At 38.8% G+C, this 124659-nt stretch overlaps 1 protein-coding gene and 3 long non-coding RNA genes across 8 annotated transcripts; 3 read left to right on the top strand and 1 right to left on the bottom strand.

Annotated features, from left to right (window-relative positions):
- Positions 1–39219: 39219 nt before the first annotated feature.
- LOC122522065 lies at positions 39220–39684 on the bottom strand. The gene is made up of 2 exons (XR_006304985.1): positions 39337–39684; positions 39220–39276 (listed from the first exon to the last, which is right to left on the bottom strand). It is a non-coding gene; the product is annotated as an uncharacterized LOC122522065 (long non-coding RNA).
- A 4200-nt stretch (positions 39685–43884) lies between these two features.
- On the top strand, positions 43885–89387 carry LOC122522049. Of its 5 annotated transcripts, XR_006304981.1 has the most exons (4): positions 43885–44000; positions 44221–44289; positions 45743–45863; positions 89312–89387. It is a non-coding gene; the product is annotated as an uncharacterized LOC122522049 (long non-coding RNA). The 5 variants fall into 5 exon arrangements; XR_006304982.1 differs by lacking the exon at positions 44221–44289 and having other exon boundaries at positions 43887–44000; XR_006304980.1 differs by lacking the exon at positions 44221–44289 and having other exon boundaries at positions 43888–43993.
- A 920-nt stretch (positions 89388–90307) lies between these two features.
- LOC122520990 (mushroom body large-type Kenyon cell-specific protein 1) lies at positions 90308–118244 on the top strand. Its single transcript, XM_043641359.1, is given in 10 exon segments — positions 90308–90558; positions 107532–108771; positions 108874–109254; positions 109680–109919; positions 110165–110195; positions 110198–110243; positions 111820–112222; positions 114410–114650; positions 114720–115671; positions 115771–118244. Coding segments are annotated over 10 exon segments (5001 nt in total). The 5' UTR covers positions 90308–90529; the 3' UTR covers positions 117209–118244.
- LOC122520996 lies at positions 91096–98499 on the top strand. Its single transcript, XR_006304635.1, has 2 exons — positions 91096–92262; positions 98226–98499. It is a non-coding gene; the product is annotated as an uncharacterized LOC122520996 (long non-coding RNA).
- Positions 118245–124659: the final 6415 nt, after the last annotated feature.

The raw sequence follows: 124659 nt of genomic DNA on the forward strand, positions 1-124659 counted from the left end.
GATATGTATTATATATTATATATTATGTACAAGCTCTGTCTGAGGTTTTTCTTAGCCAAATGTTGTTAACGTGTATCTTAGACACCCTATATATATATGCATTACAATTAAACTAGATTCGAAGACAAGTAATTATTTGAACGATGAAAATGTCATCAAAGACGGCTACATTTCGTTTGTTGTTTTTCTTCGAAAAGAAAGGAATGAATGCGTCATCGGCCGAAGTCGAATAAACAGTCGGTCATTGAACCGTCGGTGACTCTTGCCAATAAAGCAGACCCGAGAAGTGTGCTCGCTCTAATTTCGATCAATTAATACGAGGCCGAGGCCACTCGACGAAACTCTTTCACTTCTGTGTATCATTCTAAAAATTGCGTATGTAAACGAAAGAAAAAACGTTTTTTTTTCCTTAACAAATTCAATCTAATATATTTTAACTAAATTTTTCTTTAAACGCAATAATCAGAGAGAATATTATCACGATTTGATTTATTAATAACATTTCGGTTATTCATTCGATTAAAAATTTGTTTAACAATTTTTCAGAAAGAGAAATAAATAATTCGTTGAATTTGTTCTCTTCTTTTAAAACATTGTGTTCGGTATAAAAATAAGAAAAAAAAAAGAAAAAAAAAAGAGAGAGAGAAAGAAAAAGGTGCAGAGATTTGTAAGAATCGTCGATAATTCTTCTTATCGATCATTCCACACCGGATGCAGATTTATAAGCCTTTCAGATTACGCGAACCCCTCGTCGTCGGTGCATCGATGCAACCAACACAATCCTTCCTTCTCTCCTCTCTCTCTCTCTCTTTCTATGACGGTTTATCAATCTGTCGTTGCCCTTTTCCCCGATCTCCTCCTCGTCATAATCTTTGTACTCGTGGCTCGTACAGTTTTGTAATTTCAACCTCATTTTTGCGCATCGCTATCGCACCGTGCAAACACGATAAAGTGACTTTATCAGACGCAAACCGCGAGAGAGAGAGAGAGAGAGAGAGAGAGTGCTTATCGGCGTGCTTTATTTTTTCAGGCCACTCATGTCAGGCATTTTCGCAAGAGTCTGTTGCACCTCTGCGTACCGTCTGAGTTGGCGGGACTCGCGGAAAGACAAGAAAGAAAGAAAGAAAGAAAGAAAAAAAAAATGAAGAGAATGAAACTAAAAGAAGTGTCGCAATGGCCTCCTCGTCACGGCCCACGAGTCGTTTATTTTCCACGCCTTTTCGCGTTTGCTCTTTTCCGCTTACTCCAATATTATAATGATAATAATAATCTTTCGCTTTTATATACGCATTAGGATTAGATTAATCATTCGATTTTGGATTATAATAATATTTGTTAAGTAAGCTAGTTCAATTGCATTATTTTAAAAGACATAATAACAAAATATCTAAAATTTAAGCGAGCATTAATCACGAGCTCGAAGGTGTATCGTTGGAAACGAGCAAATTCGGTGCAATAAATTGTATGTATCGAGTGAACAAAAATTAAGATTATTCGTTTGAAACAAGTATGTCAAATTTCAGGTTTTAGTTAGACAGTAGCAGCCAGTAGTAGTAGTAGTAGTCGTTGAATTCAAAGGCAAGAGATTCGTAATTAGCTTTCACTCGTAAATAATTCCCCTTTTCTTCGTTTCTTCTTTCGGCTGATTTACGTATGTATATGTATGTATTAATACAAACAAAAAACATACTGTAAATAGTGTTAGTGGCGCGATACGTAAGAACGTAGGATAATATGTGGTCAGGTCGAAGCAGACTTTCTGAGAAAGCTCGCTTCGTTGATTCTTATAATCGGCGTTGAAGAGGAAAACGAAACGCATTCGTAATTACACCTGATAGCTCGCGATCCTCTTGTATAAACGTGTCTTTGCACCTGGCTATGAGTTTCTCGACTTCTTCTCTTACGATACAAATCAAAATATAATAGAAACTTCGACTTGTGTACTCGCAGCTAACATATGTGCAACCATAATTCAATGTTTTCATCATTGAAAGAAAAAGGGTAAAGAAAAGAAAAAGAAAAAAATAGAGGAACAGAAAAAAATATATAAGAAATTTCGTGGAAGAGGAGAATAATTTTTTATTGCGTAATTTTTGTTATCGCGTCAACGATATCAATACGTCAATACGATCAATTTTATTGATATTAATTTGTATTCAATGATTTTCGAATGGAAAAATAATAAGACGTAAAGCATCATCATCTCTCTCGTTTCTTCATCTCGAGAGGAAATGCAGTCTTTCCATAAATCTAAACGAGACATTGTCGATCTCATGAAAAGTCGGGTTTTACGTAACAAGATGGACGCGACGGTTTCCGTATGCCTTTCACGCGGCAAGGCCGCAGAAATATTCCGTGGGATCGTAAGGGGTGCGTTTACGAGCTTGCCCGATTCCGCGTTTCTTTTTTAAAACGAGAACAAAATGCATTTTTATTTCCGTTAACATTGTATCCAACCTATCCAAATGATTTAAAACTTTCATTGGCTTTTATCTTGTTCAGAAAATAAAATTATTAAAATTGTTGTTTTGATCAAACAAGATCGAAATAACGTTCAATAAGATTTTTTAACTCGTCCAATCTTCCTACGACACCCATTTTCATTATTTCAAACTATTCGTGTTTTTTTTTTTTTTCGTATTTTAATAAATAAATCGATGTCCTGGCTATTGTAAATGATCTCGTTAAAAAAATTCATAAGTGACAGAAGAATCAAATCGTTCGACAATTGTTTTATTCTAAAACTTTAGGAAAATATCGAATTTATCCAAAATTCGTATCTCGTATTTGATGGAAGATAATGCATGTCCCAGTTCCATGAGTCAGCCAGTATAGATAGCAAGCAATGGTACAGACATTAGTATGCGGCCGATGCAAAGTATGTCTGGCGTATGTGGGTAGATAGCCCGGCCTAAGCCGATCTCCGTTTCTTCCAAGACCATGAACCGATCGTGGGAGCCTGTGTGTTGTTGAAAGAACGTTGCTCGAACAACCAATCTAAGAAATACCTAACGACTATTTCTCTTCACCGACGATCCCCACCACTAACCTCTATTATTTTTTTTTCATTCTCTTTTCTCCCACCTTAGTGTTTTCCTCTCTCGTTAAGTACCGGTCACATTTTCAATTCGAGACGAGCGAGCGAGCGAACGAATGAACAAACGAACGAACGAGAGAGGCCTCTTACTTTCATACCGATCTACCTAACCTTCGAGAAAAATGGCAATATCCTTTTGCAAGAAAAAACAATTACAATTTAGCCAGCTTGAATATTTGTTAATAAAAACGAGGCCTCTTCTATAACATCGATTAGATTTTTTTAAAAGAAAGTACCCATTAAAAGTTGGGAACAAGGAAAAGGAAAAAATGTATAAAAATGGGTGACGAGTCTTAGTCTTTTGTGGGGGAAGTGGGAAGTCCTTCCTTTGTGGGAAGTGGCGGAGGAGGAGGGGGGGCGTTGGGGTGGGTAAATAAAGGACAATTCGTAGATTATCGAGGAAAACAATCGGTCGTAAATCGTATCGGTTAGTAGCGCATGCGGCTTGGTTGTTTGTTGGTGCAGTTGCCGTAGCCGTAGCCCGTAGCCGTTGCAGTTGCCGCCGTCACCGTCCTTGGACGATATATTCGATTGCAAAAGTTACGACGAAACTGCCAGGGAAAAAGAAAAGGAGCGCGTTAATAATAAAAGGCTTGGAGTATAGCGCTCGCGAGCGCACTGTTGTGCGGTTGCTGGCCGCGTAACCGTGTAAATAACGAGCACCCGCCAGGAACACCGCGGCCGCTTTTGAATGTCAATAACGTAATCAGCACTGAAAGAGTTAACGTCGTAACGTTCTGACAGGCGGTGAATGGAAACGTGAATGGGCGCCGCGTTGTGTGCATCATGCGCTAAGAAACTTACTTACTTACTGGCATTCATTTTTTTTCTTTACTAACCTAAAGTCAAACGATCCTAGAAGAATAATTGAACAAAATTTATATAGATATTATTTATAATTTAAATAAAATACTTATGTACTTATGTACGCACGTAAGAAGTTATACTTCTTTGCCGTACCAAAACTAATATAACCTCAATAACCTCAAAAATAACTTCAAAAAAAAACTTCAAAGAAAAAAAATAACCTAAAAAAAAAGTAATTATTATTATATATATATAAGAAAGAATGAAAAAAAAGAAAATATCAAAATATAGATATCAGTCCAAACTAAATATAAGAGAGATATATCGAATTACTTCACGCGTCAACAGCCATGGCCGCGGTTACAGCATTAGTTCTCGCTTCGATCATTTAAGTAAAGCAGCGCTGAGTACGATTAGTATTTGGATGGGTGACCCGCTTAAGAAAAAAGGGGGGAAGAAGAAGAGAAGACAACTTCATGCCGTATACTTGAAATCGCTTTGCCGCGCGTCGTAAATACCGACAAACTTCATGGTGTCGTTTTTCCAGACGCTCGGAACAAAATCACTCCCCATTACATTTTCCTCAACGCGCCAAAAGAAGTATAACTTCAAAAAAATATATCCGAAATACATAAAGAGAAAATAAAACATTTGAAATATCCAACACGTTTCTCGTCATTATTTTGATCAATTAATTAAATAAGGAAAAAATAAGAAAAACAAATAAAATCGAATTGCAAAAGAAGTAAAAGTCCCTCTGTCTGTATGTCTCTCTCGGTGAATTTAAAATAAGGAACAGAAAATGACGGGCGTAGAAAATGGTCGGTAGAATTGTATATAGTTGGTCGCGTGGGCCAAGCTCTCGAGGTTAAATCGATTCCTAAGACTCGATCCGCACCAACATTCCTCTCTCGATCGATCGTAAAAATTAACGCCGAAGGCTGGAGCTCGCGCGCGCTTTCCAAGCTTCGACGAGAGAGAGAGAGAGAGGGAGAGAGAGGGAGAGAGAGAGAAAGGTCTCTGTCGGCGGGATAATCCGAAACGAGCGCGGGTTGCCAACGAAGTCGTTACAACTTTTCCTCGATCCTCCTCTTCTACCTTGCGACGAGTTACTTGCGATGATAATCGTTTCGTTTGACAAGTTAGACCCCCGAACGAGGAGAACATCTAAACGTCGCCATTTTATATTCCTAGTTTTTTTTTTTTTCATTTTATTATCATCGATCGATCGACGGACGAAGATTAACGTCACCGTTGGCTAATGCAATCTATGTATACGTAATACCAGGATTATTATTTATTAGCGATGCACGAATATTACAAAGGCTATTAACCAATCCTGAACTCTGAATAATCGTACAACGAACGTCAACTAAAACAGATAATCTAAGGGGGAGACACGTAACAATCAAGGAAAAGTCTAATTCGTAATATGGTAATAATATCATCCTAACAAAGTTTTCCATTCGCAGTTACAAATTGTGTCGAGTTGCTTTAATTTAAATATACCTACGTATGTCTGTTAAAAAGACATTATTGCTATGGGCCGTCTCATTCGTTAATATCAAGACTAACGAAGTTTTCCTTTTCGCCAGAGAGCGGATGCGTTTTGGCTATATACTCTTTTCCTCTGGACTCTCTTCTAAAATACTCGTGTCGCGTCCGTCCGACAGGCCATGGCCAGAGAAACGAGAATGAGAGAGAGAGAGAGAGGGGAAGAGAAAGAGTGAGAAGGGGCGGAGGAGGGAGGGAGGGAGGAAAAGGGAAATACGTTATTACGTCGAGTGGCTTTAAACGTTTACACGAAATTCACGTAAGCCAATTTCGCTGTGAATTCTTTCATCTCTCTCTCTCTAACCCCACCCCTCCCTCCCTCCACCTCTCTCTCTCTCTCTCTCTCTTTTGCGAATTGGACTTTAGCGAGCTTTATTTAAAATTCGAATGCGAATTCTAGGATGAAATTCCTTCTCTCTTTGCAAAGCACGTTCGTAGAATTTATATAGAAAAGTCACAGCTGCGTGTTACGCATGAATCTATTTTTTTCTTTTATTTTTTCTATTTTCTTTTTTTTTTGTTTGTTTGTATTTTCTCTCCTCGTCCATTTTCGTTTTGTTTTTGATTATTTGTCGCGACTGTTTTTTAACTAACGTTTGTCGCTTTCACTTTTTTCTCTTTCTTTATTTTTTTTTTTTTTAATAAAGTAACGATAAGTAGGTATGGGTGTATAATTCTGTGGCAAGAGAGAAAATTTCAAAACTAATAGCTTCTATATATAATGATAGGATGCTTAAGTGTAACGAGCAACAGCAATAGCAACGGCAACAGCAACAGCAACATCAGGTATAGAGAAGAGAGTTACATCCGCTTAAAGAATGTTGCTTGTCGCTAAAGACAAAGCTAAACGCGCGTAGAGCACAAAGAATCCCTATCCTTACAAAATTAACAAATTCAAACGGCGTTAAACGTGCATCGACAATCGATACTTGTAGCCTCTGGCTAGGAACACTTCATTGGTTGACGAAGGCGTCAACCACCACCACGACCACCACTGGTGCTGCTGCTGCTGTTGCTGCTGCTGCTGCTGCTGCTGCTGCTATTGCCATCGGCTACTGCATCGGCATCACCATCGACACCAACAACACCTACACTTTATGTTTACGTAGGAATGCAGAGTAATTTTCCTTCTATCTTTCCTTTTTTTTTCGTTTTTTTCATTTTAATTAAAACAATGTTTTTTTCTTTTTCTTTTTTTTTATCTTACGCGCATTACACGAGAATACGAATGTGTGTGTGCGTGTGCGTTTTATATTTTTAAATGATTCAATTATATTCTCATTTTAAGGATAAGAAAAATTGCGTACATGGGAAAATTGCGATGGGAAGAAGAAGACGAAGAAATTTCGATGTTGTCATCTCTTTCTCTATCATCGTCGTATATCCTTTCTTTTTATTCGAAAATAATAAAGATACGTGGACACTTTCGTTTCCCACACGGAAGGCATACCTTCTGTCAGGTGCTGTTGAACTACACAGAAATTAGCACACGTCAGTGTTCGTGAATCGTAAGAAGAATGGCCAAATAGATGGATGGCTAGATGGATGGATGGATGGATGGATGGATGGATGGTTGGTTGGACCATACGGCCCATCATAAGTTGCCTTGCGTCGGTCCGCGAAACGCGGATTAAACTGAGAAGCACATGGTGGAGCGCCAGATGGCACGCATGCCTTCTCTTCCTATCTTCTTTTCTATACGTGTGTGTATGTGTATGTATGCATGAGTGTCAGTGCCCTTACAAAAGTATGCCTTACAGATAAATATTCGTATACGAGAACGTACTACAGTCGTTTGGATTTATCGTTCAGTATATTTTCCTTCTCGTCTCTTTTTCTCTCCTTCTAAAATCATCTTTAAATAAAAAAAAACATCGTTCGACCGTTCCCCATAGTTTTTACATATTTCATCTCTTCGGTATTTATTCTTCGTAAAGGTTACAGTAAAAACTTTGATTCATTGGGACGTTAAGAAAGTAATTTCGTTTTTCGCTCAGACATTTCGAAAACAATTTTCGTACTTCGTTCGTTCGTTCGTAAAATGACTAGCAAAGAGAGAGAGAGAGAGTTTCAGTATGAAAATAAGGAAAGAAAAGAAGAGATGAGAAAAGGAGAAAGGGGAATAGAAGAGATTCTCTATCTTAAGGCACCCTGAGGTCGAGAAAAACTCGATTCGCTCGCACCCAAAACACGATAGCGCGTTCGTACACTAATTAACAGACGAGATAAGAGAAAAGTTGCTAGAAACCGCTTTAACCATTCGACGTGTTTTTCTTCTTATCGGATATTTTTCATTGTTAATGAAATACTCGTTTGATTACTACGCAAAAAGAAACGTAATTTACTCTTTTCTCTTTCACACTTTGTTTAATAATAATTAAATCATTTAATCGTTTTCATTTAAACTCAAAATAACGAAGAAGAAGAAGAAGAAGAAGAAGAATGAAAAATATGAAAAAGGGAGAGAAAAAAGAAAGCAAATTTCTTTGTCATTGGCGATGGAAAATTTCGAATTTTAGTTGGTCTTTTTAATATATTTTTGTTTCTTCGTTTTATTCCGTCAAATCGATTGCTCGAACGATCCTAAAAGAGCGTAGTATAGACCATTTTCTCCTTCTTGTTCTTCATAATTTTTCATTAACGAACTGTCGTAGGACGTGTAGACTATTTATTTTCCGTACGATAATAGGAACGAACGAACGAACGAACGAACGAACGAACGCGAGTAATTTCGCGACTTTAATCAGGTACATCGTACGACGGCCGTCGTCGTCGTCGTCGTCGTCGTCGCCGTTGCCCACAGAAATTCTCCGTCTCGTGATCGAAAGAGGTGAACGAACCAACCATCCAACCAACCAACCAACCAACCAACCAACCAACCAACTAACGAAGGAACGAATGAACGAGAACGACGACGACGACGACGACGTCGTCAGAAGAAGAGAAACGTGTAAAAGCGGGATCCCGGACTTTTTCGACACGAGTTATGAATTTTATCAAAATGAATTTCGTCTTTATGAGAAAATACTTCGAATATTTTCTATCTCACGTCAGTTTTCCATTCCAACTACTTAATTTCACGATTTTACAATCATTCTTATAATTGGAATTTCATTTATTTTTTGTTTTATTTTATTTTACACGTGGATTGTTAAAAACTTAAAAAAAAGGAAAAAACATTTTTAAATATTTATTAAAAATAAAACAATTTACGAATATATCACGAATGCGTACAATGTGGATACGAACGAACACATATACATGGTCTTTTGCCTAAAATTGTCAAAGGAACACAATATTCTATTCAAAGACGCAAATGGGAAACTTCCAACTTGAGATATTTCAGTCACCGACTGATTTTTCTTACAATTAGTTTTATCTCCACTTTTTCTATTTTTAAATCGTTCACGTTGTCATTTTTTGAGATAATATAAGTGTCCGGCGTTAGGGGACTTCCCCTTAAACCTATGGTACACCGTAGTATATCTCAGTGTACACCACATAGAACTTTCTTCCAACATATAACGAGTTTCGAGAAAATTCAATTCAAAAATTCAAAATAAAAAAAAAATTCGATTCAAAAATTGAATATAGGCCTTTCTTTCAGAGACTCATTCGATTATCCTTTAAATCATTTTACTGTACTAATTTTTTTGAAGCTTCCGCCTTTACGCTACAGGCTTGTTTTCCGCGGTGGTATTCCTACTAAATAGGTCCCTGCAACGCAGTGCAGTTTTGTTGCTGCACGATACAGTTGCCAATTTAGTAGGAGTACCACCACGAAAAACAAGCCCATAGCGAAAGGGCAGAAGCTTCAAAAAAATTAGTACAGTAAAATAGTTTAAAGAATAATCGAATGAGTCTTTTAAAGAAAGGCCAATATTCAATTTTTATCGAAATTCGTTTTATGTTGGAAAAAAGTCCTATGTGGTGTACACTAAAGTATACTACGGTGTACCATGGGTATACATGGTTTTAAATTTCGGTATAATGGAAAATACCTGCTAAATAATTAACAATTAATGTGTTATTAATAAAGATTGTCTCTTGTATATGAAAAGATTTTTTGCTAGTATAAGTGTCTTCACGTTGATTTGCATTTGTTCCTTCATTTACCATCCTCCGAGCGCGTACTGAAGTTATTGACGAACATTTCTCAATTTTCTCGATAAAGGTTGCTTAAAGGTAAACATATTGTACATCGTTAGATTCGTTTTTTTATAAGTTATAAGAATATTGTAGTAAGAATATGCAGTCCCGTTTAAAAAAAAAACTGGTGTGTGTACTTATGTACGCACGTAAGAAGTTATACTTCTTTGCCGTACCAAAACGAACATAACCTCAATAACCTCAAAAATAACTTCAAAAAAAAACTTCAAAGAAAAAAAATAACCTAAAAAAAAACTAGTGTGTGTACTTATGTACGCACGTAAGAAGTTATACTTCTTTGTCGTACCAAAACGAACATAACCTCAATAACCTCAAAAATAACTTCAAAAAAAAACTTCAAAGAAAAAAAATAACCTAAAAAAAAAATAATTATTATTATATATATATAAGAAAGAATAAGAAAAAGAAAATATCAAAATATAGATGTCAGTCCACACTAAATATAAGAGAGATATATCGAATAATTTCACGCGTCAACAACCATGGCGCGGTTACAGCATTAGTTCTCGCTTCGATCATTTAAGTAAAGCAGCACTGTGTACGATTAGTATTTGGATGGGTGACCCGCTTGAGAAAAGAAGGGGAAGAAGAAGAGAAGACAACTTCACGCCGTATACTTGAAATCGCTTTGCCGCGCGTCGTAAATACCGACAAACTTCATGGTGTCGTTTTTCCAGTCGCTCGGAACAAAATCACTCCCCATTACATTTTCCCCAACGCGCCAAAAGAAGTATAACTTCAAAAAAATTCGGCCCATCACTATATCAGCGTCTTCGACAGAATATTTTGTTCCTTTGACAATAGTTTCTATCGTACGAAATAAAGGAGATATTTTTGATGGTATCGAGTTAAGTGAAAGACCCTGTACATATACGCATATAAGTAGTTCAATACATACATAAACGTGTTGCAGCAACGTTCTTTTCGGTATCTAATCGGCGTCGATGTCTCTTATCAGGGATATTCTGGACTTTCGTTTGATCATTTTTCTGAAAAAAAAAAAAGAAAACAACACAGAGTGAAGTAAATTGGAGAGAGTAAACTCGATCGATTCAAACAAAACAACGACGATTGCAACGGGAAACGATCGTTTCCGAAGTAGTAACGAGATCGAGACGATCCAATCGCCGAACGACGAAGGACGTTGTGAAAGCAATGCACATACACACACGAGAAAGAGAGAGAGAGAGAGAGAGTGTGTACGTGTAAAAGAAAAAGAAAGAAAGAAAGAGAGAAAAGTGTGTGTTTGCACCGTGCGACGTGTCGGCTTCGAAGATAAGAAGGCCCTCGCAAACAAACTCGTTCAAGGCCAGGGTTCGTCGAAGAGACAAGAAGACATGAGCTTCATTTAAATTCACTTTTACATTCATCTTCCAAGCATAAAAATTATTTTTATTTCTTTTTTTTTTGTTTCTTTAATTTCTCAATAATACGTATATATTCGATGAAATTAAAGATACATTTATGCCGGAAATGTGTGTTCGTTATCAATCGTTGTCTAGACGAACTTTATTCTGACCTCGTTTAATTTAGATTGAATTTAATTATACTAATTGAGATTAATTTCGTTGAAAAATATACACTCGCGAGGCAAGGTTTCATCGATTTTTCATTGAAAAATCGTTAAGTGTTAAACAAAGAAAAAGAAAATAAGAAAAAAAGAACAACAAACAATATTTCATATCGCGATAAAACTTTTATTGTTATCTTAGATCGCAATCAATTATTTGCACCAATTTGAAGATAATAATTCACATATAGATACATAGATTTTCTCATAGCACATATTTTCAGATATCGTAATTATTTCGATAAAGTCTTATCGCGAAAAGAAACGAACTAACCAACGAACGTCTTTTTCCTCTTTCTTTTCTTTTTTTTTATTTCTCCCTCTCTCTTTTTTGTCCCTGCCTGATAAAGCTTGTTTTCAACAAATTAATCTTTTTCTTTCAGCAACGAGAAGAAAAGTTTCCTATCTAGTCATTCAACAAGGCACTTTACTTATTTCCATCGTTTCAAACTTATATTTCGATCACATTTAAACACATTTTCAATATACACGTGAAATTTATCGAATCGTAACATACATTTCCCAATAACATTTCTTAACACGTTCCTATTGCAAGGAACGTGTTTCCCAAAAATCCGGATTAGTCGAATGCAATTTGGCACGAAAGCATGCCGATCATGTGTATATCATTTGTTTAAATTTCGTTGAAAAAATAAAGAAAAAAACTTTCGACCAAATCGACGTTTAGTTTTCCTATTCGTAGAATCGAGAATCGTCGTATAGTTTTTATTGTCGCAATGCTTATCTTACAAAGAAAAAGTATAATCGCATTGGTAATACAAGAATAATAATAATAATAATAATAATAATAATAATAATAAACATCGAGGAGGATATTTTTTTTTATTTATAAAACCCGTAACACATCCCATGTCCAAAAGAAAGGATAAGAAGAGTTAGAAACGCAGAAGGAAAATAAGAAAGAAATAAAGAAAGTTTTCTATCTCATTCTATTATCCTCTCTCTCTCTCTCTCTCTTCTTCTAGATCTCGTTTTCTCGCTCGTATATTCTCGGTACGTCGCTCTCCGTGGATTTTATTGTTATCGTGTAAAGTTAAAGCATAAGAATACGTTTGAATTTATCACGGTCGTTCATTAAAATCGCGAAGGAAAAAGGCTTTTCTCGTTTAAATAAGATTCGCTCGCTCGCGGTGAACCGCGACGTGGACGACAATATTCTTCTTCTTCTTCTTCTTCTTCTTCTTCTTTTTTTATTTTATTTTTCAAGAATATATATTTCGTTTTGTCCTCGGTTAAAGTCGGAAGACGTTTATAAGATACGTTTGGGAAAAAAAGCAATACTAAAATATCTCTATCTCTCTCTCTCTCTCTCTATCTCTATCTCTCATTCTCGGGGTTTTATATCGCAAGAAAAATGATATTGTGTTAAGTATTAAGTGTCCTTTCCAACCATCCCTTCTATTTCGAATTTACCATTCTTTTAATAGTATAAATAAATGAAAGAGAAAGAGAGAGAGAGAGAGAGAAGGAAAGATACTCTCGGTAGATAATAAAAATACAAAAAAAAATACTGAAGAAGAAGAACGAACGAACGAACGAACGAACGCGCGAGATAGGTCGAAAGAAGATTGCGAAGGGATATGATAGATAAAAGGGGTGGGAATGAGGAAGGGTAGAGGAATAAGAAAAGGTAGGAAGTGGGCAAGATAAGAATGATTATCCCAAAGAAAACGGTTTTTCTGATCTAACGATTCAAATGAAAGATAAAGTCCTGTTCCTCTATCTGGGAAAAGCAAAGTGGAGGGTAGGAGGGAGGGAGGGAGGGGGTGAGAAGACATCGAATAATCAAGAGAGCAATTGTGATACGTGATAATAAGGGACAAGCTATGTTCGAATCTAGGGAAAGGAGAGGAGATCAGGAGGGGGGAAAAAAAAGCAGGGAGAAAGAAGTTTTATGTTCGTTGCGTGTACCTCTCTTCTAATTCCCCCGGTGTGGATAGAAGAACGATTCTTCTTTACTCGCCCTAAGAATTTCTCACTTCTATCGGTGTAACTTGATTCAAGAGAAAATATTACGTTGTAATTGGTTTTAACGTGCGAATGTTTGCAGGGAAAAAAAGGAAGGTGGAGGGGGAACACTCCTCGTGTGGGAGGAATTAGAAAAGCTATTTCTCGTTCTATGAATATAATATGGAATATAATATTGTGCGTGTATCACAAACAATCGTGTACGAGTCGAATAATCGCTTTTAAAACATAAAGGGTATATATCACGTTTAGAATTGATAATTGATGTTTAATTGGGGATAAGGAGCGCTGGGGGATTTTCCACGTGAACAAAAATCATTTTATTTGCAAGAAAATTAGCTTATTAACGCGTTACTTTCCGGCAGCCGATTAACAGGTTCTATACTGGCAACCAGTTTATTAACCGATAGTTTTAAAATCAGTTTTATCTAATATGCCGTGTTATTCATACAACGTGTTATTTGCCTAACGAATGATTGCAAGATCATTTGTTTTTTTTTTTTTTTATTAGAGTATCGTTTATCAATGACCATCACAACGATCTGCATTTTATTTCATTATTCCGAGGAATACGAGTTAGAGTTGAGAAGAAGTTTTTCCTTTCATTTTGGATGAATTTGTTTTCTTGTCGTTAATACGACAGTGATTATATTCGTTAGATTAATAGAACACGTAGATATGTACATATAAAGAGATATTATTATAGACTAACACGCATCGTTTGAGATTCGAAGGATGAATGGGAAAACGTTTACCGCGTAGGTGTGTTATACCGCGAACAGAACATTGTTTCGATATCGATAGTGACAGGGAGTTACCACAGATCCGGTCAACGGGTACGACAACGTTATTTAATCGGACCAATAACATTTTCCACTATCGTTCCATCGTCCATCGTCCATCGTCCTATGGCCCGAGGGTGGCCCATAATAACTAAACAATATAACGTTTTAATAATAATATCTGTATATGCGTATATGTACTTCCGTAACATACTCTGCAGATCATTATCGTCCAAATTTGTGGTACTTTATCGAGTCTAGTTTCGGATAAACGAATTGCTAGAAAATTTCATCTTTCAATATATTTCGAATAAACTCTTTGATTAACTTTCCACCAACTTTTAATCATTCACGAGTCCACCCAAATGTATATTTGCCAACACTCGACCAACATTCTCCGGCGAATACGTTAGAGATTCTATTAGAAAAAAAAAGAAAAAAAAAGAACAACAACTACTACTACTCGCAAAATATCGTATCGGTTAATCTGGTAAGTTCGTCGACGAATCATCGTCTCTCTCCTATGTGATTTCGTTCGTTTCCATCACCACCCCCTCTCTCTCTCCTTTTATGACAGAAACTCTTTCGAGAGATGATCGCTGCGAAGGAAGATTAAGAGAGGGATTCAATGTGGTACTAAAAAGAGGAGGAAGAGTAGAAGAAGAGCGAGAGAGAGAGAGAGAGAGAGAGAGAGAGTGAGTATAGGGGAGGGAAGTTTGCGCCGTTATTAAATCGTCGAAGATCGTGGACCGAAACAAAGGCTTCTTCTTGACTACAGGGATAGACCAAATTAAAAGAGAGAAAAAGAGATGGAAGTGGAGAGAAGGAAGGTAGGTAGGAAGGAAGGAAGGAAGGAAGGAAAAGGCCGAGGCTGTCACGAGGACGAAAGCATGCCCAGAGCAGAATGTCTTCAGCGGCTAGTTCAATTTACCATCATCTCCTCTCTCGTATCTTCTCCTTCTCTCTCTCTCTCTCTTTCTCGAACGTGTGAAAACACGAACGGAGCACCCTCTAACCGTCTCTATCTATCTCACATAAGCACATATACGCATCCCATAGTCCCGTCTTCGTTTCTCGGATGGTTCCCGGAGTCCTCCTCCTGATGGGGAAGCTCGCCCGGGGCTGTTCTGTCCATCCTTTGTATCGTCGAGCAATCACGACCTACCCCACGCAACTAAGAGAGACGGGGATAAAGAGACAGACGGAGAAATAGAAAGAGAAAGAGAACAAGAGGGAAAGAGAGAGAGAAAGCTAGTCATATGCGAGCACGGCCCTTTTCCCCCATTCCTCCCGATCCTCCTCCTCCTCCCATTTCTCTCCTTCCTCTCGCTTTCTTCGATCCTTTTCCATATTCCTCCCCCGCGCGTTACCCACCCCCTTTCAGCCCTCCAACAACTTGTTCCACCGTACGGACGTCATTTCGCGCTCTGTGGGGTTGCAAATGCATCCACGATGACTGCTGCTGCATATACCCCTGGAATGACTGATGAACTACAACGCGTGGTCTTCCTCTTTCTGCCTTATAGGCGTGTACAGGACGTTTCAATTATGCTTGGATCCAACAACCCCCTGCCCTTTTTCACTCTCTCTCTCTCTCTTTCCTTCTTCTTCTTCCTTTTCTCGTTCCAGTTGTCGTCGTCGTCGTCGTCGTCGTCGTCGTCGTCGTCGTCGTAGTCGTAGTCGTAGTCGTCGTCTCCAAGAACGACGAAGGCAGAAGAGACTGGCCGATGACTCGTGTCTACAGGGAGCGAAGAGAGAAATTTATTATGTCCTGCGGCATGCTATCTTCTATCTCTTTCTCTCTTTCTTTCTCGTTCGTTCGTTCGTTCGTTCGTTCGTTTTCTCTCATTCTCGCTCTATTTCAACCCCCCACCTTAGCCAGCAGCGACGCGAGCTTACCCCCATCCCCCTCGAACTCATCCAACGCATGTAGTCTCTCTGAGTATGGGAAATGAAAAAGGAAACTCGAGCGAGCATACGAGTAATTAGGTATAAGTAACGATGGTCGTTGCAATTTATGCAACGAGTTATTAAACGCACGGAAGAGCACGTGGAAATTAAACATTGGTATTCTTTGTTTTTCTTTACCTTTTTTCTTTTTATTTTTTTTTTTTATTAGACCCCCTCCCGCCCCCCCTCCCTCCTCCTCCTTCTATCTGTTTTTTCTTTCTTCTCTTTCCTTTATTTCTTTTTAACCCTTACATCGAACTTAGACACCGTCGATTATGTAAGACGTAGGAGAGTTATTAAAAAGCAAGCAGCGAGATTATCAGCGTTGACGGAATCGTAACCAGTCGATATCCGTACGTATCGTTAGGTTTTCTCGTCAGGTTTTTCCTGTTTTCTTAGCCATTACGTGGGTGTACTTGAGGATACTGGGATCGTATGGTCACGGTAGGAATTAACGTGTAAAAACGTGCGAGTTGTAAATCCGAATTTCGAACGTTTCGAAGAAGAAGAAGAAGATAGTTCTTCTTGCGAGTAAAAGGATAAACGCAACTTACACACGGCACCTGCAGTAGTCCTCCCCTCTAATTTGCTTGCTTGCTAGCTTACTAGCTTGCTTGCTTGCTTGCTTGCTTGCTTGCTTGCTTGCTTGCTTGCTTGCTCTTCATCGTGGTAAGCTGCAGAACGACGAGGGGGAGAAAAGAATTGCATCGGACCGACGACTATGCACCGGCATTAATTTGCACGAATGCGAGGGACCAAGAGAGGTGTGTGCCGCTCGTGGTATGCGCGATGCGTTTCAGCCTCGAGTGCACCACCACCACCACCACCACCACCACCACCACCGTCGCTCAAGCTTAACCGTCCTGAATTTCCTGCCGTCGCGCGCGTTTCTCTCTACAGCAGAACCATGAACAGATAAAAAGAGGGAAAAAGTGGGAGGAAGGGAGGAAGAGGGAGAGAGGGAGAGGGAATCAGTCGGATCTTTGCCTTCGGAGAACGCGGCTATTTACTGAATCCTCCTCGACGATGACTACTCTAGTTTTTCTTTTTTTTTTTTTTTCTTCCTTTTTATTTCCACTCAGGTTCATACTAATCGTCCACTTTTTATCCAATCCTCTTATACACGGGAAAGGGGAGTAACCGAATTTAGTGATTAAACAAAAAAAACTGGTGTGTGTACTTATGTACGCACGTAAGAAGTTATACTTCTTTGCCGTACCAAAACGAACATAACCTCAATAACCTCAAAAATAACTTCAAAAAAATAACTTAATAAAAAAATAATTATTATTATATATATACATATAAGAAAGAATAAAAAAAAGAAAAAGAAAATATCAAAATATAGATATCAGTCCACACTAAATAGAAGAGAGATATATCGAATTACTTGACGCGTCAACAGCCATGGCGCGGTTACAGCATTAGTTCTCGCTTCGATCATTTAAGTAAAGCAGCGCTGAGTTCGATTAGTATTTGGATGGGTGACCCGCTTAAGAAAAAAGGGGGGAAGAAGAAGAGAAGACAACTTCATGCCGTATACTTGAAATCGCTTTGTCGCGCATCGTAAATACTGACAAACTTCATGGTGTCGTTTTTTCCAGACGCTCGGAACAAAATCACTCCCCATTACATTTTCCCAAAGGCGCCAAAAGAAGTATAACTTCAAAAAGAGAGAAATAAAAGAAGGAATACGCGCGAGATATCGATAGAGAAATCGGTTTTAAGTTTAGAATATTTGGAGTATGAGATAGTAGACGTCTCTAAGTAAACGAGATTATAAAAGATCAATGAAAGAAATCGGGAGAGATACGGGGGGATAAATCAGAGGAGGCGACAACCGGTATATAAAACGAGTCATAAGAAAAAAGTAGAGTACACGAGTAGGACGTTTTGTCGAGAGGCCAGAGTGGAAGGGGGCAGGGGGGCCGTTGGAGGGGCGTTCGGGGGGAAGTATACAGAGAGTACGACAAGGAGTTCTTGAAAACGAACTAGTCTCTCTCGCATACCTACTTGACGATCGGCGGTCGAGTCTACCTTCGCCGTTGTACCTTGAGAGATTGCCGGAGATCGGGATAAGGTAGAAATCTATCAAATTCTCAGCGTGCACGAATGCACGCATGCACGAATGCACGAATGCACGCACTCATGCACTCACGCACGCACGCACTTATGTACGAAGCGCGCGAAAACCAGTTTGGTCGGTTCGAATGACCGGGTTGGTCCGGACACCGACACACGATCGGTAAGAGGAATCGGCTGGAGGGACGGAGGGAGGGAGGGAGGAGAAAATGAGGGTTACAAACGAGTTGCACTGACCTACCGTAAGCTCGATTCGAGTGGCTCTTCTATGCGCTGCGACCTTCCACGTTAAAATCCAACGCTCAAATAATATATTATCTTACTTGCTTTGTTTAATCTACTTTTAATTGGTTTTTCCTTTCTTTTCTTCCTCACATCCATCGGGTTTGATTTTGAAATTTTTCTTTAAAAAGAACGAGAAAAAGAAGGAAGAACGTTTAGACGAAAGATTACCTTTTTTTACTTCGATCGAATCGAAACCGATCTATAATGAGGCAAACGAACAAAAAATTATTGCTCTCTCATTTTGCGTCGTTGATTATTATTCATTAAAATGTTTTTCTTTTTTTTTTTTATTTTCAGAGAATAGTAGAAAAAGATAAAATATAAATTGTACGCGGTTTCATTATTTATTCAAATATATTCATTCCAGTTATATATATATTAATAGGCGATTAAAAAGTATCATATTATTTTCCAATGAAATATGCGCGTTAGTTGATCTCGAGGACAACATGAAAATCGTTTTATTCGATAGATGGAATGTTAGTTGGCAACTTAAATCGAGGATGGAAAACGATCGATGTTTCTATCCGAAACTATTCCCCCTAACAGGTATAACGCTATTGTTACACCGGTATTAAGTAGTAGCAAAGTACTCGGATACACCTGCGAAAAGACGCGAAGCTAGGATAGAAGTAAACGGGGGCTTACACGGAATGGCCGACCTCTTTGAAAGTTTCCACGATAGAGAAGCAGAGGAGGCAAGCAAGTCTTTCTCGAACGAACGAACGAACGAACGAACGAACGAACGAACGAACGTGCGTGAGCTCTCCTACTTTTTGTCGGTCGCCATGCGCCAAGCCGACCGTCCCTCCGTCCCTCCGTCCGTCCCTCCGTACGTTCTCAATGATCTGAAACTAGTTTCAACTTAGCCTTTTAGTCCCAACAACAAATTCCGTCAATTCTCTTTAACGGAATTACCTTCCTCTTTTTTATATTTTTTTCTTTTTTTTCTTTGCAATCTCAAAAATTCTTCCGCGTATCGTAAATCGATGATGCATCCTCGTTTGAAAAAAAAAAAAAAAGAAACATATTATCCACGTAATAAATGAAACGGAAAAAGCAGATTAAAAAAAAAGAGATGCAAAAGGGAATCAATCAATCCCGTTGTGATTGCGGAGCACAGATGTTGTCGGTTAATCCGTTAATTATTTCTTACGATTTCTTTTCCTTTTTTTTTTCCTTTTTTTTATACACGTATATAGGTACATCTCGTTTTCGTTGGATATATTTGAGTATACGAGAGATCCGATTTTTGTCCGTGAGAGATAAATTGCGGGCCGCCGAGTGTGCACCGAGTGAAGAAGACACTCTTTTAAGACATAAATCAAGGTAGACTTTTTTTTTCTTATTATTCCTTCAAAAAGGCCATTATATAGAATCGTAAAGGCCATTAAAAGGAAAGCAGACGTAAAGTTAGGGGAGTACGAAAGTAATTAGCCGTGCCCGTCAGTGCGTTCGCGAAGAAAGACACGTTAGTCCTCTCGATGTTTCATCCTTTTCTATATCTCTCTCTCTCTCTCTCTCTCTCTCTCTCTCTTTCTCTTTTTTATTCACTCTTAGAACGTGTCCACGTTCATCGACGTGCATTATGGGCTCCTTCTCCGGCAAACATAGTGCAACTCGTCGCGTGCATATCGGGGGAGGAGTGCCACACGACGAGGAAGGACGAAGGGGAATAGTATGAGAGAGTTAGAAAAAGAAAGAAGGATATTGAATGAGAGAGAGAGGGAGAACGTTTAAGGAGAGAGAGAGGTGGTAGGGGAAACGATCGACGGAGATGCATGTGAAAAAAGGCGAAATTACGTAAACATCCTGCAAACGGCGATTACCACACACTGGGACTTGGCGTTCACCTCTCCTCTATTTTCAAAGAGACCCCCTCCCCCCTCCCACCCCTCTATCTCTCTGTAACGTAGAATCTTACGTTTTACCTTAGACGTAATTAAACGTTTGTTAAGCGAATGTTATAAAAAGAACGTAATCGCGTTGTAACAATTTATTTCGATTTTTATTTGCGACCACTTATGATTCCCTCTTACGTTGGATCGAACGATGATTCGTTTCTTTTTTCTTTTCCTTTTTTTTTTTCTCTGTGTCTTTTTGGGAAGGAAAAATATTTGTTACTCGAGTTAAAATAATATTTGGATTTACGAGATCATTTCTAATGGTACCGAGTGTTAGGAGAGTAGGAAAATTGGACGGATCGGTAAACGCCGTAAGCGAAAAAGCCGAGGTCGTTCCGTAACGTTTTGCATGTAATAAATATTAATGGCGTTCCACACTCGGCGAAGCCGTCGTGAGTATTTGCGATCGGTGAACGCGTCCTGACGCGAGGATAATTGGTATAATGGATGCACCGATCAATTAGGAAGCTTCGCTTTCGTCGATAAAAGACGCGTCTTCTCGGTTTGCTAAAAGAATAAAAGAAATAGATTGACAAATCGTTCTTTCTTTTTTTCTTTCCTTGCTTTCTTTCTTTTTTCTATTTCCTCGTTATCTAATTAAATTTTATTTATTTATTTCATATCTCTTTCGTTGATTACCCCAAATGGTAAATTTGGTTATACACCATCGGTCATTCAAAATATTTATAGCAGATAATTCTCTGTAATCCGTTGTTTTATTTAACGAAAGAAAAATATTGTTCAACTTTAAATTAGTACTATAAATCATAATAATAATAATAATAATTATTATTATTATTATTATTATTACTGTTATTATTGGCAAACATCATAATGAGCTGGCAATTAATTTTATTGCGTAACAATTAAACGCAGAGACGGGCGTCTATGATATTATAAATAAGATCGTTTAATGTCAAATGGCAATTAATTATTTCGTCAAATTTATAAATAATCGATCTACTCCCATTGCGATTTCTTTAATTTACAATGGTAATCGGTATAACGTGGGAAATACGTTGCTTTAATAACGATTAAATACTTTTGCAAATGTTACGCGAATAGTCGGAGGTATCGTAATGAAAATCCGACGATAAATAACGTTAAGCTTATTTTCTATAAAAAAAAAAAAAAAGAAAAAAAAGGAAAAGGATATAAAGAATGAGAAATGTTTAATCGAAAATGTAAAGAAATAAGTCACGCCATCGGAGCGAGTGGCCATTTTTTACCGGCCATAGCGACGAAATATTCTAATCCCAGCATTTCGAACGGTTAGAAAGGGGGATCCTCGTTGGCGCTCGCCTATTGGCCGCCTAAATCCATGGCCATGTTTAGTCGGCCGGGCCCCTCCTGTTTAGAAGGGCCTGACGTCACGACGAGCGACGGCGGCTTTCCGAAGGCCATGCGTCACGAAGCACCACTATTACCAATGACAAACAACACTTTTCAAATCATTCTTTTCTATTCTATACCTACGCCGCTTCTCTATTCTACCTTTCCTTTTTTCTTTTTTCATTTTCATTTTCATTTGTTAATCTCGCAATTATTGTTACAACAATTATTATACAAGCCGAAAATTAATTTTTAACATTTCATTAAAAAATTTAATTAAAAAAAATTTTAATTAAAAAAAATTAAATAATAATAATAATAATAATAATAATATTTAATAATAATATTTTAATTTTTTCTTTATTTTTTTTTTTATTAAATTATTTTTTAATATTTTGAAATGAATTGTGAATGTGTTTCATAGTTTTTTCACAACGATAGAATTGAAAAGAATTATGCGAGATGCGATTGATATAAAAAAAAAAAAAAGAGAGAGAGAAAGAAAAGGGAGAAAAATAAAAAAAAAAAGAATTAAAATTGAACATCAAAGCGTAAAATTACGAACGAACGTCCATGATAATATTAAAGTACTATAAAAGAGAACGTTAAGAGATGTGATCTTACATATGTACGCGTCGATCATACACACTAATGTAAGATCGAAGAAACATGAATAGTTAGGCGTCCTATCGCGTAATTAAAGTCGAGTCGTGGTCGAGTGGTAGTTTCTGACATCGTTTCGGCCAAGGATTTATTCGTAAATAGGACTTTCTAATTAGAAATACGGCGTGAAAGATCGTGGAATATAACGTTTCCCCCCACTCTTTCTATCTTCTTTTTTTTTTTATACGTTTTTTTTCTTTTTATTATAATCTCCCTCCCCCTGTTTTTTTTCTCCACTCTTTTTTCCTTTTCCATCATCTCTCGCGACGAGCCCTGAAGAACTAGTCTTCTCGTTTTCTATCTTATGTTAGTTATTTAATGAAACGTCATTAGTCGAGCGAATGGTTGGATGGGTTTATTCGTGAGCGTGTATACGCGTACGAGACGTAAGCATTCGTAAGCTCGACGATGGATTCGAGTAAGTAATTAATTTCCTCCTTTTCCGTGTCCTTTGTCTCATTCTACATTTTACCTATAAACTCCCTTTACCCTTTACCCTTTCCCTTTACCTTTTACCTTTCCCTTTTTTCCCTAACTATCCGTACATTTATATTGCTATTACTTTAATTTCCTGAAAATGCGAGGATATATATCGTCGTACGAAATTATTGGCTCGTTCGGAAAAGTAATAACGTTTTTCGCGCATGACTTAGTATCGGACGTCTCATACGTGGTATCTCGTTCGTTACTTTTCGATCCGTCAAGTATTTTCATTTTTCATGTTGTCGTTGATCATCGCATCGAAAATGTTTAATAATCGAAACGAACGTGTTTATTCGCGAGAAAACAAAATGATATGTCTCGTTTGCGAATGAAGGTGCGCGAAATTTCATCAAATTTCGATTCGAAGGATGCACGATACGATGTTTGTAAGATAATTAAAAAGAAAAAAAAAACAAATAAGAAATTAATTTCGGAAAAGAAACGCGATTATTATTACTCGCGTATTTAATTCGTTGAATTTCGTTGTTGGTTTGTTACAAATCGTTACAGGAGTTGTCGCAGTGCCTTTAAGGTCGTGGTTCTCGGTTAGGCTAGTTTCTTAGTTCGTTCATTCGTTCGTTCGTAGCCATTGAATTCCGATCTCACGTGTATATAAGCTAAGTCTCTCTAACTCGGTTCTAATCCGCGCCACGTACAACATACTCCGTGCCTTCTCTTCTTCCTCCCCCTCCCCTCTTCTCCTCCTCCTCCTCCTCCACCACCTCCTCCGTGAGAATTCTCTCCTAACGCGTTATACTTACAAGTACGATGTTATAACGGTCGAAGGAATAATTTTCTTTACGCTCGTTCGTACGGTGCTTTGGCGAATTACGATAGTTATAATACTATTACTACTACTACTACTACTACTACTACTACTACTATTACTAGCTTGCATCTTGGCCTGAGAGAAACAGATAGATAGATATATATATATAGATAGATAGATAGATAGTTGGATAGATAAGTGAATAATAGATAAAGAGAGAAAAAGAGAGAGAAAGAAACATTATTTATTTCCTTCGGATTTTTTTAACGAGGTAAAAAGACAGATAGAAATTATATACCGGTGTGTGAGAATATTATCAGGGTAATAGCGTTAAAAATAGCATATTAGAATCTCATTTGAAGTAGATCGAGATAATGTGAGCATAAAAGAGAGAGAGAGAAGGTGGATATTATATGACGGTATAAAAACAAAATGAGAATGTGTATAATAATGCTTGTCAAATAAATTAAAGAATAGTAAACGTTATAGGAATAAACGAGACGATATATTAGTTCAATTCTTGTCAAATATCAAATATATATATATATATATATGTGTACATATAGGAGAGATAGAAGATAGGAAAAATATAAAAAGAAAATAAATATGATCTCGCGATAGATGAAATTCCTACGAAATAGAATAATTTTTGAATTACGTACTCGGCTAATAACCGGTCCCTCGTTGAATAAATTTAATCGGCTCGCAACGTTACGTAAAATGTTTTTCATGTAACACGGAATACACAAGTTTTTTAGAAAACTTGATCCCAACGCGCCCATTCGTGGATCTATTTCAGACGGTGATCTCTCTGCGCGTACATAGACGACGAGCGATTCGTTTATATATTGGTAGTGGAAAATTTCGCGAACACACACGAACGAACGAACGAACGAACGATATCGATCAGATCAGAGCGTACAACCAACGTTCGGCTCGTTTCGTGCCGATACAATTCTTTTTTTTTCCTTTTCTTTTTTTTTCTTTTTCCTTTTTTTCCTTCCTTTTTTTCCCCCCTTTTTTTTTTTTTTTCTTTATTAAAACCGTAATCGCGTATCTAATCGCATACTACCGATATCTCCCGATTATAGATTATTTTCGTTTTGTCTTTCGCGATATACAGGAGAGAAGAACCATCGTCGTCCATCGACTCACCGGAACGGAAAAAGTAAAAAAGAAAACACAAGAGGAAGGGGAAAACGTAAACGATGGTCAGATCCATCGTGATTCGACGATGATTACTTTGATAACTCGTACGTATATAGATAAGGATTTTTTTCAATAGGCCAAATATTCTCGAAAAATGTGAAAACGCAGTGATTAGGGTTAAAAGAAATCGTACAAGAGTAAGATAATTGATTACTTCGAAATAGAAAAAAGAGTGAGAGAGAGAGAGAGAGAGAGAGAATGATATCGTCTTGAGCTCGTCGTTATCGAGATTTTTTTTTAAATTGATAATAGAAAAAATAAGGAACAATAGATCGATCGAAACTCCGAGGAAAACATTGCAAATACGGTACAAAAATCTAATTGATCTTTTTTTCTAATTTTTTAAATTACCAACGCGAGATTTTGAAAATCTAATATATTTCTAATTTTTTTTTTATTTTTTTATAGCTATGAAAATAAAAAACTAATGGAAAATAAAAAATCAAACTAAACCAAGTCTCGATAGAATTAAAATATCTAAATTACGCGTTAAAAGAGAATACTGTATATCAAATAATAGCTGATTGAATGCGTTGGACAACGAATATATAAAAGATATATATATATATATATATACACACACGTAAGGATACGTAAGAATAATCATTCGAATGCAATTATCCTAACCGGGCGATCGTTGTTGCTGCACGACGGCGACTTGCCGGCGAGTAGGAAATTGTTCGCAGCTTACTTTCAAACGTGGTCGATGCCTTCAAGGTTCTTAAAACCCATTGCTAATACATTCCAATCGTTTGCTCGAAACGCGATAGAGAGAGGTTCGGAGAGACGGATTTAGCATTAGAATTTACAAGGACAACGTTGACTAGAGTCTATCTTTCTTTCTTTCTCTCTCTCTCTCTCTCTCTCTCTCTCTCTCTCTCTATCTTTCTCTCTTTCACTCTCCGTGTGTGCTCGAACGGATACTCGATCTTAGAATCTCTTTCACTGTGTGTATCGTTGTTGTTGGATCCGTTTCATCGAGTCTTTAGATTTTTCCTTGAAATTCTTTTAAAACAACTAATACTAAAAAAAAAAAAACATTTCATGATAATATTCCCTTATCGATCAAAATTATCATCGATATTTTTAAAACTCATATCGTATTTTTATACGCAACCTATTGCAAAAGTTATTTCTTCCTTATTTTTATTTTATTCTCTTCTTTTTTTTTCTTCTATCTAATGAAAAAGATAAATAAAAAAACTTCAAACTTGCGAGATTTTTTAATTGCGATGATTTAAACGGGTAATGGTGGTGGTAGTGGTGGTGGTAAGGTGAGGGGGGCTGGAGTAAATAAGAAGATTCATAATTCATAAGAAAAAATGCAATGCAACAATTTGTCATTCATTTCTTCTACATATTTGTCCAATGAGTTATAATTATTCGTAAGAATTATTTCACATCGGAGACTTATATTTTTTTTTTCTCGAATCGATATTTTTAATGGTATTAATTTTCCATCGTTGTCTCATCTTACATTCAATATCGATTCATCGTCGAGACAATAGAGTCGTGCAAACGATTGTATTCTAAACACCGACGATTGCTTAACTAACTCACCTAATTCGTTTCGCTGTTTAAAAGAATCGATTATAATTATTATGATTCGTGATCTTTTAAAAACGAAAACCCTTTTATTACCATTGACGACACGGACATTTTTCTTTCACATTTATCTTTGTTTATTACAATATTGTTTAACGACAATTATTAGTAGCCGAACGTAAGAATGAACTGATTTTATTTCTATTTTTTTTTTAATTTTTTTTTTCTACAAACGCGTATCAGCGCCTTCCTTATCGGTTTACTTTTGCTCACGAGTATTCGTCCGATAAGACGAATCCGAGAAAAAGAAAAAACAAGAGGATAGAGAAAGAGAGAGAGAATAAAAGATGTAAAGATTCCTTCTGTAATTGATTAATGTTACTACACACGAGGAAAATCTGACAAGTATAATATAAAAGAAAGAGAAAAATTAAACAAACACGCGTATGAAAAATCACTTACCGTCGTTTAACCGACTGGTGAGAATTAATAAACTGTTTATAATGTCAACCGTATTGTTAGAATATTTAATATACCTCTTTTGAAGATCGTAAAGACGTGTATTACGCATATAAAAAATGTGTTTCGTTAATTGCTAACAAATAATGTCAATATTATAAACCGTAAAGAAACAAAAACAAAAATAAAAAAAAACAAGCGCGGAGGATAAAAAATATCTTTTCAACGCGTTACCAAATATTATCATCAATGAAATTTGACAACGACGAAAAAGAAGTAAATTGGGGGAGCGGGGTGAGGTGGGGTGAGGTGGCGCGGGGGGGGGGAGTAAAAAAACTCAATTTATTGTTCATTCGTAACGTTATTACGAACGATCCGACAATATTTTTAATAACCAACCATCTCTCTCTCTCTCTCTCTCTCTCTCTTCCGGTATTGGGGAAGGTGAAAATATTAAAAAAAAAAAAAAAAAAAACAACATACGAGCGCATGCATGCAACAGAGCGGGGAGGGTAGGGGGAGGGGAGGCGGGGAGAAAAAAAGAGAAGAATCGAACGCGGCGTTATTAAAATTACCTTCATTTTTGTATCGAAACGACAAAGTGCGGATAATAAATAGAGGCGGTAGCGTAATAAACGCGAAAAATCCATCGATAAAACTGGTTATTGAAGCGGCATGCGCTCGCCAAATCATCGAATCGGTTATACCGTATATTTTTCGATTAATTTGATAGCACTTGGCCAACGTCTAGCGTTGATTCGAGCGTTTATTTCGCATGACGACCATATATAATAATAATAATGATAATAATAATAATAATAATAATAATAATAATGATAATAATAATAATAATAGTAATGCAACAGTAACAATAGGCGGCCCGAATGTTTGTATTACTAAACCAAATGCTACTTTTTTTTTCTTTTCCTCTTTTTTTGTTGTTGTTTTGTGTATCGCGATGAATAAAAGAAAGAAAGAAAGGAAAAAAATAAATAATAAAATTTAAAAAATAATGACGGAGATGATTTAATAATTAAAGGGTTGGGAGGTGGGGTAGGCGGGGTGGGTTAGGTAAAGGTTCGTCGAAATTTTTCCCAATGATGCCACGAGAGAAAAGAATTTTTTCCGAATCGAACGTAACGAAATTATGTTGTACGTAATTTTTTGGTCGGTAAAAAAAAAAAAGAGAAAAAAAAAGGAAGAAAGAAAAAAAATGTATATAAAAGTAACAGTAATTCTATACAATGTTTGATATCATCGTTAGGCGTATCATATTTCATTATTAAGCGCGCAAGATCCTAGAATAAATCTACGTATATCGAAACGTATTCGATTTCGCCTTCGTATCGACTTCGATCGCGCACTCGACGCGTTAGGCGAGTTAACTGCGAATATACCAAACCTCTACACTACTTTGATCGTGGATTAGAAAATGTCACGAATCCGGTTGCGACGGTGTTCTTCTTCTTCTTCTTCTTCGTAGAAAGAAGAAGAAGAAAAAGAAGAAGAAGAGGATAGAATAATAAGAAGAAGAAGGAAAAGAGATCCGTTCATCGTCGAGTAGCTTTGCGGTTTTTCGGTCCTTTTCGAGAATTCCACTCCGACAGGGTTTTCGATTCACCATTTTTACCTAAAGGAATTTGATTTAGTATAAAAATAGAGAGAGAGAGAGAGAGAGAGAGGAGGAACAATTTTCCAATTAAATCCTACGTCGCGTAAATATTTTCAAATTATTCCCAGCCCCCCACCCCTCTTCCCTAAAAAAAAGAGGTATTAAATAATTTATCACGATGAGATTTTTTTTGTCAAAGAAAAAAAGCTATCAACATTTTGATTAGAATAAAACCATATACCCATTCTATGATGAAATTAACGAATATATATATATATATGTTACGTATATTAATTTATGATTTAAAACAATGATAAACAATAATCCGACATAATCGTTTGGGATAGATCGATAAAATAAATCTATCGTAGGTTTGTTGTTTTTTTCTTTTTTATTATTGTATAGGATCGATCGATCGAACGATCGATCTCTCATCGAAGATTCTCATCACGGATTAGAAAATGCGTCTCGATCGAGTTCGCGGAAGAGAGAAGGAGAAAATAGTAGTCGATGTTGTTGATTCGATGAAAAAGAGGAAGACGGGATGAGGAAAGAGAGGCGGGAAAGCAAGCAACAGAAAGAGAGAGAGAGAGAGAGAGTCTCTCGTGTTCACGGATTTCGGTCGCTTCGATTGGTCGACCGGTTTGGATAGTCTCCGATCGTGATTGGGTCCTCACGAAGAAGACACCGACGACACCAACGACGACAACGACGACGACGACGACGACGACGACAACGACGAAGACAACACGGACGTCTTCCTCGAGCAGAGAAGGCGAACGCAATTGCGGTCTCTGGTCTGTTCTAAACCGGTCGTTGTAAAAACATGGCCTGGCCTTGGTGAGACCGCCATTTTAGAACGTTCTAACATTTGACGGTCGACAGAAGACTTGGACGGGGCCGCCTAATAAGCTAACTCTCTTAATCTATTATTCATAGCTAACGAAAGAAAATGGAGTAGTGTCGTTGTTGGATGGGGAGACGTAGGAGGAGGATTATCTTTTTTTAGAGAAACCATGCAAATTATTATTATTATTCTCTCTCTCTCTCTCTCTCTGTCTGTATTCTCTTTGTAATTTTTTCCTATTCTCTTTCCCTACCCCTTTTGATTTTTTTTCTCCCTCTATTTCTTTCTGCTTTTTATCACTCTTTAATCAAGTACTTTGGACGCGCAAAACAAGTCATTGTTTTTGTTGATTTATTTAAAAATAGAAACATTGGAGAGATATTATTCTCTCGACCATTCATTTAATGTAAAATTAATCGATCAAAAAGTCGAAACGACTAACAACCTGTTTTTAATGCAAAGCTTTATTGTTTTCATACTAATGAATTCAACGAACGAACCAACGCTCACTATCAGACCTTAACTCGATAACAAAGCGAACGAAAAAGAGTGGGAGAGAGAGAGAGGGAGAGAGAGAGAGAGAAGACAGCTTGGATTGGTAGATATGATTTTTCAATCGTTGTTGTTGTAACGCGGATTTCATTTTGTCCCAAGCCATGAGGGTTTGCTGTTGCTTTAAAAGACATAGCAAAACCTTTTGTTTTTTTCCCATTCGTCAACATATATTTATTCGTACATAATGGGTTGTGTATGTGTCTGTGTGTGTGTGTGCGTGTGTGCGCGTAAAAATCTAATTGCGAGAATCGATCATCGATCTCTTTTTCTATCGTATAACTATAGGAAGACCAATAGGAGAGAAAGAAAGAGAGAGAGAGAGAGAGAGAGAGAGAATGAGAGAGGTAAGAGTAAATCGTGGATCGAGAATCTTGAAAAGAAAAACGATCGGGTAAATCGAAGGGCTAGGAATAGTCAGAGGGGGGAGGGCAGCAGAAGGGAAGGGGGTACACCATAGGGCCCGGTTTTTATCGTACACGACCGGTCGCGCCGATGTGCAGTTTTCGTGGAATCGCGATAAACGGCGCCGCCTGAAATATCTGATTTAATTGCGTCGAGATTGTAAAGGAGACAAAGATCGGCGGCACCGGTCTCGCTTAATTGCCCGATCCGCACCGTCTTTTCTACGATTCCCTCTTCGACTACTTCCAAGTCCAACAAGACAAGATCGCTACGCGATACCCGCGATGCGATATTTGTGCTTAAAAGAAAAGAAAAAAGAAAAAAAAAGGAAAATAAAGACAGAAACTCGATTGAAACTCGACGATTTTTCTATGCCATTTTCGATGTTAACGATTACGAACAAAAAAGTCATCTTTTCCCCCCCCCCGTTCCTCCTCTCGTAACGTTTTACACACAACACGTTCGTGAATATTAATTTAATTTATTTTTCTGTTTTGTTTTGTTTTGTTTGGTTTTGTTTTATTCGTCGTTAACATCACACTGGTGTCGAAAATTGTAGTTCGGTGAGTTGCAAAATTTTCCTATCGTCTTTTTTTTTTTTTTTTTTGAAAAAAAGACCTCGCAGTCAAACGCAGTAAAAATCGGATACGAGAAGAAAGTATAGAAATAAAAGTATCGCTGTGCGAGCATCCTTATGCCATAAGTACGAACGGTATACATATACGTCACCGTTGACTAGAGAGAGAGAGAGAGAGAGAGAGACAGAGAGAGAGAGAGAGAAGAGAGGATCTTATAATAAACGGGGCGAGATCTCTCTCGACGCTTACAATCCTTCAGGGAGGAATCCGAGAAGGACGTCGTTCGAAGGGAGGGAAGGAAAGAAGGAAGGGAAGAAAGCCCGTTAAAATTTCACGACCCACCTTTCGCGCCAGAGAGTCGTAAAAAAATTGAATCCATCGATCCTTCCTTCTTTACTTTACTTCCTTCGTCGTCCTCCTCGTCGTCTTCGTTCATCGTTCTTTTTCGTCCTCCCCCTCCTCCTCCTCCCCCCTCCCCCTCTCCCCCACTTCTCTTAACCATCTTTTTTACTGTCCGCGTTGCGACACTTGCCGGAAGCTGCATTGCTTTTGCCATTTTGCGTCCTGAATTGCTTCTCGGCTATGTACGAACCTTTTCTTCTTCGGCAAAATAATAATACGTTTAGGTACTTTTTATTATTTTTCTTCGATATTAGAAAGACGAGAGCTGCTTTCGCGGAGAACAAAGGTAAAAGTAAAACAAAAAAAGATAATATAATATACGAATTATCGCATGCATTTTTGCATTCGATCGTACATTAGGGTGAATACGAAAGTTCACTTGCAATTATTGGCGTTGAAACTGCACGTAATGAATTGTTTTTTTTCTTATTTTTTTGTAAAATTTACTTTGGAAATATTAATACAAAAACGCGCGAACTTTTGATTAACCCGAAAATACGCTTAGGTACTTTTTATTATTTTTCTTCGATATTAGAAAGACGAGAGCTGCTTTCGCGGAGAACAAAGGTAAAAGTAAAACAAAAAAAGATAATATAATATACGAATTATCGCATGCATTTTTGCATTCGATTGTACATTAGGGTGAATACGAAAGTTCACTTGCAATTATTGGCGTTGAAACTGCGCGTAATGAATTGTTTTTTTTTTTGTAAAATTTACTTTGTAAATATTAATATAAAAACGCGCGAACTTTTGATTAACCCGAAAAAATACTTACCTATATCGTTGAGATATTCATAATTTATGACAATAGACAAAATTGTATATTGGCCCGTTAGATAATGAGAAAATATAATTAATTTGAGAAAACGTTCACAGGCTGCATAAAAGTAGAGGAGGACGAACGCCCTGGCATCATCGACGATACCGGTCCAGGTGCGAGCTCGCCAGTCAGTCGCAGTATTTAGGACAAGGTCATAAGGTTCCGCGCTAACCAACGCCGAAGCAAGCTCGGTGTTCGCGTCCGCTGCACTTTCACTTTGACTTTACGGTGCCAGCGTGCATTCGCAAATTCTAACTCGGTTGAACTCCTTCTTTACTTTTGTCCTCTCTCTCTCTCTTTCTCTTTCTCCCTCTCCTCGATTTTCGAAAGATTCATATCTTTTTCTCATTCGATGATCCGTCCTTCGTTTTTTTTTTTTTATTTTTTACAATTATAAATAACGTTTCAAATAGTTGAGAATAATTTATGGGGTCGTTGTGCATAGAAAATATTTATGCAACATCAATTTCTTCTGTTTTTCTTGTTATTTTTTTTTTTTTGTAAACTTAACGTAACGTGTCTGATATTTGCCAATACGAAAAAGAAGATAACTGAAGGATATATCAGGAAAAAGGAAGAGAGAGTGGGGGGGAAGGGAAAAAGGAAGGAACGGTGACAGGTCGGCAACGTTAATGCTTGACTACCACGCAACTAAGACATAAACTCGCCGTTTAAAACACCTCGACAGAGATTGATTCGCATTCATTCGTCGATGTATTATAGTAAAACCATATCGACGTAGATAAATCTAGTAATAATTAAGAAAAACATTGAAAAGAAAAAAAACCTTACGCTAGAATAAAATCCTTCTCTAGGGTATTCATCGAATCGATTGGAAAAATAAAAGCCAATGTATCAAAATTCGTATGATAATAATTCTCCATACGCGTTTAACTCTCTTATTGATTTGTTCAAAGTATTTATTACGTGATATAATATGATAGAAAAAGAAGGTTATTAATAATGTTAAAAGTAAACGGAAGGAGCAAAGTGCAAATTTGAATGACAGGTTCTCTCTCGGATCTGTAAAACTCGATTGATTCTCAACAACATTTAACGATAGCCATTAAGATCGTGGAGAGAATTGCCAATGAGAAATGCAGTCTTGAAAATAAGGAGCGAACGTTAGATATACTACGATCTCTACGATCCCGGTGACGCGAGTTGGCAATTGTCAAAGGTCAAAGATGTCGAAGAGATCGAGCGAAGTTACTCTACCCGGTTTTAACGACTGACAAAGAAGAGAATCTCACCACCGTTCCACAAAACAAGTTACTCTTTCGATCGATTTTTTTTCATATACTACTCTTAGTATATCGATTAGAACTCGATTTATTTTATATACTATTCCTATATTTTATTTTATTCAAGTTATACTTCTTTTGGCGCATTGGGGAAAATGTAATGGGAAGTGATTTTGTTCCGAGCGTCTGGAAAAACGACACCATGAAGTTTGTCGGTATTTACGACGCGCGGCAAAGCGATTTCAGGTATACGGCATGAAGTTGTCTTCTCTTCTTCTTCCCCCCTTTTTTCTCAAGCGGGTCACCCATCCAAATACTAATCGAACTCAGCGCTGCTTTACTCAAATGATCGAAGCGAGAACTAATGCTGTAACCGCGCCATGGCAGTTGATGCGTGAAGTAATTCGATATATCTCTCTTATATTTAGTGTGGACTGATATTTATATTTTGATATTTTCTTTTTCTTTTTTTATTCTTTCTTATATATATATATGATAATAATTATTTTTTTTAAGTTATTTTTTTCTTTGAAGTTTTTTTTTAAAGTTATTTTTGAGGTTATTGAGGTTATGTTCGTTTTGGTACGGCAAAGAAGTATAACTTCTTACGTGCGTACATAAGTACACACACCAGTTTTTTTTATTCTTTCTTATATATATATAATTATTTTTTTTTTTTAAGTTATTTCTTTTCTTTGAAGTTTCTTTTAAGTTATTTTTGAGGTTATTGAGGTTATATTCGTTCTGGTACGGCAAAGAAGTATAACTTCTTACGTGCGTACATAATTACACACGCCAGTTTTTTTTTTATTTTACGATATGTATATATATATAGAAACCTATTAATAGAAAATTTACAAAAAGAGGGCAAGTAAAAAATATGTAGATAGAATACTTGACAGATGTAGCAAATCATGATTCAGAAGATATATTGATATTATCATTGTATATATACGAAATACATACAGATGATTTTTTTACGGAGTTAACTTGATGGTGTATACTCCAAAGAAAAAGAAAAAAAACATTTATTATATCGCATTTTGAATCTATCCCATTGCAAATATCTACTTCACTTAATATAATATTAAGATTTTTGTAGAAAAAAGTTGATTCTTTTTCTTTCATTCAGCGCAACATTGTGAAGTGAAAATATGTTGAGATAAACGTGTTATTTGATTTAATAGATAAAATGAATTAATCGAATAAATAAGAAGAATTATCCTCAATTATCTGTGGGGTAACTCAAATGGGAAGATCGACGAAAAAAATGTTAGCCGATGAGAAGAAGAAGAAAAAAGAAAATAATCGGAGAATAATGATTCGTGTTTATCATCGGGACAACACTTTCCCTCCCCCGTCCGTTCCTCCCTTGATTATACTTGATAGGAAGGAGGTGGAGAATGCATAGCGATTCGGATCGATGATTCGAAGAGGTCCCTCAAGGCGACGTACAAATTCCGTAGGACATTCGATCGAGGACAAGAGGAGGGTAGAAAGGGGGGGGAATGAACGAGCGAAGGGTGAAGAGGAGAAAAAAGAGGTGGAGGTGTAGGTGGAGGTGGGGATGGAAGTATACTCGCTCTGTTGGCCAGTCGCGGCCAACACAATGGGCATTGAAAACAGAAAATAAGCGCCATTGTTTGGCGCTTTTCAGAATCGATATTTGCGAATAACACGAACGTCGGACGCGTGTCGCGAGTGCGCGGCTCCGTGATTTAAAGCGTAGATTAAAAATAAAAAGGGGACACGCGTCGGTCGGCCCTATCTTCCACCTCCTCCTCCTCCTCCTACTCCTCCTCTTACCTTCCTTCGTCTCTTCCTTCGGAGTTAGTACCGTGTCCCATCTTCCCATTGTTTATATCACTCGCTCATGCGCTTCGAAAAAAGAAAGAAAGCAAAGTGAGCGAGTGCCAGGACCCCGTTTCCCGCGTGATCTCTCGTCGGAACAATTAAATCATTCTTTTTTAAATAATTATTGCAAAAAAAAAGAAAATGGAAAACAAATAACATGCCCACCTACTACTATTCTCAATGAACGCATCAAAATCCTGATCTTATGCGCCGAGTAAACAAGCAAAGTACCGTTACGTTCTACGAAAGTCAACTACAACCTAATCGATTTAGATAAACGACAACGAAAAAACAAAAAAAGAAAAGAAAAAGAAAGAAAAGTAAATGGGAAAATGAAATTTCTACCCCGGCATATAGAATCCAATCAAAGAATTTTTTTTTCAACGAACGAACGAACGATCGAACGAACGAACGAACGAACGATCCTCCTTCCGTCTTAAAATCGATTACAGATTAATTTCCGTAACGGGACGATCTAAGCAAGTAAACGTAAAGTGTGGAATTCGATTCCATGGACGTGGCCTGAGGCTTAAAAAGAGATAGAGATAAAGACGGAGAAAGAAAGAGGGTGCTACTCGCGACGACGACGTATTAGAAATCGTCCCGCAAACGGATTTATTACGCGGATGCCCGTAGAATCACGCGGCTTATGCGAGTAATAATGTTGGATCGTCGTTCTCTAATGCGAGTTGGAACCGGGCGGCCTCCAAGTGCCTTCAAATCGTTCTCTCTCTCTCTCTCTCTCTCTCTATCTCTCTCTCTCTCGCTCCCTCACTTATGGTCGTTTAGACGATCTAACCAAAGAGCGCCATCTTGCTTAGACATATATCGTCGTCAGCCGAATGCCAGAACCGCCATCGCGATATCCGAAGCGACAAAGGAGCCTTCTAACTCTCGCTCTCGTACCTCCTCTTCCTCCTTCCTTCCCCTCGTCAGTTAGAGAGAGAGAGAGATGGAAAAGGAGGAGAGGGAGAGACGACGACGACCACTTCAAGGACGACGATCGTGCCGATCGATCAAGCTCGCGAGGTCACCTCGATCCTTCGAGTGTAAGTAAGATCGTAGCAAAGAATTTCAGGAACAGATCCTTATTCTTCCCTTTTTTGTTTTTTTTTTTATTTTGTAATTTTCTTTTTTCACCTTCTCGTCTATCGAAATTCAAAATCTTCTCGCGCGTTTTATCTACTTTTTTATTATTTTTCTTCTTCTTCTTATTCTTCTTCTTCTCTTTGGATATCGTTTGTAGTCGATCGGTTAGAAAAGATCTTTGTATTTGAAGTATTTAAAGTAGGTATATATGTATGTCTATAGAAATGTTTCGCGATCGAATGAATATAATCGATTCATTCCATTGAACGCAAGAATTCGATTCGGCGGTCGTCCCTTTAGCGGTCGTACGTTTAACACACGAGCCATAGAAAGAAACTATAAGAATAATAATTAATTAAGAAAACTCGTCACTTCGCGATGTATGCGTTTACCTGTAAGGTACGATGAGAGTTTGAGTAAAGTGATATACGTGTTTTATCGATGATGCTATTAAAGTATGTCGTACTCAAATTAACGAAAACAAAAAAAAAAGAAAATATTTGTATTACCGATTCGATTGATATTGTTTTGTCTCGTATCGAATGATTAGACGTTAATTAGATTTTTCTTTGTTCGTTCATAATTATTCGTTGACCAACAATTAATATTGAACTTGAACGGTAGAAAATATGACGGGGCTGATTTGCAATATGTTGCAAATGCGTTTAGCAATTTTTTCCGATTCTTCCAAAGTGTTGGATGCATTATTTGTCGTCGCGTTACAGTAATGACGTTTTTCTTTTCTTTTCCTCTTTTTTATAAATCGAATCATAGAAATTTTGATCTCGGTAAAGATTCGTTCGTAATTTCGTCCAAGATTGTAACTATTATTATGATTCGATATATCTTTGACTAGTTTCTCTCAAGAATAATCTATGAAAGTACAAAGATGATATGATCTCGTTCGATCATGAACAATATCTGATCGAAGAAAATGCAATTTTCTGCTAGAAGAACGTAGTTTATACTCGGTTACGTTCCTTCTTCTATATCTCCATCTATTTCATAAATCCTGTTCCTCCAGTTTTTTTTCCACTATTTCTTTTTTACAATTTTTCCTTTCTTTTTTTCCTAACCAGTCTAATGGTCAAGACGATATTGACAAAAAAAAAAAAAAATACGCGTCATAAACAGTAATTGCTTTCGTGTTACGATTTTGTCCTCGTATTTCGATCCTACCAAACGATTAGGCTATATTTTCTATCCTCTATCAAAAATACATTTAACAAAATTTCAATCGAGAAGATAAAATAACGATAACAAGATCGATTACATTTTTTTGGGTCGACAAAAAGTAATTTAACAATAACGATTTAACGTGATTTGTTCGTAACGTCCAATCGATAAAATAAAAACCAAATGCTCCGTTAAAAATGATTTGAAATAAAATAAAATAAAAAGGAAAAAGAAATATTTTCATATAAGACACGATCGATGAGAGAAATCCTTAGAATTCCATGATTTAGGAGAGATCGCAAGATGGCTATAACATTAAACCATGCATGTGAGTAAGTGTACGTGTACATCAAGAACGGTTCGTGCCACTGACTGGTCGGTCCGTTTCTAGGACAGCCAGTTTTTCAAACGATTTTCGCGCGACACTCGGCACTCCACTAGCCTAAGCAATAATACCGTGGACCTATCTATAACCTTCTTTAGTATACTATCTTATATATTAGATGAAATAACGTTCTATCTTACATATCTATCGATAACTTACCAACAACAACAACCAATTGAAAGATCAGACGGAATAAGCATAGCCATCGTAATAGTAGTTACATAGGTGTGGAAAACTATCTATCCTATCTTACTGGTTCCCCTTCAAAAAGCTCGCCAAGATTATGCCAACGACGCAAACGTTGAGTGTCTCGATCGTTGAGCGTTTACGTAAGTCAAGGCTTTTCGCGTTCGAAGAATGACGAACCGCGAAAAAATCTTTGCTACTATCCCCCGATCTATACTTTAGAGGGAACGGATAAACCTAATAGAAAACAACATTGATGATTTTATAATCGGCTATTATTATTCATTTCTTAACGATCCAACCGCCTCCGTCATTCTATTTCTATTCGCTTTTAAATGATCTCTTCTAATTTTTCTAATCGAATAAGCGTTGCACTTTTTCCTTCCTTCCTTCCTTTTTTTTTCTCTTCAAATCTCCGAAAGGAAACTTTGAGACTTTGGCACGTTACGTAACGGAGAATGGCGCGTAACAAAAATATTCGTTTGCGCAAGAAAAATGTAGTAGTAGTAGCAACAGCAGCAGCAGCCAGCTTATGTTAACGATTCATGGTCTCGATCACCTTGCGTAAGATCGAGCACGATCGAGCTCTCGAGCGCGTGCAATACCATCGAGCCGATGTATAATTAATGCAAACGGAGCGAGTAGGGTGGGGGGCAGGGGACAGGGGGAGGGGGAGGGGGAGGGGGGAACCTTTATTGCTAGGACCAGGGACGTTGGGAGGAAGAGATCACTTTGACGGATGTTGGAGAGAGAAAATGAGCAAAAAAAAGGGTAGATATGACTTGCGAAACGGTTAACATTAGTCTATGATTGAAACTATATGAAAACTATCTTTGTTTAATAAATGTTCGATCTAGCGATATTAGATAGATCCACAATTTTTCTAACGAATATTCGAATTGTTATATATGACAATAATATATATCGATTAAATGGGAAAAAAAATCAATCTGAACTAAAATGGTTTTGATTTTTTGATGATGGACGTTTGCGTGGAACGGAAAGAGAAAACGCGAGTTAATGCTAGGATGAATGCATTTGGGTGCGTGTAACGCGTTTTGCGCGAATGCATCTCTCTCTCTCTCTCTGTTTTTCTCTCTATCTATCTCTTTTTCTTCCTACTTGCACAGATGCACGCGAGAACGTCGGTGTACGAGCACGAGTATGTGGCACAAGGCCGACATTAGCATCTCTACCGGTACAGCTCCTACCGTTTTACCTTTTCGTCGTTGTCGTCGTCATCGTCATCGTCATCGTCGTCATCGTCGTCACGACTTTATCTACTCCAGAACCTGTATTCCTCGGGTCATCTTTATTTTCAATTAAAACGTACGAAAGAATCGTCTTTTGTACGCTATTTTTATTTTTGTATTTTCGCATGTTTCAATCCTTCCGTCTTTTTTTTTCTTTTTTTTCTTATTTTTTTCTTCAACAACAAATCTTTTTCATTATCGAGAATTCATTCAGCGATATCTGAAAATGGGAAAGTTTATTATTTGAGGTTGTTACCAAGACCGGAATCCGTATACTTACGACATATTCCATAGTAATGGGGCATCCGAGTGACACGTTAACCTGCGTAACCGGTATATGTATGTATGTGTGTATGTATGTATGTATGTATGTATTTTCATGAGTGCGTGCGTGCGTGCGTGTACATAACTAAAGCAAAATCTCCGAGTAACTTAGATTAGTCGGTACATGCGAATTGGTGAGATTCTAGCACACGTTTCACCCTCGGTAAAAGAAAGAGGATAACAACACGAGAGAAAATTCATTCGATAGATTCGAATAGTTGGAAAAACGATATCGGAATATTTCATACTTTCCTCATTATAAAACTAATCAATTACGCGCACTCGTCCTCGATACCGTTAGGACTCTTTCTCTTCGAAATTTAAAATCAAAGAAGAAGAAGAAAAAGAAAAAGAAGTAAGAAAAATAATGTTCATTATTCTTACATATCTACACACATATATATATATATATATATCTGTAATTGTAATGGGTTTAAAAACCTATTGGAACATTTATTTCTTATCTAAAAAGAAGTATAAGGAAGAAAAAGACAGAAAACGTCGATTAGCCTGACACGACACCGATTCGTTCGACGGTTACCGCATTGAGAGTGTCAGCGAACGATAACCGCGTTTATCTTGAACGACGCCGAAATTAAGTTATTCCATGAGTTATCTACGTTGCACTTGACGGTTTTGTGTTTCAGTCAACGGCACCTGTTGCCGATGACTACAATATTATTTAACGTGGCGTGTTTCGCTTTGCAAACGACTATGCTATCAATCGACTTCACCTTAGAATATACGCGAATACGTATTTATACGTTAAACCATGGGATAATATCAATTCGCGCAGCATCTTTCCCATCTCGCGTTATAAAATAAAATTATTAAAAATAATAAAACGTAATCTCTCTCTCTCTCTCTCTCTCTCTCGAGTAACACGAAAGAGAATAGAAAAAAGAAAAGAAATAGAAATAACAAAGATAGTAAAAAAACCATTGACGAATATTATATGAGTACGTCGAATTTAAAGTAAACGAATATAAATATGAATTGTTTGGGTAAATAAGAAGATAAAAATAAAAGAAAAGGGGGGAAAGACGCGCAGCTTTATTACGTGCCAAAAAGAGATTAACTTTTAACGTGGGACACTGATAATGAGGAAGAAAGAGAGAGACGGAAAGCAGATGAATTAGGTGGGGTGGGTTGGGGGGGGAGGGCGGGTCGTGTAATGAAATTTCAAGAGAAAATAAATAATAAAAAGAAAAGAAAAATATGGTAGATTATTTGACGGGTTTAGTAGCAAGTCGCCAAAACGTCGAGAACGTTATCGACGAAATAGTTCTCGGAAGGCGAACTGCGAAACGAGACTGCGTTCGTGGAAAAGGAGCTCGATATCGTGCATCGTTATCGTCGGATGCACTTGGGTACTCGCAATTCGGTTGCTCCCCGCTCGAGCGAACAAAGAGTTCGTTTACCCCGACGTCGCGACTCTGTCGCGTACGCTTACGTGCAACACTCATGCTCGTCTATCGCGCGATTCACCTTTGATAAGGTTTTCAATATTTGGAAATTCCATAGAGAAAGAGAAAGATGTATGGAATAACAAAGAGAACAAGAGAGAGAGAGAGAGAGAGAGAGAGAGTTCAATGGACCAATCAATAAACTTACGCAACTTCGTTTTAGAATCCTCTGAAATTTGGTTAGAATTTTCGGTTGTTCGTTTTGGAAAAAATTCACGCGAAAGTGTTTTCCTATATTTTGGAATATATTTAACGTACAAACAAAATTCTATATTTATCATTGGATAAACTCTCGTGCAACTGGTTGTACAGAGAGAAAGAGAAAGAGAGAGAGAGATGTGGTGGAAAGAGAATAGGAAAGTGCATTTCGCTGGTATTATACTTGTATGTATGTATGTATGTATGTATGTATGTATAAGTGCGTATGGTTTATCGCGACGGAACGACGAAATTCACAAGCTGCACCTGGCAGCCGTCGTCGGACGATCGACGGACGCTTCGGGTAGCCTCGAGTGACGTTATCGGCCGCCAAAATAGCACGCTGATAAGGTCGTCTCTCGGACGGCCGGCCAATGACGCTCGCCTCACTCTCAATAGAATTCCATTAATCGGCCTTACGTCAAGAATACGATCGACGTTCGCGAGGACCCAGCTACTACTACTACTACTACTACTAACAACGACAACGACTACTGGGATACCACGGTAAAATTCACTCATTTTCTAAATTATATTCGACGCGCCGAAATCTTATCGCCGAAAAATACTCCAAGTAACGACAGCCGTTTTGTTTTTTTATTGTTTTCTTTTTTTTATTTTTTTTCGATAATCCACGACTCGAACGCACGCAAATATAAATTTTTTATTGACTCTTTCATCCTAACGAAAAAAAATATATTATTCTTCGTACCGTTTGTTAAAACGCAGGAATTATTTTGCGTATATTTAACAAAAAAGAAAAAGGTATGTTTATTTGGTTCGAGTTAAAAATGAATAAATCATTTTTTCTTTCTTTCCTTCTTCTCCTCCTCTCCTCGCCACAACGCGTCTAATAAAAACATAAAGAAATGACATTGTTCGTATTTTCGTCTCACGAGTATTATCGATGAATGTTCGTTCGTTCGATCGATCGATCGGTAAGAAATTTTAATCGATTTTTAAGTAAACCCGAATTGAGAGAGAAGATAAGACAAGTCTACCATCGTACACGCATTTTCGAAAGTATCGAAATAACTTATTGTTAGATAAGATCGATAAAGATCTATTGATCGATTAATCGATGAAGAATCAATACGAATAGTGAGTTTCGATCTTATCTTTTTTTATACTTTATTTGTTCATTTATTTTTTGTTCTAATTACATATCGAAAAAGTGGTAAGGGTAATTTGTGTGTCCCAATGAATTAACGATATCGAATTACAAAATCGAGGAAAATTATCTTACTAGACGAGACGAGTCGAAAAGAGAGAAAAAGAGGGGGAATGGAAGAGGGGAGGGAGAAGATTAATCATCGTTTCTGTCATCTTTTGACGAGAGTGGAATCGATCGGATCTATTAATAATTGGTAGAAAAATCCTAAAACTGTTCGTTGGACTCGTTGCAAAACTTTGACTACGAGAAAACCGAGATGATTAAAACGATCGTAAATTTCTATCTCGACGAGATGGATTCGGAAGAAAAAAGGAAAAAAGAAACTAAAGTTACTCTTATTGCTTAGAAGATAGTCGCGTTGAGACGATCCCGATGAAACTCGTAGATAAGAGAGAGTACTCGTTTCGCATTTAACGCAAGATAGTTCCGAGAATGATTTTTCTCGTATTCGTTTCGATGGATTCCTCGTAATAATAATAAATTTAAATTCTTCGAATTCGTACGACTAGTCAGTTAGTTATCTGCTGTTAAAAAAGAAAAAAAAAATGATTATTTTTTCCAAAATTAAAGATCTATCTACAATCTATGATCATATATAAATTTCTCTATGCACAAAAAATCCATTGGAATGAACGAGATAATGACGAAGACGATTACAAAGTTCACTTAAAACGATATACAAAAGAAAAAACAATCTCGATACATAATTCATTCGAACCATCGTGTTTTATTATTATCATTACGTTAAATATCTCTCTTCCGTACCTGTAAAAACAATAAAAAAAAAAGAAGGAAAAGAAAATTCAAAGTTTCAATTTGACGTAGCCCATTCGTTTCGACGAATAGGAATTACGATATATAGTCTCCTCAATAATCCTGCTATTAAATTTCCTAAACGATTATTATTTAACACGTTGTCGAACACGTGCATTTATAGTTGCATTAATGATTAATAGGAAATTTTCAAAGGTTTTGGTTGTAACGTTTGTAAGATAATCCCTGATTTTAAAAAAAAAATTTAAAAAAAAAATTTAGATCAACAGAGAGAGAGAGAGAGAGAGAGAGAGAGAGAGAATATCGCGTGTCGATAGGTAAATTTGAATCGTCCTGTAGTCGAGAACGAGGTGAGCTGGTAGTGAATCGGCGCGTTGTGTTATCTGGATGCACGATACGTGCAGACGGGCAGTACGAAACAACATGTTGTCCGAGTCACCGAAACGGAGACACTTTAAGCAAAGCTGCCGGATCGGCTTTGCGAACACCACTTAAACTGCACTTTCAACGTGGCTCTCTTTCTCTCTCTCTCTCTCTCTCTCTATCTCTCTTTCATTCTATCTTTCTCTATCTCTCTCTTACACTTGGCTGGCGAGAGCCTTAACGCGTCCATTTTCATAGAGACTAAATATCGTCGTAGCTTCGACGACGACGACGACGACGTCGTTCGAACGGCTACGAAGAAGAGGAAGGGGAGGAGGAAGAAGGAGGAAGAAGAGGGCAGAAGAGAGGAGGAAGAGGTAGTGTTGAAGGAGGAGGAGGAGGAGGAGGAGGAGGGGTAGGTAGGGATATTGTGCAGCAGTGGTGGTGGAGGTAGTGACGACGTTGTTCGAACAGGAGGAAGGGGTTAAGGTGGAGGTGGAGAAGGAGGAAGAGGTGGTGGAGGAGGAGGAGGAGGTGCCGCTGCATCGTGCGACGAGTGCTCGCGCGTGCGACATCGTTCCTCGCGAGATCGTGCGACGAGTGAAAAGAACCTCGCGATCCGAGAAACATTTATTTTAGTATATCGTATTTTTCGACAGATCTCGAACGATCTTTTTTATTATTATTATTACTACTACTACTACTACTTTCTTCTTCTTCTTATTCTTCTTCTTATTCTTCCTACGATTTGTCTTCATTTTATTTCTTTGCTTTTTCCCTCTATCCTTTTAATTATTATTTATCTATATTATTATTCGATTATTCTCTTTTTATTCGTCTCTACTCGTGTTGTTTTTGATAAAAGTCCCAATCTTTGTGATTATATTGTGAAACATTGGAACTATATATATACATATATATATATATATAAAAGGTGATATATAATTGCTACGAGTTTTTTCTTTTTTTTTTTAAGAGTGCGAGAACAAGGGACGAGGATCTACATAGATCGCTACATAGAGAGAGAGAGAGAGAGAGAGACAGTGAAAGACAAATATTTTCTCCAAAATTCCCGCTCGTAAAATGCGGCTGCGCCTGCGCGTAATCGTGTTATCGTACGAAAAAGAATAATAACGAGAACAAGTGTTTCCCGATTGTTACAGCTTGTGACATTTTTCATCATCATCTTCCTCTTCTTCTTCTTATTCTTATTCTTCTTGTCACGAAGCGAATTATAAACGATTCGATTTTCCAAAAATGTTTTTCACGTGAATCAGAGAGAAGAAGTGTGAGAGAGATCGAGGGTGGTGGGGGGAGAAGTGGGAGAGGGAGAAGGACGATTACCGTGCTCTCTCTCTCTCCTCTTTTTCCGTTTCATTTTCGTCGTATTAAAATTTACAAAAAAAAAGATTATTTTAATCGGTTTTTTTTGTACTCTTCTCTCTCTTTTTTTTTTTTTTTTTAATAAGATACGCGGCTCACTCTCTCTCTCTCTCTCTCTCTCTCTCTTCGCGCATCAGAATTTCAAAAGAACAATGCGATTTTCTTTTTTTTTTTTTGCCGTTTTCTATTTCTCTCCTTCTACCCTTTTGTTTTGTTGTTAGAACTTTTTTTGTTTTTTATTTCTCTGTTTTGTTTGTATTATAAACGCGAAACACACACACACACACATTAGTAATAATAGTAGTAGTAGTCTGCTGCTGCTGCTCCGAACGAGAAGAGAGATTTGGTTTGCGTCATTGAAGCGAACTCGCGGCCTATCTGCATCTCTCTCCCTCCCTTCCACCCTCCTTCTCTCCCTATCTCTCTCTCTCTCTCTCTCTCTCTCTCTCTTCTCGTCCGAATGCAACGACGCAAGCACGTCGCATCGATAAAAAGCATTGAAAAATAGCGCGTAAATCCGAGGCCTCCTTCCTCCTCCTCCTCCTCCTCCTCATCCTTCTCGCGACCTATCGCAAAAGGATTTCTCGTAAAAATCGGTGGTGAATCGAAGAAAACGCGTGCGAACGAAGAGAATTTGTCTATAAAGATCACCTTGATCTCGGACTCGTTTAAAACGATCCCAAGCCTAACCGCGTTACCCTGATCGTTGTTAGACCTCCTTTCGTATCTTTTTCAGTGCTGCATTTCTTATTCTCTCTTTGCATCGTTAATTGTAAAACAACTTCTTTGTTTGTCAAACAACGACAAAGAGAAAATCTTATTAAGTTAGATCTTTTTCTTTCCCCCACGTTGTTTTTTTCTTTTTTTTTGTCTCAATTTGAACAACAATTTATCTCCATTCGTTGTAAATTAAGTGAAATTTTTTTTGTTTAATTATTTTTCTAACGTCGCAACGATGTGGTGCGTGTACTGAATTCGAAATTTTGTGAATTCTTTTTTTTTAGAACATTTAGACAAGATTAAGAGTGATTTATTTCTACCTAATTAAGACTGGATAACCAACAGCTATTGGATAAACTCTGGTGATAATCTCTATTGTTTTTGGAAGATCTCTTTACGATTGGGGTGAGTTTTACTGGAATACTCATTTATTATTATAATAGAAAATATTTATGAGGGAACAAAATTCGTGACATTTTGTTTTTTTAATGATATTATATATATATAAGGTAACACATTTTAAGTTTTGGATAAAACAATGATCTATGGGATATAATATCTTAAAGATGTTCTTTATAGTTTGTAAAGATATTTTTTAACTCTGATAGATGAAAACAATATGACGACTAGAAAACATTTTCTTCTATAATAAAATTGTGCGAATTCTAAAAAAAGATAGGATTACTATTAAATCATTGTTTTTGTTATCTACAAACCGATTGACGTTTAAATTCTTATAAACAAAACAAAAAATAGATTAATTTCAAAGGAATATGCAGCAAAAACTCACACGCGTTCGCGCTTGCGTGTGCGCGCGCGCGTGTGCTTGCGTGTGTGCGTGTGTTTGCGCGCATTCGAAACCTGTCGTATAAAATATTTCAAATGCGCGTAACGTATAAACGAGATCTGTGAAAATTACCTCGATGTAATTACGTTTTAAACGTCGATTGACTTTGTAATTTAAATTCTATCCTAATCAAAATATAATAATTATTATCGTTCTCGTATACGTGTGAAAGCACGTGATATCGAACGTTATTTATTAAATTGATTGAAAATAATTATTTAACGGAATACCCCGCGAGATAATTTTGTCACAAAAGTGAATCGTGGGGACGAACGGGCGGGGCAGGGGGAGGGGGTAAGGGGGGTAGGGGTTAACGTCGAGGATAATAATTATCATCGATGATTAATGATAAATATGTTAATCGTGAAATATAATTGATGATAGTCGAATGAAAAATGAAAGAAGGAAGGAAGTAAGGAAAGGAAAGGAAAGGAAAGGAAAGGAAAAGAATGGAAGAAAGAAAGATGAAACTATTTCCGATTAATCCTCGATTTTATTGGATCTCCAAGCAGCGAAATTCATATCTCGCGCTTTTCAATATCGACGGTTTTTCAGTTATTAAGGATTCAGGAGGTTTTTTTCTCGAGGAAATGCGACGATATTAATCTCCAGAACGTTTTTCGCGTTATCGTCGTTCACGAAATCGTTTTTCCGATCCACCCTCCACACCTCCCCTCCCTCCCCCGCCACACGCCCATCCACCCCATGATATCATCCTCCTACTCGGATAAGATAGATTTCATAAAGGTGCGCCCGTGTGTGCGTTCGCGAAAAAGTAAGGGAAAAATTCTTTTAACAGGGATTCTCCTACGTGGCGTGGCTTTCGAGAGTGCGTTCGAGTTCGCGTATCGCGATATGAAACAGAGAGAGAGAGAGAGAGAGTGAGAGAGAGAGAGAGAGAGAGACGCCATTCTGTCGATTGTTATCGAAGAAGAGCCGTACATCGGATTCGCTTGTGCTTTGTGGATGAGTCAGTCAGTTTTACCCATCGATTTCGAAACCGTTTATATTGTTTTTCTTTTTTTATCCTTCTTATGAAAATTTTCATATTTCTAGTTCACTCATTTTTAATCCCCCCCTCCTTTATCTCTCTCTCTCTCTCTGATGATTCTCGTCAACAGACTTTTTTATAATCTACGACAGAGAAAAAAGAAAAAAACTACTTGAATATTTTTTTATCATCGCCAATTATTACATCTGACAAACAATAATGATTTCTAATCGACGAATCTCATTTAGATCGTCGATAAACAATAATTTGCTGCATTATAATTTATAGTATAGCAAATGAAATAAAAATATTTCAAGAAAGAAGAATAATAAACAAGATAGAAAGAGAAAGAGAGAAAGAGAGAGAGAGAGAGAGAGAGAGAGAGAGAAAGACCGTAAAACCTAATGCATAGATAGACATATCTAAAAAAATCCTTTTTTTCTCCATCTTTTTTTCCCCTCTCTCTCTCTCTCTCTCACTCTCTACACGAATCGGCTTTCGTCAAATAAAACTCAACGTACCGCCTACGCTCGTATTCATTATCTCGGCCGAATATTCAGCTTCTCCCATATCCGTAGCGCGTGAATCAGCCTGTAGCTTCATATAGAACTCTGGAGCCATTGAAACTCAATGAGCCGAGCGAGCAAGCGAACGAACGAACGAACGAACACACACACACACACACACACACATATACAGATACACACAGAAGAACGAACGAGGGAGGGAACGAGTAAACGAAAATGAGAGCGAGAGAGAGAAAACAAGTAAATAGAAGAGCCCAGGGTAATACGAAGAAAAAGAGGAAAGAGAAAGAGAGAGTGAACGACGGGGCGCGGCCCTATTTTCGGCTGACCGTGGCCCTGCCCTCGGTTCCTCGATCGTTTGTGTGCCACTCGGTGCATTTTACTTACACAAGCTTATAAACAAATATATGTATATGCATATATATACTTGAACGGCTTATATATCTACTGGTGCTGCTGCTGCTGATGCTTGTGCTTGTGCGAGCGATGCACGTAGGGAGAGAGAGAGAGAGAGAAACAGAGAATGAAGGAAGGAAGGACAAGGACAGAAGACGAGTTTATATTTGGCTGGAGGGCGGACCGAGTTCCTTCGTGCATGAACGCCACACTCTCTTTCCTCTTTCTCTTTCTCTCTTTTTCCTCACATATACCAATATACTCTGTAAACATATATATATTTATATATACGTATATATATGCATAATATATGTGTGTGGGTAGCGAAGAAGAAGGAAAGAGAAAAAGGGGAATCAGTGGTTCCGGAGGTTTTATTATTCGGCACTGTACTCCAAGTTAACCCAGGTCAGTGTGGCAAAAAAGCTACACGTTCGGCCGGTTTCGCAGCACACACCGACCGACCAACACTATCAAACGATGCAGCGACGTCCACCTTCTCTCTCTCTCTCTCTCTTTCACTCGTTCCATGTGCATACGAGAATGTGAAGGAAGAAAACGATGCGCACGCATACATGCATGCATGCATCTCGCGCTCGCAATGCGCTCGAACTCAACTTGCTGAGTTTCTGTGGTATGTATGGCGGCATGCGTGCGTCCGTGCTTGCTTGCATGCATGTGTATGGATGGATGGATGGATGGATGGATGCATGTGTGTGTACCACATCCGCCGGCGATGCAACGTGCGTGCAAACGCGTGCAAAACTTTTCGTCGCTCGTAACTCGCCGCTGTCGGCGGTTTTTCGACGATAACCAACCAACGTTCTTTCTTTCTTTCTTTCTTTTTTTCTTTTTTTCTTGTTCTTTTTCTCTTTCCTTCTCTCTTTCAAATTTTATTTCAACATATATGTATTCATATATATTCAATTTATTATTTTGTTCGATCGAGGTCGTTAAATGTTTGAGTTTGAAAGATCTAATCAAATTTCTTTTTAATAATAATTTAATCATTTTTTCATTGAATTTTCAATCTTAACGAAAGCCTTACGACGTTTTTTTTTTTTTAGAATGAAACAATGCGTCATTCGTGCATTCGAAAGTAGTTTGAACTTTAGTTCATACTTTTAAATTCACGCGTTTACTAAATAATACATCAAAAAAAAAAAAAAGAAAATGGTGACTAACGATAACTATTATGTGTAAAATAGTATTACATCGTTGTTTTCTTAATAAAAAAAATTAAAAAGAAACATACAGGAAAAACGCACGCGTAAACGCGTTTATTAATAAATTTACAAACAAGTCAGTCATTTCCTTTCGTTATGCCAAAATTAAATAAAATAATCAAATTCGTTGCTCAAAGAAAGTACAACAAGAGAAATATCGTTATTGTACCAGAAAAAAAAAAAGAAAAAAAAAAAAGAAAAGAAAAAAAGCTATAAAAATGTCGTAAACGAAAATCCCTGTTTTTTTTATTTTTTTTTTTTCTATTTTTTTTAGTTTAAGCGCACGTGCAACGAAGTTTGAAACTTATCCATCGGAACGTACGTATGTCCATTTTGTGATTTGTACGAGTTATAAGCCAGTACGACGATCTTTTACAAAAGCGACGTTGAGAGAGAGAGAGAGAGAGAGTACGCCGTTGGCGATCGAAAACGATCGGTCGACCAGAAAACAATCGAGTACCGTCGAAAGAGAGAAACCAAATCGGTGGAGCGAAAATGAAGCCGAACTTCCGAAAGCTCGTGTGTGTTGTATAAAAAAAAATAAAAGAAAAGAAAAAAAAAAACAAAAAGGAAAAAGGAGAAAAGGGGGAGGGAAAAAAATAAAAGGAAAATAAAAAGGAAAAGGAAGGGTGATATATATATATAAAGAGAGAGAGAGAGAGAAGAAAAAGAGGAGAAAACGGGTGGTGGAAGGAGAGAGAATGGTAGAAAGAGAAGAGTACGGTAGCGTGTTAACCCAGTACATGGAATAAAAAGAGACGAAGAATTGTGGAAGGGGTCGTTCGTACGGTAGTTTCGCCAGTTAGCCGGCTTTAAAACAGCTGCCAAATTTCCCTCTCACCCGAGAGAGTGAGAGTGACCCATCGAGAGTGAGTGTGTTCCACATACCATTTCTCTCTCTCTCTCTCTCTCTCTTTCTCACCGATAGGACGCCGACATAGAACTGCAGCAAAGTACAGCGTCGACGCAGCGTTTCGCGTCTCTCATGCATCCCTCTCTTTCTCTCTCTCACTCTCTCTCTCTCTCTCACTCTCTCTCTACCAAAGTACGTGTGTGTGTGTAACTATCGAGGTTCGGTGTACGTGGCTGGGCCATTTGCGAGCATTCATATTCGCCCTCCTACGTTTGTATGCACGTTGTATATTCGTCGTCCATGCATTGTCGAGTTATCCTACCAAAACGCTCGACAAATTTTCGTGCTTCGTGATTTTTGTAGAATTATCGTGAATCGTTCCGATGATACTACTATCCTCCAACACTTTCTCTCTCCTAAATCCTCCCGTTGTATAAAAGTTGGATTTTTATTTTTTTTTGTTTTATTTATTTTATCGTCCGTTCAAATTGAAATGACGAAAAGTGATAATTGTTTTCAATTGTTTTCGTCGGAGGATCAGAATCGTATCGGTAGTTTTAATTTTTTTTAATGAGAATCAAAATCGTAATTCGTTTTCATGTAATTTAACATTAACTTTATTGTTGTTGTTTACCAAAACTAACCGCAGTTAAATGCGCGGTGCTAGTACAAATTTATTGAAATAAATATAACAATTTATAGTGCACATCTACCGTTAAACGTTTATCCCAGAATTAGCGGGTTAAAATTGCTGGGGGTTATAAAAATAATCGTAAAAAATGAGAGATAAATCTTGTCAAACATATATATTTTTCATAATAATACTAACTTATCTTATAGACTTTTGTTATTATTGAATAACAGCTTGAGTATGAAAAAAATAAAAAATAGAGAGAAAACGATGATATCATCTAGATTTCGCGTCATAGAGAAAGAGAGAAAGAGAAAAGCATTTGTAAAAGGACAACGGTTGAAAGGACACGGTAGAAACACGTAGGGATTTTCCATTGAAACGTTTGGTGCCTCGAAATCCGTGGTTCCTCGTATTTTCCGGGAACGGAGCAACAAGTAGTAACGGCGTTTATATCGCGTAGCCCGTTGGAATACCGTCGTTGAATGCTGCAAACGTATTGGTACACGCACACACATATACACACATCTACACGTTTCTATTCCGAGCGTATGTAAACTTTATCCGTACGATATAGTACGTAGATATAGTACGTGTCTATATATACACATATATAGATATATATATATTTTTATATATATTTTTCTATATGTATGTGTAGTATGTATAAGAGAATTGTAAGTATATAGGTCGGCTGCAGCAGCCGGCGACAGCTGATGTGGTAACAACCAAGCAGCACTTTGGATTGTTAGCATGGATATGGTTATCCCCGAAAATTTTCAAAGTCATTTCGAATGTGCCTAATACTCGTTCAATACTACGAAACTATACCTTGTCCATTCATTCGCAATTCATTCGAGTTTCATAGACCTGAATGAGAACACACTTTTCATCGAGCACGTGGGTGAAATCGTGCAATTAAAATATTCGATCTGTTTATAAATGTCGCTGATTTATTTTCTTCTCCTTTTTTTTTTTTCTTTTTTACTCGGGCTATTCGTAGTAGTAGCTGTATTTAAAACGGCGTGTATATTTTTTGTCAAAGAAAAAAAATGACGTTCAAATCAGCCGTAATAATATCGAAGACTTAACGCGATGGAGAAAAGAGGTAAACGATATTGAGAGAAGGATGGCAGAATGGAATTCGGTTTGTTTTGAAAGAGTAAAATGGAATTTATTTCGGCTCGTTGTCGGTCGTTGCACTTATTTGTGGCTGTGCCAAGCGAGCTATGTCGATGCTGACTGTACCCAGCTCGTCGTTATATACGTACCACTGAACATATACACGTATATATATATATATATATACACCTATGTGCATTGTGCACATAACTAGTTTCCTGTGCAACAAGTAGGTATACCCGAAATATGGCCAAACGAGAGAAAGAGAGTGAGAATAACAGTGAAACCGTGAACTCTCTGCATCCACTAGAAAATCCACATCCGTGTGAATCCTTTTTTTCTTGTTTTTTTTTTTTTTTTTTTTTTTTATATCAACTATTCCACGATATAATTAAAATTTGTCAAAGAATTCGACGAATTTTTCTTTTTATCATTTCTTTTTTTTTGTTCTTCCGTTCTTTTTCGCATATCATCTAATAAATTCAATATTATTCCGCCAATTATTATTAATTTTATTATAAACGAGTTCTAAGTAAAATGGTAAGAAATGAAACCGAGGAAATGACGGGAGAAAAATGAGAAAGAGTGAAAGAGAGAATTCGAGGAAAGGCATCGAAAGGAGAAGCAACGAGGATCCTGACTTTGCGCATTCCAGGCAAATCACTGGTAGAACTCGGTTTAGGCGTTTTCCAACCGTTTGCCTCGAGTCTCACGATTCTAGTTAAAACGATTCGAATGCAACGAACGATTGTCTTAGCTCGGTCGATACTTTGATTGTTACAGTACTTTTTATTTGACCGTTTCTAAACCCCAACGATACTATACCACGTAATAATAGAAATTTATTTGTTAAGAAAAAACTTTGAGATCCGGAAAATCGTAAACAATAATTCATAATAATTTCTTTTTTTTTTTAAAACAATCGATTCAAAGAAGAATAATAAGAAGAAAAAGGTATGGAAACTAAACGATAATCCGATCATAGATCGTTAGTAAAAGATCGTTAGATCAAGGGCTTCTTCTAATTCTTCTTATTCTTCTTCGTCGTCGTCGTCGTCGTTGGAGAAAGGCGACGATTTACTTAGAGTTTATCAAGCTCAGCGCGAGTAGTACTTGCGTAATACCAATTACGGTGCATACAATATACTTGGGAGTAAACATCGACTCGTTAGTAACGTTCATGCAATGCATTTATTGCTCGCACGAGGAAGACCACACATTCGGAGATCTAGAGATCTATCGTCGATGATAATAGTCGGGAATGACGTCACGTGTCGAAGTTTAAGTCACTCAACGAGCCCAAACGTTCTTCGACATTTCTCAGTTGCCTAAAGCCGACAAATTCCAATTCCTATTATTCTTACTATTTTAGAACGTTCATCTTTGCATTGGCATTGAAAGAACGAAAAAAGGTAGCCAAGCCTCGGTTACCTGTTGCAAGAATATATACGCGTCGATTTCGAAAAAATAAATCGTATTGTCATCGTGAAAAAATGAAGACGAATAAGAGAGGACCAAATGAGTCGTTCTCGTCCTCGTCGTCGTCGTTGTCACTGGTCGCATAACTTTAGCAACGTGACGTCGGACTCGGTGCAACTCGGCCGATACGATAAGCAGAGATACGGTCAAGGCCTAGCTCATGGTACGGCGGCCTATCCGTTCCCTTTCCAACATACCGCATGAATAGCGGAACAAGCGGAACGTCCAAGCATCATCTCATCTTTTCTCTTTTCCTCCATGCTAGTTTGAATCCTTTCTATCTTATCGCAGCATCCACCACCGTTAGCCGCAAATTTTGAAATAAACTGATCGACATTTTTTTATTCGCCGAGAATACTTTAGGCGTTGGTGGACGTTCCAAAAGAGTGGGAAAAGGAACAAACGATCTTCTATCGTTGGTTGGCTAGTAGTTATAGTAGTAAGAAATTCGGTTGGTGGAACCGGCGTCGGCTAAAGCGCGATTGGCCCGACTGACCCACTGGCAATGACCTTGTGACCAACGTCAAGACCCGATTCGTGCTCGTAGGGGCAGCCTCGGTCAGACTCGTCTCGAATAAATTCGACGATGTTCGGCCTCCAGCCGAACCTGGCCGACGTGCACGCGAGAGAGAGAGAGAGAGAGAGAAGGAGAAAAAGTGAAGTAAAGAAAAGAAGTCCAAAAGAACAAAGAAAAAGAGGGGAAGGAGGATCTCTACTGCCGACGCAGCTGCCTCCTCCTTCTCCCCCTCTCCCTCGCCATCTCCCCCTTTCCCCCTTTCCTCTTGGAACTCGTCTCATGGCCGAATTTCGCTTCGTCTCTCGTTTCTTCTATCGTGCGATCTTCTTTCTCTCTTTCGCGTTCACTGTGCGTCGAATGCCATTGAAATCTTTCGAGAAAGAATTTCTTATATCTTTATTTCTCCTTCTTCTACTTCTACTTCTTCTTCTTCTTCTTCTTCTTCTTCTTCTTCGTTTCTTTTTTCTTTTTCTATTATTCTCTTATTCAAACTTCATTATTCGTCGCGTGAATATATTTTTGTCGTCGGCCATCGTAATGTAATAATAAAAATAGGTTTCGTTCTCTCTCCTATTCGAGGAAGGAAACGCCAAAAGAAAAATGGCGGACGACGAGGAGGCTTCTTCTCCAAACGTAATTCGACGACGACGAAGACGACGACGACGACGAGAAGAAGACGAGAGTAGTGAAGATATCGTCTTCGACTCAGCGCGGACTTTTTTTCTTTCACACTCTCTCTCTCTCTTTCTTTCTTTCTTTCTTTCTTTCTTTCTTTTATTCGCGGTCGATAAATAATTCATGGCTCTTTTCGACGGAGAGAATAACATTTGCCTCGCGTAGCCTTGTCACGCTCCTTGATCCCCGGGAAGCGAGACGTTAACTCGCCCGTAGCCACACGATCGTTCGTTCGTTCGTTCGTTCGAGGGCGCGAATTTCTTTTAAGAAAAAAGAGAAGAGAAGAGAAGAAAAGGAAGGAAATTTTTAGTCGAACAAAGGATGAAGGAAAGAGAGAGAGAGAGAGAGACGACGACGACTGGTTTCTCTTTTAAAATTCGGTTACTATTGGCTAAAAGTCCTTGCATGGTGCTTTCTCTTCTTCTTCTTCTTCTTCTTCTTCTTCTCTCGTTATCCTTCGTTTCGAAGGAAGGAAAGAGTAATTTCGTGAATACGGGAACGTGAGACGAACGTTTACATGAATGAAAGAATAAAAAAGAAATATATATATATATATTTAAAAGCAACGAAACGAAAGTTCTGTTTTATTCTATTTTCTTTCTTTTTTATCTTTTTATTTCCTTCGTGAGTTACTATTAGCAGCGGCGGCGGTGGCGGTGGTTGGTGGTGGTGGTGGTGGTGGTGGCGGTGGTACGTCACGCGTTATTGCGTGTTTTCGCGTCGTAGGGACATCGAAATTTTTTTTTTTTTAATGGCAGACTTCGTGGCCAGTTCCTTTCTTTTTTTTTTTTCTTTACGACACGAGCCCAAAAAAACAAATATCCCCGAATCCTTTGTTCGAACGAACAAACTTTCGGATGAAAATGGGATGATCGATCTATGCTAACGATTAGTTGATGAATCGAAATCGATATCTAAGATGGTGGAGGAAAAAAAAAGATGGCGGGAGGAGAGATACGAGAGAACTCGGTGAAGAAATGTGATACTTCTCAACAGGGTCGCGCAAAAGTTAGTTTAGTCAGTCAGTTTCTCTCTTAAGTGGCGATCGGTGTGAATCTAAAACGCGCACTAGCGAGGATTTCGTGCGAGTATATAGCTCCGCCTCTCACTCTCCTATCCGGGCTGCTCTAAACAAATGAATCATGCTCCAAAATGGCCGACAGAATTTAGACGTCACGTGGCATCGGGGTGCGTGCGCGCGCTCGCTCGCACGCTCGCATCCCGTGGTGCACGCTCACACACACATACACACATGCACACACTACTCACGCATTAAATCGTTCCCTTCTATATTTCGTTTTTTCCTTATTTTATATTTTTCATTTTTAATATATCAACAATGACAAATACTTCGAGATTAGTTTTATCGTGAGAAGAAAAGAAATAAAAATCGAATCTATTTTTGGCGAAGAAAAAGAAAGATTTTCTTTTTGAAAAAAACGACACGTTTAATATCACATTTTTCTAACGTCTCTTTTGCGACAAAAAATGAAAAGAAGAAATGTGAAAGAAAATGGATTGTTCGCACCACTCGCTTTAGTTTAACGACGAGACAACAACAATTTAGAACAGAAATTGTCCGAACGGTCGTTAAAAGAAATAATCTAAACGAGATAGTAAAAGAAGAAGAAGAAGAGAAGACAAATTTATTTTTGTCTAACGTTCGTATTTCGTCGAATATTAATAATCTCAAATTGGCATTGCGAAAAAGATGGACATGTTTTTTTTTTTTCTTCTTTTTAGGATCGTCCATTACACATCGCCGTTTCTAAGTTCTCCTCTATAACATGAGCGCTTTGGTAGGCGTAGATTTTTCGGTAGGTGGCGCAATCATTGGTTCACCAAAGAGAAAGGCTTTGGAGCGAACTGACGACTGCCTACACACGCGTGCGTGTGTCGTGTTCGTGTTCGTTTGTCGCACAGTTTAGAAGGCCGACGGTTAAAACTTAATGTCAAGTATAAACTCGCTAAATTGAAAATCGGATTTTGCGACAAATAATCGTCAATGATGTCATCGTTGTAATATTCGACGATTATATTATACGAATATACTAATCTTCGTTTAGAAAAATTATTGAATTTTTAATTTATTTTAATTGTATATCATACCAAAGTTTATTATATTTATTTATTTGATAAGATTACGCTCTCTCGAGTTTTATAGTTTGACTTTTAAGTAAACGGTTATCGCGTCAAAATTAATTAGAATGAAACAGCGTTTTTCCATGACGCATAAACCAAATGTTATTATACAAACTTCGAAAATAATTTCACAATTATTCAATCCTTTTTTTTTTCTTTCCAATAAATTTGATAATATATTAAACGGTCTACCATACGCGGTATGTAAATTATTGGAATTTCATGGGAACGTTGCATAACTCGAGAGCAGATATGGTGGAAGAAGAAGAGGAGGAAGAGCAGGAGGAAGAAGGAGCAGGAGTAGGAGGAGGAGGAGGAGGAGGAGGAGTTGGTTGAAGCGCCCTATCTAATCTTTTACACTTTTGGCTGCCATTTTGAAAGCAGAGAACCATGCCCCACGGATTATCTAACGAATTTCTAAAGCGTTCCTCTCTCAAGGTCTCCCCCGTTCTCTCTTTCCATCTCTCTCTCTTTTTCTCTCTCTTTCACGTATCATTTTTCCCTTCCATCTCGACCACTACTACAATCAAACAGAGTCGTTCTTCTAAACTGTCCGTCTCTCCAAACTGTGCCACGCCTTGATCCTCTTTCTCTCTCTCTCTCTCTGTTTCTCCTCCTCTTCCTCCCCCCTCAAGCTCTTATTCGTATGATTCTTTAAAATGGTGTGGAAGATATCGAACGAGCACCGAACGATAAGATATGACGATAAGCAGGGGGATCTCGTTCGTTCGACTTTTATCTATCTCGAATCGAGCCCGAGCTTTTTCGAACGATGATGGAGGGGGTGTTGGGGGAGGAGGAGGAAGAAAATCGGAGAACCGTTGTAGAAAAATTCGATGCTTTTTCGTCTTTCAATAGCATACTACTCTCTTTTCTTGATCGAACACTTTCAACCGTGAAAGATAGTGTATATATTTCTGTTGAAACCGAATAAAGGTCGCGATAAGAAAGAGAAATATAGTAAAGAGGACTTTTTTACTGTTACATTTTTAATAATAAAAAAAAAAAAGAAAAATATGAAGAAGAGAAAAAAAGTAAAATCAAAATGAATATTGTATATCGATCTTATATAATAAATATAATATAAAAAATCTTCCCTCTTTTACGGGACAAATTTTTACGATCGAATAGAATATTTTTTTTCAATTTACATCGCACAGAGGATAAATATAATTATTATTTAATCGTTATGCGATAATAAAAATATTTGGTTTAAATGTGAATAAAATATATATATAGATAAAAAAAAGAAATTGAATCTCTTAAACTCTGCGTTTGAAAGTTTGCGAACGGACAGCGTTTGCGTTCGCGATTAGAGTTTAAATTTCAAATCGCAGCAGCGACTGCATTAAATTGTCTCCTATTAAAAGTGTCATGGCCACGCTGCTCGAGAGATAAAGAGAGAGAGAGAGAGAGAACATCGAGTATATTACAGAACAACGAGAACTCGGCGTTCTCGAGTTTAGAAAAATTTTGGTGAACGCGAAGGAAGCGATAAAGAGGGAAACCGCGAACACGACGATAAAACGAGGTCGGTAAGACGATTAATATCCACGATATTATTACCTAACCTAACAGAGATAGCAAACGACTAGTCAAGCATGAAGATCTAACTTTTTCTTTTTTTTCTTTTTCGTTAAGATCGATCAAAATCGATAGAGTCTATATCCTTGGAGTATCGAAATGTTTCTAAAATCCATCCAATTAGTATAGTTCTCTCGTTAACTTAAAACAAGATAATTTATTGGAACGTAATGGAATTGAGCGTATCATCAACGAGAGTTCTGTTATTATAGTTATCGTCGCGTTAACTAAATGAAAAATATTCATTACTCAATGTAACACCACACAACGCAAACAATTATAAAAAATACACACATATATATATATATATATAGGGACAACAAAAAATGGGAGAAACAACGTCTTAATCTTTCACAATATACATTCTTATCTTCTTTTCGATGCATTTTGTTGTACGTATGAAGAAGAAAAAAAAAGAACGTATCATCAAGAGTAACGAAGTGCATCGTGCAACGTGCGCGCGCGCGCGCGTGCGATGATAACGAGGAAAGTATACGCATATATATATATATGGGAAGGGGTGATGAAGGGGGAAGCTTATTGAATCATGCTGGCGGACGATAATTAATCGCGATATTTTTGGAATAATAAAAGTGCGTTGGATATCCCATACAGGAAGGGGGAAAAAGAGAATGAAAAAAATATGGAGACTGATGACAGTGAACGCGTTAAATGCGATCTATGACCGTAAGACAAAACTATGTGTTATACGATCGTCTAAACAGGTTCCGTCGTTAACGCTACGCAACACAACGAAAGGAACGTTGTTGCATGGTTATCTCTAAAAATAGAAGTTGATGTCTCTTAGTAGACTAACTAACTAACTAACTAACGCGCGCGTACTTCGAATCGGCCGGTTAGAACGAAACAAAGACTCGTAGAACGTTAGCTACATCTAATAGAGTTCGCGTGTTGCGCGTAGGAAGATACACACACTCATACACACACACACAAACAAACAAACAAACGCAAACATACATACATAGAAGAGAGAGAAGACTCAACAAAGATCGATACCTTCGAAGCGTCGACCGAGAAAACTACGTCGTCGTTCCCCGTTAACGCCCGCGGACTATCCGGAAAGCAACTTCTTAACCTGTTGATGCCCGGCTTATATTTAAACTTCCCGCCAAACGGAAGACTCTCGATTTTTCCTAACCGATCTCCGATAGAAACTTGTCCCAAAATTTATAACAAAAACAAAAAAATAAGAAAAAAGTTAAGAAAAGTGTATTAAGAAAAAAAAATAATATTTTCGATGGGAGGAGAGGTGGGTGGGGCTAATAATTTTTTTGTCGCTTTTTCGACACATTCTGATGTAAAACAAGTTTGCCAATAAGAGATAATATAACCGAGAATTATTAATCATTCGCGTTGCGTGTTGGTTAGGCCTTTTCTTTTTTTATATTCTTTTTTTTTTTCTCTATATGCGTTTAGAAATATAAGATTAAATCATTAGAGAACTTACGAGAATATATCATAGATCGGTCAGATATAGATCGTAGATCTGTATCCCTCCCGTCCGCTAAATAAGATGTCGACACTGAACGGAATACAAAGAAAACGAATTGAAGGTAACACGCGGGACTTTAAAATGCATTTCGATCGATTAGAAATTCCATTGGATCGTGGATCGAATAAAAATGAAAAAAAAAAAAAAAAGAAAATGGAGAGAACGACCGGATCACTCTCTCTCTCTGGTAACTTTGCAACACTTTGGTAAAAAGAAAAAGAAAAAAAAAAACAAGGAGACAAAAAAGTAATATTGAAATGCATTCTGGAAGAAGGGCGGGGGTAAGGAGGGGGAGGGGGGGGGGGAGGAGGGGAGGTCCTACCTCCTCTACTCGTACTATTTTCGGCGAAAGTTGAAAGTAGGGAAAAAAAGGGCGAAGTAAATTTTCGTCGTCGGCAGTGTCAGTCGTGGTTGAAGAAGAAGAAAAAGAAGGGGAAAGGAAGGGAAGAGAGTAGAGTAGAGTAGAGTAGAGTAGAGTAGAGTTGAGTTGAGTAGTTGCACGTTGAGGGGCGCGTGCAGTGTATGCACGTGCATCAAGAGAGAGAGAGAGAGTATAAGTAGAGTGTGTTTCATCGTCACCGTCGTCACCGTCATCACCGTCGTCACCGTCGTGGCTGCGATCGTCGTCGTCGTCGCCGCCGTTGTCGTCGTCGCCGTCGGATATGCGCGAGAACGCTCGCGCGCACGCACGCACCACCTATAGCCGACGGTGGTGGGGAGTAAAGAAGGAGGTGGTTGGTGGTGGTGGTTGGTGGTGATGGTGGTGGTGGTGGTGGTGGTGGTGGATGGCGGCGCTCTGCGGCGCGACGCGGATGCAGTTACGGGAGCGCAGCGCGACCAAACGCAACGTCGACGGGGATTGACGTCGTTGCATATCCGGATCAAACGTCGAGGTCTGCCTGCCTGCCTGTTTAACCTGCCCGCCTGCCCGTTTCTTGTCCCTCGTTAATCGTTAACAAAAAAAAAGAGAAGATAACAGGGAGAGGGGGGGACAAGATTTTACGTTTTATTTCTAAGAAGAAGAAGAAGAAGAGGAAGAAGAAGAAGAAGAGTACGAGTGCATCGGATGAAAGAGACTGACTGTCGGTGAAATATATACTCGTGTATATTATTCGTGTAAGAGAGAGAGAGAGAGAGAGAGAGAGAGGGAAGCTGTTCTTGTTCGTTATTATCGTTTTTGCCGCTCGGTATATACAAAACCGTTGCTGTTGTTGTTGCTGTTTTGCTCGGTCACCGATCAAAAGTGTGTGTTTTTCGAAAAGAAAAGGTGGAGGTGGAGGTGGTGGACTTTTCATGGCAACCGTTTACCGGTGGTGGATCATCGAGTCCTTGAAAAATAAGAAGAAGAAGATAAGACAAATACTAACTGGTAGATGCATTATTTCTAATGATCGTTACGTCGACGTAGATTCGGAAAAGGGTAATAAAGACGATTAACGAAGGAGTAAGAAGAAGAATAAGAAGAAGAAGAAGAAGAAAGAGAAAAAGATTCTTCGTTTTTGATCGGTGAATACGCGCGCGCGCATCTCCGAACGAGCGCTCGTGTCCGAACAGGAGGAAGAGGAGGAGGAGGAGGAGGAGGGTGCGGGTGCGAGTGCGGGTGAGGAGGAAGAGGAGGGGGTGCAGGAAAAGGGGAGGAGGAGAGCAACAGGCTCTCCTTCGGTCGGTGACGTAAGGAGGGAGGAGGAGGAGGAGGAGGTGGTGGTTGTGGAGGAGAAGAAGAGTTACACTCGATTTCGTTGTCGTCGTTGTTCTCCTCGTGTGTCCTCACTTATTATACTTAAATCCACCTTTTCGAGACATATCATCATTTTCGTCATCTAAATCTCTCTTTTTATTATTATTATTATAATTAATCGATCGACTATACGAGTATATATATATATGAATATATATATATCACCACCACCCGTCCGTAATTAAGATAAACAAACGAGAGAAAAGAAAAATAAGGGTTTTGACTTCTTCTCCTGTGTTTATTATTTTCCTTGTGTAACGTTTTTATTTACAAGAAGATTTGAAAATAATGACGAAAAGAAGGAGGACTCGAACGTTGTTGCATCGAAAAGAAGATCAGCTCTCGCTGATTGGAGGACCCCGTTCGCCGATCGTCCTCGGATTTTGAAGGAATCATCCTTTAATAAGAGAAAAAGAGATAGAGAGAGAGGGGAAGGAAAAGAGTTCGCGCAACACGCGATCAGTGAGTATCATTATTCACCGTTCTTACTACAAAACGTTTTGTTCTTTCTTTCCAATGGAACAGAGAGAGAGAGAGAGAGAGAGAGAGAGAAAGAATGCACGTGCTCTTTGGTGCATGACAAAGAGAAAGACAGGACCATTCGTAAGATATAAGGAATGAAACGTCAAAATGGCCGAAAAGGTTGCTCACGCGAAATTGCTCGGTCTACTTTTCGATTCACCTCTTTGACTTACCTAAATATGTCTCCTTGGGGACGATCGAAAGACGATAAGATATGTTTGTTCTTCTTCTTCTTCTTCTTCTTTTCTTTCTTTTGAATAAAAAATATATTTTTTATTCGCATATTTTTTCAACGCCATGAAATTTCATCTCCTTTTTCTTCTCGTTTTCTTTTTCTTTCTTTATCTTAAATTGTTTGATTTTAGTGGAGAGAAACACGGAGAGAAATCGTGTCAAATCGTTAGAAAAGTTAAACTTTTTATTTAATCTCTTTGTTTTATTACCACCAAGTGACTCGACAGAAAAAAAAAAGCAAAGTATGAATTCCATTTATCGTTGTTCTCAATCGAAAACTATCGAAATCGATCGAATCTCGCAGCTTTACGATCTAAGCGATAAGCGAATAACTTGGAGAACTCGAAAGTCAGCCGACTTTTAACTTCCACCTTTCGCCAAGGTCGCATAGTTCGTTCGCCACCGGTAAACGGGTTTTCGTTACGTGAATCTAACGATCCTCGTGGTTCTACAGAGTTTCTATCGTCTATAACAATTATTAGATTATTAGATTAACAACAGCAATCATCGTTGTACCGATCGAGAAGAATGAAGTTCGTAAAGAGTTTTCTTAATCTTTCGGCTGAAAAGAATTTTCTGAATATACTTTGATCTCTGATGTTTTTTAATGAACGTCATCGGGCGATTATTTCTTCTGTGTTGAAACGTAGAAAAATATGTTAGGCAAATAAAAAAATTGTGCAATGTTTAAAGCACGAGGATCGGTTGCACCGATCGGTTGGACTAGGTGCGAATACGAATTTACAACGAATTGTTTCAAATTTGAATAAGAAATTATACTTACGCATTTGTACGCGAGTACAAAAATGAATTCCAATTCGGAGACTCTAACTAATTCGATTTATATATATATATTTCTTTCTTTCTTTAACTTGGTAGCATAAATTATAATGACAAATTAATCGTTTAAACGAGATAATCCAAATTTTTGTTGAAAGGAAAATTTATGAGAAAAAAAGGATGGATCGAACAAAGTGCAATACGCGAATTGTTTCATGAATAAAGGAAGTGACTCGTAGAAGACGAATAAAAGACTCATTCAGATGATTCATTTCGTGTCCACGGATTCTTCGTGCCATCGAGACTTTGTCATTCGAATAAAATCGTTTGATTAGTTAAGAGATCGTGCCCAACTGTTCGAATCTTCTGGCTGTTCGGAAAATTTCACTCACGGGACACGTACTTCGTTCACCAAATCTTCCAAACTTTCTTCCTTTCTACAAATATTTTCTTCGATATCGAATTTGTATGTATACGATTATTATAATTAATATCATATGTCATATTTATACGCGTATGAAAACTTACTAAAATATATTATAAGCAAACTAAGCGATTTTGTAAAATCAAATTTACTTTACATAAGATTTTGGTAATTTTTTTCATAAAATTATATCTAAACAATTTTTGTAAGTAATTTTCAAACGAATGAGAGTTAATTAAAATGAAAGTTATAGAAAGTTTTCATCGGATCTCTAACAAATTAATAATATAAAATTACACTTGGTTATATCGATTACTTCCGAAAGAAAATCCCGCTTCTTTTATAATACGAAGAAGAAGGTGAAGAAGAAGAAGAAGAAGAAGAAGAAAAAAAAGGCAGAAATCCTAGATGATTGGTTCGTGGCAAAATTCGCGAAAATAACTAAGTTGTGAATCGAGTAATCGAGTAATCGAGAATAGTTATCTCCTGAATATTTCTCTTAGAAAAAAGTTAGATCGCACCTTTATCCTGGCACGTTCCTGGACCGGTCAGAGCGTGCGCATAAGATGATCGAGAAAGTTCTGTTAATTTTCATCGCAAGGCATTTTCGAAAAGTATCCGAAAGAAACCGGATGAATTTCATTATTACAACATATTATATCTATTAGATTTAATCGCTAAATTTTCTTCATTAGAATCGGTCAAATTTGATTACTGCTAGTTGATTAAATTTAATTCATCTTCGGAAATGTCCTGTGCAAAGTATACCGATCGTTGAAACTTGAACTACTATGGAGACAAGTAGAAAGAGAAAGAGAGAGAGAGAGAGAAAGAGGGTGTTTGAGAGGGATGGTGGGAGAAAGGAGGGTGGGAGTATAACATGACCTCGGATTACGAGGATCCGCGCAACCGTAGCAAACACTGCTCTGGCGCATTTACATATCGCGTTCGGCCGTGCACGTGACAATTATTTATATAATCCGTTGTCATTCTAACTCCGCCATATTCGTATGATAATTGGTCGATATAAAATTCTCAGTGCGTTTGGAGGATGCAGTAGGTTTGTAGATAGGTGTTTCGTAGACTTCCTGAAATATCGATGGAAATCGCGGGAAGTTAAAATATTAATACGATACCGATCGATTTTACGATTTGAATTTAAACTTTATTTATCCATAAGCGCGTTATAAAATGATGTTGAATAAATTTGACACACGACGAATTCCAAAGATAACAACTACGACGATGATAATAATTATCGATTAGATTCGTTTCTTTTTTTCTTTATAGTCATTAGAAATAACGTTCGATGATATAGGAGTAAGAGGAGTAACGTTTGTTTGCGAAAATCGATAGGATAAGGACGCGTCATAATGATACGCGTTACCATCGTTGAGAATACGTTCAGTATTGTTCCAATATGGTAGTTTAGAAATTCCCTGTAGTAGAGAGAGAGAGAGGTAATTCATTTTCGAGCCTGTTACTACTTCTGTGCATCGTCGAATCTTTTTCAGTTCCGATCTCGGTCCCGGTGACTTTTAAAGACCAACGGCAACCAATGTAGCCTAGTGCAACTTCTATTGACTACTTCTTCTTTTAGAAAGCTGAAATTCGCCTTATTCAGTAGGTTAAAGTAGAAAATTCGGTTTGACCTCGATTTAGAAACGACACGTACGGTGCGTCAAAGTCCTTAGAATCATCGATGAAAATGACAGACTGACGGACGGACAAACGACGAGAAGAGGTTTCTATGAAGTACGATGTATATTGGAGTAAATTCAATGCATATAATAAAAAAGAAAAAAGAAAAAAAAAATATCTATATATAAATAATTACATAGTAGTTTCGTTATCTCTCTCGTATTCATTTAAAATTCTTGACTATATCTTCCATGTTAGGTTGATATTAATGCTACTCTCGACAAAATTGTTAAAACGACAAATTAAGATGTAGAACGCGACTCGACGCTACGGCATCATCGATACAGCGTTCACGTTCGCAAACAACATTTTGGTCGGAAATACGATAATCAAGCGGCGCCGGAACAACGAAGTTTCCAATGATAATAGCAGCTTCGTATTTCGATACGTACCGAAAACAAAGCCAAGCGAGTACGAACGTTCTCTCTCTTTCTCTCTTCCTCTCTCCCTCTTCCTCTCTCTCTTTGTGTCTCTCTGTCTCTCTGTCCCTCGTTCTGTCGTTTCGCGCGAAATTTCATCGTCGAGCACACAACCATCATGGTGTTCGATGGCCAACCGCGAATGCGTTCGCGAAAAATTAACGACTTCATTTACGAACAACCACCTGTCTATTACTAGTCTCTTCTACTCTCTTCTCTTCTCCCTCTCTTCGAATTATTCGATCCTCGTCCACGTTCAATTTAAACTTATTTCATTCATTATTAGGATACGTAGGTACGTACCTACGTATGTTTTATCGTTCATTCGATCATCAATTCGATCAATTAAATCGATTCCAAATAAAATTCGTCTTCGTTTTCAAATCACAATAAGACAAATTAATTTTTCAATATTATTATTATAATAAGAAAAAGCGATGAAAAAATGAAATCTATATATATAGAATGCTCTCTTGACGTTACACTTAATTTCAAATGCTATGAAATAATTTTGTCGGTAGACAAGAATAGCGTACGAATTTATTCACCCCCCATAAAATAAATAACAATCGAGAGAGAGAGAGATGAACGAACGCGTACTATGTTTAATTGTTTAATTAACACGTTACTAACGATAAATATATATATTTATGCTTTCTAAACAAAATACAACTAAGCTCGTGGATATGCGAGAGAGTTAATTTGATTAAAAGTGGAAAGAGAGAGAAAGAGACAGGGAGAGAGAGAGAGAGAGAGAGAGAGAGAGAGATACACACATATACAAAAACACACAGCACACGCTCGCGCGCGCACACACACACACACATCGAAAGGCGAGAACGCTTAGCTTCTAAGCTCTCTGCGAGCAACAGGTTGCGCCATTGTGTCAACTTGAAAACACCAGCGCCAGGAATATTTTGAAAATTTCTCTCTCTCTCTCTCTCTCTCTTTCTCTTTTTCTCTTTCTCTTGAATTTCTCTCGATATTCATGAAACGCTTTTACGCACAGTCCAAATTCATTTTGTTATGATCCCCAAAGAGAGAGATAAAGGGAGAGAAGAAAAACCATTGGAACGAATAAAAGAATAAAATAATGAAAGGATTAGTTGATTTGGGTAAAAACTTATTAACCGGAAAAGACACTCGGAGTAATACAACCTGTTCACCTTTTCTCGTGCGGCAATGGATGCCAGGTAACTTAACCAAGGTCTCAAACGAGCGTTCATGCGAACCAAACAAACTCCTGACATCGAGAATACTCGACCGCAAACTTCCATCCACCAATGGGGTACGCTTTCCCGTACATCAACGTGCATTCCTTTTCATTTTTTGTTTGTTTGTTTACGAACGATTACTTTGCACTCGGTTTTTTTTTCTTCGAATTATCTTATTTTAAACTTCGCGATAATAATACTTTTTTGATCGATCATTTTGATTTCTCTTATTTCGTAATTCGGTTTGGATGATCAAAGTAACGGAAAAGATGTGCACTTCGTTTTAATCTTTAGGGAAAAAAAAAGAACAAAAAAGTCATGTTCGATTCGTTCAGATCCGGGGAGGACAATGGTTCGTGTTAAAGATGGACGGGAAGAAAGAAGGAAAGAGCAGTTGCATGAGACAGGAAGAAAAAGGATAGGAAAAAAGGAATGAGAGGATAAATAAACGGTGTTTGAAGTGACGACGACGAAGATGCGCGCGTGCGCTCGCGAAATGCCATGGCAAGTCAATCGTAACGATGGAAATTAGAACGGCCGGGTGGTAATGGAAAAATTATTTGACTACTTTTCTTCCATTCGTTATATTTTTATCGTCTCCGTCTTATTCCTTATTTAAAAACTCTCTTTCCTTTTTCTCTTTATACTCTTATTTTATTTGATATTATCATCATTTACATATCTTTCTCAGAGCTCGTAATTATCCTACTTTAAGGAACGAAATTTCAATGAATGTGCAATTTATATCGAATAGCTTCATTCATCGATCGTTGATCTTTTCTAAAACGAGAACACTATTTTGTATTTGAATTTGTTTAACTGTGGTAAAATAAGTACTTGGTCTGTTGTGCAAAAATACTATTTCATTCGTAGTTATTCAAATTAATACAATTAATGATTATTTTTTTACAGAAAAGAAACAAAAAAATATTATTCTGTTATCCAAGTATCTCTCTCTCTCTCTCTCTCTCTCTTTCGACTATGATGAATTTAATCGACGAACAATGATATTAAAATTCGATCGCATTGAATTTATTAACCAGACCGGACATGCACGTATGTTCGTTACTAAATCAATGAAGCAAGAATAATACTTGATCGAGGTAACGAACTCCGGTGCAAGAAATAACTCTTTGCGGTATTCGATTCCGTACCGTATCGATCGTTCTTTTTTTTTTCTTGCTTTTATCACCGTTGACTGGATCGATCAATCGATCAACCGATCGATCGATAGATAGATAGATAGATAGATAGATAGATAGATAGATAAATAGATGGATATATAGCAAGCTTTTCTTTCTCGTATAAAAGCATAAACCTACTCGTTTATTTACGATAATTATCATACGAATAATAAGGTATGCCAAATTTTTTTTTCTTTTTCCGTTCCAATATTTTAGACATTAAAAATAACTCCAGATTGGTAGAAAAATAAAGAAAGAAAAAAAGAAAAATAAAAAGGAAAAATTCGGTTGTACTGAATTCGTTCGAAATTGCGACACGAGAAAAGCAAAAAAAAGAAAAATGTAATCGCATAATAATTATCAAGGGTGCACGCTCACACACGTAGTAGTTTTTATTAATATCGCAAATCAAAATCAAACCTATCGACGTAATTAATGATCGTTGAAGAAAATTTGAGAAGAAAAGAAAAACAGAGAGAGAGAGTCAAAAGCAGAGCGCCGAGTTTCTGAGAGAAATCTTCAAAATGATTAAGAGGAAAAAATAAAGCACGAAATAATAATAACACTAATAATAATAATAATAATAATAATAATAATAATAATAATAACGTAAAAAGGAAAATATCGAGAATACTATAAGCCATTAAATACGTACATACCTAGATCGATCGTGTGCCTATTTTCTTGCCCTTTTTTTTTATTTTCTTTTTTCTTTGAACTCTCGGAAAGATAAAATACGAGTATGGCTCTGAGTATTTTTATCCGACGAATTTCGAACTTCTCTCTCTCTCTCTCTCTCTTTCTTTCTCTCTTAGTCTGTTCTCGAGCGAAAATAAAATCTGGCCTTTTGGAAGGTACGGGTATATCTCTCCTTCTATCTACATTGCTTATGCTTAGCGAATCGAGGAAAGTGGAACGAAAACGCATAAGGTTAGAGCGGTTTTACACGACGAGTGAACTGGAGACGTCGAAAGTTCGCGCAACCACTACTACTACTACTACTACTATTAATACTACTACTACTACTACTACTATGTGGAAAAAAAAAATCTAACACACACGTGGAACGCGATTTATCTCGACTATGAAGCGTCAATTTATTATTTTTCTTTTCTTTTTTTTTTTCCCCTCAAACATCGACCCTTCAGAATATTCGATTAAGTTATTCGGATACACAATCAGTCTGTTGGTGGTTTTTTTTTCCCCACTCCTCGGATATTTCCTTCCTCATTTTTCTTTTTTCTACTTCTCTACTTCTACTTCTACTTCTACTTCTACTACTCTCCTTCTATTCTTTCTTACATCTTATTATTACGTTTCTTTATGAGCAAGAAATAGAGAGAAAAAGAAAAAGAAAAAAAAGAAAGGAAAAAACAACCTCGAAAAAGAACTAAATATAAACAAAAACGTTCCTAAAATAAATTATTTGATAACGCGAGCGCCCTGACTGGTGTCATGAATTACATAACGCTCGTGTGAAACCGAATGTTTACATAAATTTTCTTTTTCTTTCGCCCACTCCCCTCCCCTCCCCTCCCTACCCCTTCTTCCCAGCGTTTCCTGCGACCTACGACAAATTTTTGTCGTTAGTATAAAGTACGAATATAAATACGCGCGTATGTAAATCGGTTTTGACCGAAATAACACATATATGTTTCTTCATTGTTCACGAACCCACAGTACGAAATAAAACTTTGTACGCGATGTTAGTAATAACTTTCCGTAGTATAGTATAGTATAGTATAGTATAGTGTTTGATAGAAACAAATAAATATCGTTCTTTTCTATTGGACGCAAGAGAGTGTGTCACGAGGAAAATGGCGTATTCGAAAAAAATTATCAAACGTGGTACGTACATACAAAATTAATATAATTTGATATTAACGCGTGATGGTGATGGTTCTTGTTTTTTTTTTCGTTGGTTTGGATCGGAAATAAAATGAGAAGACGAGATAAGAATAAAAAGAAAAATAATATTGTATAAAAAAGGAAATAAGAAAGAAGGTGGTGGATGGTAGTGGGGCGGCGGTGAGGGCCGGAGGGGTAGGGGGAGGAGGGGCGGGGGAAAAATACAAAAAAAAATAAAAAAGAGTAAGCCGTAGACGATAGCCACTCTTGCTCGAGAAAAGGGACATTTCTAAGGAAGGATATCGTGTCTAATGACGGGAAAAAAGATAGACATGGCGGATGGAAAGGTGTTCACCGTGCTATTAGATACGGCAGGATGCACCTACCTTCTTTCTCTCTCTCTCTTTCTCTTTCTCTCTCTCTGTCTCTCTCTCTCTCGATCGGGAATCCAGATATAGCTCGCTCGCTTTTTCTTTTCGACCGGAAAAAGAAACGAAATCGTCATAAGAAAATGGTGCTGGCGATAGCAAAAGCCTGCCAATTTCTTTTCCCCCCTTCTTTTCCCCCCACCCCGGTCATTTTTTTCTCTTTTTTCCTTTTTTTTTTTTCTTCTTCTTCTTTTTCTCTCTTTCACCTTTTTTCTTCTACGTAGGAGTTTAACGCGCACGATTCGTTCGAACAAACTTTCGATTGTTCGTAAGTTTCGATGATGATGATGACGATGATTAATTAAAAGAACGGGGGAAAGGTGGTAGGAGGAAAAAAAAAAGAAAGAAAGAGAGAGAGAGAAAATAGAAAAAAGCTGTTGAAACATTTAACAGAACGAATTTGTTGCAATTTTTAATCAAATATAAAAATGCGCAAAGTGGAAATGATGGAACGCAATTGGATTTAGCGTAATGGAAAAAAAAAGTCAATAATTAGTTTTAACGTGAATGGTTAAATTACGTATGCGAATTGCGTTTAAATTATTAATTATCATCGTTTTAAACCACATCGGATTTTAAAAATATCGGTGTTCGTAGAAAAGATTCTTTTTTTTTTTAATTGATTTTTTTTTATCTTGTCCAGAAAATTTGTTAATAATAAATAGGTATAATGAGGAATTTTGGGACGGTTATTAATTCTTTTTGAACTTTATTTTGTAAAGTTGAACGTTTCGTACCTTAATTGGGATTTACTACTAACTGTAATTTATTATGACCTTTTAATATATATATCTTTAAAAGAAAATTTTGACAATAAGTTAGAAGATGTTATTTTTACCTTGTTCGTTATCGTTCGCAAGTTATACATTTTTTTTTATACATACGTTTTTTATTTTTCAAGACATACATCTAAACTTATACTTAACATTTTTACAAGACTTTTTCCTACCACATATAATCAAACACTATTGGTATTGGTTTTTTGTGCATTAATAGGTTTGCAATCGTTCTTGTCTTGGTTTAATCTTTTTTTAAGTTTTTCTTTTGTATGTCTTATATAACACTCGTCACATTCGCATGGTATTTTGTACACTAAGTTCGATTGTTCTAATTTGTCGACTGTGTCTTTTAGTTTCGCGTATATGAAATTAATTTTCACTAAGTTATAAAATACTTATCATAATAAGTCATAATAAATTACAGTTGCTGAAAAAAATTCGTCCCAATTAAGGTACGAAACGTTCAACTTTTCGAAATAAAGTTTAAAAAGAATGAATAACCGTCCAAAATTCTTTTTTTTTGTTTGTTTTTTTCAATAAGAAATTCAGATAGAGAAGAAACGGTGGCTTAAATGACGAAAGATTCGTGAGTACTATACACGCACACACACACGCACACGTATGTTCGTTCTATCTATCTCTCGTACACTTTAAAACGACTAATGGACCTAAGACTCTATTAATATTGATAATGGCGAAAATCAGGCCAATAAGAAACCACGGTACTTCTCTCTCTCGTTGCGTTGGAAGGTCACGGCATGACGTTGCGTCTACGTTTGGGTCGCGACACGTATCGTCTTGTGGCATACTTTCGAGATCTCGATGCATCAATCGATATGCCTTTTCAAACTCATGCAAATCGAAAAGCGAACGTTAACCGAACTGAATCAAAAAGAATTTTTATATAAAATCCGATATAGTAACGCGTCTCTTACTTCAACTTTTTTGTCCTTCAAATAAATAAAATGAAAATATACCGATCATCGATATTTCTACATTTTTTGCAATATTTTCAGGATAAGAAAAATAGAATTATTTAAAATTGTTTACAGATAATCTTGAGTTTTAATTACGATAAATAAAAATATAAAAACGAATCATTTTTGCGAATAATAATGAAAGTCAAATTGTATTATATTATGTCGTTTTTGTATTTCTTTTATTTCGCTTAAACAAACTAACAGAGAAACTTGTCGGTAGGATTTAATAATATCTATTTATCTATTTATCCAGTGGATCTTGTTTGTTCGTGTATTCCAAGACGTCACCTCGTACATCTCGCGGTTTGAATCATATATGTAATTAGCCTAACTCATAATTTAAATCATTAAGCGCAGACCTCGGAAGTTGTGCTCGGTCTTGCGTTTTAATCTGCTCCTGTGAACGTTCTACGATTCTATTTTACGAGACAATATTTTCCTTCTACAAAACTAACATACGTTTTTATGCAAATAGTTAGCTAACGAGCAATTGTTTAATCTTCCGTTTCTTTTTTTTTTTTTTTTCTATCTAAAGAGAAAACAAGAATAATAAAAAATAGAATTTAACCAAATAGTAATAGTCAAAGTTTCGGTTAGGAAAAATAATAAATATTCAATGTGCGCGAGAGAGCTGTGTGTTTCCAAACTATTTGAAAAATAATTGAATCAAATTCCTCGCGAACTTTTCTGTTATCCCCCCCCCACCCCACATTATTGGGTCTGAGATAAGATTTCGTTAATTTTGCAGGATAGTCATGGAATAAAAATGAAATAAATGGAATTAAAAAAAGCCACGTATGATTTCGTTTAAAAAAGTAGATTGTAAGAATATATCGAAAGGACGATAAACGCGAGACGTTTCTGAAGTAGAATCGATATCGGCAAAGAAGCTGCGAAGGATTCAAAGAGCCTCGATAGTTTCCCATTTACGTTGGACATAAACAAGACCCGTTGACCGTCACCGAATAGAAAAGTGTTTGCGATATAAATTGATATGAGCGATCGTATAGGATGAAAACAGCCTTTACTCGTTTAAGGCACCTCGTCGAATCTCATTCTCTTTCGTCTCGTCAAACTCTTAGCTCTTTTGGAGGCTTCTTAAACCGGTAGTCGTCGTAAAATTTGTCGTTACAGCTTCCAATAGCTTTTACAACATATCGTACGCGGCCGGCCGTCTTACGTTAACCCTTCCTTCCTACTTTAAAATCAACGAGAAGGAAGAAGAAGAAGAAGAACAAGAAGGAGAAGAAGAAGGAAACTACGATTACGACGATAAAAATTTGTGCAAAGTTCCACGATATAAGGGAATCTCGTGAACAATTTTTATTACAACGTTCTAAGCATTTTATATTTCTTATACTTTTTCGTTTCTATCAAAATGTGAAATATTATCTTAGAACAATAAGAAACAAAAATCACAGATTTTTCCAAAATATTAGTTTAAATACAACGCGAACGAGTTAAGTAAAAAACAAACAAAACTAAAAAGAAGAATATTGTAAATAGGAAAAGGGGCGGGTAGGGGAAAGGGGATAGGATGCCTAAAAAGAAGAATATTGTAAATAGGAAAAGGGGTGGGTAGAGGAAAGGGAATTATTACAACGTTCTAAGCATTTTATATTTCTTATACTTTTTCGTTTCTATCAAATGCGTAATATTATCTTAGGACAATAAGAAACGAAAATCACGACTTTTCCAAAATATTAGTTTAAATACAACGCGAACGAGTTAAGTAAAAAACAAACAAAAGTAAAAATAAGAATATTGTTAATAGGAAAAGGGGCGGGTAGAGGAAAGGGGATTATTACAACGTTCTAAGCATTTTATATTTCTTATACTTTTTCGTTTCTATCAAAATGCGTAATATTATCTTAGGACAATAAGAAACGAAAATCACAGATTTTTCCAAAATATTAGTTTAAATACAACGCGAACGAGTTAAGTAAAAAACAAACAAAACTAAAAAGAAGAACATTGTAAATGGGGAAAGGGGATTATTACAACGTTCTAAGCATTTTATATTTCTTATACTTTTTCGTTTCTATGAAAATGCGTAATATTATCTTAGGACAATAAGAAACGAAAATCACGATTTTTCCAAAATATTAGTTTAAATACAACCCGAACGAATTAAGTAAAAAACGAACAAAACTAAAAAGAAGAATATTGTAAATAGGAAAAGGGGAGGGTAGGGGAAAGGGGATAGGATGCCTAACGTTTTCGCATCGGACAGTAACATGCACTCGTGCATTTCGTTGGACGAGTTGCGTTGTGGCAGGAGCGCGTCCCCATTCTCTAGTTCGGCTATCTACATCGTCAACTTTACGTAACCACACGAAACCTGTCAGCCGACATTTTGGTGCTAACCAATGGCGACGTACGTTCAGATTCTCTTTATCTATCCATCTATTTATCTATCTCTCACTCTCTCTCTCTCACTCTTGTTCGCAATACGGTTAGAGTAATTTCGTTGTTCTCTTCCTTGTCTCTCTTCGCGTTCTTATTATTTTATTCGAGTATTTCATTATCGAGTAAAAAAAAGAAAACATAAAATGACGTCTCTAGAAAATAACGTTAAGTATTTTCAATTGTGATTCGATTATTCTTGGATTTTTTTCTTTTCTTTTCTTTTCTTTTCTTTTCTTTTCTTTTTTCTTCTTTTTTTTTTGGCCAATAAAATTGACAGTCTTTTATTCGCAGATATCTTGGATCCAATTAACGTTACCACGTAGCAAAGTAGATCGATTTACATCTTATCGAAAGCTATTAATGAATGGTCTGGAGCGCTTGGAAAGAAAGTTAGACTTTAAAATTTGTTAGATCTTTAGTTTGAATGCATAAAGTGGTAAAGTTGGAAAGGTTAAGAGTTTTCTATCCACTTGTTTTACTTCTGTCTCCGTAACCATAAACTTCCTGGACTTAAAAGAGAATGAAAGAGAAAAAGAGAGAGAGGAAGAGAGAGAGAAAGAGAATGAGAGAGAGAGAGAGAGAGAGAGAGAAGAGAAGAAGGAGGAATATTTTTGATACCTTTCACGGTTCGATGGTAATGGCCTTGTTAATTCATTAAGTGGCCCCTATCGTACGACACAGCTCACGGACAAAGCATGCTCCTCGATTTTGTCCGAGTCAAAGCGACCGCTTGAAAATCTGCACAACGCTTTTGAACATCTTTTTAGAACATTTTTACGAATTATCTTCGAATTCCCAGGTAACGAAAAAAAAAAAATAATTAAAAAAAAAAGAAGAAGAAGAAAAACACTTCGGAAATATTAGACGATAATTTTCTTATCAATCTATAATTTCTATCTATACCGTTGATTAATAATTATAAAAAAGAAATAAAAAATACGTATGATACGCGAAAGAAAGAAAGAAAGAAAGAAAAGAAAAGAAAAAGTTTATCCAAAGCAGGTGATGTGGCAAAAAGAAGAAGAAGGAGAAGAAGAAGAAGAAGAAGGAGAAGGAGAGAGTATACTTTCCGGAAAGTTCCAAGATAAGATAAGATTAGATCAAGAAGAGGTTAAAGCACGTTTACTTGCTGCATTCATGATGCACTTTTGAGAATGATAACACGTAGAAAACAATTTTGGTTTTTCTTTTTTACATTTTTCCTTCCTTTCTCTCTCTCTTTCTCTCTCTCTTTCTCTTTCAAGGAAGGAAAAAGTAAACTGAAAAAGTATGATAAGATATTTGAAAAGAGTATAAGACATAGGTGAACAGGATAAATTATGTAAATGTATAGAAACATTTGGAGACGAGCTATTATGTTCTCCCCCGAGGTATTTCGTAATAACGTAAACGAAATGCCGTCTAAGGGTCATGTTATTTCTGGCAGCATCGTGCTTTGACAGCATTTTGCGAACGCTTGTCCCGTTTACGTTGCGTTCCGTTAAATACATCGACCATTTACGGAACCATTACTCCTACCTTTCCACGTTGACGCGTTTCTCGAACCTCTGTCGGTTAACGATTCCAATGACACTAATTAACAACGCGCCAAAACTTATCCCAGACGTTTATATCGCAAACGTTTTGATATCACCCCATTTATCATAAATAATAAATAATAAATAATAAATAATTAATCGAACGCAAATAAAAATTTTAAATGTGCAACAAAATTGGAATGTTTTTCATAAAAATGGATAATTAATGATTTTGAAAATGAACGATCGCGATTGAGGTGCTTCCGTTCCTCCGCGGGGAAATGGGTTTTAACTGATAACATGGGAAACGATTTTGGGAAAAGGTTCGTGTAAAAAAAGAGTTAAAAAAGAAAAGACGACTACGACGACAACGACGACGACGACGACGACTAGACGTTGGCATCGACGTGCACGGATAGCGAAGCGGAGTCAACAAGTTGTTCAGCCGGACCACCCCTTCCCCCAACTAAACTCCACTTCCTATAATTATTAAACGTCACGTATCGCAGCTGTGCCAGCCAATTTATATCGAAGCAGACGTCGACCGAACCTCGTCGAACTGAGTCTATTCTTTCGATCATTTTCGCTATATAAAAGAAACAATCATTTTGTATATTTGTATTTTACTTTCGTAGATATTTTACACACAGAGAGAGAGAGAGAGAGAAAGATAAAGCTTTAGTTAGGTACGATAAATATTGAACACGTGTACGTTGGGAATTTTTTTCAAAGAAATCGGTGGTATAACTCCTCGATATCATCGAGTGTTCCTTGTTACAGGGCAACATTATTGGTCAACATAACGTTGCACTTCACGCTGACCCATCTTTCAACCGACAACACAACGATCGACCGTGTCTTCGGTGTCGTCGGTTCATATTCAGTCTAAAATGTGGGCTGGTTTCTCGAGTAGTTCGATTAACGATCTCTCCCAAATATACATGGAATAAGTAACGCGTACAAATTTGTTTTAGAAAATATATTTTTCTTCGATCGATAGATAACACAAATTCTAACTAACGATAATTTCAATTTAATCGTCAAAAGAAAAGAAAACAAAGAAAATAGTTATTATTAGTTGGTTCGATTCGTAATAAATTCGTGGGCGTAAAATTGTAATTAAAAAAGTAATCGTAGGAGAATGAAGGAGGAGGAAAAGGAGAAGGAGAAGAAGGGAGGGCATCGTGATAGGAAGGTTACTCTTTTAGGTTCGGTATAAGCATCGAAGCTCATTGCTAAAGGGCTTCGTTTAAAATGCACAAGTCGTCGTCGTCGTCGTCGTCGTCGTCGTCGTCGTCGCAGAGGCTAACGCCCCGACATAGCATACAGTGGCTCCCGCACGACGAGGAGAAGTAAGAGGAGGGAGGGAGGGAGGAAGAGGAAGAGGAAGAAGAAGAGGAGGAGGAGGAGTAGGAGGAGGAGGAGGAGGAGGTGGTGGTAAAGGAGGAGGGAAAAGAGGAAATATTAATTTCAAGATTTTTTGTTTGGCTTCTCTTCCAGCCGCGCGCGCTCTTCTCCCTTCCATCCCTTTTGCTACCTTCTCTCACGCGATATTGGCAACGGTGGGAAAGCCAAGGGAGGAGAGAGCTTTGGCTAGGGACGAGAGGACATTAATTTGCAAGAGTCGTAAACAAGAAGGTTGCCGACTGTCGATACTTTTAATAAAATGCTAGCAATTAAATTGTGCGGAGAACGGTAATGGTTAGAAGCGCGTTGGTCGGATGGTTGCTGCTGCTGCTACTGTTGGTGGTGGTGGTGGTGGTGGTGGTGGTGGTGGTGGTGGATCGGTCGAAGTTCTCTTTGGGTGGTTGCCGATGGGTGCTTGCTGGTGGTGCAACTACCCCGGTGGTTGGGGTGAAAGGTAATATCGAACTCGTATTTTAGGTGGACGACCAAGAGGAAGAGACGAAGCGACGGCGCGAGGAAGAAATGCTAGAGGAGGAGGAGGAGGAGGAGGAGGATATGGGGGGTGCAAGAGAGAGGGTAGCGCCGGTCGGCGGGGAAAGAAACAAAAACGACTAGTAAAGAAACAAAAAGAAAAGCGCGTCTTTGGCGATGCTTCGGTGGTGGTAGTTAACCCCCTTGCAGGAAGTGGAGGGTCGTGGCACCCACCACCACCACCATCACCACCACCACCACTACCACTACCACCACCAGCAGCACCATCTCCACCTCTACCATCTTTACCATCATCCCTACCGGCCATTTCTTCTCCTCTCTCTTCCTCTATTCCTCTCTTCCTATTTCTTTTCCTTTTCCTTTTCCCATCTCTCTCGCTCACTCCCGTCTTTCTTACCCACACTCGAAACTTTTCTTTCTTTTTTTTCTTTTCTTCCTTTTCTCTCTTTTTCTTTTTTCTATCTTTTCTCGTTTCTGAAATTTTTGAATATCCGATCAATAGAAGACTGGCCGGTGGGAAGAAAAAAAGAAATTGAGAAAGGGAGTGGTAGTCATCCCCACCAGACTAGTACCACTCGAGACTACTACTACTACTACTACTACTACTACTAGTACCACTACTACAACCATCAACGCTATCGCTTCTATTACACTTCTTCTTCTTCTTCTTCTTCTTCATTTTCTTCTTCTTCCCCCTCCTCCCTGCCCTCCCTTTCTTTTCCGATTAATTATCAATTAGCGTAGGATTCTACGTTCTTCTTTCGAGTCTTCTTCCTCCGAACATTTCAGCGTCGCGCGCATCCATTTATATTCCTCACGGAGAATTAACACAGAGAGCTTCGATATATATGACTGAGATAGATAGAGAGAGAGAGATAGATAGATAGATGGAAAGATAGATAGAGAGAGAGAGAGAAAAGTAGAGAAACGGCCGATCGATGAGAAGGGAGTGGGAGAGAAAGAGAGAGTGAGAGAGAGAGAGAGACGAACCGTTTTCAATCTCCTCGAGATTGGATTACTCCTTTGTGTGTTACGCAACGATTTTAGGTGGCATCGCGAGTTCGATGCAAGCCTGCTCGGTTTTATTTCGAGGGTTGAAGCCTCGGAGACGTCATAGTCGATATCCGAGACACGACCCTACTACTACTACTACTAATACTACTAATACTACTACTACTGGTCGGGAACTCTGTTAAATTTTCATACGAGTACAGAGGGGGCTAACTCTCTGGTCTTTTCTCTAACCCTCCCTCCCTCCCCCCACCCCACCCCACCAACCGTCCTTCTTCTCTTGCATTCTTCTTTTTCTTTAAAGCCGTTGCTTTTCGTATCGAAATAGTGTTTTATGGTAGTAGTGGTATATTCGCGTTATCCCCGAACTAAATTATTCTGTAGCGTTCGTCAAGCATTCGTTCGTAGGTGCAACGACGTATCTTGGAAATAGCGCATCAGGAGAATAGTAAAGTAACCACCTGTCACACTTCCATGCTCTAGCCTCGGCAAAGTCGTTCTTATAGACCATATTACACGCATTGTTGGATAAAGCGTGATACAAAACCAAGCACCTGAGTGGTGTGGTATTTTATCGAATAGTTGGATCAAAACGATAACTTCAGGTTGCTTGCTTGCTTGCTTGCTTTTTTTTTTTTCGTGGAAACTTGCTTTCGTTTCTCGCTGGAACGTCTTTCGTAAATAATCGATAGGTCATTCTATCTTTATTTTTTTATTTCTTTCTTTTTATCCAGTAGTACGTTGCTTATTATTTATTTTAAAATTTCGCGATATATATAACGCGTTATATTTTTTTCTTCCTACCTAACTAAGGACAAAACGTCGAAGGCGTCGAAAAAGGTGCGAGGAAAAGAAAGGATGGAAAGAGCCAAAAAAGAAAAAAAAACAAATATACATATATGTAAAGCTTAATGTGTGTGAGAAAGAAAGAAAGAAAGAAAGGGTAAGAGAGAGAAAGAGAGAGAATATAGGGGTTGGCTTTTTTCTTTCGGGTCTTTTCAGAAGCAAGCCAGTCGGCTGGTTCCTTGTCTTACTTGTGTGTGGGGCGCAACGTTTTTGAAGCGTTTCCTAATTGAGAGAGAGCCAGCCGGAAAAGGAGTAGTAGTAAGCGAAAGGGATGAGAGAGAGAGAAAGAGAGAGAGAGAGGTGAAACGGGGGTGGGGGGGATAAGGGTTGTTCGTGTGTTACGAGAGAAGGTAAGGGATCGATATGATTTTTTTTCGGAATAGGAACCAAGGGAGAGGGTCGAGTAGCAGCACACACGGGGAAAGGGTAAGGGTAAGGGTTGGTGGTGTTGGCGCCGGAGGGTTGCAACATATCCTCCGGTCTGTACGTAGAGTTGAGATGAGAGAGAGAGAGAAAGAGAGAGAGAGAGAGAGAGAAAGAGGTATATAGCCGAGGGTTTGGGTGGCTTGGAAACGACGACGATGACGTAGACTAGCACATTCGTAGAGAGGAACCTTGCTTGCTGGTGTTCGACAAAGAGAGGCGACGACGCTGTTTTATAATTGCGTTTTTAATTTGATGGATTCTTTGATGCGTTTCGTCGCCGTGTTGCTGGTGCTGGTGCTGGTGCTGGTGCTGGTGCTGGTGCTGCTTTTCGCCCGAGCAACAGCAACGTCGTCGTCGTCATCGTAGCAAACCCTGACGACGGGGGTGTTGCTCGCGCTTGTACAACACACATGCTGCCATCAAGGAGTAGTACCAAGAGCAGTAGAGACGAGTAGCGATGCGTGTGTGAAGTGGTGAGACGCCGAGAGGCTGCTGCGTCTGACCCAACACACGAAATACACCCTCTCTCTCTCTCTCTCTCTCATCTCTCTTTCTTTTTTTCTTTTTTCTATACACCTTCCCGCGAGTAGTTACCTGCTGCGCACACGCATCGTCGTAGTCGTCGTCTCGCGAGCTACTACACAGACTTAGGCGCTAAACAGGCCTTTCTACGCGTTCGCATGAGAAACGGTGCTGCTGCTGCTGCTTTTTTTTTCTTTCTTTTCTTTTTGCCTTTTTTTCGGGCTTCCTCCTCCTCCTCCTCCTCCTCCTCCTCCTCCTCTTTTTTTTTTCTTTTTTTTACTCACACACTCTCTCTCAGTCTTTCTCGATTCCCTCCGCCGTGGTCCTTTTTTCTAACTCGTCCTTTCTGCTCACGGAATTACTTTGAAATCGTGTTTTCCAAAAGGGTAGAAACCCCAGGATCTTCATCCTACCCCCCCACTCCCATCTTTTTCCTAACATTTATTTTTGTCTTTTCTAATGGAAAAAAAAAATTATCGTTGCAACGTTATTATTTTCGTATTGTTAATTTTTCGTAATTTATATATATGCTATATCTGCGTGTATGTTAGGATAAATATGATTATAATAGAAAACGAAATAATTCAACCGAGGCCCTTTCCGATATTTTCAATCTACGCGTTTTTACCGTTCCAATGCTTTTTCCCGGGGTTAGCATTCCTCTTGCGTTTTGCACGACGCTTTTCGATCGTTCGGAGGACGACGAGGAGGAGAAGGGAGGAGGAGGAGGAGGAGGAGGGGGAAGAGGTGGAGTAGAGTCGTGTTCGAAAACGAGATTATTATTCCCGGTGGCGAAAACTTTTAATCCATTAGCAGGCCGATCGCGTTTCATAAATTTTTAAGTAAAAATTAATTAAAACTCTATCCTCTTGTGACCGAATCCCGTTTCGATATTTGTTTATCGTTTGCATGACCCAGACCTAACCCAACGCAGTTCGATCTGTTGATACCTATCCCTTCTCCCTCACCCCTCCTTCTCCACCCCTGAAACGGTGAAAATATTGTCCGACGAATTTCAGCCAGGATTCTATCGGTTCTCGTTTTCGTTTCTAAATCCATTTCGTTTGATAACGATTACGTAGGCCAAGTTAATAATTTCGACGATGATCGTTTTGAGAACATCGTTGAAGATTATTATTCTCTAATGAAAATAAGAAAGAATATTATTACTAACGAAACTTGCACGCAATGGATACGTAGACGATTTTCTAAATTTCACGAGAAAGAGAGAAAAAGAAGAAAAAGTCTGAATTTAGTAGACGTCCAAAGTATGATCGTACGAGTGTGAAAAGTAGTAGAGGGATGAGGAAAAGGGTAGGAAAGGGAAAGGAAAAGAGATTCGAAGGGAGTTGGCAAAAGCTGTGCACTATGCTACCAGTGGTTTAGGGTGGCGAAAGGAGGATGCTAAAAGCTCGGAGGAGAAGGTGCGGGGAGATACGCGCGGGGGGAGACGGAACGAACTGTTGCTTCCCCGAGAGAAAGGGGGTGGTGGTGGGTGGTGGTGGTTGGTTGGGAGGAACGGAAGGAGGCCATGCTACTTCTATCGCAGGATTTTCGAGAGCCTCCAAACAGGATTTAAACGTTTTCGAGCTACTCTCTGCTGCTTCTACTATCGTTTCCAAGATCTTTCTTCTTCTCTTCTTCTCTCTCTCTCTCTCTCTCTATGTCTCTGAGTCTCTCTCACTCTCTCTTCAAAAAGCAGTATTTTCCTCGAACTTTGTACTTCTTCGAGATCGTTTTGATTCATCCCTTTGACTCATTCCTTCCCTATTTTTTCTATCCTTTTCTTTATACAGTTTACAAGAATCTACCACACCTCTTACTTGTCCTTGTTTCTTTTTTTTTTTCTTTTCTTTTATCTTTTTTAGACGAAATATTTCACATACACAATAACAAAAGAGATAGTGAAGTAAAACAACACGTTTGATTTTAGTTGTTAATACAAGACGACATAATAGAGAAGATCTTTGTAAATTGAACAAATGAACAAATGAATGTATTGTACTTAGGAATGGAGAGAAATATAACAACCCTTTATATTCGCTTCTTACGAGCATAACGCGTATTATGCATATAGATATATACGTTACTTTCTGTGTTTACATTGTAGGATCGTAAACAAAGTAACGCTTTATGTAAATAATTTGTGAAATTCACGATGAAGTTTATGACGTGTAACGTCGTGGACAGTTTTACGAGGATATCGGACTGTATTATTTTATACGGGACGATGGTACTGGTAGTGATGGTGGTGGTGGTGGTAGGTAGAAGCAATAGAACCACCAACAGCAGCAGCAGCAGCACCGGCAAAAGCCCCTTTTCTCCATGATTTTTACGAGAAATTTCTTAGTAAAAGACGAGCAAAGAAGAGAGAGAGAGAGAAATAGGAGAAGGAGGAAGAGAAGGTGGAGGACGAAGCAGTGGATGGGTGGAGGTGGAGAAGGAGGAGGAAAAGAAGGAAGAGAAGGAGGAACGTAGAGGCGTCTCCCAAGCGTATTTTAAAAAGAAATAAAGAGAGTCTTTCTCGTTAGTCTCTACGAGAATCGATAAAAATTGAGAACCAATCGAGAGGTGGCTCTCTCCCTGTGCACCGGTGACCCTCGGTAGAGAAGAGAGATCGTGATTCGAGAAGAGGGTGCGAGACCGAAAAAGCAAGAAGCATATACGAGAAACGGCTTTGATTGGTGATGGATAGAAAAGGAGGAGAAGAAGAGAGGAGAAAAAGAGATGAGAAGAGGTGGAGAGGAGTCGTGAGAGAGAAAAAGAGAGAGAGAGTGAGAAAGAGGAAGCGGAGGAGGAGGGAGAAGGAAAGAAATAGAAGGATAGAACGGGAATAAAGGATGCTGTGGTATACGCGAGACGTAAAAGGAAGGAAGGAGAGGGAGGAAGCACGTAAAACAAAGTAACGACGAAATGCACTTCCCCCTTGGCTCTCTCGCTCTTTCTTTCTCTCTCTCTCTTTCTCTCCGGTAGTACCCAGAGGGAAACGTCGAACGAAACGTTAAAAACTGGGAAGAGGAATGGACGAGAGGAAAAGGGTAGGGAAGGGTAGAGAAGGAGGAGGTGGGCCCTGCGGAGGCTTGCACCAGCTAGAAAGAGAAAAAGGAGAAAGGGAGAAAAAGAGAAAGCGAGCGAAAGGGAGAGAGAGAGAGAGAGAGAGGTGCGCGGACCAGCACCACCCTGGGAGAGTGCTGGGAGGGTGCCGGGAGGTTATGACAGCCGAGGTATTGAGCGGATCCTTCGTTAAAAAAACGAGAAGTACACCGCTGCTGCTGAGGCGCGTGGAAGGGAGACGGAGGACATTGCGCGAGCGACGAAGATAGAAAGAGAAACGAGAAACGAGAAAGAGAATTAGAAAGAGAAAGAAAGAGAAACTCAGAGAAAAAGAGAGAGAGAGAGAGAGAGAAGAAGAGACGACGGCTGTTGCCGGCGCTGCTGCAAGTTGTAGGTAGTAGTAGAGATAGTAGTAGTAGAAGAAGTAGAAGTAGTAGTAGGTTGTGTAGTAGAGGTGGTGGCGATGGTAGTCGTGGTGGTGGTGGTGATGGTGGTGGTGGTGGTAGTGCCGATGCAAGTAGTGGGGAGAGCAAGGAGGGTGAGAGTGCAGGGCTCCCTGGCTCGTTGCCTCGACTCCGGAGGTGGGTCCAAGGGGTGAGACCAAGTAACCGAATCCAACGCACCCTTGCCTCGCACCCACCGACTCCCCCACGAGCCAGAAAAAACCGAGTGCAACGACTACTCCCCCACTACTATTACTACTACTACCTACCACTCTTTACTCGCCCTCCAACTGCTCTTCCTGATTCTCTCCTTTCTTCTTTACCATCTTCCATCTCATTCTCGTTCACTCATCGGTCCCTTCCTTCCATCTTTGAGAAACCTTCCGACACCGGGCGTGTCGGAACCGAAAGACCTTTTGCCTCTTTAAATCAAATGTACCGCACCTAAAATGAGAGAGAGAGAGAGAGAGAGAGGTGGATAGTTAGGTTGATATCTAACCCGTTAGAGAGAGAGAGTGAGAGAGAGAAAGATAGGAAACTTTCTCGATAAGCTAATTGTAAACTTGGTAACGATACTTTTTTTTTTCTTCAACAATTATTTATACTATTTCCATATAGATTGTTTGTTACTTATCTTTTCCTTCCTTTCTTTCCTTCTTTTTGTTGTTGTTATTGTTGTTGTTTGGTAAAAGTTACCTTATTTTTATAATAAATTAGCTTGTAACGGACAAGAAAGAGAGGGATGATGCAACTGGTGAACGTGGAGGGCGCATGTGGTCGCTCATAAAAATACTCATCCGAATTATCGATCTAGCAACCGTAACCGTGACGCAACGAATCGTTCGAGAATTTCTAACTAAAGTATAAGACGTTAATGCCCTTCCTCCTCTTACTCCTCCTCCTCCTCCTCCTCCTCCTCCTCCTCCTCCTCCTCCTCCTTCGATAGGATCTTATATTCTAACGCTCGAGCTTAGTCGAACTCGGTCGAAAAGCAACAGGGCCAGGTTCCTCTCTCTTTCTCTTTCTCTTTCTCTTTCTCTTTCTCTTTCTCTTGGCAAACTTCCAACTATCTCTCTTTCTCGCTATCTCGGATGAAAACGCGTATCTTTCTCTATCTTTCTTTCTTCCCTTTTATTTGTATCTTCGTCTCTCTTTTTCTTTCTTTCGCGTAAGAATTTCAATCGGCGTGTGATTCGATCGAGCATCGAAAAGAAGACCGAAATTAGGCAAGAAAATTGGATGAATTTGTTTTTCTTGAAAAGGGGGAAGGGGAACATTGTTATCTTTAGAAATTTAATTCGATTCGAGGAATTCGTCAAAAATCGATTTCAACATCGTTAAATCGATATTAGGACTCGTTGTTAGTACTCGAAAAGTAAAGGAAAGAAATAAAAGGAGGGTGGGACGCCGTGTTAGGGGGAACTCCCCATGTCCGAATAAAGAAAAAGAACGGAGCAGGGAGTTTAAAAAGGAAGGTGTGTTTCCTTCGTAAACGGAAATGCAGGCTGGACACGACGCGGAAGAAACAGAATGCGGGCGAGAGGAAGGTGTTCGCGCGCGCGTAAATGTCCCTTTCGCGTACGTGTGTGCGTGCGCCTCCGCGAACTGCTCCCTGGATTCGCGTAATGGGAAAATCGATTAGGAGTCGAGTAAGTAAGGTGACTGTTCAAGGTGTGCTGATACGTCGGCTGGGAGGTACTATACTGCTCTTTTCCTATCCGTTTTTCCTTTTCTTTTTCTTTTTTTTTTACTTATTTTCGAAGAACTCGAATCCAACTATGTATTTGCGTTCGAATTTTTTCGAATAACCCACCACCACCACCACCAAATTTTTTGAATCAGTCAATAACGTTTTTATTTCTTTGACTAATGAAATTCTTATCGGTTTTTTTTTTTAATATAATAAATAATGGGCTTGGTTGTGAAATTATTTAATATTAATTATATAAAATAATGTGCTATTATTTTGGGCCACTTTATACATAAATATAATTCTCCACTTGATTATCCGCAACGAAAGGCCCGCTTCTCGAATTACTTCTAGTAGGTATCGCATTAAACGTACGCACTCGAAGATTAACTCACGTGAACACGTTGCTCGTGTAAGCTACACGGTTCTAGCGCAATGCTTGTGTACACACATGCACACACATACATAACTATATATAATACCTATCCTACCACTGTGAGTTTCCACATACGAAACTTTCCTCTCTGTCTCTCTCTCTCTATATATATATAATATATTCTTCGTAAGTAAACTAGTTGAATAATAGCAAACGAATTATTTTATAACGATCTATTAAAAGAATAACATTGATGGATAAACGTTATTACTATGATAATCGTATAGTTATTTATTAATAAAAGAAAGGAAAAAAATAGTCTACGTAAGATACAAGTAGGGAGGGAGTCTCGTACAACTACGATTCCTTCCTTTCTTTCTAAGTTTACACTTATTACAGTATCTTCTTCTTTCTATTTTTTCTTTTTTTTTTTTTTACTTTTTTACCATCACGCGTACGTGAGGTCGTGGGGTCGTAAGAAAGTCCAGCGAGACGAATATGCAAACCCATGGATGCAAAGTGGGCCAAGCATGTTATTAGTTTTAATTAATTGATTATATATTCAGCTTGCATCCAGAGCTGAATTACTTCCTTCCCTCTTCTCCCCTACCCCTCTATTTCTTTCTCTCTCACACACACACACTCTTTTTTTAACAAAGTTGCTCTCCGAATGGAAGTTTTAACGATTATCCCCAAAATCGATGATTTTTAATGAAACAAGCAAATGTATTATAAGTAAATATGAAATTATCGATGAAGGTTAATCGTGGACAGACGAATATGACCGTCACGACGATGACGATGATGATGATGGTAGTGGGAGTAGGAATAGGAGTGGGAGTGGGGATGATCAATGAAAGGGTTAAGCGTCGACGCCAGTAGTCCGGCACACAGCTTAAAGCTTTGGGAGAGCTTTTCCCTCTAGCGAGAGGAAACCCTCCGAAGGTTCAATGACGCCGTCGTCGTCGTCGTCGTCGTCGTTGTCGTCGTAGTCGTCGTCGTACTCGTAGTCGTAGTCGTTGGCGGCTCCTCTTCCATCACATATGCATGCGCCTCGTGGTGAATGCAGTAGTAGAGCTCTGTCGCGTTACACCGAGCGCACCTAGAAAGGCACGCTCGTGTCTGCAGCTGTCGCTCTCTCTGTGCCTTTCACGATACTTACCCACGACGGATAACGTCCTTTTCACCATCCCTACCGAAATACATATATATATATATATGCAAATATTATCAAATAAGATGCTTTTTCCAACGTTTCCTCTTTTCTTTTTACATATTCGATGTATGAAAAAAAGAAAAGAAAGTGAGAGAGTGAGAGAGAGAGAGGGGGATAGTAAATATCAATAGGATATTTTCAATTTAATTAGTTACACAAAAAAAACAATGATCCGAAAGAGGAATACATTAAATATATATATATATATATATTTATTAAATTAATAATTTAAAATATATATTAATATTATATATATGTGTATATATATCGAAATCATTTAAAAAAGGATATTTAAAACGATCGACGATAGCAGCATAATATTATAACCCGAAAAGGGAGAAGAACACGTTGGAAAGCGAATTTTCTATTTTGCATCGGGTAAATATTTGCACGAGTTAAGCCAATAAAAGGTCTCACTCCGTCCTCTGTTCTCTCCTCCCTATTGGCTACTCTCAAAGTGTCTTCTTCTTTTTTGTCCCTTTCGAGGCAAGTTGTAACGTCGAAAATAATGACACTCAAATTTTCTTCCCAGTTGGTACAAAAAGAAAGTGAAAGAGAGAGAGAGAGAAAATAAGAGAACGAAAGAGAGAGAGAGAAAGAGAGAGAGAGAGAGAGAAAGAGAGAGAGTGAAGTTCATTGACCCAACGGAAGGCGTCGACCGACTTGGTTTTATTCGAACGTAAGAAAATTACGTTTAAAAGGAAATACCCTCTACCATCAAGAAACAAATAGTTGGATCACGTGTCCTAACTATTCTAATCTTCGTAACACGTTAACCCATATTCCTGACGACATCGTAACGAATCGATGAGAGATATATTTGAAGATAAAGAAAGTTCTCGATAGGATTTAGGGGTTGACTTTTAATACTCTCTCTGTCTCTCTCTCTCTGTCTTTCGAACGGGAAAAATTCGAGTAGGGCAAATTAGAAGATACGATTGGAAGGAGAACGAAGGCGAGAAGGAAAACGCAGAAGCAACAGTGGTCGCGCGCGCGCGTGTACACGAGAAAGAGTCGCCGAAGAGACGACAGAGAGAGAGAGAGAGAAGGAGAAAGAAGGAGCCGGTGGGTGTGTAAGAGAGAGAGAGAGAGAAAGAAAGAGAAGGGGTAGGGCAAGTGGAAAGGACGAGGGTGTTCGCGGGGGCGGATGAAAGGACGCTTACCAGCTACTACCTATTGATCGCCAATTCTTTTTCTCTTGTTGCATATTAGGCGCACTCGGCCTCCTCCTCTCTTTCCTCGATGTGCCGTGTGCGAGCCCACACCTCTCCCTCCTTCCACTTCTTCCAACTCTTCCTCCTCCTCCTCCTCTTCTTCCAACTCTTCGTTTCCTCCTCTACCTTTTCCTTTTTGGTCCTTGCCACCTTTTTCCTATTTCGACTCGTGGCCGTAGAACGCGCGAATCCGCCCCTATAAACCCTGTTTCCCTTTCTTTGTTTTTCTTTTATTCTCTCTCTCTCTCTTTCTATTATTTGGGTAAAAGAAAAAGGGCATATCCTTATTTATATCCCGTTTTCTTTTCCTCGGCGATTCTTACTCGAGTAAGACATTTCAAATGTATGAGATAGATTTGTTAGCGATAGATGATGAGAGGGAAGTGGGTTTTGATTGAAAAAGATTTGAAAATAATAAAAAATAAAAATAAAAAGAAAAGAACAGAACGGAAAAAAAGAGTCTTGTCTTTCTGTTTCAGGTAACAACAATCGTTAAGGGAAAAAGATAGAGATACATACATAGTTGAAGAAGTCTGGTCGTTTCGGTGAGGGAAAGAGAGAAAGAAGAGAGAAGAGGAGAGGGGGAAAGTCGAGGGCGCAAGCGTGCACGTGCTCTTTGCGCGTTCCTATGCCCTAAGCAGTCTGTCCCACTATCAGAAGTGGCACCGAGGACGGAGAAAACGCGGAGGCTAGTCGTCGTCCCTCCGTTGCAAGCACCCCTCCCCGAGTGCGCGGCACCCCTCCAGCGTGCACGGAGGACCACCGCCGCCGCCGCCACCCTCGACGTCGACTGTATAACAACCACCACGACGACGAGGACGGAAACGTTGAAGAAGACAACGACGACAACGAAGACGAAGACGACGACGACGACGACGATCAAGACGAAAACGAAGAAGACGAGGACGAGGACGACGAGGACAAGAAAGACGGATCGTTTGTGACGTCGAAAGAGAAGCACGCGCTACTCCGCCGCGTGCCGCGTCTGCTGTTAGGGGAAGAAAGAGAAGAAGGGGTAGTAAAAGGAGAAGACGACGACGTACAGAGGAGGAAAAGGCAACGTTGGTGGTGGTGGTGGTGGTGGTGGTGGTGGTGGTCGTAGTGGTGGTTGTTCTTCTTCTTGTTGTGGTGGTGGTGGTGCAGTTGCTGCCGGACGTGAACGTGTTGTTGGTGAATAATAGTAATAGTAGTAGTGGTGGTAGTGGTGGTGGTGCTGCTGCTGCTAGTGGTGGGGACGGCACCGAAAGGAAAGAGGTGCTGGAGGAGAACGACGGCGACGGAAAGGAGAAAAGGGAGAACGGTGGTGGTGGTGGTGGTGGTGGTAGTGGTGGCGGCGTTGGTGGTGTTGTTGGTAGTGGTAGTGATAGTAGTGGTGGTGGTGGTGGTGGCGGCGGTGGTGGCGGCGGCGGCGGCAACAGCGGCGGCAACGACGACGACGGTGCTGGAGGAGGAAGAGGAAGAGGAGGAGGAGGGGGAGGAGGAGGAGGAGAAGATTGTAAAGGTGGAGGTGGCGAGGCTCGTGGCGGCGGAGGCGGCGGCGGCGACGAAGGAGACGCGGACGTCCACGCGGGTACACGAGGCAGGCACACCCGGCCGGCACGCACACCCATATTCTAAGATGTGATTTCAAAAATGGCGGATTGCCCCTATGCCCGCTGTATACAGGAACGCAGACATATCCGACGGGAGCTGCTGCGATGGACAAAGAATATGGTCTTCGTAGTCGGTGAGTAAAGCGGAGGACACGAACAGCTGCTCGCCCTCTCTCGCGTGGGTGTGGTGCTGTCTGTAGATGTATATGTGTGTATGTGTGTATGTATTGCGCGCGCGTCCATGAGATTGTCTCGGTGTGCGGGATACGGACCGGGAGGAGGGACACGCGCCGCTCCTGAGACCTGTTGCGAACCGAAATACCGAATCCTGCTAGACACACCGATACACCCCTTGAATCCGTGCGTTCAACAGGGTGATTCTCCGCGTGCTCTCTCCTCTTGCTCGTTTTTCTTTTTCTTTTTCTTTCTTTCTTTCTTTCTTTTCTTCTTTCTTTCGTTTATTTTTTCCTTTTTCTATTTCGCGTCCTAATTCTTCCATCCTATTACGATTAGATTCGATAGAATATTTGGCAAGTTATCGAAAGAAATTCTGTCCTATTCAAACGAAAGATTCCAAACGTTTCCTTTATCATTTGTCGAATACGAAATGAGGACATTTCGTTTTATGAGTCCTATAGTAGAAGTATGCGTTGTTCGGAATTTCGCAGGAGTTGCGTGCCTTGACCACCGACAACGGGATTCCAGCCGCCGCCCGAAAGTACTTTCTTGCTTTCTTTTCTTCCTTTTCTTACACAGTCTGTCCTCCCCTTGCTTCCTCTTTCTTTCTCGACACTCCCCACCAAGGAGACCCTATCTCTTCCCCACCCTTGTAACCGGTTCGTCGAAGGGAGAGTTTCGTCGGTCGCAGAAGGCGTGTGGAGACGCGCGTGTCGGTGTTGCGCTGGGCTGCTCGTAGTCGTCGTCCTCGTCGTCGTTACGTTTCTTCTTTTTCCTGACCTCTCCCTCCCTCGCGACTATCCCCTCATCCCCGTTGGAAGCGTGTCTTCTCCACCCTCCCTCGCGTTTCTTTCTTTTCTTTTCTATTTTTTTTGTTCGTTCAGGAACGCAGCTGCCGCTGCCGCCACCACCGCCGCCGCTTCGGTGGTCGAGAAATTTTCGCGGATTCCTCCCTTCTTCTGCCACTCACCTTCTTTTGTTCCACGAACATTCCAAAAGGGTGGTTCGTCACGGCGGTGGTTCCGCGAGTTGTCCGTGTGCGTGTGTGCGTCCATCCCTCTCTCTCTCTCTCTCTCGGTAACACCCCCTCCGACTTCCTTTCGACGATCTTCGAAGATCGACCAGTGCGCGTTCGGGAAGTCTGACGGGAGGTGTCGCGAAAGAAACGAGACATCGGTGGTGTCGGTGCAACATCGGAAACGTGACATTGATAACTTACAATTAGACCCAAATTTAACTCTCTGTCTCTCTGTCCAAATCTGCGTGTCCTAGGGAACACTTGTCGGCGGTTGTTTTTTTTTTTTCAAAATTCCCACCGATCTCTACGCGATCACGCACGCTCTAATCCATCTCGTTCGAACGTTTGCACGTAATTCGCGTCAAAGAGAGAGAGAGAGAGAGAGAGAGTATGGAATTGGACGTAACGATGGACAACCGATCGCAACAATGTCCTCCTCCTCCTCCTCCTCCTCTTCGATTCGTGTTTCGAAAAAGATCAACGACAGACAACGCGTTTCTATGTCTACTTGTGCACGCTAAATTACTTCGAGTTTAACATCATCATGTCGATCGGTTTATCGTTTGAATTTAAAGTAAACGCGAAATACCAAGAGAAAGAACGCCTCACCGTTGGCTGTGGAAAACTCTAAGCAGAGAACTAGGTAGGGAGAAACGCATCCCGAAGTTTGTTTTCTTTAAGCTCTCTAAACGCGTGGTTGTTACTAGTCTAGCACGTGCTGCAAACATTAGAACCGGCTTTCTCTTCTAACTCTTCTACAGCTCGTCTCACTTTACGACGAAGCCAAACATTATTCTATTCATCGAGATATAATCGCAAATATCGTAATTACGAATCAATTAGAAAATATAAAGTTATATATAAGCTTTTTCATAGAGGTATTCGTCGTTGTGATTCGAAATTATTCGTAGCCATGATGATAGATAAAAGGTTCGATGGGTGCAGTTGGCACTGATCGTTAAAAGCCACATAAAAAAGAATGTCGAGTGGATAGGAGAGAAAGGAGAGAAAGAAGAAGAAGGAGGAGGAGGAGGAGGAGGAGGAGGAAGAGGAAGAGGAAGAGGTAGAGGGGTAAAATCGGGGGGTTGGTTGAATGGGGGTGGTGGGTAAGGAGAAAACCGAGGAGGAAGCAGCGCGGGAAGTAACAATAAAAATTCGTGGGCATTCGTGTTTCGTCGCCGAGCGCCAGAGAGTGGAACGAGAAGATCGAGTCTCGTGGAGGTGGTGCTGGTGGTGGTGGATGAGGGAGAAAGAAGTGGAGAGAGATAGACGAGAAGTGGTGGATGGAAGTAGGGGGTGCGTAATGAAACGATATTGAGTAGCCGTAGTGGGGAGGAGGGTTGCCGAAAGGGGTGGGGATCGTCTTCTCGCCCTCTCTGTCGATTGACCTCGCTTCGACGACGGCGACGACGACGACGACGACGACGACGACGATGACGACGACGACGACGACGAAGCAACCGACGAAGAAGGGTGGCAGTAGTAGGGGGAGAAAACGAATCAGGGGCGGACATCGAAAAGTGCAACGGTGGGGGCCGAACTAACCTCTTCCACCCTTACAACTTCCACCGGGAGGAGAAGTTAAATTGACGAAAATGACGAGACGGCACCTCTCTATCCTTCTCCCCTTCCCCCTCGCCTCCCTCAATCCCACCCTCCCGCTCCCCTCCCCCACCTTTCCCACTCGTTCTCCTTTTTCTTCATTCTTTCTTCATTCCCATCTCCCTTTTTACAACGATGCACCCAACGACGATACCTCGAAAAGTTCGAATCGATGCTTCGACGTCATCGGAGCAACAAGGATTCGTGATAATCATTCGGCCGGAACAAGTTTCTCGGATATATCGTCTCTCCTTATTGGTTGGTTCGTTCGTTCGTTCGTCCGTTCGTTCGTTCGTTCGTTCGTTAGATTTCGATAGCTAACGTGTAATCGATAGAAAGACACTGTCGTTTTCCTTCGTGCTTTTTAAGTGGAATACGATCAAACTCTTACTTAATTACCTATCTGATTCATGATACTCGGAAAAATAATATGAATCATTTATTCTTTTGTGCGCTTACCTTTTTTTCTTTTTTCCTTTGTTTTTCTTTTGAAATTATATTCCTTACGGTCTGATACACTCGAAGAAAAGAAAATAAAAGTAATTATTAACTTTTTCGATCTATTTCACGGGAATATATATTTGCCTTTCATTTTTTTTTTCATTACGTTTTTTCGTTGTATCGTTGTTAGACGTATTGTTAAATGCAAGGAACGCGCGTTGCTCTTTAAATATTATTTCGAAAAAGGGGAAAGAAAGAAAGGAAAAAAAAAAATCGAAAAGATTCGTCACGATGACGTGTGATAAAATTGACGTTACTGTCGCACGTAATGAATTTCGTTATACGCTTATGCAATGATCGCTCGCTTATCAACGTAATTAGCTTACCGTTCGTTATCGCTAGCGGGTGCTAATTACGTATTAATTTTCTAAATTATTGAAGGTGTAACTTGTAAAATAGCAATTGTCAGCCGATGTTACTCTACGTTCTCATTTATTTACCGATAATTCTTTCAGCGATTACGTCTGTCATGCGTGCATGTAATCTGAATAATACGAAGCTTCTTTTTAAAAAAAAAAAAAAAATAATAAAAATAAAAATAAAAAAAAACGAAAAGAAATGATCATTTACGCTTTGCTATATTTAAAACGCGCCTGTAGAAAACTTGTTAATTATTTCAAACACACATTTTAATGCGAAAAGAGAAGATTTCTTTGTCGAAAAATTATTTATTACGTTACTTCTTTCCTTTTAATCCACTTTTTATCTTTTTCTTTCTTCTTTTTTCTTTTTTTATTCAACACCGACCATCGCATCTTCTTCGATTCAAAGTTTCAATTCTCATCACTGCGTCGTAATAATGAGATTAGCGGCCGACTGGTTGTACATACACGCGCGCGTTCATGCTATCCAGTGCACGTGCGCTCGCGTATGCATTCTATACATATATACATATATTTATATATATATATATAAAGAGAGAGAGAGAGAGAGAGAGAGAGAAAAAGAGAGAGAGAGAGAGAAGGAGAAGCTTGGTAACGATTACACGTGGATAGGTTGATCGTTCTCTCTCTCTCTCTCTCTCTCTCTCTCTCTCTTCTTCATCCGCCTTCTCTTTCTCTTTCCATCCTTCTCTAACTCTAACCGAGTTAAGCCGCAAAAGTTTATATAATTAATTAATGCATATAAATATTTGCAAGAATGTGGTTTTTGTGTTCGTGACACTTTATCATTCATTTTATCATTTACGTACGTAAATACATATACACGAGACTCTCATACATAAACGACGAGTATACGTAGACGTACTTACGTCTCGTTTTTGTGTATAAAATTGGAGCAAGCAGTTTCACCGAAGATGCAAGTATCTCTCTCTCTCACTCTCTCACTCTTTCTCTCTTTGTTCTCGCGACGAGTATGCAACTTTACGTGCATCTCGTTTTTCTTTTTTTTCTTTTTTTTTTGTCAGTCCAGTCTCGTACCTCGAAATATATTCGCACGTGCTATCGCACTCGCACTTATTGTAGGTACGTTAGTTGTATAGTTGCACTTTCCTTCTTCCTTTCTCTCGTACACTGGCGCGAAGAGAGAGAGAGAGAGAGAGAGAGAGAAGTCTTTGTTAAGAGCGACGTTGCATACGTTAATCTCTGGTAGCCTCTCTTCCCGCGGGTAATCCTAGACGTCGGACCGACGATAAATGGGTCACCAGACGACGACTGTATCGTCAGTCTGGCATCCGATTACCACTCACATCGCTTACCAAGCGTGAACACGACGAAAATCTTACCTCCCTCGCTTCTCTTCCTCTCTTCCTCTCTTCCTCCCTCTCTCTCTCTCTCTCTCTTTCTCTCTCTTTCTCTCTCCCGCGGCTTCCTTTTCAAGATTCGCGTTTCTTTCAACGAAAGTAGCTCGACAAACTTTGCTTCTCTTCATCTTCTTCTTCTTCTTCTTCTTCTTCTTCTTCTTATGAATACACGTTTTCTTTTTTCATTTTAATTATTTAAGAAAATATATGATTACGCTATCGAAAAATATTCTATCTCGACATATGGAATTTTGTTGAAAAACGATGTCAGACATTTTATTATTTATTACGAACATTGCATAAGATCGCTCTGAGCGATTCTATTAAAAAAAAGAAACGTCGTGTATTATTAAGAGAGGAGGAACATTGGTGAAATAAGAATCGTTCGGAAGAGTCGGCCAAAAAAAAATCGATTGAAGCCAAAAAAAAGAACGAAGGAGAGAGAGAGAAAAAAAATAGAAGAAGAAGAAGAAGATGGAAAGAAACAAAGAGAACGATCGATGATCTATTGAAACGTTTTTCATTAGCGCAACTATAATACGTGCATCATGCGCGTGTCCGCGAAGCAGTTAAAAGAGAGAAAAAAAAAAGAAAAGAAAATAAAAAAGGCAAGAAATCGTTAACCTATTGGCTTATTTAGAGACACGTTGCAGGCACGTACTTGTGACCTTAACCAACTCCGGGCGAATAGCTTTGAACGCGAGCGTCGTGATTATTGGGTTCCGCGATTGATAATACTCCTCTCTCGGTGGTACCGTAGCATTTGCCGCCAAGTAGCACACGGAGACTCTCTTTGATGGCTTCAAAGACGGTTGTTCTCTGCAATCACTGGCAAATGTTACGGGAATCCTTTCTTCGTTTGCATTATCTTACGTCAGAGTCAGGAATCGAACAGAGAAAGAGAATAAGACACTGAGAAAGATATATATAGATAGATAGATAGATAGATAGATAAAGAAAGAGAGAGAGAGATAGTCAAATAGATGCAGAGACAGAGACGGGGATAGATAAAAAAGAAAATAGAGACCACAATCAAAGTATTTGTTGAATGCGTTGGATCCTTTCAGGATCAATTTTCGAGTTGTCATTGCGATTCGATTAATCTTATTCATTTACTTTTCTTTTTTTTTTTGTTTATTCATATTTATTCGAAATCCAGGTTCGCGTAAATGCTAATACTAGTTTCTAGTTAGGTATTCCAACTTTGGATATAATCGAATCGATGCAACCTGTTAAGAGGAATCTTTCGATTTAGATTAGATTTAGTTTCTGATTATTGTTATTCAAGATAACGCGTGGTGAATCTTTCGCGGATTCAACTATGACACCCGTGACGACGCATATGAAAGAGTTAATTCAACCGGTTGCATCTCGAAATTTTATAGCTCTGCTATATATGTATATACAGGGTGTCCTACATAACTCTAGTTACGATCTTTCGAGTATTTGCTATAACCTGACAAAACAAAATACTTTAAACGAAAGTTGATCTGTTTTTGATTGGCTATACACTGCAATAAAAGAAATTTCTTTTTTAATGTTTTTTAAGGCTACCTTTATTTTTTTAAATGGCACTTAGTAATTTTGACTTTTTTTACGGTATTATAGCCCATATTAATACGAATTCAACGATATAGTATACTATGGCCTTTGAATAATATTGAAAGTAAAGAAAAACAAAATTATTTTGTTTGCTGCCGGCGAACGAAGGGCATAAGTGTTTTTTAAAAACAAACAACTAACTTATGTGTGTAATTTATTGTTACTTAAACAAAACACAAACAATACTGCAGTGCTGTTTTCAACCCTTTTGCGAAATTTTTTCGCTTTATACAGTTCTTCTTCTGTTTAATCTTGATTTGTTACGAGAGCAAATTACAGTTTATTATTTATTTTTAGAAAATGTGTATACTAACAGTGAAAAGATTGATATATTGCTAATACTTGGCGAATGTAAAAGGAATGCACGTGAAGCAGCAAATCTGTATGCTGCAAAGTACCCAGAGAGGCACCTGTATAAAGTGAACTGTATAAAGAGAAAAAATTTTGCAACAAGGCCGGAAACAGCACTGTCGTATCGTTTGTGTTTTATTTAAGTAACAATAAATTACACACATAACTTAATTGTTTGTTTTTAAAAATACTCGTGCCCTTCGTTCGCTGGAGACAAGCAAAATAATTTTTTGTTGAAATTTTTATTTCTTTACTTTAAAGATCATCTAAAAGCCACAGTATACTGTATCGTTGAATTCGTATTAATATGGAATATAATACTGTAAAGTCAAAAATACTAAGTGCCATTTAAAAAAATAAAGGTAGCCTTAAAAAAACATTAAAAAAGAAATTTTGTTCGAACTTTTTTTTATTGCAGTGTATCAGTCAATCAACTTTTGTTTAAAGTATTTTGTTTTGTCAGGTTATAGCAAGTACTTGAAAAATTGTGATTATAGTTATGTGGAACACCCTGTATATGCCATACAAGATTATTGTATATATATGCAGAAGGGTCTGTCTCTCTCTGTTGTGTGCATATGCAAACGTCCCGTGCTTTGAAATTGCCTCGCAAGAGTATCGTAACTATTTGTCATGTTTCTCACTCTCTCTCTCTCTCTCTCTCAACCTATTTTGATATAAACGATAATCCGATTGTTTTAAATTCGCTATTCCTTCAACGGGATGATAATATAGGAATCTTTTATTTTGAATTTAGAGAAAAGATAAGGATTATATTATTTCATTTCGTGACTTTGTTCCATTAGTTTTAAGCCAAAGCGTGATCTTCGAGGTCGTTATACTATTGCTATCATCATCCAAGAACTTAGAGAGATAGAGAAAGGAATAAATTGAAGATGAACAAAATAACTTGTAAATCTGTGAAAGAGAAACAGAAAGGAAAATAAAAAGGGAGAGAGAGAGAGAAAGAAGAGGAACGGAATACGTTGTTCGCGTACTACGTGCGAGCTTGTTGAAAAACGGACGATGTTGAGAGAAAGAGAGAGAAAGGGTGAAGGGGACAAGGAGGAGCAAAGAGAAGAGAAGAGAATAGAAGAGAGAATGGAGTAGAATGGTTCGCGAGGTCAGCCCACGTTCGTACATATTCTCACGTAGATCTCTGTGTCTATACGAAGAGACGACCAACACACATAAGTACGACGACGAATAAGTACACTTTGACGAACGTTGTTGAAGGAAAAGAAGGTAGTTGCTCGATAATACATAGGGCCGGCTCCCGATCGTTACTACGAAAAGAGAGGGGGGACACAAAGGGCCAAGTGGGACCAGAAAATTCGCCAGCTGGAACTCCGGTTAACCAGAACCCCGTGCACTTTGCGATTACTTTACGTTCTCTTTCAACGTTAACGTCTACTGTCTCTCTCTCTCTCTCTCTTTCTTACACGTTCTATCGTATTTCCTGAACGCTACTTAAAAATTGTTTCATTTTAAATGGGGAACTTCGTGAAAAAAGATAGAAATTTATTTTCTCGATTGTGGGTTGCGGTTGGATCTGAGTTTGTATTATAGTAAGCTATATCGAACAATCGAATGAATTTTAGTTAGTTTGAAAATCGACGTTCCCTTTCATCTCGATTTATCCTCGACAAAGATTTAGCAGTAGCTTGTTTGTGGTTAATTCGCGAGGCACGCAAAGTATCGCGTTTCTCAAACAAACCGCCCACTTGTCGTTTACGTTACGCGCAAATGCGAATCCTCCAGCTTTGTGCTCGTCGTGCGTAGTAATAGTTACAATGGATCGTGCAAACGTTAGAAGGAAGTTTGCGTCGTACGAAAGCTTCTCGATCCAATTTCGCTTCTGGTTCTCTATTACTACGAGCTCTCGAGTCCTTACCTACTGATTTTACTTTTGACTTCGTAAGAATGAGAAAAAGTTCTTGCTTTGTTGTAAATATTCGTTATAGATATAACTTTTTATTACACGACAATAAAAACAAACCCTCTGATTATTCTTTTTACCAAAGTGACAGGTGCTATCGTCGAATACACCCACGTTTCGTGTCCTTGATCCACATAAGCGAACAAAAATGTAAATCATTTTATGAAGTATCACGGCCCTTTCCCTGTATATTTATTATTCGCAAAGTTTTATTTAATAATATATATATAAGAATAATTATTTGGAATTATTGTTAACAATCACGAATCTTTCGAAATATCATAGAATAATAATGGGAAGGAAAATACCGTTAAAAATTGATACCGGTTAAGATCTTAACGAGGCGAGAGGTAAGGACTCCTACTTACCTTCCCGGGTTAAAGAAGGAAAAATAAAGAAAGGAAGAAAGAGACTTTGGTATTTCGACATTCATCGCGTTCTGTCCTTCGTTCGCCTCGGAAACCACTAAGTGGCCCTACTCGGTGAATGGAAGTCCCAAGATCGTGCAACAAAGCGGGGAAGATAACTTTAGACTAGCTGGCATACATATATATCTTTTTCTTCCCTCGCGTGCTCTTTCCCCTTCTACGACGACCATTATAAAGGTAGAAGAAGAAGAAGAAGAAGAAGAATAATAATAAGAACAAGTCCTCTCTCCTTTCATTTTATCGTTCAATTCCTCTTTTTATACGCTCAGATAACTACTACGCCGTCGATCCATTTTACAACACCAACTAATATATAACCCAATCCTTGATATTTCGACACAAGCAACCTTGGACAAAACAATTCATGTACCTGAATGAATTGTTTCCCTCTATCGAAGATTTTCCATACGACAAAACAAAACAAAAAAAACACCAAGAACCAATCAGAACACTTTTACTTAAACCACGTGTGTGTCGTTGTCCTTAACTCCTCCCAACTCAATTCGCGTCTTCAATTTCGCATCTCTCCGAAATTTATATCTCGTTTAAAGTAAGTAACAATTTTTTTGTTCAATTCTCCTCGATTTACGAATGTTAAAACGACGATAAAAATTCATTCATTTATAATATACACTTATATGTCGTAAAGATAGAATAAGAAAAAAAAAAAAGAAAAAAAAGAATAATGTTAGGCGTCGGAGATAGAATTACGGATTTTTTTTGTTCTTTTTTTTTTTTTTAAATGGGTAGGAAACGAAGGAGAGTTGTTTTTAGTGCGCAGGCGAATGAGCGAGCGAGTTTTGGACAAAGGATAGCCTTGTGCGCAGAAGCAGCGCATAAGCGAAGCCGCCGTTGCTTGTCGGGCCGACGGCCCCACCATATAGACGACCACCCATTTCCTAACCTTCTACTCTCGTCTAAACCGGATTGCCATTGGTCGAAACGGGCCGACCGATTAGAGGAGAACCGAGGGGCCATGGGAATAGGAGTCTCTCTCTGACTCGTTCTTGTTCGTGTTGTTCGTGTTCGTGTTCGTGCGTGCGAGACGCTACGCGTTCTCAAAAGAGTGAGAGAGAAAGAGAAAGATAGATAGATGTATGAACAGAGAGAGAGAGAGAGAGAGAGAGAGAGAATGAAAGAAAGAAGTAGTGGGGATAAAAGTTAGCTCACTCTCGCATCTAAAATTGCGCTACGGCCATTGGTCGATGGGGCCCCGAGGCCATTCGATTTAGAATTGAAGAATGGTGCCGCTGTATCCTCGAGGACGATGGTGGAAAGTTCGAGTTCCTCTATCCCTCTTTTTCACACGTTCTCTCTCTCTCTCTCTCTCTATCTCTATCTATCTATCTATCTATCTTTTCTTCTATACATCTATTCTTATTCTTCTTTCTCTTTTTCTTCTTATGTACGTCCATTTTTCTCTTTCTCTTTCTCTCTCTCCCTCTTTCTTTCTGTCTTTTTCCGTTTTCCTATCTTTTTTTCTATTCTTTTGTCCCTCGTCGAACAGCATCGAGAGCATCGCGCCTTTTCGTTTCTCTGTCTAATCGTTGCTACTAGGTACAACCGCGTGCTACTTCTTTTTAAGGTGCTCCGAAAGTTTGAAAGGTAACAAAAGAAGAATCTTTTTCTTGCTTTCTCTCCTTCCTGCATGCCCGTCCCCCCCTTCTTCCCCCATTCGCTGTTTCTCTATTTTTCTTTTTTTTCGGGCTTTCCTCCCCCCCCTTTATTTATCGTACCTCGTATTTTCACCTTTTCCTTTTTTTTCGCGAACAGAAGAAGTCGCTTCCTTGTTTTTTTTTTTTTCTTTTTTATTTTTGTCGGTGAAAGATTAGAAAAATAAAAAGAAAAAAAGTGACGGGTAAGCGCGTTGTGTGTCTCGTTCGCGCTTACGATACGTATTTAAATATTTTATATATACATATACATATATATAATAATAATAATAATATAAATTTCGAGCAATCGTTTTAAAGTTTTCCGACATTATTTTAACGCGCGCACGACGATTATGCGCGATATTTAATTAGAGAATAAATTTGATTACAATAGCTCTCCTCGCTCATCGCGTTTCGAGTGTTCATATTTTTCCCTACGTTTCGTACGTGCCTTTGTATTAAGCTTCTTTTCTCCTCCCTTCTCTACCCCTTTCCTCTTCTTCTCTTCTCTTCTCTTCTTTTCAATCCTCCGCTACTCTCACGTAACGCGAAAAATCGCGTCGGAAAAAAAAGGAACGAGAGAGAATGACGGGGGCACGCGTACGATAATTTAACGGTTCGTTTTGCAAAACGTGTAGGAGAGAGAGAGAAAGAGAAAGAGAGAGAGAGAGAGAGAGAGAGAAACCACGGCGGGATGTATTAATTATCGACGTAAAACGCGTCGTTGGAAATTCGTCAAGCTTTGTTCTCAAGCATAAAGAATGATGGAATCGTCGTCGTCGTTCTCGTCCTCGTCCTCGTCCTCGTCCTCGTCATCCTCGTCATCATCGTCATCGATCGCGACAACGCGAGTTACAATTTATAAATTCGAGTTATTGCACAGCCTTCGAACAATTTATTTTTCCGGTTATTTAGATTTCTTGTGCAAGAGACGCAGAGAGAAATACAAAATATTCACGACGGGGCAGATTTTTGTTGTTTTTGTGTTTTCGGAAAAGCATTATAATATTATATTTAATATAATATAATATAATACGCACGAGAGAGAGAGAGAGAGAGAGAGCTGAGAACGTTAAATCGAATTCGCGATATAAAAATTGTAATAAATAATTCGTTAAAATTATTTTTTCGTTTGTTCGTGTGTTTATTTGTTTGTTTAAATTCTCGGGCGTGGTTTGGTTGGACTATTCATTCTATTTCTATTTCTTCCTTCTTCCTTCCTGCCCCCCCCCCCCTTTCTTCCTTCTTTCCTTCCTTCTCTGTTAAATGGTACGCGAGATAAGATTGCCGTCATTCGACAGCCCCTGTGCTCGGAATTTCATCGGAAGGCAAGTCTGCAGTCTAATTACTTCTTGAATCGATCAAGGACTCGGACTTTGAACGCCTTGTGAATATCTAACGCCCTCCTCCCTCCCCCTTCCTTCCCACTTCTCTTACTAGATGCTACGTTCTTTTTATACTTTTCCCTTATCTTTGAAATTCCTTACGAATCATCCGGATAATCGTTTCTTCCAATCGATAATATTTTTCCTACTTTTTTTTACCTTTTCTTTTTTTCTTTTTTTTCTTTTTTTTTTCTTTTTTTAACCCCCTCAGATCACGCGTGAAATATATCCGATATACCGATTTTCATCCTAATTCGGATCTCTTACATTTTTTTCTTTTCTTTTAACTGATCATCGTCGCGAATCAAAGATCGGGGTTATACTTTTCTAGAATTGGATGGTTTTTTTTTTTTTTATTCCACTCGTGATGGATTAAAAAATATAAAACCTCTCGTGTTAAATAAACATTGTTATTCGGTTGATTATTATTATTATACGTAAAAACCGATTTGCATATTGGTTGCTGCGCCTCTGTTAAGATAAAATTACATTTTATACCGATAAAAAGTAGTAGTAGTAGTAGCGGTCACTCGTAGATAAAGTTATGGTCTTGAAAAAAAAAATAGAAAAAAATAGAAAATGTAATATAACGTCAAAGCTTCGATGATCGTCGCAGGTTGTAATTTAATAACGAACGTTTATCTTTTAATGCGAATTAATCATTTAAAGTTTTGTTTCTTTTTTATTCTTCACTTTTTTTTTTCTCCGAAGTAACACAATTTTTAACCAACAATTTCAATGTACTCAACGCACGCGATATATTATATTTTATTTTTTTCTTTTTTTTTTTGCGTATAGTTAGTTAGTTGTCGATCGTCGGTATTATTCCATAAGCAGCGTGTTAAAGCATTAATCATAAATTCTCGTTCGTGTATTAAAAATTTATTGCGAAAACAATGTGTATATTCGATGTATAAATCTTTCCCCCCTTCTCAAAAACGTAATAATGACGTAACATTATCGCCATTCGCATCGTCGGTCTCATTCGCGTCAACACAGAGAGAGAGAGAGAGAGAACTCTTTTGTTTTAAAACGAAGGAAAACGTTGCTGAATCATGATCACCATAGAAACTTGAGCGTCATTATAATATACTACAGCTCGAAGGATGGATGGATAGATGGATGAATTTGATGTGAAACGTGATTTCGTCGAAACCTCGACTACTGTTCTCCCGGTTGGAGATATATTTTTTTTTTATTTTCTGATTCATCGCTGCCAGGACCTTGAAGTTTGTACGTTTTTGCACGACAACGCGGCTAGAAAAAAAAAAAAAAGAAAAAAAAAATTCTTGTCGCGTTGCGGTTCGGCTAATTGCAAGCGAATCGCACGCGTCCTCCTTTTGCAACGAAGAAGAAGAAGAAGAAGAAGAAGAAAAAATACTATTGGCTGTTTCTCTTACAAACTCGTAGAGGACTTTTTGTTCAATTTTCTTTCCCCAAGACTAGATTATGAAAAAGAACAAAATCATTTCAAAGCAAGTTCAAATAAAACAAATCATATGCAGATGCATCGGCGTGCATCGAACATGAAATGTCGATGGTTTTGGAAAAACGTTAGATTTTTTTCTTTTTTTTCTTTCTTTCAATTACGCTAATTAATTTGGTAAAAAAGAATTCGATTTTGATAAAGACACGATAAAGAAACGATTGACGTTCTTCGATGTTAGTCGTCGTAGTCGTTGGTTGGTTGGATCATTCGTTTCGCGTTTCCGTAAAGTGCTATTATACCCGTGTATTTGATAAGCTGCGTGGAAGTAGAGCGTTTAAATAATGTCCTGCATGTCGACCGGCGATGGGTCAGAGCGATGGGCGTCGTCGCCATTCGTTCGAAACGTTCAACAAACAATAATAATTTATTCAGATGTTTTCCATGCGCGTTCGCGAACTCGGAACACGTTAATTCGTCGTTTCTCCTACGCGTCGTGTCGTACTCGGATTGGTCGTTGTCGTTGACGTTGACGACGTTAGAAGAAAGAAGAACAAAAAAAAATAAATTATATATTTAATATATATATATATAACGAGAAAAACTTTTGCAATATTTTTCAGATAATTTATCTAATTTTTCCATTTAACGATCATTCGTTCGTTCGATGGGATCTCTCTTTAATAAAAATAAATATCGAATAAGATTTTAAAATACATTATTCTCGTGACCGTGTGATAAATATTTTTCTAATTGAAAATTATATTTCTCTCTTTTATTATTCGTAGTTACGAAATATGTCATTGATACTTCGTAGTTCGTAGATCATTGAATACGATCGATCAAAGAGCGGTGTATAATAAATAAATTTAAATAGAAAACCAACACTACATATCGCGCGTGTGCACATATTGCTATACAAATAAAACTCATTATAACTTTCTTCGTGTCTCCTTAAGTTATTCGCCTTTAATTAAAGTTAGACGATTCCTGGTAGGAATAGCACGTTTAAAAGCTGTGATAAAAATTACGTTTCACGAATGTTTATTGCATTTTGAAAAGCAAACGATTTTCATAAGAAGTACGTACCCGCTTGTAAAGTGTTATCGCTCAATTACGATAAACTAAACAGTTGGTGAATGGTAAATTATTATCTTTCGAGCATGCTCGTTCAAAATAGTATTATTCGTAAATACTATTATTTTTACAATATACATAGATGCTATTGTTTTTCTTACAAACAAACGTAGAAATACCTGAACACACACACACGTTTATATCGTTCAACCTCGAATTTTCCCGTCTCGATTATCGAACGTTCTTCGTGGATCGTAATATAAAAAGACATACAAAAAATGATAACAACATTTTGTGATTTACGTTTACAATGTTCGAGAAATCGATCGATCGATCGATCGATCGACGGACGGTTTTTTTTTCGCGCGTTTATCATTTCGTCGGAAAGCTTCCAAGAGTATTCTACGTTGCATTAAAGAGAGAGAAAGAGAGAGAGAAAGATAGAGATAGAGAATGAATTAAATAGCGAGATAGAAGAAGGTGGGAGAAAAGTGAGAGAGGCAGAGGAAGCAAGCACAGGCTCGTCGTCGTCGTCGTCGTCGTCGTTGTCGTCGAATAGGTCGAGGTCGCATTAAAGCTAGCATGGAATAGAAAGCACGCTCGATTCGCAAGAAATTCACTAATGAAAGGCTCCTTGTTAGTCGTATTTTATTTCATACCTTTTTTTCCCCCACCCTTCTTATTTTTTACCTTTTCTTATTTTTCTTTTTTTTTTCTTCTCGGCGTCATCGACCCCTCTTCTTCTCTTCCACCAATATTCATCTTGCCTTCCCCTCCCGTCCCCCGCCATTTAATTTCATCATTAATATTTTCGATCGAAAATATGTACGCGTTTTTGTTCCTCTTCGTTTCGAGATTTCTTCTTCGTTATAAGAAAATTCCCTCTTCCCCTATACTTTGAAGATTAAAATATTATTCGTTTGTTATATACTCGCCTTTTTAGATATTATGTATTTCGATGTAACACGTCGAATGTGATTTTTTTTCGTAGCGTAGTATTTACACGCATTTCAGGGGTTTTAGGATTGGTAATAAAATCGGAGTTTACTACATTTGAAATGACGGGAATGAAGGGGGTTACGTACGCCCTTAATGACTGCGAATATGTTTCGTAGGGAGCGTACGCGCATGAAAAAAAGAGAGAGAGAGAGAGAGAGAGAAGGAGAGAAAGGGGGAGGGGGAGGGAGAAGGACAAAATCAATTTAGCGAGAAATAAAGGCGGCAGCCATGAAAAATCGCTTCGATCTGCACGCGTGCACGCGATGAAATTGTCGTGTGTGTGGGCGTGGGTGTGTATGTGTCTGTGTGTGTGCATGCGTGCAGGTCCGTGGATATATATATATGCGTGTGCAACAGAAGCAACGGCAGAGTCGCTTCGCGAATGAAACGATGCGCAAGCGCGTTTACGTATGCACGCGTCTCTCTCATTCGATGATGCATCATACGGATTGATGCGGATTTTTCTGTTTGGTAGTATCGGGGAGTCAAGCAAACACCAGCGGGAAGAAGAACTAAAACGCTTGCGTTGGTGTGCATTTGAGAAGAAAACTTCGATCAACATTTCGATATACGAAACGATTTCATATTAGTCACGGAATGACCTATCATTTTTCCTACTATTATTATACAAATGAATAGTATAAAGTATTATGCACAAGATGCCGTAGTGCAGGGATAAAGCAACGACCAAAGGCAAGAGGAAGTAACGAATATCGCGTCCTATTAAGGTCTCATAATGACAATTAAATAACCGTTATCACGGAGGCGAAAGCGCAACGCGCTACAGTTCGACGTTGCATTGCTTTCATTGCTTGCTGCAGTAGCAGCAGCAGCAGCAGCAGCAACAGCAACATGACACGTCACGTCCTCGCGATAGCGACTTGGACTATTCGGCTTTTCGATAAGAAAACTGCGAAAAGAAATCCGCTATCGACCTCTTGCCTTCTCTCTCTCTCTTTCTTTTTTTCTCTCTCTCTTTTTTCTCTCTCTTTCTCTCTTTTTCTCTATCGGCACTTGCGGCAAACCATTTAAAGTAAGACTAACTATCCAAAGTGTACGAGTTCCTCCGAGCTCGATACTCATTGTCAGCGATACTCGGAAATGTTTGAATGCGAATTCTTAGAAAAAAAAATGTCGTTGGGACAAGGATCGTTTATAAGCAGGGCTAGAAAATAAGGCGGCGGTCATCATTGTTTGATGTAGTTGCGGTGGTGTCGCAGGTCTGGAACGAGTAGCGGAGGAGTTGATGGGCCGTAGGAGATGGAAGCAATATCAGGACACCCTGTACAGCGGCACGCGCATCAGCGAATCTACGACGACGACGACGACGGCGGCAGCGGGCCAGCCCCTCCACCGGCTTTATCCGACGTTGTCATCGTCTTGCAATCCGGTGCTCGGAAATCTGGGCCAGATCGGGGGGCCGCCCGGTGGTGGTCACCTGCTTCATCCGGCGCCATCGCCGACTATTACGCCAGCAGGAGCTACGACGATTCTTGCGACGGGTCTAGCGACGGGTCTGGGAACAGGGGTGACGACGGGGGTAGCGACGGGGGTCGCTACGGGGGTGGCAGGAGTGCCTGGGAGCTTGGTTGCTTCCACGGCTACCACGGCCACCGTCGTACCCACGATCGGTCACCTCAAACAAGACGTCTCATCTCTTCAGAGGCATCATCCTCAAAATCATCATCATCATCATCATCATCATCATCATCGTCATCCTCCCTCTCATCTCCATACGCCGTCCTTGCTGGCCCAGCAGCAGCAACAGCAGCAGCAGCAGGATCAGCTTTATCAGCAAAAACAGCTGCAACAGCAACAACAGCAAGAAGAATCGAGACGTTTGAGACCAGAGGAAATAAAGATCGAAGCGGACGAAGAAGAGTCCGCAGAAGGCAGTGGTGGTGGTGGTGTTGGTGGTATCGTCGTACGAGAGAACGCGAGGACAGCGGATTTGGTGGCGACGAGTATTACGACGACGAATACGACGACGACGACGACGACGACGACGACAAACTCGACGCAAACGACGAATACGGGTACCGCGAGTACGACGACGACGTCGTCGTCGACTACGACGACAACGGCGACAACCGCTACGACGACCACGACAACCACGACCACGACGACGAATACCTGCTGCGTCGCGAGTACTACGGCATCGGTGAATTTGGTCTCGTCGAGAAGACGACGTCGAGCGAGAAGACAAAACGACGGAGAGGAAGCCGACGCCGAGGAGGAGGAGGACGACGGGGAGGAGGAGGAGGAAGGAAACGAGGTGGAAGACTCGAGGACGCGAGGAGAGGAACCGGAAAAACGGCTAAAACTCGACGAGGACGTCGATAGGTCCGTCAGTAGTCCTCACAGAACGGATATCGAACGAGCGTCCGTCAATCTTTCGGCTACCAACGGTACGAACGACAACAACGCGGCGGAAGGGACCAAGGTAAAATATATCTACCACATAAAATCCTTCCTTATCTCTTTTATTTATAAACTAATCAGTCGATTTTCACAAATGCAATTTTTTCTTTTCAATCCGACAAAGGAACGGGTAGGGGAGCTCGCGTTGGAACGGATACCAGTGACGCAAGCTTTACTCAGAGTTAAAAAAGAAGAGGAGTTGCAGGAGGTGCCAGGTGGTGGTGGTGGTGGTGGTGGTTTAGGAATCGAAAGGACGACCCCGGCTTCCGATTCGGAAGGGACCAGAAAAGTTGGTGGTAGCGTGGCTGCTGCTGTTGGTGGTGGCGTTGTTGGCGGTGTTGGTGTCATATCAAACGAGGCTGCTGAAATAACGGCGAAAAGTATCGTTCCGCCTTACTTTATAACGAGTAGACGTACGAGTCCACCGCCCGAAGATTGGAAGCCTTTAGACAAGTGTTACTTCTGCCTCGATGGCAAGCTGCCCCACGACGATCAAGCGCCGCTCGTAAGTAACCACTTTGACATATATATACATACATATATATATCTTACTTTTCTTTGGACACATTCGTACGTCGTAAATCGAAAATCGAAAAGTCCTCCGTATCATCGTCATCATCATCATCCTCGGGGAAAGATTTACACTTTCATATATATTCGCGATACGAAAAAAAAGCGATGGACGTCTTTGCCAATCTTATTTTCTCACGTAGCTGGCTCTCAATAGGCTATCATCTCTTCTCTCTTGATCCACACGTTACTTTGATCGTTACTTTGATCGTTACTTTGACTTATTATTTATGAATCTCCGGGCTGTATTTATTATCGAGAAGATTCAGAGGAAAAATACGACGACTACTAACTCGTTTTAGAGAGAAATCCATCGAGAAAAATACAATAAATATGAAATGATCCGTTCGATGTCCTCAGAGTCCACAGAGCGACAGCAGCAGTAGTTCGCGATCGGTGGAGTCACCGATGTCGGTCCAAGTCGACCCAATGGCGGCGTCCGTCGTCGCGGCCGCTCTCAGCGGTACTTACCCGACTTTATTGCCTCAGTGGTGCTTACCACCAAGAGAGGCACCTCTCGTCGGGGTACAGGCTCATCAGGACAGTGCCACGTCGGTCGATCAACCACTCGATCTCTCGGCGAAACCGAAAAATTCTCAGGTGAGAGCCGTACCCCGCTCGAGTTTTCTCTTCTTTCATCCTTTTAATTTCCCTTTTTTTTTTCTCTCTCTATCTCTTCTCATATTTTATTTATTTTTTTTTTCTTTATCTATCTTTCTATCTCCCCCCACCCCCCCTACCACCACTCTCTATCTCTCTTTCTCTCTTTCTTTCTCTCTTTTTTTCTGTCACGCTCGTTCGTCATTAATTCGACGATTAATGTGTTATTGTTTTTTTCGTTACAGGATAACAACATATCTCCGCTGGAACAACAAAAATACCTCTGAGGATGCCCCCGGGTATGGACTCCAAGAGCATCTTCAAGTAAGTCACTTTAAAAGGAAATTCACTCTCGGGCGTTCGTTCGCCGATATTATCCGTAGAGATTCTCGTGAAAGAAACAGAGAGAGATAGAAGCGGGTTAGAAGAGGGGGGTGGGGGTGGGATGACGGTAAAAGAATAGTAACACGACGAGAGAGAGAGAGAGAGAGAAAAAGAAGGAAAACGACTACGACTCAAAGCCGTACGTTGCCCTCGTGTTTTCGCTCTTTTCCCCCGCGTAACATTTTGCGCGTCAAATTTTTATCGTCTTCTATTATTAGTTCAGTCGCAATCTGCACCTCACTCGACACATCGAGAGAAAGTGTAAAGTACTACTACCTCGCTTCTTATGTCGCGTATGATGTTACATAGAAAGAGGGAGAAAGAAAAAGAGAGAGAGAGAGAGAGAGAGAGAGAATGAGAAACAACAAAGTCGCCTAACGACGCAATTCAATGATAAGATAATCTGCCAATGAAAACTATGACACGTCGAAAATTAGATTTTACCGAGAAATTTAGCTCCGAAAATACAACATTCGTTCAAACGTTCGACGGTTCTCTCGAAGACCTAAGACAAATATCAGCTAAACCGTTGGAATATGTTTTACCAGGGATTCGTTGTACGTTACTTTAGATTCGCGCAAATTGTCAATTTAACGGATCTTCCTATTCGAGATTTATCCAACTATCGAAACTATCGTTTTAACATCTTCGATGTATTTTTCTCCTCCGGAAAATCCCTTTGTTTCTTTCGTGTAATAATTGCATCGGAAAATTTGTATTTTTTCCAATTAAACTAATTCTTCGTTACGAACGAATTATTGACGAAGAAAACGCACAAAGCAAACGTTGCTTTTCATGACGGACGAAATGCAATTTTATCTGTTTGCCCCGTTGTACGACAACGACAGCAGTCAGCAGGTCGACGAACTCGGTACTACTGTTAGAGGGGCTTCAATCGTAAACTCTCTCGTCATCGGGTATATAGTTTATTACTCGCGATTAATAATTTTATCCTCGTTGTTTAACGAAAAATTCGATATTTCACTTATCGGTTCGGTCAAAATGATCAGCCAAATTGTTGGAAAAATAAAAAAAACAATTAATCGTAAGATAAATAAGAATGAATTTTGTTGACGAAAAACACGTGTACGGGGGATCAAAAAAGCACGTGACAGTTGAATACGATCCAAATATGCAAAGTTAAAGTTACGAGAATATGTAAACACCAGAGAGAGAGTGAGAGAAGAAAGGAAATATAACCTAACAACTAAGTTGATTACGAAATCCAGCCGAACAACGGTTAAGCCTTGGAAGTCTTGGCCCTGTTGCCATAGGCAGATTGCAAACTTGTTTGATCCGAATTCCCCTTCTCTCTCTCTCTCTCTCTCTCTGTTTAAATCCTAGTTACGTAATCATCGGAAATGAACACTCGGCGGAATAGAATTGACGTTGAAAGGACTTTGGCAACTCGGATGTTGGAGCGGGAAGGAAGAGGGGGGGTGGTAGAGATCGATAGGTTGTTATCCAGGAAAGTTTGAAGAAGGTTTGTTAGACTAGGTTTGTATATCCGTTTCAGCTCGTGTTACCGCGCGAAACCGCGTATTGCCGTGCCAGTGACGGCAGCGGCAGCGGCTGTAGCTGCGGCGACAGTGGTGGGTGCAGGGGGTAGCGTCAGCAGGAAGACTTACACCGAGGAAGAATTACAGGCGGCCCTAAGAGATATCCAGAGTGGAAAACTCGGCACGCGAAGGGCAGCCGTGATTTATGGGATACCAAGAAGCACCCTACGCAACAAGGTCTACAAGCTTGCGATGGAGCGCGAAAGGGACGCGTCCCTCTCTAGCACCCATTCACACCCTCACGAGTCCGGCGCCCAAGCCACCACCACCACCACCATCACCACCACCACCACCATCACCACTACAACACCACCAAATACGACCCAAAACGCGACCACTCCGCCCCCGCAAGTGGACGAGGTAGGTTTTGGGGACAGAAATCTAATAAGATTTCACTATTCGAATATGATTGTCTGTATGAGAGAATGATTGATAACATTACACCCAGGACAGTAACTCCGGATAAATTTTGATTAGGTCGATGATCCATTTTGTTTGTTTGTTTGTTTACCGATAAAAACCTTTTGCTAACAGAGAAGAAAGCTCGCTAATTCACTCGCGAGATTATTTATTCTAAAATGTTTAATTAATTTATTCTTGAAAAGAACGATTGGATCATTTAATTGAGGGGGAAATCGTTTCTACGATTATCTTCTTTCAAACGTACGAATATCTCCTTTTTGTTAAATTATTCTCCTAGCAAAAGCACGCCCCACTCTACGAGAATCTAAGGACGCCTCGTAGAACGCTAATTGACGCATTTAACTTGACGTAGGATTCTACGGATATTGCTAGGAAACGGACCGAAAGATACTTCGCTCCGTTCGTGATTTCATCCTTAACCCTTTGATCTCTCGATTACAATTTATTTCAATGGCGATTATTCGTTTTATTTCTACTGTATTTCTTACGAACTATAACGTAAGACAATTTTATTATTTCCAATGTTTGTGCATGTGTGGACGGGGACGTTTAATATTTTACTTATCTTATCGATGAAAATATTTTTTGTAAAAATATGATTTAAATTCGAGCAAAAGATCAGCACAAATTGCACGACAAATGCACCCTAATCAAATACACCTAATATCTCGTTGTATACCTGTCGCGAAAAAAATCTTTTTTTCGTGATAACTTAACGAGAGTGTTGGGTAGAAAAGAAAATACGCGAGAGTATGAAAGAATTTTTCGATAGGATTTATCAATAATCAAATAGTTAGCGTGGTTTTGGTTAGGAAGAACGAACGAGCTTCCCCAAAACATACCTCTTGCATGGCGATCGTAGTATTCGCTCGGTTCTTACGATTCAAAACAATTCTTTCTTTTCGCTAAACGCTTGATCCGAAAGAACGAGTAAACATTTTGTAAAAAAAAAAAAAAACACTTTGAAATAAGATCCGTGCGATTGTTCAACGGTCGCCGTGAGGCTCAGTAGTGTCCAATGTTTTATTGCATGGGCTGTTTAACTTTGTTTATCTCACTATTTGTAGTTTAACACGCGGCCACTCGGCGTTCGCGAGGTTTCAAGGCACGAGGTAAGTTTTTGGGAAGATCCTTTTTTGAAGTTATTTTAATGTACGAAAAAGAAACCAGCTCCGATTATGAATTCAAACTAACCGCGAAGCTTTCTGCTCTGTGATTATTCTTTTTTCTTTTGTTTTTTTTTGTTATTATTATTTCGCTACTAACAATCAATATACCGGTTGTCTATGCAAAGTTATCATCGACCCGTACAGGGGTTGTTGTATATCATGCGAATTTATATACACCTACACACAAACGACATTCGTACTAAAGCATGCTGTAACGAAAGGGTTAACTTGACGAAATCGTAAAATAACAATTTGCATGTTTCAAGGTAACCTTCCAGTTTATGATATTTCAATTCGAATTCTATTATTTCGATTAATCGCAAAGTTAATTCTATTCAATTATTCTCGACTACGTTTAACTGCATGCGACAAATGATATTGGAAAGGTAAGTCTCGATTCTTTCGGTTCGGACGCAACTCGTTATTGCGATATTTTTCTAAATTTCTATCGACCTATGATTGGCGTGCAAGAAAAATACAAAATAATTAATCTTTCGTTTAATAAAAAAATGAATATTTTTTTTGAATGAACTCTTTGTTGCTTCATCGAAACGAACGTTTACTCGTTGAGGACAATTTCTGCATGATGCTTGGCTTATTTGCATTTAACGAAACATAAACGTACATATAGAGACAATGACAATACTGATACAAAATACAATGAGACACGTTACACGAAATACGTAAGCATACCTCTCGACGAAGTACATTTGAGTTAAAAAAAAAAAATACTTTCACTACGTTTCTAAGATAGAAAGGGAGAAAGTAGTAGGGTTGGGAATAGGGATAGGACAAGAAAGAGAGAATGAGAATGAGAGAGAGAGAGAGAGAGAGAGAGAGAGCAAGAATACTACAATACTTTCCTCGAGAGGGGGATTTTACTCCAGGCACAAATTTTTGTTCTCCGTTGAGAAAAAAGATTGACGAAAAATATTAAAAGGGAACGTTTCAACAGGTGGACGAGAAGGAACTATCGGGAGCGGAAGAGGAAAAAGAGGTTGAGAAAGCACTCCTGAAACCTTTGTTGTCGTTGGAAGACCTCGTAAGGTTTTCCGCACTCGAAGGTAGCGGTGGAGATTCCCTGAGGACTCTGCTTCAGCGAGGACAGGATGTGGGTCAGGAATGGCCGGGTTTGGAACACGCAAACATTGGTCCGTACATTCAAAAAATGTTGGCCGCGGCTGCACCGTTCAAAGGTAAGACAATCGTAACAGAGTTCTCAAATTGGACGTTAGGATAATTTAATTGGTAATTGCAATTATTAGGACTAGAAACGCAAGACTACCGCATTCCGGAGGTGATGAGGAGGTTAATGAGCGAGGACAAGAGGTTGAATAAGAGCGTTAACGGAGATCAAGGACAGGGACCGCATCAGCAACAACAGCAGCAGCAGCTTCAACATCATCAGCATCATCACCATCCGGGATCGGGAGTAGGAGGGCATCAACAAAGTGGGCCGCAAACGAGCGGGCAATCGACGACGCAACAACAAGCGCATCAACATCTACGGGCACCGATAACCAACGACGATTTTAATCCGAGCATCGAGGAAGAAGCGAGCGATAGTGCTCAAGGCAGAGCAATATTGAAGATTCCGTCCTACAAGCCAGCGAGTACGCCAGGTTGTTCGAGTAACAAGAACGGCGAACCGACGTCGGCTGCTTTCGCTCAGGGATTTGCGGCAACGGCTTCGAGTCCAAATCTTTTGGAACGCGCTAGCCCCGCGTTTTCGGGAACGAGCAGCCCAACGAACTCTCTGGTCGGCAAGGCGGTGCCCGTTAATTTTCGAGAAGTCATCGCGAAGAGTATAAGCGTCAAGTTCCAAGAAGGTCAACAGGCGGGTGGTGTTACGGCCGGATTAGCGGGTTGTCAAGGGAGTAACGTGGGCCAGTCGCAGCAACAAATGATGCCTGAGCCGAGTCCTTTCAAAAGAGGTCGTTATACGCCACCTCAACCAACGCTACCTGTCCAGCAAGCACAACAAAATAAACCGCAAAATCAGGACGCCAACAAGCCTAAACCCGGCACCGGTGGAAAGGGAACTAGACCGAAACGCGGAAAGTATAGGAATTACGATAGAGATAGCCTTGTGGAAGCTGTGCGCGCGGTCCAACGAGGCGAGATGAGTGTTCATCGAGCTGGTAGCTACTACGGCGTGCCGCATTCCACCCTCGAGTACAAAGTTAAAGAACGCCACCTGATGAGGCCACGCAAGAGGTAATCTTATTGATCAATTAATACACGCTCTTATAAGAGTCTTGCTTGCGTCCCTATAGCCGAAATTCCTCCCTCTCCCTCTGTATCTCTCACTTGTAGGGACCAGAAGCAACCGGACGACAAGACGAAAGACGGTACGAGTACGACTACGGCAGCAGCAGCGGCCGCAGCAGCAGCCGCAGCCGCCGCGGCTGCAGTTATGAGACCTGGTACGACCGACAAAAAGGCCCCGCTTAAGGCTCAGAAGCCGTTCGCCCCGGCCAGTGGGATCCCTGGTCCTAACGGGCTGAAGATGCCGTTCATGGAAGGCATGCCGCATTTACCTTTTCCACCTTTTAACTTTTGGAGTCCTGCCCCGTTCTTACCCTCGCCGTTCATGCCGGGTGCCGCTAACGTACCGACCATGATTCCTGAACAATACTTTGCGTCGCAAAGAATGCGTGGTCTGCAAGAACAACAAAGGAGCGCAGCGATAGTTCAACAACAGCCGCATCAACAACACTCGCAACGAGAAAGAGAGGGTGGTGCGGCCGTCCCAACAACGGAAACACCTGGAACATCGACTGCGAGAAATTCTACGAGCGCTAAGACGCCCAGAGAATTAACGGAAAGCCTTTACGATGGTACCGGGGCGAATGGAAGTTTTTTGGACAATCTGATAAGATCGAGTCTCGAGACCGGTATACCTAGGGACCAGCGAATCTTGACCGAGACCAGGAGTCAACAGCAACAAACGTCGTCTTCGTCGTCTACGTCGTCGTCTTCGTCGCAACAACAGCAACAACAGCAACAGCAACAACAACAACAACAACAACAACAGCAGCAACATCCTGAAACGATGAGCGGCAAGGCCTTGATCGATCAACTCTGTAGGAATTCGAGGAGGACACCGTTGTCGCGTATAACGCAAGATAGTAGCGAAGACGAGAGTTACAGGGGACCATCGGGAACCTCCGGCAGACTCGATAGAGTACCAGAGAGACCAGAGAGGGTACCCACCGTTGATCTCAGTCCGTCGCCCTCCGAGAGGGCTCGTACCGACGATGGTAGCGATCGTTTGACCTCACCACCAACGCCTCTTTCCATATCTCGTACGGGAAGCAGGGACGAGGACAGTACTCGCGAGTCGAGGTTAGATCGTGCCAGTAGAGAACGCGAGATCCATAATGGTGCAGCTCAGGAAGATCGAGGAGGTACTACTCTCGTACAACAACAACAGCAACAGCAACAATTGAATCATTACCCGGACTTACACAATCTTTATGCCGTAACAACTGACAAAAAAAGTGCCTGTGATAGTAAGCTTATAGTAGATCATTCGAGCCAGAAGACTCAACAACAACAACAACAACAACAACAGCAGCAACAACAACAACAACAACAACAAAAGGAGTATGCCGCTGTAAGCGGTTTGGTCGTGCAACTGCAAAGGGGCTACAACACCGGCAGCAGCAGGTCCGCCGAACAAACCAACAGCCAACAACCGGCGGAACAACGTGGACCTGTCATCGGTATGGAAGACTCCGTAGAGCAGTAGACGAAAGTCAGTATCAGTTATCAATAAGGTATAGAATTATGGTAACGGTAATCGATTTCGAACATTAATCCCGTAAAACCTTATTCATTCGAATAACTCTATAGTTATATCCCCCATGTCTCTCAATTCCGTTCTTCGTCCTTTATCGCGAATGGTTCCATTCCAATTCGACGATTCGATTAGGATGATCAATGAGGAATATTAGAAGACTATTTGAACGTAATACAAGGACTATCCACTTACCCCACCCTATCTTCACCCCCAACACATCCCCTATATTCCCGAACTTCGTTCGAAAACTATAGATACTTGAAGAAGCTAGTCTTCTTCTTCTTCGAACCTCCTACGACAGAGATCAGTGAAAAAATCAGTAAGAAAAAATAAACGCTTCGGGTAACATCGATCGAGTAAACTCACTATCAATTTTTTCCAAAAAACTCGATCGACCGATCCCATCCCCTCCCCGGTGTATGTGGTCCATATATGCTATCGGTGGATATCCTTCGAGTGTGGCGATTTTTTCATGCAAATGAATTTTCGGAACAGACATCCCTAACTCTAAGGTATTGATAAAAGACACGATACGATTTAATCTACTATTACTACTACTACTACTACTACTACTACTACTACTACTACTACTATTACTACTACTACTACTACTACTACTACTACTATACTATTACTACTTACTTACTTACATTATGCCGAGTATCCTTTCGTACACGTACCATTATACGTCACGCTTACAGAAAGGAATACAAACGTAATCGGTGAACGACACACTGACAAAAAAACACACTAATACAGACGAAGAAATACAATTTATAGTAGGGAACACGAAGCAGCGTAGTAGAGGCAACGCGTATACGGGATCCGCATACGCGTTTAACATTTTTAGGATTCCATTTTCGAGTATGTTGCGAATAAAAACATACCCGTTTGCCGTATACTAATCTATAAGACGATCAATCGTTTAAATTAAGATCGACGAAGCGAAAGGAGAGCTAGCTAAATGCGTTTTAGGTGAAACAAAGATAAAGATAAATGAAGATGAAGGAGATGATGGAAATGAAGATGATGGAAAGAAACAAAAAAAAGAAAAAAGAAATGAAATAAGTAAAAGAAAAGAATAAGACAAACGACAACAGCGTAATTATTTCCTCTATCGATGTAAAACTACCTAATGGAAAACTTATTACCTACTATTAACATTACTTAACTCGTAAGGAGCATAATTATATAAGGAATGATATATTATATATATATACATATATTTTTGGTCATTACGGACGTATGCGAAATGAGAAACGAGCCAAGGCTTTTTTGGCGCACGTAGGTGACATTTTTTCACAAGGCGACAATATTTCTCTAATCTCAGTTCTCTTTAAGGCCGGTGTTCGACGCTAACGCATCATCCCACGTTTTACGAGACACGTTGTTTAGCTTGGAATAAACGCGATGATCGAGAAAAAGATAAGGGGGACAGAAATTAATTTAGTTCAAGGAACTCATAGGGGGGACAGATAGAAGGATTTCTCAAAAGGATTTAGTCCAATTTTTTGTAATAATAAAATTGGTCTTGCTATAAGCTTTTCTTTATCATTTTTTCTTGTTTCAATTTATTCGCGATATTTTATTCTAATTAAGATTAATAATATAATGTGGAAAAGTAAAAACGCGTTACGAGAGTGAGAAAAAAAAAAAGGGGGATGAGATATTGTCCAAAGGAGGATACCCTTCTTTTATAGTCTGTGACATTAATGGTGCTTCCTGAGGATATCCGGAATACGGATATCCTGGAAATATTTAACAAGCTATTAAAATAGAGGGTATTCTCGAGACATTTAAAGAGATAAAAAGATAGTGTGGGTAACACTTATTTAGGAAAAGGAAAAAAAAAGTGAAATAACGCAGAGGACAGAGAGAAAGCTTTTTTTTTTTCAAAAGAAAAAAAAGAAACAACATTCTCTTTTTTATTTAAATTTAAATTTACGAATCCCCAAAAGAAATCCTTCTGACGATCCGGCAAGGTTCCTTGAATTTTTGTTGAATAAATAAAAAGAAAAGAAAGGTGGTGGGTAGGAAGGGAAAAAATTGCAAACGATTAAAGAAAAATTCTAACGAACGGGCAAAGTATTATTAAAAAAAAAGAAACAAAGAATACGAAATATATAAAAATAGAGAAAACGGGGGGGGGGGTAAAATAAAATAAAAGATGAAATGGAATTATTATTGAGAGGTGACGCGTGCTCTCGACTCGGGGTCTTTCTATGTAATACCAAAGTGCAGAAACCTTTTTCTTAAAGCGCGAATTACGCCCAATAAACACTTTTTGATACGAATGCAAATTTTCTACTACGTAGAGAAAGAGATACCAACTGCAGCAACAGCAGCAACGTCGTTGTTGTTGTTGTTGGTAGTGATCTCACTCGAATTAGGGTTTCGTTTTTTCACCGGGTTCCACGAGTAACGATAAATAATGATGAAGAAGAAGAATAAGAAAATGAAAATAAAGAAGGAGACAGATCGATGATAACGATATCGATGATGATTACGATGATGATGATGATAATAATGATGATTATGATAACGATGATGTTGATGATGATGATAATGATGATGAATTATGATTGTCGAATGCGAGGCGTAGGAGCGAATCTACGTTTCATATAAAATTTGTATTAGATTTTTTTTTTCTTTTCAGGGGGAGGGGTTGGAGAAGGGGAAATAAAAAATAAATCAACAAAACAAAATTGTATATTTTTTGGTCAGGAGATTCTCGTAGAAGGAACAATATCTTTTTCAAAAGAAAAAAAAAACATACAAAAAATGAGATAATTTCGCGTAATTAGTTATCGCAGTTATGAAATTCGGATATTTGGATAAAAATAAAATATTATAAAGGAATTCCCCTGTCGGTTTTCTTATTTTTTTTTCTCTTTTTTTTTTTCGTATGATAGACGATGATCGGCTGGACCAATGGGGTGATATATTAGTTAGTGACGGGTTTTTAAATCAAAGTTTGAGAAAAGAAAGAAAAGAAATCAAAGTTTGGGGCGGGCTTATAATAAAAAAAAACTTCTTTAAAAAATACGAGGAGTGCAATGAAACAAAAAAAATGATGACATTAGGGGACGTAGATATCGCGAATCCGCTTTTCCTCGCTTAACGATTCAAACGACGACAGATAGAGGGAGGAATATCGGATAAAGAGGAATATAAGGAGGTAGAAGGAAAGAAAAATATGATTTAAAAAAAGGTAACACGGAGCAAAACGAATAAGAACGTGAGAAACGGTGGTTAAAGATTTGAAGAAAGAAGAAAAGGGATAGGGAAGAACGATCCATGCACTCATCTCATGACACTATTTTAAGAAAAAATTTAAAAGAAAAAAAGAAAACAAACAAAAAGGGGGATACAAAATAAACCATAAAAGATTACAAACAAATAAACGAAATAAGAAGAAGAAGAAGAAAAAGAAGAAGAAGAAGTAGAAGAAGAAAGAGAAGAAAAAAAAGTAAGAAAAAATAAAAGCAAGCGTAACGACTGAAAGACTTTAGGCTGTATATAAAGTATAAGGCATGTATGTTTGGTGTTTTAAAAAAATGCAAAAATTCCTTATTAAACGAAAAAAAAAGTTATTACCCTTTATGCGAAAAAAAGTAAACAATGTAAACAAGACTACTCTCTCGGTGTTTTTTGGAACTAAACTTAAATAAAATAAAAAAATTTGTCCTATTTAAAGGGAAAATTAAACCAAGTATAAAAAAAGAATAAAGGCGTGAGAATAAACGATGTAATTTCTCTGATGGAAAAAAACAGTTAAAAGGTAAAAGTTAAAAGTAAAAAATAAAAGTAAAAGTAAAAAAGTAAAATAAAAGTAAAAAGTAAAAAGTAAAAAGTAAAAAGTAAAAGTAAAAGTAAAAGTAAAATAAAATACGCGCGTAAAAAAAACGTCAAGTTATTGAGTGTAAACGTTAAGGTCTTCTTTAGGGTTAAAAAAAAAGCGATAACGCAAAATGGTAAAATGATAAAAAAATGGCGAATGAAGTCACACAGCACTAGTCACGATCGTGTGTAAAATTTGGGTGGGGGGGAAAAAAAAAAAGAAAAAAAACATATACCTTCCTTCGCTATCACTGTGTCCACAAAAAAAACAATTCTGAAGCGATGCACGTCCTTTTTTTCTTTTTGCAAAATCGACGTTCCTTATTCGTCAGCCCTGCTCCTCCCCCTTCTGCTCCTTCTCCCGGAACCTAACCTAATTTAGTCCTCTATAGAGAAAAAAAAAGAAAAAAATAAGAAAATTTGTTAAAATTCCAAGCATCATCATTGTGTTACATCTCGAAAAGTTTCGTAAACGTTAGCAAGGAGAAGCCCTTCGTTGCTAGCCCGTTCCCGTCATCTTTCGAGGCATTCATCGTCATCCATTTTCCCCTCATCATCATTCCTGATCACCCAGCCCCTCATCACCCCTTGATCACCCCTCGTCCCTGAGCACCCTCCTCGTTCCCTCGTCCAAGCTGCCTCCCGGCATCGCCGCGAGTACATTGCTACCATCACCGTCATCAATCACCACCGTCTCGCTATCGTGCCCAGAAGGAAAAAAAAGCAAAACTACAGACCCTTTATAATAATAATAAAAAAAGAAAAAAAAAAAAAAGAAGCAGATTTATCGTTAGATGTGAAAGAAAGAAAGAAAGAAAGAAAGAGAGAGAGAGAGCGAGAGAGAGAGAGAGAGAGAGAGAGAGGTGGTTGAATGGAAGAAGAAAAACAAAAAAAAGGAAAAAAAAAAAAAACCATTTCAAACGCCGCAAAAAACTAATTATTTATCGTGAGGATGATTGTAAACGTGCGTGTACCGCTAATGATTGTCGTTAAATTCACAATTACGGTTTACGAAAAAAAAAAAAATAAAATAAAATAAAATAAATAATAATAAAATAATAATAGTCGCGACGTCGTTCGGTGCAATCTATATCGACAGTTGGATCCCGTGATCCTCGTCCCGCGATACTAAACGAAAATTATGCTCTTAATACCATTTTTTCTTCTTTCTTCTTTGAAATTCTTATTTATTTACTCAACACAAGATTAATTCTATATACCAATGAGATCCGTTCGTGCAATTAGCTGATAGAATTTTTATTCTTTTTCTTTTTTTCTTTTTATCCTTCATTCTTCGAACTTTCTTTTCTTTTAACGACGATTTGAAGAATATGAAAGTAAAAAAAAAAAAAAGTGTCTAATCGAAATTGTTCCCGAATATTTCATTCCTTTTCTTTTTATTTCCTTTTCTTTTTTTTTAATTCCTATCTTTTAATCATTCGTTGTTGCACGATCGTCGATTAGTATATTTTTCGGAGGAGATGGCCGAAAGAGAAGGATTCAAAATACTAATTCGAGTAAATCATTCGTTAAAACGTGTAAATCCACCGGGAAGAGATCTGCTGTTGAATTGAAGAAACTAGAATGGCGATATATATGTGTATATATATATATATACGTATATGCGTTAAAGAATAGAAAAAATTGTCTCAAAGTGAAATTTTGTCGAACTTCCGGTCGTCTCTTCCACCATCGCGGGCGATGCGGTATTACGATGATATCCGACGAGAGACGGATTGGTCGAAAACGGGGAGGAGAAAAGAAAGAAATCTTTAAGAATTAAAAAGAGGATATATTATATTAAAATATCTGTGATGTAAAAAGTAACAAAATTTTGATGTATATTTTTCACAAATTATTGTAACCAGCTAGTGTATATGTGTAAGGATATAAACAAGAAAAAAAAAATAATACTATTATATAATTACGGTGTGTGCGGGAAAAAGAAAATGATAATGCGAGGGACTAAAAGAAAAGAAAGAAAAGAAATAAAGTTAGGGTGAAAGAGAGAGAGAGAGAGGTATGAACGAGAGAGAGAGAGAGAGAGATTGTGCGAAAGAGAGAGAGAGGGAGAGAGAAGAGAACGAAAAGATAAATAGATAGAAAGATAAAAAGAGAAGGGAAGATTAAGGGTTGGAAGCCGCGATATAACGCGAAAATTACGTTGGTCCACACCGGTGGTCAGACGGGACCAAGATGGCGGGCACTGCTCGGAAAACAGTCGGACTCAAAGATTCCAGTTATCTTTTTGCCCCTCCTTTTCTATTTTCCTTTTCTTTTTCGTTCGATCGTTCCGCGCGTTCAAAAGAGAAAGGAAAAACGAAAGAAGAATAAAAAAAGAAAAAAAAAAAAAACACAAAAAGCTGAAAAGAAAATTTGTGTACGGCGGGCTCTTCGTTCTTTTCCTTCGATCGTGTCGACTCGACTAATTGTCAAAAGCCAAAATCTTTCTCATTATTATTATTATTATTCTTATCCTTATTCTTATTATTCAGGGAAATACAAATATAATAGTATAGTATAAAAAATAAATAATAAAAAAAAAATGAAATTTGGAGGTGTCGTCGACGTAAGATCGACGAAGGAAAAGACACGGATATTTTCATTTAATAAATAAACCGGAAGATTTGGTCCGATTGGCCCTGTAACGACTCGATGTGAGCTACCTCACAGTATCGTCGTACGTTTGGTACATGGTTCGAAAGAAAAGATTTATGTGTGTGTGTCTCTTCGTGCATAAAGAGATTAAGAATGATCCTTGAATAATCTATGAATAATTCTCATATTTCCAAAGTGTAGAATCGTATAATTAGTATTCGAATCGAATTGGTAATTAGAAGTCTAGATCTAATCTTTTTCCCGAAAGAACAGAAAAAAGAAAAAAGAAAAAAAGAATATCTCTTTGAATAAGAAGGTAAATCTCTCGAAGAAAAATCCTTCCTTCTATTTTTTAATAATAACAACCCGGTAAATAAGTAATATGAAAATCGGACATTTTTCCACGAGGATGATGAATATTTTTCTAAAATCAAAAATAAAATAATATAAAAGAAAAAAAAGGAAAGAAAAAAAAAACGGTCAATCTTTTTAGTCTCTTTCGAAGGAGGACACGTTGGTTTCTTGTCGACGGTGATTCGTATGTAAATGGTCTAAACAGTTCCAAATTGTGCCTAAGTTTCGGGGTTACGTTTTTACTACAAGATAAAAGCGCGGAAACGTTTAGTTTCGAACTAACTCGACCGACGGCGAAACGGTGAACGCGACATGAGAATATAATAATAATAAAAGTAAAGAAAAGAAAAGTATATTAAAAGAGAAAGAAAGAAAGAAAGAAAGAAAGAAAGAAAAAAAAAGTAGAGAGGAAACGAAGGGAATGCTACGATGATTACCTCCGATAAACGTTCCAGGGCCGTCCGGCCGCCATCTTGCGTTCAATTTTACGTTCCGTTTTGTCGAATAAGTGCAATTAGGTACACATAACATAACGCTCACACCGATACACTCGCGATTTACACACAATGTTACAACCATACACTTGATAATACGTACGCCAGGCACAC

The sequence above is a fragment of the Polistes fuscatus genome, unplaced genomic scaffold (assembly GCF_010416935.1).
Source record: "Polistes fuscatus isolate 324 unplaced genomic scaffold, CU_Pfus_HIC Scaffold1, whole genome shotgun sequence".
NCBI classification, from domain to species: Eukaryota; Metazoa; Arthropoda; class Insecta; order Hymenoptera; family Vespidae; genus Polistes; species Polistes fuscatus.